Genomic DNA, 144,179 nt, shown 5'->3' with positions numbered 1-144,179 from the left:
GGATTTTTGTTTGTGTTTAATTTGACGTAAACGTCGTTTGACTTTTATTTTTATTTTACTGATCTACGCTACCCTTTCCTAAGGAGAATTTCGAAAAAATCGTACAATAGAAAAAAGAAAAAAGAAATGATTTCAATTTGGCATATCTGAAACATTTTTGATATTCTACCAGGTCTATCATTTTTATGTAAAAAGATGTAATGCATTTAGTGTCTTAAATTCGCAATCGGTAAATTCAATAAGAATAGAAGTAAATAGCTTTTTTCGTCCAAACTAGAACGTGCGTTATTGCGGAAATAAGAACGGAAGATTGAAAATTTCAATTTTTATTATAATATAATATATTAGACTTTGGCCTAAAACTAGGAGCAACTCCCTCGGCGCTGGCCTAAGATTTTGGTCTAAACATTTATAACGAGATAGAAGGGAATGGTAGAAGAAGCAATGTAGGAAATCTGAATATATTTTAAAATATGAGATTATACGCGGTAAGATACGCGTTATCTAAATTCATTTTTCGCAATCTCTGGATAGCTTGAGGGCATTTGCATCAAGGCAATAGACACTGGTAGAAAAAAATTCTTTGGATATTAAAATTATTATTGTTTGTCTTAAATTTGTATTTGTTTAATTGTATTTTAGAAAACATATTTTTTTGAACATTGAACCTATAATTTATCGAGAAATTATTGATAAAACTTTTCTTCACATCTTTTATTCATTTTTATAATTAGTTAAATTTTAATTACATCATATATATAAATATATTGAAATTCTTTTAATAGAATATATCTCCTATCCTTTTTGAATGTATCCTATATATTATATAATGTATTGGTTAAGAAGCTTTGACAGTATGACAAAAATTAAAATTTTTTTTTCTTTTTTTTTAAATTTAATTATGTTAGCTCTTTACATATCATTGATAATTTATTTTTCATCAATTTGCAGAAGAAAACATAAAACACAAGGATATACTATATTCTATTATACATTATTCAGATATTGATCGAAGACAATATTTAAAATGTAGATATGTCTCAACACAGTGTGTTTTGAGACAAATCTTTAATGTACTCCTCGCATTATTATCTACTATGATTCTATAAGCTTTGCGCTTTCACGTCGATACGCGTCAATAGATATTTCAGTTATCATCATTTATTGCAACGAGACATCATATAATTTTTCACGTCAAATCTCAACATGAAATACAATATCACTACATAGAATATACGCTACTTCAATATTACGCCACTGATATATGAGATTTAATTTAATACATATTAATAATTGTTTTCTATTTTTTTCTTTTATCGTTACACTGGAGATATGGAAAACAAAATAATTTCAGCAGTAATGACGTTTATCTAAGAAGACAAGTCTAAAATCATACTGTTCTATGGAAAATGATCAATCCACTCCTTTAAATATTATCTGTACTCAACGGAAAAAGAAACCATTAAATACGTTATAACATTAAATTAAACATTTTCTAAATATCGCAAATGCTACGAGCTTTTAATTTTGATTACTTTTGACAATTATTATCGAGAAAATCGTAAATCCCACAACTGAAATTACATGTTACACCGATTAAGGCAATTATCTCATTTCCACGTTCTTCGGAATATGATTATAAAGTTTGAAAAGTAATAAGCGGAAAATTGAAAAGACTTCGAGACCAAGCGAGTTTGAAAATCCCCAGTCGCCTTTGATATCGAATAAGCTGAAACATCAGAGGAATCTCGTATGATTATGCTTATTCGTAAAGATCTGAGAAACCGCATAAATAATTGTTATAACGCATAAATAATTGTCGCGTGATCCTTCGAGGCCATCTACGAATCTAAAATGGAAGAGTAAGTACAAGTCCGCTTTTATATTTCTCCGTCGACCGAGAATCGAAGCTCCTAGCACGACGAAGGACAGACCGTTATAGATCTTATACGGCAGACGCGTTACTCGAGCCGTAAAGAGGCTCAGGAGGAAAGTGTCTGAGCAAGGCTAACAATTAGCGATCGGCGGTTCTCACCGCGAGATTCTCTCCTCGAGATGGGAGAACCAGCCGCGGCTCCTTATCTCCCGATCGATGCTACTGAGCCCGATCTGTCGTCCAACGTGACGTAGATCGCGGGACAAAACTGGGCGATGAACAGCACGAGCGTAGAAAAAGGGGCGAAAAATTCTCAACGTTTTTACGGATGCGCGTACAATGAGAATGAAACGAACGTAAGAAAGGCAGACGGCGAGATCGACGAGATGTATGCGAAGGATGCAGCGGCGAAGAGACACACACACACACACACACACGCACACACATTTTTTCGAGGGATGATAACGAAAAATTAGAGTCTCCGACCGCGTTCACCTACTAAACGAAGTTACATATAAATATAGGAAGTCGATCGACTCGCCGTTCATTACGTTTATGCAGCGGGGCCGACGCACGGAGAAATGAGTACACGGGACGGAATGAAATTAAACGAGAACGAATACGAGAGAATGTGGAAGGAATAATAAGCATACGTACATACCTAAACGCGTAAATTTTAAGGACACGTAAGCAGAAGTAAGTAATAGTATTTAACGTTAACACTTGCAAGCTATTAATTATTATATAAACGATTAACTAAAGATAAAAACGAGCGGAAAAGGTCGTATCACGCTGCAGCGGAAGAGGATACCTACTTTAAAAAAAAAAACACACACTAATAAACTAATTATTATTATATGATTATATTATTATTATTACGATCATTACTATCGAGTTTGAGATTAAGCCGTGATAACAAGAGAAATCAGTGAGAATGGGAGAGAGCGAAAGAGTTACCGGAGAGAAAGCGAAGGTGGCAGAGTGGGAATTCAAAATGAACTCATTGAGAATAATAATTCCTCAAACTATTAGAAGCATAATTAGGGTATATTTATTATGGCGAATGCGCGATTACGATAGCGGCGCGGTAGTATACATAAGGGGGATGATAAATAAGGGGGACAGGAAATACGCGTTATCTCCCCCGTGACGTTTCAGCGAGGCGGAAATCGCGTCTTTCGAATTTTCGCGCGCGCGATAGGAACGAAGTGGAGGAGCGAACCCGGGAGAACGACCGAATGTGCGAATGACAAAGAGAGAAAGAGAGATAGAGAGAATGAAATATGTACACGATGGAGAGAAAGAAGGAGAGAGCGTGAAATAGAGCGTAAACTATGTTTCTATGTGAGATCGCGTGCGTAAGCCAAAAGAAGAGGGAAAAAAAAAAAGAAACTGATTGTTGACACCGAGTGAGCAAACTTTGTGTGATAATCTCGTAGTACACGTAGCATGTTAAGTCTACAATACGTTTGGTAGGGGATTAAGGTGAGAGCGACTTTCGAAAAGTCGGGCAGGAGAACGGGGGAGTAATCCGACCGAGGAATCCGAGAGGTCTTCCGAGTCTACCTCCCAACAATGTTTCTAAAAAAAAAAAAAAAGAAAAAAAAAATCGATCGGGGACTGCCAGCCCTCGGCTATCGACATATCACCGCGTATATATGGGATCGTTAATTCGTAATTCTAAGTTACAGGGTGCTCGAGACACGCCGTCGACTACTCCGGCGTCTCGATTTAACGTAGATTATATATTAAGTTCCCTCGATAAGCTGTGAGAACTTTACGTTGATTTTACGTCGATAATTTCGTGCCCTCGGCTTTACGATTCGGGACGAGAGATCGTGAAAAATCGCCAAGTTTTTATTTGCAGGAGCGAAGACAGTCGATACTCCTGTCTCGCAACTATCTTTAACTTTTTACAGTCTACACGAGATGACATTATTTTGAATATAAAATCTTTGCGTTAGATCAAATTTGTTAAATAAATTGTTAATTAGCAACAATAATTGAATTCATCAAAAATCTGTCATGTATATTATCTCTCGCTATTTTAAATATTATTATTAATATTATTTTAAATATATTTATTGATTTATATTTGAGGTTTACATTATTAATAAAATTTTTCTTTTACCTTTGTCTTGCTATAATTAATTATAACTAACTATAATTAAGCTTAAATATCACACTCGATAATTTTATTGATTAATATTAATAATTTGTGGACCGTGAAAAGTTAACGCTTTAATAGCATTCAAACAAGTTTTTCATTTATAAAGCAGACGTCGGGAGGCTGTGCATACTCCAGCTCCTGGCTAGTTAGCAATATATATTATATACAACACGACGAACGTACACGTTTCTCGTCTTGAATCGTTATCGTCGATCGTCGAAAATTTACGTCGCAATAATCTCGCTCAAAATTCAAGAGCGTTAAAGAGAGCACCTCTCGGAAAATCCGTAGGAGTCGGGCGTTTGGGGGTGGGTGGACGACGAGGGATGGAAGGGATGGCGGTTACATGGGAGAAGGAGAGATGGAAACCGACGAAATTGTGGATGGTGTAGAAGCGTGTAGGGAGCCAAGTGTCCTTGATGCGACCGTCGTTGAAGCCACGAAATCTCGCGATCTCAACAGGTGATCTTTTTTGTTCGGACGAGTTGAACCATGCAGGGGGATAAAAGCGGATCGAAGATAATGGGAGACGCAAACGAATAACATGCACGAGGAAAAAAAGTCACGACTGAGAAGAAATCTATGCGAATTGCGATTTCGGACTGAGTTCGGAGCCACGGGCAAAAGACGTTCGGCGCAAACCGATCCTAGCTGAGAGAAAGTGATGACGAGCGAAAGGGTATGCGAGAGTGAGTGAATGCGAGACGGAGCGATAGACGACAACGAGCAAAAGGGACGGAATGAAACGAATCGAGAGAGGAGGAGTGAATGTGTTAAAAAAAAAATTGCTAAAAAAGAAAAGTGAAGAAATTATACAGAGAGAGCCGACCTCCTTGCCTACCGGGAGGTCCGCATATATGTATTGTAAAGTCAAGACTAGTAAATGATAAAATTAGGAGAAAGTGAAGTTTTAAGAGGAGAAATTATTAGGCCAGTTTGTAAATGTAAGTTATTACGGAATTTTCTCCCCTCCCCACCCTTTCGTGCACGATACTTTTGGCAAATCTTTCGCGAGTCTGAATGCGAAGAGGTGAGCGCGAATGTGAGAGAAGACGGGAAATAGAAAAATATTTATACATGAGCGTGAGAATATCTGATCTATTATGTATGATTCGAAAGAAAAAGAGAGAAAGAGAGAAAGAGAGAAAGAAAGAGTAATCGGACGCGCAATGGTCCAGCACGGTCCGACGTTCGACTCAATAAAAAAGATATAGGAAAAAAAGAGAGAGAGAGAGAGAAAGAGAGAGAGAACGAGAGAGAGAGAGAGAGAGAGAGAGAGAGAGAGAGTGAGAAAGAGGAAAAAAAGAAAAAGAATCGAGAGGCAGGCAACGCGCACAACATCAAGAATGGCAGATATCACAAATGTCATTATCCATCCAACCCTTCGGCCACCGAGAGTATGAGAAGCAATGAGTGAGTAGAACAGTGAATCTTGGCCAATCCTGCTTGACAGAAAATTGGGTTATTTTCATCTTGCCATCGCTTCCACGCTTATACATTTAATTTCACACTGATACATACAGCTCCGCATATTGACATATTATCCAAATGCTCGCAGTTATCCCCGCGCTCAATTCGTGTCTATCTTATCTAACGATTTTTCGCTAATGTGTTAAACTCTCTTAAATAATGGACATCAATGTTTCGCATTTAACGACAAATATTCCTTCTTACCGTCTGCAATTCTTAATGCGACCCTGCGTCGCGCGTGAATCAAGAGAATGAGAGAGATAGTGAGAGAGTGGCAAACAGAAAGAGAGTGTGAATTGTATGCGCGCGTGTACCAGAGAGAAGCACACACGAAATAAGAATGAGAACATGTAATGCCTGTATTCCTGGAATATATTACTTGCGCATACGTCTCAACCAACAGTCGTGTTAGATTATACGTATTATCGTGTAGGGAATCTCGTAGGTGTATTAAGACAAAAAAAAAAGAATAACTTATTTAGTAACGAAGAAGAGCAAAGACGAGGACTAGCAGCAAGCAACAAAACAACAGTAAACCTACGTTGATGTGTGAGGATGTGAGCTAGATCGCCGCGTTGAGTCTAATGAACTCCTCGGAGATGTACAACGCAGACCCTCCAGAATAAGGTGAAAGGGCGCACGACTGTCAGCCTTGTCGGCCATCTTCGTCACTTCGTCTAAATCGAGATGATCAAACGTCGAACGTTCGCGTCAATTAATTCTGTAGATAGCAGCAACGAAAGAGAAAAAAAAAGAAAAGAAAAGAGAAAACTCTTCCTCTACATTAAAGTAGCACGGGCGAAAAGAGGTTCGAAGAGGACGATATAATTAATGTCTCCTACGAGCGACTTAGCCGACGTAAATGGGGCACAAAGCGGAATGAATGACGAAGTTGGCGACTTGCTCGGTCGGCCGGAACGTCTTGTAAGATATTGTGGGAATTGTTTTTCTGCGCCCCGCGAGAGTCCGTTTTCGGTCCAAGACGGGGCACCATTCACACAAGCCAGTACATTTTAGGCCGGAAGTTCTGTCTTTACCCGCTCTGACGCTCTCGCACCGAGAGAGTGTACATATTGTATGTTGAATCTTCAGTTTCACACACACAGTCGACGCAGAAAGGCTCATTAGCCGATACTGTCAATAGTTTTACACATCATTTCTTTATGCAAAAGTCACGTGATAGAAGAGACGTTGCGGCTTACTGTTAATACTATCTAGATAATAAAAAACTTTTCTTGGGTTATTAATATGTACCAAGAAATATTAAATAAATATTTAAAAAAGACATTTAAAAGAAAAAAAAAGGAAAAGTACATGGAGCAGACTGTTGAACGCACAAATTATTGCAGAAGGCAATCATATTTTTGTCCCCATAAATTCTGCATCAACTGCACTTCCTTCACGTGACTCTTAAAACCGGGTTTAGTTGCAATAGCCATACGCAGCTGTATTGTGATCGCTTGGTTTTCACCGGCGATTTCACAATTGCGCATCATTGTACCTGGATTCACTCAGGAGAGACAGAGCTTCGGGCGAAGAGAAACCTGACTACTTTCATACATGCATTACGATGTTTGATGACTATACCACTTTCGACGCGAGAATTCCTTTCGTACCTTTTACCGGCGTTTTTCTGGGTTCATTTTTGGCACGAGGAACAATTTTGTTAGTTGATTGCTAAACTTTGGTTGCGCACAAGACGACACACAGAGAGTAGAGCAAGAGGGGCGTACAAGTACGCGCGCGCGCGTATACCTATTGTTGCAATATCGCCTGTTTCGAATGCCAAAATTTCAAAAGCCAAGGTATACATCTGCGGCGTGCATCTGCGCCTCATTGCGGCGAAGAGTGAAAAAAATTCCGTTTTTTGGCAGACACCAAAAAAGCAGCTCCTAAAATGCGAGCGACGCGCGAGAAGACGCGCGGCAAAATTACGCGCGTCTTCTCCCGCGCGCTCCGACTCACACAACAGATAGTGCTCAGCGAGGCGATAAAACATCGATCGCGATGCAGCACACCCACACACACGCGTACATTTACATGTACACACTCTCGCGCACGCACAATTACACGTATACACGTAAACGCGACACACAAGGGACACACGAAACATGCACACAAATACATGCAGTTTCGGCCAGAATCTAAAAGACACATCAAGGAAAAAAGTACAAGTTTATCACGTTGCGCCTTAACGTTAAAATTAAAAGTTGATCAAAAGAGATGAAAAAAAGTGAAGCGTATTCTTAACCAAAATCGGCCTTAGTATATACTTTTCCAGGGTACGTGGAAAGCACAGGACGGGCGACTCTCCTCCTACGACCTACTTCCACACAATCCTCACTCTTTAGATTATATAAAAAAAAATGATATAAATATTATATAATATATATAATATATATATACAATATATTATATTCCGCCGGCGGTGGGAAGTTTCGAAACCTCGCAGCTAACTTAGCAAACCACCGAACCATCGAAAAAAAAAAATTAATAGATCTCTCCGTTCCCGCCGCGTCAGGTCGGACTCGAAATTTTCGCGGTTCGCGTCCACGATCGACGAACGATGAAGATCGCGCCTCGTGGACGCGTAACCCGTCCTTCAAGCCCCTACCTCGGAGAGTCGCTCGTTCTCATTTGCACGTCCCGATGTACCCCACGCTCCCCCGCAAGGTGTTCCCCTCCAAAAAAAAAAAATAAAAAAAGAGAGAGAGAAAAGTAAAAGCTAAAACGAAGCAAAAGACACACCTATCCGGCGAGAAGGCGAGCCTTTCTCGCGCATAGAAGAAAAACACTTCCTGCATGTAACAAAAGCGACGACGCGAGTGGACGGGTCACCCGGGATTAGTGTAAGGACGCTCGTTGCTATAAAGTAAAGACGATGACGTGGAATGGAAGAGAGGAAGAAGCGGAGAGACAACTTTTTGATGCGGAAGATGGACGACTGTGTGGACTCGCCGTTCCCCGCGGCCGGGGCCGATGGCAGAAAATTCGCTGAAAATCCGAGAGACTCGAAGAGCGATGCACCAAAGATGCACGCGTACGCGCTGAGGAGGGAGATCGGTCGCGTATCATTATCTCGTCGCGTAGATCCGCGGTATTCCTTGCCATCCATATCTCTTTTCACGAGCGTATCTTTGTGAGACTCGACTGTGACGATTGAGGGACAGAGCTAAGAAGAAACGAAGCTATCGCATCATTCATCGACTACGCTACCGGAAAAGGTCTAGCGCAACGACGCATTCGACGAGGCTATGCACGTATAGAGCACGCAAATAAATAGTATTACAATGTTATATATAATATTTCACACGAATGAAACATCACTACTTTAAAAACATTCCGCATGAACAAATGGAAATTATGTATTGAAAATATATAAAAGCGATATTCTCATCGAACAAGGAATAAAGTAAAGCGCAATATTTCAAATTGATAAACATTCTTAATCTTTCACGAAAATGACATTCGCGTTATTCGTGTTTGTATTTTACTCTTCGCGCGCGATCACTTTGGTTATCCAGCCAAAGCCACGCGTATTGCTATTAGAATTTAGCAAGCTAAACGACCATGATGATATGACTAACGCTGTGAGATTAAGGGCAGTCGCCATTTAGACTGTTTTTACCAAGAATTATCTAATTACCGCGATATAAGCAAAAGGACGCAATATAAATGCCGATACTTTCCAGACTGAGAAACGCAAGACGATACGAGTAAACACAGCACGTATTCAGAAATCCGAAATATTATCGAGTAATCGACAAATCAAAGCATTGGGCACTCTAGATAAGCGTATTATCCGATTAGAACACGCATACAGCATCGCAACGAATTCGTCGGAAGGCGCTCTCGGAAAATACGATGTGCCTCGACAACACCCGTAATGCCTCGCAAATGTATCTACAGCTTTATAATTACGGGATAATTACGGGAACCATTACTGCTCATTCGGCCAATCGTAGATATCGTCAACATTGAGATTATTCTTAAAGAGTGCGATAACAATGACGACATCGGATGCAAATGCTGCGCATTGATCAATGGACATGGCTTATTACATTATCGATACTTCACCGAAGACATTCTACTTTTATGCAATAATTTCAGATTTTACCACAATACTCCGCCTGGCAGACACGTCGAACCAATCGACACCGGTTTTCCGTTACGCTATCTGTGTATCGATTCCTTCGTTAAATAATTCGGTCTCGGTTTTTCCGTAACAAGAGGTTACAGATTTCACGATGATATAATGCACAATTCACGCGTCGACAAGAGGGAAGACTCTTTTGTGCACGCATCTTCTTTAGACGATACAGCGAATCAATTCCCTCGTTGCAGAGTGCCATAGTATGTCGATTGCAAAATAGCAACAGAATGATACCATAGTTACGACTTGAGTTTTCACGTCAAATACACGCTGTACACGCAGTACATACATCCTACCGATGGACGGCGATTTAGTAGTGACGGCATTACGATTCGAAGTGACGCGCATCGTACTTCCGAGAATAGATACTGGGAAAAACCGGAAGAGAAAGAGCAGACGGGATGAGATCGCACACAAGCCACGAAGAAACGAGATAAAGTGCCACGCATCGGGACGAGAGAAATGGTCGCTGGTCCCGTCAGATGAGCACAGCGTACCAACGCGACCAAACGCGTAATAAGAAAGGGAAAAGAGAAAGAGAAAGATGAAAAGTAAAAAAAAAAAAAAAACAAAAAAAACAAAATAGAGAATATAAAAAATTCCACACGGAAAGAACGTGTGAACCGACGCAGGCAAACGCCCAAGACATTGACTTACGAAACGAATCAGACCTTGCCACTTGCAATTCGTTGAAGACGTGACGCGTTTCTAAGCAATTCGCCAAATGTAAAGAAAGTGAAAAAGAGAGCGGGTACGTAAGAGAAGGAGAGAAAGGACGGGAGCGAAAGAGGAGTGTAAAAGGGAAAGAGAGAGTATGAGTGACACATAATAGAAAGGAAAAGGAATCACTGGAGATCCGCTATTCGACTTTCTGATTTTTCGCAGATTTTCGCGCGGGACAACAGGTGCGTCCCTTCCGAGACATCAACCTGCCCCCCGTGACAACCCGCAGGAGCCAGCTCATCCTCCCAACGCCCCTCCCGTGATCCTTCCCCACGTGAACAAGGTTTGCTTCCAATCCGTACGCGTTATCGAAAAAAAAAAACCTAATAAACTATAAACTACCTAACAATAATAATTAAACGATAAAGGGGTTAAGAGTATCGATTAATTGAATTATACCTAACGATTAATTAAATAATTAATGAGTAATGATACATAACGATAATACGATTAATGATATATAGTATAAACGGTACGAGAGGCAACCCGGTACACATGGTGGCTAAAAAACCATCCATCGAGACGGGACGATTCTGCCTCATCGAGCGTAAGGGGTGTATCGACCGTGCGTAGGACGCTTTTACGGCGGCTGTTATACAATGCTAATACCTTGGCTCTTGTCTGAATGTGCGGATTCGCAGCAGGAGCCGATCGGCATACTCCATGAAGTCGGATCGGCAGGTACCAATTTCTCGTCTCGCGTGGTCGTTTCTTACCCATCATTTATACGCGCTAGCTTGTAACTTGAGACTTAAGTATAATGAGACACACATGAGGAAGAAAGACACACACATACACACAGCATTAATGATACCTAATGATATGATTATATTATTGATATAACTTACGATTATGAAGTATCCTAGTGGTATTATACGACGACATAGTTGATTGATCTGTTTAATATTGAATGTCTGTAGATCACGGAGCGTTTGGAACTCTATGCTATCCATCCAGAGTCCTATACAAGTCCACCATGTTCCAAACTCCCTTTCCCTCCCACCCCCCTCCCCCTCCTCTTAACAATCTCTAAATGATCACCATCCATCCCCGAGACATCACAAAACTCTTAACGTAAGTGGACCGAAAATATTACCCCGTTTAGAACCAACATAAAATTAGATGCTAAACAAAAATCATATTGAACCGTTAAATTCGATAAAGTTAAATATTGATCAAAAGTGTAAAAGGAAAAATGTTTAGATTGGCTAATAAACCTTCCGTTTGAAACGAGAGAATTGGATTTCGCGCGGAGGTGCATTATGATTTGATTATCGTAAATGAAAAAAAAAAAAAAAAACAAACGTAAGCTACTGCAGGATGTAATTCGCATTTATAAATGGCGAAGCGTGATTTTTCTATGGAGGAAAAAAGAGACATAATATCGTTAAAACGAGTTCTCAGTTTTACCACATTCTCCGAGCCAGCAACACATAACGCAACATACAGAGCATTGCCAAGTTCTATACTGGTTTTATGTTCCAAATTCAACAAATTCACGCAGAGGCACTACGACAGTGATAAGGGAGACTACTCACAGTTTCTTCCCTCCGTCTCTTGCTAAGATCGCATGGAAATGACGCTTCGACGTAAAAGAAAAAAATTATTAACAAAGTTTGCACTTGTGATATACATATGCTAATTGACAACGAGAAATTTTCAATTACACAATAAAAAATACTGCGACTAATCTACCAAACTAATATGCTACATATCTACGACATAATCACAATAAGAAATATCCTTTGCATCTACGAGTATTTGATATCGCAGTAGCAGTATGATAATCACGTAAATATGATCGAGAAAAAAATATGAGAAAAATTTCTGTAACTGGATTTCCTCAATAGAATATGGAAGACGAAAGCCCTCCGCGCGTAAAGTATCGTTTGGAAGAAAGCGAAGGCCCGAGATGCAGAAGAAAAGGCTTAGAAGAGAAACAATTGTATGAGAAACTACCGAGCCCTCTGCCTCTGTTTTTAAGCACGCGTACCCATGCGACGTCCATCGACGAGAAAAAGGCCACCATTAATATGACACGCGCATCGAAACATTAAGTAAAGAGGTACAGAATTACTGTTGTCGCGAAAAAGGAAAAAGTCTAAAAAATAAGTGCATTCACTCGAGACAGACGCGACGAATTCTTCTCGATCGACGTCTCCAATCATAGGTTCGCCTGATTGTTGAGTTTAAGTTTTATAGTGAGTACGATGGTAGACCGTAGGGCGATTGGGAGTTTGGTACGCGTGGAGCCGGCAAACGGTTTGTTTCTCTTAAATCGTTGCCTCGAAATATCCACAAAGCCGCTCTCGCCGATCTCTCCAGTCGCCGAGATTTTTTGTACATTCCGCAATAGCTTAAGTGCGGTTTCGATTTTATCGACCTAGAATGTGTTTTTTCGTATTAACGATGTTTTATTGCTAATAAGTCTTTTTGAACACGTTGAGTGCCTGGTGACAAAGCGCGTTTTCTCCAAGTTTCGCGCCGAGCAAAAAGATTTCAGATCTCTCTTCGTCGTGACGCTTTCGTTGTACAAATAATAAGGTAGTTAAATGCGTTTTGTTGTTTCTCTCGCTTGGTTAAGTTGTTGACATACGTTGAACACCGCGAGGCCGAACTACCGTGACGGAGAATTACAATTGACTGTTCGTTCTGTTTCTCAAAACTAGTAGCCAGCTCGCGTTCGGGAGGAATCGCGCTTGTACGGCACTCATCACCGTTTGGAGAAATCCGCGTATTCGGAGAAATCCACCCAACTGTTGTGTAGATTACGCCGTTATCAGAGGGTGTCACGGACAAGTAGGGGAAAAGCAGTATTATCAATTTAGAAACCATCTCCAGGAGCCATGCATAAATTCGTGGAACTTGTAACACCAACGCATCGATCGACCGAGAATGATCGGCGAGAATCTTGGTGTCATTTCCATCGACGCTACGTCTCGTCGAGGAATAGATCCAATATTTGGATACTATCTTAGATATATTATTCAAGTAACGCAGAGATGTATTTTCAATCTTAATCATTCAAGATCGATCGAAGCGACGGCTTTCGGTTCCACGCTCTTCCACGCCATTGAGCAATGTTTCCCTCTCCGAAATTTTTAAAAGTGCAGAGAATAAAAGAATGATACATACGTGTTCACACCCACACATGCATACCCATACACATATACATATACACGCATTATATACGCATCACCATACACGCAGGCTCTTCACGTTTATAATTCCAGTGCTCGGAGTTTGCGCGTGAACGGCACGATTTTGAATATCTATCAAAGATCACATTGGATTTTGATAATTAATGCTATCAAATTGCTCAGCACGTGACAGACACGATCGAGGACAATCCACTCAGGATTATGCGATCGTTTAACCGGTTTTAAGTTTGTCTCCTTTCTCGCAAGGAAACAGCAAAAATAGGTATACCGATGCAATCGTCGTCGATACTCCGATGATTGCAAAAAGACTATAGAACAAAAGATTACATTCTATATATATACTCAGGGAAATATTTTCAACGTTCTCCACTAGACAAAATGCCTTGGTTACAGATACCATAAGCTCACGTATATTTCTAATTATTTACATGCTGATCCTTGCGAGCAACAGTAGATGCTATTATATTCGCTTCATTTTCCAACGTTTCGGCAAAATTACCGGTTCTGATTTTCGAAATTTCCAGCCAAAGTGATCTTTGACGGAATCGTGAATCGCTGCCGCGAGATACGCGCGTAACTCGGGGCACAAACTACCCCGAAAACCATTGTGTTTGGCCTGGGCAAAGTCAGGCGAGCGTCGGGCCGGCTCTCAATTTTGAAATAGCCATTTCGACTTAAGCGAAAAAAATGAACAGACCCCCAAAACCCGACGCAATAGACGAAGGCAACCGGATCAAAATAACCGTCACATGAAACAACAGTTTCTCGCGCGGGGCCCGGCCGCGGCCGCCGCCAAGATATCTCCCGCTTAAGATAATCCCGTTCTCTCCTAGCCTGTCTCCCCCCCCCCTATCCGTAATTGCCCCGTGCTAGCACCGGGGGTGCATAAGGCCCCCGTGAGCCCGCAGCAAAAGTACGCCAGGCATGCCGCGGCCACGTGAAACACGTGGATTCGGGCCCCGCGCCCACTCTCACTCACAGCACACACTGGGCCGACTCGTCCGATAGAATGTGCCTTCAGTGTTGATTTTATACGAAAAAAATACTAAAATTATACAAAGGGGCCCGACATAGACCGAACGCCCACCCAAAGCCTGACTGGTGCTCGCCCGCTGCCCGTTAATTTCGTCCTTTAAGCCGGCTACGCATACACCAAGTACAAAAACAGAAACAGATTCGCGTGTACACGACCGTCGTCGAGAGGATCTGTCACTGTCAATCAGCGCGCCTAAGAAAAAGGTGGGGAGGGGGCGTCCTCCAATATCTTTTGGTACACCGACGCGCAAACGGCAAGTTTTTGCCGATTACCGAGTAACTCGTATCGGGACCATGCGTAATAAAATATATCGAATCGTAGTGTGACGTATTCTGTCGTTAATCCGACTGCACAAACATACCCGGAGCGATCAACGTCGCGCGTTTCCGGATGAATTCGCGCACGATGCCTCCTCGATCTCGTTTTGGTGTGCATTTGGGCGCGCGCTGAACGCGAGGCCAACGGCTATCCCATGGGCATTATCGTCCTCGCGTGACACGCGTACGTTTAATAAAAGGATACCTCCGAGATGATAGGGGCACGAATTGTGCCGAAGATTATAGTAACGCTTGTATCGCGATCTATAAAAGCTTCGTGTAAAGTTTGTCCGGAAACGCGCTCGAAACGCATCCTCGAAAGTGTCCGGTCCTCTCGACACAATCGTCCGTTCGAAATCTTATTCAGTAAGAGAAGAGAAGAGTATTCGCGCGTTCAAACTATTCGCATAAATAACACGTACATACACACAGACACACACGCATGCACAACCATCTATCCACGCCCTACAAAAACTATTTTGGTTCGTGCAAGGAGTTCGGAACGCTGCTATGCACCGATAATACACACGTATATTGATTAAATGCAATTACTATGCGATAAGTATAATTACATAATATATATGTGTACTATGGTCTCTCCCACTCCCCATCAAACTAATCCGCAAGTCGTGCATCGATTTCGCGACGATCGGCGATCGCCGAGAGCGCGGCCTGCCGATTCGAAACCTGATGCGAGTCATGTCGCTCAGGATCGAGCGACATATTGCGCCATACCCTCGCGATCGTCCGCGATCGTCACGATCGACACTCGGCACTGCCCACACTCACCGATCCCCAAAAAAATCCCCTTAAGACTTCCCAAATACAAGCGTAGAATTTAACCGCATTAACTATGAATGACGAAAGCTACGTAAGAGCTAACTAACTAACTACAATTAAACTTACTTAATTATTAACAATTAAACAAACAGTAAAGCAGTATAAACAGTAAACGCCCAGTAATCATTGAATTGTGTGTCGACAACTACATAACTAACTACCTACCGTATATCGAAGTAATAGCCGTATGTAAAAGGAAAGAAAAAAAACTTGTATTCTACCAGTTGTATCAGCCAGTCCAGTTCTAATAAGCAAGCGATTAAAAATAACCCGATATCCGGTTTTAAGTCCTGCTCACTCCTCCTCCCTCTCCTCTGCCCCCCCCCCTCTCCCCTCTATTCCATCTCCTCGACTCCTCTTCAGTGGATCATTCAATTACCCACATTTATTCCCGATAATTGTCCAAGCTCGATTATCCATTATCCTAGATAGATCCTTCCTTTCTCCCCTCATCCCGAATCTAACAACTATCCACGAATCTAATCGCGAATCATTACCGCCATTTCTCCCCGCCCCCCCCCCTCCCATCCATCGCCGCCTGCCGTATTCCCGTTCAATTAATCCTCCAGAATATAATCCAATCGGTATAAAGAACCCGCGCCGGATAACGTATTTATCATTAGTGTTTTTAGTAGACAGACTTGTAATGAAAAAGACTTCGTTTACGATTGTACGCACACGTGTGGGGAGACCATGTAACTTTAGCTCCGCCGCTCATTAATGCCGTCCGAGCGCCCGCGATCGGCGAGTCGCGCCGGACGAGTTTGGCTCGACCTCCAAGCACGACGATCGGCACCGGGGGGGGAGGGTTTTTTTCGGGGTTGAAGCGACGAATCCTCCCCCTCCCTTCTCCCTCACCTCCCTGCCGACCCTGTTCTCCGCGAGAACCGAGCGACGATCGAGCGTCGATCGGCGTGTCTCGCGACACGACCACGTTCTCGAGCACCGATCGCGAGCGCGGATGCGCGAACGCCCCCCGAAATAACAACCACCAGCTGGTGTTAGCAGCTAGCGCCCCTTTCAATTCCCCTCTTTCCCCTTACCCCTGTCTACCCGAATAACCCCAATGTCCCTCGACGTCCTCTCCAACCTGACCGGAAACACCAACTATCCCGCTGACTTTCCCTTCCGCCGCCGCCCCCTCCCTCCCCCTTGCCCCCGCGCCCCTATCCGTTATCCAATCGCAACCCCTCGATTCCCTACGTGTTGTATTATCCGTTATTTTCGATATAATATTATATATAGTATACTAATGATATTTAATGATAATACGACGAGAGAGATGATAAGGTATGGGAGACGTTTGGTCACACACTAATAGGACACCACACGGATTACTACGCCATCCTCACACGACCATTCGATCAACACGGGACAGAGACATTTTACACGGGGACACGTATATACACCGGCACACGCATACGTATACACATTACAGGTACCAGCAGTAATAGAACAGACGTAACAGCAGAAATAAAAATTGATAAACAGAACACTAATTGCCGTGCAGTTTGTCAACAAAAAAAAAAAAAATAATAATAATAATGATAACCACCGACCTACCCGCGGGTCCGCTTCGTTCTTGCCCCGTGAGACTGGGTCGCGCGTTCTCCACGCGCGTGAGAAGGCAGGATCGCTTCCAGGGGACGCGATCCGCGTATAAAACTCGTAATCGTCTCGTCGCCGAGAACAGATATCGGAGAATCAACGACGACTGTTTACAGGGGAGACGCGCGCGACTCGGGCTTGCCGACCGGGGCTGAATCTGCCTCAAAGCGTAGCTGAACATTTTTGTACAGGATTTAAACGAGATGCAATTAACTGGATGTAAAATCTTGAGTTACAGAGCAGCACTATACATACCACACAGATGATGTATATATTTTTACGTTACAGAATATGCCTGAGCTCTTAACAGACCAGGCGCCATAAGACTGGTTCTCATTTCCCATGACAATGCGTATATACATGCCACATAAACTTAACAAGAAAAAAAAAGACCCTATATTGTAATGATAAAACTTAATGATATTTGTATACAGTATACCGCCTGGTGCCGCCGCGACACACACGGCGACCAGTTTAACACACACGCCATGGTCAACGAGACTGGGGCCCGCCCGCTCGCAACACAGTGAAAATCGGATGAGACTACGGGATTCGAGAGGATCGACCCGCGGAACGGGATCGGCGAGTCGGATGGAAAATTCTTTCCACCCTGGTGAAAATCAAAATGATGCAACGATCGATGCGTGTCCTCCCGATGCGCGGGTCGATGCAACCTCTCGAACCGACACGGCGTGATGACAAGATCGTAAGGCCGTGCGTAAATACAAGGGCGAAAGTGGAAAGAAAATAAAGGGAGAAACACAGAATTAGGCCCACAAATTCGCGATAACCCGTGCATTTTACACACCGTGGAAATTAACATCCTGATTTTCTCATTAGGCCGTTATGCCCATCGAGCTGTATTAACTCGTATCGAAAAACCGAAAAAAAAGAAAAAAGAAACGAAAATGAGCAAGCGGTAGCGCAAACCGTATCGTCTATCCTATCTTGCGAAGACGGTTGCGAAGGGATGTAAGACGATCACGCAGCCCGGGAAGTGTTGCTTGCGGGTACCCCGACAGAAGCATAACGCGGGTAGGAGTTTCTAAACAAGAATTCCCGGCGTGTCCGAGTGGCCCCGCTACTCGGCTCGCGGGAAAGTCCTAATTTTCCAAAAACAAAAAAAAAACAAATTTAAGAATAACAAACACTAAATCCATTCTCCAGAGGCTCGTCGATCGATCCGCGCGATCCATCGATCGATCGAGTCGGCGAGACGGCTTCGACACACGATGACACGGCGATCGATGCCTCTCCATCGACGAGATAAACAAAAAAGAGCAAAAGTATGGGCCTAAATGACGAGAGTGTACGGTACTCTCGTAATTCAACGCGCAATCGATCCACTTTCAAGAACGCTCTCGTCGCCGATCGATCGATTCTCGCGCCGATGACCGACGAGCCGGGAGATATTCACGACACACGTTTGAGTTGCAGTGCAAGCGAACATCTGTAGAGCCATATACGTATAGTATGTTGTTGTATCTTAAATGATGAAAATGATGACAATTAAACGTAGTAAGTGTACATTTTTATAAAGGTCGCGGTTGCATTTCGAAAGATAAAAAAAAAAAAAAAGAAATACGTTAGATGCGGCAGACAAAAATAAAGGGGCGACATATTCGTAGCAAGGAATCATGATAATAATATTAATTTGAGAAAAAAAAGAAAACGCGAGAGAAAGGGAAAGAAACGAGCGAGAGATAATACATGATCGTAAGAGCGAGTGAATGAAAGAGAGAGAGAGAGAGAGAGAGAGAGAGAGAGAGAGAGAGAGAGAGAGAGAGCGAGCGAGCGAAAACAATGTCGAGTGCGAGAATATGAAAACGCGTGGACAGCGAGAATGCGATAGTGTGAGCGCGATAGAACATATGAGCGAAGTGAGATGAAGGGAGGAAATGACGAAATGTCAACACAGGTTAAATCCTACTATCGCGATTGATGGCTCGGTCACCGGCGGTCCCGTCCGTAATGGATGCAAATAACGTTTAGGTGTATAAAAAAAAAAGAATTAAAAGATATCGAGACTCTATCTATTCACTCGTGGTTTTTAGGATGTTCTAAAAAAAGTTATTGTAAAAAAAAAAATAGAGAAGACGAATGATCTATTATAGAGGGAAGGGGTAGAGAGACTAAACGAGTGCATTGGGAATACGAGTGTTTCTTGCGGAAGTGTGTACCTTGGAGGAATGAGTAGACTGTGTGCGAGAGAGATGGCGAAATTGAGAGAAATTTTATTGTACATTTTCGGGAATGTTTCGGTCGTCCGGTGACCGTGTCTCGATCTCGATGCGGGCTCGAAATTTCGGGAGCGACAAATAATGACGCGCGAGGGGAAACATCGTTGATGAGAATTTTTACTCGATTATCAGGCAAGAGGCCACCACGATTGTAAATGTCTCCCCTCGCGACGGCATTCGAAGACAGATCTAAATTTCCTCATCGCGGTCCACAAATCGCGTGTGATGACGTTTGCGAGATTTCTCAGGAAAGAGGAGAATCAAAGGGGCAAACTCGCGAACGTTAAATACATGTAGAAAAACGAAAGACGTACGGCTCCTCTGTCTACAGTGCTCTCGTTCATTCGAGCCGCAATACGCTTGTTTCGATTTCGATAAAAAAACGGCGATTATGTCTCTTTTATATATTTTTGGCAAAGATACGTCGATACCATTTAAGCGTCACGAAAAAAAAAAAAAAAAGAGATAATGTATGACGTAAACAAAACTGATAAGAGAGATCGATAGGCTCGAAAGGCTCGTATCACTTCCGTAATTTGTAAAAATTTCGTCAGATCGGAAGTTTACGGTGACGTAAGATAGGGTGGTAGGGAAAGAGCGAAAGAGAAAGAGAGAACGAAGTAGAGAAAGAGCGTATGTGTGAGAAAGAACAATGAGAGTGCGAAAGAAAGAGGGGGAGAGAACGGGACAGAAAAACGGTGGTAAAAAATAATATTTAAATATTCGTATCAAAAGAAAAAAAAAATGTGTAGGGCCTCGAACTACTGGCGACCGTGATGGGACAAGAGAGATACGAAAAAAAATGCGAAACGGTAGCGAAGGAGAGAAAGAAAGAGAGGCCGAACTACTAAAAATATTTATAATATATGGCTACAAGTACAAATTACTTCGACTACTGAGCGTAGGTGTATTGATGTGTGAACAAAATTTGGTTGGCCGATGACCGTTTTTGAAACCATCATACTGCGTATCAAAGTATGTAAAATTTATTGAATAAACGCTAGCGTATTATGATATAATGTAATCTAATAATGTAATATTGTAATGACGAGTCTAAATGATGATGTTACCTTGAAGTTTAGGAGAGCGCGTGAGAGTGCACGTGAATGAAAAAAAAGAGAGGACAAAAGAGGTTATTGTGCATACGAAAACAAAAAAAAAAAGACAAATTACACCTTTATAACAATTATCGGTATCATTACTATTATTATTGCGATTAACTATTGTCAGTCAAGACCTGCCACCTACTTATTATTATTGATATTGTTCGTTAACGATTTAGTTCATTCCCCTCCCCCACGTTGTATAAATTATGTTATATTACTACCCTATCACAATTATAATTGTCACCGTTATCATTATTACGGCGATTAATTCTATTATTAGTATGTACATGATGCGTGACAGCGAAACGATATATAAGTTGTTCACAATTTCGAGACACATATACGTTCTTGGCAAACTATACAAAAAAACGAAGAGATCGACTCGAGCGCTTAAAGTGAAGAGATATTAAGACCGACTGATGCAAGAGAGTGAGATTGCGTACGTAAGCGAGAGAATGAGAGTTGTGGCAAGAAAATGACGTAGAGAAAGAATGAGATGCGAAAGGAAAGAAATGTTAAGATGTGAGAAGAGAAAAATGGCGATGCGTGAGTGCGTGCAAGATTATAGAGAGAGAATGAGAAAGAGAGAACAAGAGAGAGAGAGAGAGAAAAGGACAAAGAGGAGTGATCGAAGAGAATGTGCGTGAGCGACGATAATTAGCGAGGGAGAAAATTCACACGCTAAAATTATTCACGTGGGGCTAAACGTCCGATGGTCTGCGTGGCGTGCGGGAAAAATACATACCCCGAAGCGTACACAAAAGAGAAAAATCACACACTCGCGGTATTTCGGTCGCCGAGCGATAAAGATGAAAGTTAGGGCTATAAGGAAAGATAGCACGAGGCTGTCTTCCGTTCACAAAGTGAAGATGAAGAAAAATTCCTATAAACTCGCCCGCATCCGGCAGCGACGCGCTTCCCGCGCCTCACGAAATTCTATTTTTGTAAGCATATTTCTATAAAGGTATACTAACGATACGGCAAAATTTATTATTCCTAGTGTGGTGAAAATGAAAATTGAACGTTTAGATTTCGTTAGTATAGTGTAAAGATGAAAAAAATTAACGATGTCTAGGTCCTATTCGTGTACTTAAAGGTGAACTATAAGGAGAATAAAATTATATCGTCGGCGGCGTCGTAGGTTGTAAAATTGTACATAAATTATTGCAAGAGGAGGCGCGGTGGGTTGCATCGCTGGCTCGCGCTGCGCGGCTAGTTTTTCTTATATATCTTTGGCTAAATAAAGGGGGAAATACGTAAGAGGCACCTCTTTCGGCACGGGAGTCAAAATTTATATCTCGTCGCTGCGAAAGGCCGTCGGTCGAACCCCGGACGTTCCTAAATATATATCGCGGCCGTAAGATGAAGAGTGATTCAAGACTATTTCGTCGCGAATCGAATCTAGAAGAATATTAAATGAAGGAAAGGAGTGATAGAGCAAGAGAGCGAGAGAGAGAGAGAAAGAGAGAAAGAAAGAGAGAGAGAGAGAGAGAGAGAGAGAGAGAGAGAGAGAGAGAGAGAATGAACGATCGCCCTCCCTTCTCAAAGCCCGAGAGTGAATTCGACGACGATGCACTGCCGCTTTTTGAAGCAAAAAAATGAAACAAAATAATATATATAAATATAAATATATTATATTATATATAGATAGATAGATAGAGAGATAGAGGCACCAAAAATGGCAGAACGGAAATCGTGCGAAATTCCGCGCGCGGCTGGATGAAACGCGGAGGGCGCCTCGTGCGAATTTCTTTCGTTTAGAATCTCGATTTAAGTTTGCACCCCTCGCGACCGATACCAGCTTTATTTAATCTTTTTTCGACAAGGGCAATGTTACTTCTCTGGCGTGTTATGCAACGTTATAATCTTTTTTATTTCTCACCGCGACACTATAAAGTATTTTCGGAGACGATTCATCACAAATAGAAACAGAGAAAGAAAAAGAGAGAGAGAGAGAGAGAGAGAGAGAGAGAGAATGCATATCGATGAGAGAAAGAGAGGAAAAGACAGAGGTTGGAAGGAAAGAGTTAGTGAAAAAGAACGACAATAGATACGCGCGCGAGGGGACGCAAAAGTAGGGTGGAAACTATCGACTGTCAACTCAAGACGCGAGATCGAACGAGAACGATTATGAATCCCATCCGATTTCGCGCAGTTTCCCTCCTCGTAAGTCGAGTTCAATCCCACGGAAATACGCGAATATCGAGAATATCGAAGAGAGGAGAGCGCACGCGGAATGTTGGAAGGTAAGATTGGGAAGGAGAGAAAGGCGGGCGGAAAGTACGTGTGCGCGGGTATATATGTGACAGGGCGCGAAAGGAACGCGAAAGGGCGGGAGAGTGTGATAGGGTGCGAGAAAGGAAAGAGCGAAAGAATGCGAGAGTGAGAGGACGAGAGTGAGAAAACAAGAGAGAAGACACAAGAGTATCGTAGTACACGGAGACACGCACATGTACACAGCGCAAACACACGGAAATACATACAGACACATACACGCGACATATATGAGACACAGAGACACGCAATATTATATATATACGACTCCATAGATGATGGCGCGGCACACTCACATAGTGTCTCTCGGATTGTTCCACAAAACTTTTCATTCGAGTTTGCTTCAAGAAACCTTCTGTTTTCTAATGTATGACGTGTTGTTGTCGATATATAAAATAAACTTAATAAAAAAAAAATAAATCATGCGGTATATATGTCTGGTAACCTTTATTCACCCTGTTTCCCTTTTAAGAAGAATTCACGATCATCAATACGTGTGAGCGCGTATTCGCAGAGTAATTATATGTAACATCAAAATTCCGAATAAATGATTCTCCGAGAATTTCTGCATTTCACATTCCTAACAGATCGCCTATCTGTGTCATGATAAAAACGTATTTATATACTCCAAGGGTACGATATCCATCGATAAATGACAAGAGAGTAACAAAGTTCTTCTTTGATCCATTTGGTCGACCCGAAGACGCGAGTACCTGCAGAGGCAGTCTCCTCGACTTAGCACCCTTCGAGGCAATCTCGCGTACAATTCCTCACAATTACGTCAACAGCTTTTGATAGTTACACGTGTGTGAAATTTCAATGCAAAGAGTTTCGAAAGGGCAATTAGAACGGAAGCCGACCCATATTCCGGTCATTCAAGTTGCATCTACCTAAATATCTCGCGAGCGATTTGTAGATAATTCACTATATTTATAGCCGTTGCTTATGTCAATTATCTTGAATTGAAAAAATTGAACAATCGTAATATCAAAAGATAGATAAAATATCAGATAACAGATTATTAAAATTTCTAAAAAACTAAAATTTCAGGAATCACGATTCGAAGAAATATGAAGTACGATATTCAAAGAAAAGCTCTAGAGAAAGAATTTTAAATTCGACAATTTAAAACGCAAAAATTAAAACTCTCGGAAGTTGAAAAAAATATGAGATAAACGTAATCAACATTGTGGTGGCAATTAGAATTTCAAGAATGGCGATTTCAAAAATTCCTGAAATTTATTTTCTAACCGAAAGCCCGCGCGCCGCGCATGCGAAAAATAAAAGATTCAAAAACTATTAATATTCACATTAGACGGATAACTTAATTACTCGGAGAAAATGCTAATGACAAAAAGCTAATGAAACGCATACGAGGAGGGGGTCCCTCTTAAACGCGAGCGGACATTCTGGCTGAAAAGCTCGAGCCATTGCTCCGGTCTTCCGAGAGACGGAGTAACTGAGAACCACCCTGAAGCATGTAAATTCGCTTACGCATCTCCAAGGGCCATCCACCCTACGAACAAACAGCCCGCGCGAGAAAGAGAGACCTTATCCCGCGCGCTTCATTAGACCCTCAATGAAATTTCAACACTTTAACGCCCCGACGAACCGAGAAATATATAACCAGTGAACTCGTTTTTACGCCCGACTACCACCACGTATCTTCGTCGTAGGCTCCTCTCGGGTCCTTCGAGTTTCCTCTACCCCTCACAGAGTCTCGTCTCGGAAGGAAAACAGGGGTAGAAACAACCCTCCGAAGGATGATCGAGTATCCAAGACGAGCACAAGTGAGTGGTTGTGCTGGTTTAAATATATGCACCGATCCTCGAGCGCAGTCACCAAAACCATTCGTGCATTGACCAATGATGTCGATAAGCGGAAATGTCCATTGACCGGCGGAAACTCTTGCATAAAATGCAGATATTGCACTCCTTTGTTCATGTGCCGACCGCGTTTTGCAAAAGATAAACATTTTTCCAAGATTCAATTTCCGACTTTTCCGGAACTTGCAAGCGACCAATCTCTGACTACCGACGTTCGATATTAATTCATACAATTATCATTTCTCATTTTATTATCTTATATTATTATCATATATAAATTATACGTTAATGAAATATATAACAAATGTGCTGTGTTGTTTAGATTCTTATTTTAAAAAATTTAAAAATTGATATCAAAAATTATTACTATCAGAAGTTCTTAATAAACAATGTAACGCTTTCCAATTATTCTCCGTTATCATTTAACGAACAAGAATATTTATTCAATTAAAGCTATGGCAAAAAATATATTTTATACAATGCATTATAATTGTAAAACTGTACTATCGACATTATTGTTGCATCTCGTGGACATATATCGACCGCTTCAAGTGCAACCTATTCATGTTCGGCGAGAAGCTTAAAATAACACAGAGAGTGCGCTGTGATGTAATTTCTTTGTAACAACATTCGATAAATCGATTATGCATCCTAATATTATTATGATTTAAATATTGAGGATGTGTGAGGCAATTAAGAATGTGTGGGCATACGATGGCAAGATTAGTTTGCCACTTTGTTTCTTCTTCTTAACTTTCTCCGTCTCAATCGATTAAGATAATATATGACATGTTGCGTAAAAAATACGTATCAAACATGAAAAGTACTAATTTCCCCTAATTTCTATTAGATATATAATACAATGTTTTTATTAAATATGTACGAATAAAAAAGATTGAGTTGCAAATAGAATAAAATAATGCATTATAATGACAAGATGATATAAACTGTATGTTTTGAAAAAAATGCGCTTGCATATATTAATAATCGACGTTAATTTTTGTAATCATGAGAAGGGGAGTCATGAATTTTTATTTCAAACGTACATTTCTTAAAAATATGTAATAACAATTATAATACAATAAAATTTAAAAAAAAAAGATATTTTTCTACAAGAGTTATTTATTCAAACGTTTTATAAATATACATTATTAAATTTTAATTAATTAACAATATTATAAATTGCTATATTATTATAGGAGATAAGAGATGCTAAGAATAAATATATACACATTTTAACTATTTATTTTAATTATTTATTCAAGAATTTTAAACATTTATTTATTATTAAATATGTATTTTCATAAGGATGTATTTTCTTTAATTAATTAGCAGTCTTGTGGCCTGCTCTGTTATATATAGCTAAGAATTTTAAATATACGCGACTTAATTGGTTAACGTGAAACAAGAACAAGTTGTAAATGAAGTGCTATAGCTGTTTACTATGAGAATAAATCATAAATTTCTGCTATGGCGTTATTGAAACTGAAAAGTCATGTTAAAATGCTCTCGGCTTGGCTGCAAAGTAAGTAGTCTATCATTAGGTAAAACCGGTTTTTTCAGCCCACCCTGTAGGCGTACGAATTGCTACTTATTACGTATCTATCATTGGAAATTTATGATCTTCAACTGATCTCTGCCGGCATCTATAAACACTATACCTTCTTTCCGACGTGGAAAAATAAAGCAAATTTGGATTCGTCGCTCTTTTCCATATAATTTTTTTCTTTTTTATTGTACATATATTGCAAGCAAGTTGATAGATAGTTTAAAGAATAAACAAAAAACTTATCAACAGATTGTTCGTCATGCCTGCATCTTCTGTTTCCTTTGTTCAGAAACTTAATTAAGTTAGTAAAACTAAATTAGAAACAAAACATGCACATTCTGCATCTTTATGTATACGAAATAACAAACGGAAGAAATGAAAGAAAGCATTTTTCAAAAATCGAAAAATCGTGTTCGCGATGTAGGATTTAAATGATAACATTCCAGTTTGAATCAAATATTGAAAAACGCTTATCAGACACAAAGTTATACAAAAAAAAAAAAAATATACAAACAAGTTGTGTATGTATATTTATATATAAACCATGTGACGCATCCACTCTTAAAAAAGAACCGCATGCCCTACTCGCGTGCCTTACTCGCGTACCCTGCAAGTGCTCTAACAGAATATCCTAATAGAATGCACCTTGTGTTTCTTCCTGGGCCAGTTGGACCTACCTTTCATTGATCCCGGCCATATTCATTCTGACTACATCTAGCCAGAGATGTAGCTTCAACCCTTATCAGAGATCAATGAAGGAAAAAAATTCCTTCCGTTGCTGGCTATTTAATTACTGTCGCCGGTGTATGAGCATAATTTTATGCTCGTTTATGATAATTTGTCATGCATCATTTTAATATAACTTTATTTTAATCTAATGCCAAGTTGTCAATTAAATTTAATAATTGATTGAAGTAACAATATTTAATCTTAATAAAATAAAAATAAATAAAATTATAAAAATATATAAAATAAAATGAATAAAGAATGTAATTTATATTAAATATAGAACGATTTGACGATAATATTTAATTGATTGAAGTAATAATGTTTAATTTTATTTTATTAAAATTAAACATTATTACTTTAATCAATTAAATATTATCACCAAATTATCCATGTGAAATATAAATGCTTTATTCATTTTATTTTAATATAAATTACCTATATAAATCCTATATTATTTATTAATTTTATTTTATATATTTTTATAATTTTATTTAATTTTATTTTATTAAAATTAAACATTGTTAGAGACAACGGAACTATTTACAATCTACACTCTACATTTGCATCTACAATATCTACGAATCCGTCACCTCAAAATAAAATAAAATTTATCACTCACCGGCACTGATGCGCAACACAGCGGAGATTTGGTCTTGAGGCTACGTTGTCTGCAACACATAAATATAAAATTCAAATTATAGCAACGTTTAAAATAATTAATATTTCAAAAAATTATTATTGTACGCATCGAATTTTATATCCAATGCGTATAATAATAAAAAGGTACATAAATATGAAATAATTTTATAAATTTTAAGAAAGAAAACTATTTTTATAAATAAAAACTTTTATAGTATGAGTCTTTCTTGTTTAAACTATTCAAACAATAATCGAATCGAATTAATGCATGTACGGGATTTATAATAATTAATATAAAAATAATAATACTCACCCTTGGGTTGCTCCGCCGGTGCAGGATGCCTCTCCTAGGCCTCCTCCTCCTCTCAGGTTGATTCACACGCGCGATACTTTAAACGGCACTCCCGCATTTTTATTAAAAGATATTTCCGCACTTGTACGCGCGATACTTTGAACGACACTCCCGCACTTTCAAACTTCCGCACGATCGAATCCCGTTTCACACGTGAATCGTACTGCGAATCGACAAGTACTACTTTAATGATCGAGCGTTACTGTATGAATGATAACAAGGCTATAAGTCGTAAGACGTTAACAATAGCGCGCTAATGTTTACATCGCCAAGGCCGAATACAATGTTATTGTTTTCGCGGCCGAAAATATGTTGCGTACTATGACGTATATACGGTGTGGAATATTAAATAATACAAGTATTTTAAATTATAGATTAATTATTTAATAAACGATTAATATATCATGGAGCTTATTATTATGTTAATCATTATTCGAACCTGCGATTTGACTATTTTATTACGCGTTCTCTAGTCGAATCATATTTAAATTGTCGAAAAATCGAACGATAAAGTATCGAATGAAATATAATTAAAAATCAAGTATTTTTAAAGAAATAATTATTGTTTATAAAGAAAGAAAGAGAGAGAAAGATTGCGATAAAACAATAATTATCAATTTTGATTCTAATCATTTCGATTCTTGATTAAAACGTCACGCAAAATACGCGCTTCGAAATTTATCCTATATGATATAATTACTTTATTCAACATTTAAAGTGTGTGAAAGATAATTTATTATTTATGATATCAAATTATTTCCCGATACTTGTCGCGATCGCGTTGAGTAAAGAAATTTGATGGAGTGTCTCGCTTTACTTCCTTACTATTCGAGTGTCGCCGTGAGAATAATAAAGTCGTAATGTTAATAGCGCGCCAATGTTTACATCGTCAAGGCCGTATACCATGTTATGTTTTGACAATTCGTTGCCGAAATATTTTCCGTACTATGACGTATATACAAACGGAATATTAAATTATACAAGAATTTTAAATTATAGATCAATTATTAAATAACGATTAATATATCAGGAAACATATCATTAATTATTCGAATTTGTATTTCGACTATTTTATTGCGCGTTCTCAATTCCAATTATGTTTAAATCATCGAAAAGTCGAATGATAAAGCATCGGACAAAATATATTTAATTTTAAATGTTTTTAAAGAAATAACTAGTTATTTAGAAAGAAAAAGACAGAAAGAGAAGGGGTGAGAGAGAGAGAGAGAGAGAGAGAGAGAGGAGGGGAGAAAATAAATGGATTGATATAATTTAATATCCTAATTTTAAGGAAATAATTATTCATCTGTTGGTTAACAAAGCTTGCTTCTACTTAATAAGAGAAATTATATTAGATAGACGATCTAAAATATTATATCAAGACTACTGAGAGTGATTCGTGTAAAATGATACACATAAATATGTACTATTACAGTATATCTCATCTAAAATCTGATAGCACCGACCAACTATCCGTATATTAAATATGCATATGTGTACGGTAGAAATAATGTTATGTATAGTTCATACATCAGATTTCTGAGATTATTACAAAATAAGAAAAAAATGTATAGATATCGATAAAAAAGTGACTTGTACTATAACATGAAGCTAGAAAGATTTCGAAATAATTGATGTAATTAATTTCTTTATCTACATATTACATGACACATAAGCATACGTAGTAATTGTAGAGATAATTAAAAAATACGTGTTGAGATAATTAAAAAATGCGCTGTTTAGAAAATATTATAAATGAGAAACTTTGCGCGATTTAAGTTATATTGTCTCTATCTCCATTATTTTGATTGTAAATATATACGTATGTGTAAGATAGCTATTTAAAGAGTAGAGCGTATCAAATTCTTTTAAATGCATTTCTCGAAATTCATATAATAATAAAAAAATGTGCTGAAATGTATCTAGTCCTGTGTTAACGAGAATCGAACGTATTCATGAATAATCGTAAATAAAATGAAGATGGATTAATTTTATATTTATATATACAAATACATAGAATACGATCGATGTGGTGATAAAGATCGCAAAATATACATATTTTTCTGTGCATGTTCGCAGTCTGTTCTTCGATTCTCTGCGCCTTCCTCGCGAAAGGTGCGACAAGAGAATAAGGGGTGAGCAGATGAAGGGAGAGAGGAACTCGAATATCAAGAAGGATAACGAGAGACGTTAGGTACGGTGCACACGTCGTGCATCTGAGGCCGCTCTGCGCATAGTAAACGGACAAATTGTAACTACAATGTGTTGGCCAAACGTGTACAGTCTACGGCAAGAGGTGCGTCCGTCGATGATTTTGAATTACTTTGCCGTGCGCAGCATCCGAGAAGCGGGATCATCTCGCAGCGGAGAATCCAGTTTCTCGGTCGGCGAATGTTCGCACGGACACCGTCCGTGCGACGAGTTTCCTTTTCTTTCGTTTCTTTTTCTTTCCTGCCGTACATCACGAACCGCCGCCGGTTGTTGCGCCCGGTTTGCGTACGAACGATCCCGACACGTCGCATAGTGATGCCAAAATGCATACTTTCGGAAAAAATTACGTAACTTTTAAACTTAAATAGAGAGATAGAGTCAGATTCAATTTTTTAACTTATAGATATGATTTATCAATTAAAATATATTAAGTTTTTAATTATTATTATTGTAATAAAAATAACAAAAATAATTTTTTAAATAAATAATCAGGTTTTTCGCATTTGTGTTGGAAAAAATATTTTGCATCTTTAATAATAAAATGATGGTTTTTATATTTCAAAAAATAGGTAAATTTAATAAAATAGATAAATTTTGCAACATTTCTATAATTGAATATTTATCAGACTACAAACTTGACAAAAATGTATATTCGATGAACGGAAGATACGGATCAAGATAGATCTTAGAAGATAATAAGAGGAGACGGAGATAAGTTGGTGACCTTGGTGAAGAAAATGAACATATGGGTAGTAATTTAATAATGAAAAAATCTATCTAATATTAGAATAAATAACATCCCGTATCTGATTTATTTTAGTTATATTAAAATAAATCCCCGTAAAATAATGAGAATAATGTAAGCATGTGCTAGTAGAGGTATAAAACATTACACTCTAGACGTTGATTATATATAATGTGAAAGTTAAAGGATATATTACCTTCAAAATTAATTTATAAAACAAATATTCAAGTAATATATTATGCTTATACGCGTAAATTAACTCAGTGAATATACACAATACACGGTCTGTCCCAAAAGTTTCCGAATTTTTTTTGTATCAGTATTAGCAGCGTTTTCTATTTAAACAATATCACGCTATCTTCATAGAAGCTTCGTTCAACAATTCTGAGAAGTTTGATCGAGAAACCACTAATAGCTGATTTACCATATAAGCAAAAGTGAAGTCTCTTTGACATTCGTCGAGAAATCACCATGAAGCAAAGAACCAGCATCAAACATGTCTGTGTTAAATTATGACTTGCTAATTTCTGTAATATTCTCGATAAGTTTCACGGACATGCAACGGTCCTTTTTGATCAATTCACGAATTTTTTCTACGGTTTCGTTCGTTTGACTGATCGATGGCCGTCCGCTGTGTTTGTCGTCCTCCAGCGATTCTCTGCTGTCCCGAAATTTTGTGAACCACTCCATTATAATACAAGTCTATTATATACATACATAATGTATCCATAAATTCAATAATTCAATATTGAGATATATTTGTTTTAAGATGATTATATAATCTAGATTTCACATATAGAAGTCTCTCTGTTATTGTAATTATGTCTATTGTGCTTTTCTAGAAGAGAAGCTGCAGAAATGTATTATATATTACAAAAGCACATTCTTTCATCATCTTACTTTGGCATCTTTCATCATTGATGGCAGACTACGCGGCCGAATTCCCTGACACAGTCAGTGCCATTTTTCCTTTATTTTTACTCATTACTTCCAACTCTTATATTCGAACAATTTCCAGCACGCACGTAAGATATGCGTACTTATCAAAAACTTTTTTCCGATACTCGAAATGAACGAAAATTGTTGAAAGAGAAATATTCCGTTGTTTCGTGAGTAGCGATTGAAAAGATTGCTCGCGTGCATCGAATATTTTACTTCGGATGCGCCATAATAGCAGGTGTGATCTGTAGAGGAAGAAAAAAAATTGAAGTGAATATATGAATGCAGTTCTCAAATTTGTAACCCTTGCTTGCCTTCCAGCCAATAACAAATTGTCTCATAGAAGCTGTTGCTGCAAACTATATTTATATGTTAGCAATTATACACGCTGTACGCTTTCAACATAATCGTATAAAATAACTATATTTTATTTTGATGCTCCTATATGATGTTATCACTGTAAATCGTCGAATTTATTTAATTATGATGAAATAAATTTTATGAAATTTTATATTACAATCACGTATTTTATATCGTTTTTTCGCGAGCCAAGATATGCTTGTAAATGTCATTTATTCATAAAAAGCGTTATCTGGAAAGGATATTTATTATTATTCGTTTTTGATCATAACATTAATCTAAGACACAACCGGACAAGTGAGCCTGCTTTTTCCCGTTATAGGGTACATGAAAGTACTTCTCTCCTTCTTTCTGTCTTACAATCACGCGTACACTGGTTCACATTTAATAGGAAGGTTTTTTTGAGAAAAAGTTATGAACGCACGCTTAAGATGGTAATGATATTCAGATAAAACATACGATTAAGTTGTCAGTATAATCGCAGTCAATGTGGCAGGATGCTTAATACATAATATCACGGGGACGATCTCGAAAGATATAATTGTATAAGCAGTGGTCTGAGTCTTAAACTCGGAAGGACTATCGCGACATTGCCTGACAAATAAAGGTGAAAATCATGGGAGCGACAAAATATCGTATAAAAAAGAATAAAAAAGCGCCTTGCTATAAAATACTCCGAGACACGATAAGCATTTTAAAACAATTTACGTAAATTACTGCAATTATTAAAATTGAGCAACCGTCAATAAAAGCTTTCAGCATTTTATCAAACCCATTTTCTAAAATGATCCACATTAGAAATCGCCGTCGTATGGAAATAAATTTGCTGCGATATGCTTGCACTCTCATAAAATAGATTCTGACATCGCGATTTAATTATTCTTGTTCGAATTCCTGATAATTCAAGTTAGACTTTTCTGCTTGGAGGAATGATACGCGAAGAAATCAAACTTGCAAAAAAAATATGCTGCACTTACCTCAAAATGTGCTTATCAATAATTTGACTTTTTCTGCTGCAATATCTGACAAATATGAATTTTTAAATAAGAACTGGAAATGCATAATAATACATTTTGTAATAAAACATCAAATGCGATGATGTTTATAAATTTCGATATTAATGAAAATGTAAGCTTTCTATAAAAGGAGTTTCTTAAGCGCCGTTGATTAGCAGTATTACTTTATTTATATATGCATTGCGAAACACACTTAAAAATACATCAAATACACTGAATTTATAGACAATAATATTCGTATGCACCATTTTTCGCCTTTTTACCTTAAGCTGTTCTTTTGTTCGCATCACATTATCATAATCATCTTTCTTTCTCATCTTACAATCATTATCACTACTACTGCATTCCTTTCTGACACACAATATTTTTCCCACACGAGAATCGTTGAATAAATAATTACAACAGTCAAATTTATTAAAACGAATAAGTAAGTCGCATTAAATATATGCTAAAGTCTCCTTCCTTTAATTCCGAACCTTATTACAATCTGATTATACCAAACAAAACAAAAACACAATGTATCATTAAAATTTCATGCTTTTTATATCCTAGCAATATGTTTGATATTCATTATTTAATATCATTCACGAAAATAAAAAACAAAATCGATTGCAATCTTGCGATTCTATGCAAATCAAAATTGTATACTGACATATTAGTATTAATGTGTATTTTGTTTAGTTTTGTTTTTAAATAGAACTTCAAATAACATTATTCGTATAAGAATAACTTTGCAATCACATATACGCAATTGGCGAATAGACAATTATTTTTAGATAAATTATTCAAAGTATTTTAACATATATAGTATTTACTGTTATTAGAGGAACAGTTATTAGAGAAAGGTATCTCTCTCTCTCTCTCTCTCTCTCTCTCTGTCACGGTATGTTTTCCAAATAAACTCACAAAAACTTATTAACTATAGACCAACATTAAAAAAGAATCTTCTAGATCGGTCAATGAGTAATATTTGTATTTCGCAATCAAGATTTTTTCTTCTTTTTGCAAAAAGGCACATTGTAACAAGATAAAGTAGAACGATCCTCTTTATACACTAGATATTTCTATTAGTATATATACGTTAAGTATTAAATATTATTCTCCATCGATCGTTTCAGCTGTACGAAATAAGTGAGTCCTAAAAAAAGAAAAGGAAAAACAACAATCAACAATTACTTTTTTTTTTTAGAGAGCTGGCTTCACAGAAAATTAATCGCGAACTAGTCTCTCCATATATATATACTTATGCAAAAAATAGATATCACGTACGATAAATGTATGTATGTGCGTGTGTGTAGGCGCGTGCGAGCGCGCAGGTGTGTATGTGTACATGCATATATAAAGACTGAATTAATCGCTATCGCTGACACCAATAATCTTAATATTATACTTTATTATTCGCTTAAATATGCGTGTATATATCCACATGGTGCAAATATATTCTTATCTATGCAAAAAGATGCATATTTTTAACAAATACATCTATAGGATATCGATTACATTATAATTAAGACTAATTTTATTTAAAAAAATATGGCGTCAATACGTAAAGTTTGCAAGATTGAGAGCGAATCTGCTATGAGCAATTCGCGTAGCACCTAACATTCGTGAAATTGTCGAATATCTAAAATTGTGTACCTTATCAAAAGTATATTAAACGGTCGACAAATGTGTAGGAATTTCCTCCTGCGAAACATACGAACATTAATAAACAAAGTACAAGGCGTGCGATACATCATGGCAAAGTACATTTTATCAAATAAAAATATTAACTTCTGATTAATTAAATTATCAGTTAAATATAAATAAAAATCTTTCCTTCAATAGAATTTCTCGAATGCTCCACGAACGAGAAAAAAAAAAAAATCACCGAGTTTCAAAATAAAACCATATCATTAATATAATTATTTTAATTAACAGTTTGACGATTTAATTGTAATTATTTGAAACTCTCTTCGTAAAAACAAACAAAAACTTATTCTTTTTATTTTAGTTTCCCTCTCTCTTTCTCTGTATATCAATTAAGATTATCGGAAAATTATGAATAATCATTCGGTTTCAAAATTATTCAATTTTTCTCTGCAATATTCTTTTTTTGACAGAGGAGATGAATGTTATATGTCTTTTAGCCAGATAACTTCACATATTGGGCGTGATGCTTTGTAAAACGCGCGCGCAAATCTATTCGTACATACTTATTGTTACCCGAGAGACGAGCGAACATATGCATACAAATACATGAGTCAATATGCTCGCCACAGACAAACATATTGTACACGCACGCGAGCGTAAATGCACGCGAGTTTGTACGTCGTCTTCTGCGACTGCTGTTAATGCTTCCCCATTTCGAGGCATTCTACGACGAATATAATGTGTCCAATGGATCCAGACCGAACAAATAGGAACAATTAAGAATGATTTAAGAATATTAAGAAGAGAAAATTAAAGATTAAGAATATTAGTGAATGAGCATAAAAGAGCATTAACATAAAGGGAGGTGAAAACAAAAAATTAATTAAAGTTTATTCGGCAATGTCGAAGTTTTTCTCATGCAACAAATGAGCATTTGTTGCATGAGAATCATTTACTTCGATTCGTTCCCTTAATATTCCCTTTAAAATGATAAAAAAGTTGCACTTTAATCGCGTTTCCACATATGTGATCTGGTGTCGAAGTGAACAAGATAAATTTTCGAGTAGGATCTCGTAGTTACAAAAGTGCACGAGATTAATACGTAAATTAATTTCTGTTACAAATTAAGCAAGACGATAAATTCGATGTAGCGCGGCGCGTATGAAACATAAATTCGTTTATACGGAAACAAGTCATCAAAATCTATAATATCCAATCTCAAACCAAATTGTTATTCGGAACGTATGTCAAATACGAAGCAAAAGAACCGGAGAGACAGAGGCAGAGATAAATAGATAGATAGATAGATAGATAGATAGATAGAAAGTGCGTGAGAGAGAGAGAGAGAGAGAGAGAGAGAGAGAGAGAGAGAGAGAGGAGAAGGAAGAAGAGGGAGACATTGAAAAAAAAGAAAAAAAAAACAAGCAAGAGATAATGAGATTACATATCGAAAAGAGTTTTTCGATGTTCTTATTTGTATATTAATGTACCGTGAGCTGGAATGACCAGTTTTTGAGCGGCTATTTTATTACACTTCATCGCACGACACATCGATTATCGTACGCGCGCAGAGATGCACTTGCATATAAACGGCAAGTTTTAATTATTGAGGGAACATAAGTGGCCGCTAAATCACTGAATACAGTACGAAAAAATAATTTTAATATATATAACGCGCGACATCTTATGATTAATGCTTGTCGCATTAATCATATAACTGCTTCGTTTCGCGATACTACTAAATTTAAAAAATTTGTTGTTGAGCATCGAATATGAGACATATCTCAGAAAGAAATACTCTGCTAGAAAAATATTACAAAAAAATCCATTATCCGCAGACTCTTAAATCCTAAATAATTAAACAAACTGCAAATATCTTACCGTCACTCACGCACATAGCTGCACGTTTCGTCACCATCCAGTAACATTTAACAATACGTGAATTGAGAAAACAATATTTGCGCTAACAATTAGTCGATATATATATGTGATACATCAATAAAGCAAAAAGCGTCAAAATCACCACAATTCGTCGATTAATTCGACCAGTGCTGCCGCACTATCGCGGTCGTCATTGATGTCCGGTTTTTCGCACGCATTGCATTGACAGAAATCTGCGAATAAAATTATGTTGCTCGCAATCAGATAGATTCTTTAGCGCGATTTGCTTTGACAGGTTTATAATCGTTCAGATGGAACGGTGAGCTTGCTGTCTTATTTCTCCCATTGTATTCTTGCTGCAAATTTAATATGAGCAGACGCGCAAAGAAAACACATGCAAATGTCAAAGGAGAACGAGTGATAAAGAAAGTTAAAAGCGCAATATATCGCGATCTCTCGTTCTCCAAAATCTTGCTTAATCAAACTTGCAAAGAAATCACTTGTAAAAAGATAACCGGAAATTTTTCGCCCACCGGAGAAACTTCCTATTAAACAATTGCGATTGCGGCACGACACAATCGAGACGATCAAGACTAATAAAGGACGGAAAACGTGTCTGAGAATGTCCCTCGAAACTGATACGGCGGCTTTCTCCTACACAAAAAGTATTCGATTTCGGTTATAAGTTGCTCGGTCCATCGAAAATACACAGCGATGTCGACGCCTCGAGATGTCCGAATCGATCTAGAAATAATTAAATTTGTTACAAGTCCAGCGCTCGTCTTACTAGCCGTCTTATCACTTCGGAGGCGACGCAATTTTCTTTGGATGTGACATGTTTTTCTCCTCGATTTGCTTCATTGACCATCGGTAATCGGTCTGAAAATGAAAATGAAAAAACATTTCATTATTTTAGAAGAAAATTTGCATCGTATACAAAATTCATTAATATACAAGTTTAATATTTCACAGTAGCCATAATATATATTTTATTTTTCTCGTTTTAATTAATTAAACCTAAAAATTATCGTCTCAACAATGTACACAATAAATAATGTATACGTAATAAACACGCAATATATATACTCGAATAAAAGAATGTTATTGATTTCTTACTATTCCTCATATAATTCTTTTTAATATTTTCTTATTATAATACTTTTGATTCTTATTAACATTTTGACAAAAGCTTGGTCATATTACTATTTTCTATTTTTATCTTTCGTATCATTTAAATACAATTTTTTTCGTATCATTTAACAAAGTTGTATCAAATTAATCCCCGCAATAGCAATTGTCATATTGCTTGCGATCATATTCGCAGAACGTAATTATGATAAACTATCTTATGCAATGAGTTTTACGCAATACATCATGCATTATTCTGCGCGTAGTTTCCGAGATCAGAAAACGTGACGCAATTCATATATATGATCTATTGAAAATGTAAAAAAAATCGATGCAATATGTAATTTATGTATTCCTTTCTGTCAAAAGTTTAATTATTTTTAAGCAAATAATAATTGTAATCTAATTATAATCACTTTTCAATTAACGAATATTTTAGCATAAAAAAGCATAATTACAAACTTGTTTCTATATCAGAAACATCGTTCACTTACATTTTTATGAAAAATATCTTCCTATAATTTTCCTTTCTTAAAAAAAAAAAAAAAAAAAGTTTGTCTCTTAAAAAATTATAATGTAGAAATAATTATTCTCTCTGTTAAAGTTGATATTAAAACGCAATTTAAAATTTAAACCAGTTGTTTGATGTAAACGATGGGAACACACTGATGTAGAAAGAAATGCCAAATTATCGAATACCAGAAAGCACCGGCTGGGAAACGAAGCCGAGGAGAAGTTAACGACCGTCGTGTCGACTTATCCGGCGGATATTAAATCGGGACATTTCTCATTCGAAAAGTTTTCTCGGAGAGACGAGCGACATGAAGAAACTTACCGCGATGCTCTAAAGATGCGTCAAATCACGAATGCGAGAGAAGATGGACAAACGGTACACGTCTTCCGTCGTAAACGAAATCTTCCACTACGAAACGGCGGTAAGAAAGAAAGGGACGGATAAGAAAGACAGAGGAGAACGATGGCAAGGAATAAGAGAGAAAGAGACGATCAGGATCCGCGAGGAAAGAGGAGGAGATATATTATGTTCGCCAAAGCAATGTTATACCGACTCGAGAACTGGCGAACTAGCCGACAGTAAAATCCATTTTATGTCTCCCTCGTAAAGCCAGTCAAATGAAACCCGGACTTAGTTTTCATACGTGCATCCATCACGGCGGACTCGGTTTCCTGCCCACCGCGGCGAAGAATCGTGACAGACTTTTTCAAAAGTCTAGACACATCGGTGCCTTGATCGGACATCAATCGGACAAACCAATTTTATTTGCTGAAAACCACTCCGTCGCAGCTTTTCCAATGACACGTTATCCGACGAGGCATTTTTGTTTTTTGTTCTTTTTCTTTTTACATGAACATCTTCAACATTGCTATATATAGGCAGAGAAATATTATCCGAAAAAATCGCGCAAAAGTTTTTTAAAAATACTATTCATTAAATTTCCTAAATCATATGTCTGTTAAATAATAGATTAAAATATAAATAAAATTAAGATAAATAAAATATTGTGTAGATACAAAGTAATCGGCGGTATCAGCGGGGTACAACCACATTGATAACAAAATTAAAAACCTGACGTAACCTGGCGTCGTATATTTCGATTGACTTCTATCTTATCTGAGAGATACACGAAACCGCGTAACTTGTAAACAAAGAGCAGTGCAAGATAGATACTAAAAAGCTTGACCAAGCAAAACATCGTCCGGTACTAAAAGCTGGTCGCATCGTAAAACACGTCCCGTAGACATAATGTCTCGAAAGCGTAGTAGCGATAAAGGCCCAATCCGCATCTTGTAGAATCGACTTTGAAAGGATCTTTCTTAGACACCGTGAACTTCTCTCCTCATGAAAAGGCATCGTTTTAATCGACTCTTTTGTTTGTCGATGTTACAACCATATCTAAAAGAGTCTAAAGTCATATTCGATAATATTAAGTCGTGATCCAACGAGAAGAATACATGAAAAACGGACGTGTTACAAAGTAGAAATCAAAACGACAGCATATAATTTCAAGAGAAATCTTAAATTGTTAAATCGGGTAACAGTGCAGAAAAAAATTACTTCGCAAAGACAAAATATATACCTAATAGAAGAAAGAAACGTCATTGGAAAGACCGACTGAATTATTTATTGCACGCGCGATGATCTGACATTAATCACCCGTCAACGTTTACACGGACTTAGCCAACGGTGCTCGAAATATTATTTCCACTCATAAAGCGATCCCCCTCTCGAACGATCGACGGTTACTTTGATGCAGCATTTCAGGGACGAGACCGGTGTTACGATGCTCCGCCGTCTCGGTCGTTTCGCAATACGTAGATTTCTTCCCGTCTCACTTTAGCTCGCGGATCTATGCCGGTATACTCGTTTTCATGGGACTTTAACCGTCTATGTCGCGGTCCTTTTTTACGAGGTTCGTCCGAGTGCCAGCCACTTTGTTAAGTACATGTATCTATATGACACGACGAGTGTAAGATCTACTTGCGTTAAGTGCGAGCCTTTAAGAGGAAATGTACGAGGACGGATTGCGAATGCACGAGAGCTAATATAGTCGTCGCACTTTTTCTTTACACACAAGTTCCTGAAGCACGATGACGAAATGCAGCTCACCATCTCGCACTGTAAATATGGAATTTTTTATGTCGATATATTATGCGACTCATTATATAGTCTCGTAAAAAGTATATTATGTATATAAACGATATATAGTCGAAAGAAAGAAGTAGAAAGAAATATTAATACGATTGCCCTGCGTAAATCGCACGTATATTATATATAATACGTTGTATAAAGTCACAATAAAATTCTGTTAAAAAAGTCTAAGACTGAAATATGTATGTAAAAGAATAAGTTTCAATATTGATAATAATAAAAGCTAAATATAATGATGTAATAATAGCCTAAAGGAAAAAAGTTTCGATCAGTCATCAGTATAATTCATGTTTTCGTTATTTTCAAAAGATATTCTCTCTCCTCCGAGATTGGAGTGTCTCGTAAAAATATGATTTACACAGCTATACCATCCCACCTCGAACAATCTCCTTATGTGATAATCTGCGTGTCGTCTCGTTCCATGCAACTTTCATCGACGATTTTCGGCCGCGGTTCGATCGAATTCGATCGATTCAACGAGTCACAAGAAAGAGAATTAATAAACAAAAATTATCGACAAAATGATTTTTAAATCTCTCGTGTGTTACATGGAAGAAATTTTTGACACTTTCAATTTAACGAAAAACAGCGAAAAAAATTTTAATTTACTTTACACTCGGCGGTCACTGCACGATTAAATTATATCGATCAAAGATCACTTGTTAAGATAATTTTTGTTATATTTTCAATGATTATATAATAATCACGGTTAATGCAGGGATGATATAAAATTTAAATCACTGATAAAATGTTTGATACAAAAATTTTCCTAATGCTAAGTTGAAGATTTTTGTTTTATAAAAACAATTGGTTATTAAGCGAATTTTCTTTCACTTCTTTTTCAATTTCGTGAAAAAATCTACATACGGTTCACATAATCGAAGAGAGAAGCTTTCATCGATGAAAATTCTCTATTCCAGGGAGTAATCCAGGCAGATTCCAAGACAAACAGTGACTGCTTGGAAAGTCGTAAACAAAAGGTCTGGAAGAGACTTCCAGGCACGTAGCTAAAGTGAAAACATTCGCGGCGGTTGCGGGGACGAGGTAGAGGGAAGTTTATCGTCTGCCAGTAAGTACTTTGCAGATTCTCACACCTTTACCCGTGCGTTACTACCCTTGACGAGGATTTAGGCGGGCAGGGGGGAGGGACCGTAAAATCACTGTGGATACTTGAAATAATATCTATCTACTCTAGTTTTAACGTTAGCAGTTCATTTCACTAGAATATTGGCCAATAAATGCTCGTGTCTTTTCGCACTTTCGCGTTCAGAGTTTTTATATTATTATTGTCTTTATATTAGAGCGGCAGTTTTTTTATATCTATTTCACATTTTCCATGTATATTTTTACGAATAAAATAAATTCTATCAAGCTCATATGTGTGAGGTATTTAACTGTACTAATTTTACATTTACAATAAAGAGAAAAAAATTATTAAAATGTATAATATGAATAATGGTATTCAACTTACATCGCAAATCAATAAAGAGCGGATTATAAGAATTAATAATTGCAATAATGATAAAAAGTTGCAATAATGATGAAAGATTAGACATTACATTTATAAAAACTTACTGTATACACGATTAACAATAAGATTTTACATGCTAAGAATACTGAAATGGCTCCTCTCGTTCACGTTCACAAATATAATCTATGACTATCATGTCAGCTACGCAAATGAATTGTTTATTAATTAGCGAGCGCAGATCGATAGGAGATAGCGCAATCACCTTCATTAAGAAGAAACGAGGTATCCTGAACGTGAATGTCTCCGCTCGCCATAGGTAGATACATCGTATTTTATAAAAGCCCGGTTGTATATTCGCGCGTATGACTTTAACTGTCGATGCCGACTTCGTCTGTATTTCTTCTCAAGTTTTACTGGCGCTAGGTCGACCGCTCCGAGCCGTAAACGTCAGTCCTCGCTAAAACTCCGCATGCCGGGTTGCCAAGTTCCTTCCTCAACCTTCTCTCTTAGTTGCCTTCTTCTTCTTCTTCTTTTCCTTTTCTCCGGCTCTTTTCGCCTTTCTCTTGCCTTCGAGCAACCTTCGTCTTCGGCGAACATCATGTGAACTTACGATTCTCTAGCCGCTGGCATGGTTGCTGGAGAAGAACGTCACTCTTGACGAAGAGAATCTACGAGAGAGGAGTCTGCAAAGGCAACCAACGCTCTCTTCGCATATTTCAAGAAAGAAAACCTCATTGCGGATTACATGATGCGAGTTATATCGTTCGCCTTGCGCTTTTCTACATCGCGTTAAACTCGCATCTATCGACTCTATCTCGGCAAACTGTGAATCATTGATAGTTAATAGTGGATAGTAAAAACATATCAGATCATCCTGCCTCGGCAAAGAGAAATGTTTCGCGATACAGGAGTGTAACCGGTCATTAGCCACAACCAATACGAATGCGCAAATGGCATTTTAAAAGTTCATGGACACAACTTATGCGCGCGTTCGCTGTAACTATTGCAATTCTAGGAATAGGTGAGAACTCCTTTTCGAGAAGTCTCTAGCAGGCGACCGAGCGAGGACGTTTTAGAGTCGACCGGAAGACGTCGGTACCCGTCGTCTCGAGGATTCATTAAGAATGCAATACGGCGGGTTTTTTTGCCGAGCAAGAGAACGGAGTGGGGAACCCGCGGTCGGTCGCTTTTAAAAAAGTTACGACGAGGTTTATGGGGGTTTAATTGTAGTCCGCGACTGTGGTTAGAAAGTAGTAAAACTCCTTTTGCCAGCGAAATCGTAGCCTGTTACACTGCTTAACGCTCTCCAGTTCCTGGTTACATATGAGAAGGACGATATGTGTATGTGATGAATGTGTTTGTGATGAGAAAGATGAAGAAGCCAAGGTGTTTTCGTAGCGTTGGCGCTGCTTATTATTGCTTTGTCTCGAATGGAACTGTGCCTTCATTTTCGGAAAGACTGACAGTCACTATCAAGGTCAGCGATATCGTCTCGGAGCAGATTCAATCGTTGACCGATCGTCATCAGTGATTTCGACGATGCGTCACGTCGATATAGACGAGAGATAATTGCGCAAAATTAACGCGTAATACAAATTATTTATAATTGACATCGCAGCAGGCAATAGTGCATAGGAATATAACGAATGAAAAGAATATTTGCTGTAAAAAGCATTTCCGTGAAAAAAAACGTAGCATCTCATTTCGGAATTTAATATACGTACGAAAACTTGGGAAACAAAAAAAAAAAGTACAGAAACTTTAAGCAAAAAAAATATTCCTGCAACGCTTACTACTTACTTTTATTTTTTACATTATGTTTCATATAACATCGATCTCATCCGAAACTATATATCATATCCGAACGGAAATTATTACTGATACAGTTTATTAGAACATGAGTGTTCTCAAATATCGGAATCGAATTGCGCAATATGCGTTCCAAAATTATAGCTCCTAGCGGATACTTATATTCGTAGCAACATGCTTTACGGACCATGACACGTCGCCGTTTCCTCTTGACACGTTTCCAGTAGATTTTCTGTATTCGCAGCCATAAATTCTGCTCACGAATTTAAACAATGATTGATTGATTTATGTCTTTAATTAAATTTACCGTATAAATATTAACTTTATTATTTTGTTTTGCGTCTTAGAATTAACACTGCACACCAGATAAAGATTGTGAGTTTCCTCGAAATTTCTTCCAGATTATTTTAACCCGATTATTTATTCAAAGAGAATAAAAAGTACTATAAATATTATATGATATTTCAATAAATTAGATTATTTTGTTATATTCCATCTAAAACGCGAAGAAACGGAATCATATTTGTAAACATTGCTCAGCGAGAATAGCTTGTATAAAATTTATAAAAAAAAATATATATATATATATAATATAAAAGTTCAAAAAACTAAACAAGACATAAATGTCTGCAATTATGAGAAATTAATTATCAATAGTGCGCAACATGATGACAATCACGTAGGTTCAAGAATTAGCGCGGATAAAAAATAATACCACGATTTCCTACGTTATTAGAATTTGCATTAAGGGCTTACTAATGATAGACGAGTTCTAGGGAAATCATTAGCATTTCGTGGAGGCATAGGACTCGACTTAGTCGCATAAAGTCTAGTGGTTTACCGCGCACGGAACAAAATGAGTGGGGGTGACTGTGGTGCGCGCCTCACTTACGACTTTGCGACGATGGAGAACGCAAAAGGGACGGTAAGAAGAACAAGAAAACAGTGACGATGATGACGAGGTAGGTGAAGGTAGTGTAAAAAAAGAGAAAAAAAAAATGAGCTGTAAAGCGAACCGCGTTTACGACCGTCGTTAAATTCGCTCTGACCGACCTGTCTGATTACATTGATGCTGCTTACTGTAAAAGCGGCACTAATCTTTCCGCCAAACGTTCGCGCAACTATTAGCGAGCGATCACAAATCCTTGTTCTCTTTGTTTACGCGATATTAAATTGACGAGGCCTCGATTTTTCTGAGTCGAGAAAGAGCATGTATTTTTTTTTTAAGCGTACAATTACTTTAATGAGTCTCTCGCACGCATCACAATTATCGATACTATTTTTCCGAATTAATTTACGATATAGAGAAAAATATTAAGAGAAATCGTGTATCGTATTTTATTCGTGAATGCATTTCGCAGATGCAAAAGATATAAGACGAGCGATATTGAGAAATGTAGCATCGTGTCTGATTGGTGGAGCGCAAAGTGACACGCGGATCTTGCAATTCACGTCGTGAAACATTCCAGCATCAACATATAACGGCCAACAGAAACGTCATCCGTGAAACGTCGTCGTGGCCTCTCGCCAGAAACGCTTATCGTTTACATTGAAAAGAAAAAGAAAAAAAAAGGAAGATGCGTACGCGAACTACATACCAACGAATTCCTCCTTCTCGCTTGGTCTCCACGATCGGCGCGGAGAGTGAAGTCCGACAAGGAGATCAATTTACTTTCAACAGCTCTAATCGTGGACTGGCAGCAATCAGTATGCCGAGATAGCCGACAAACCTCGCCGACGCTTTAATTACCGCTTCCATTTTCATATCTTGAGTATCGCCGCGCGGCGTTTAGCGAGCCGTACATTTTTACGTGGTCGTTTTACGACCAACCGTTACGCTGTTGCGATGTTGATGCCTTCTTGGTTCTAACGATGGAGTGCGTGCATTCAATAAATCTGGATTTCTTCAGTATCTCGAAAATCGACGATCTTGTCTCGGTATATCAGATACTTTATACGATAAAAGCAACCGGTTTATTTCGCAGCGCAAATTCTTTTTTTTTTTCCCTTTTTCTTTTAATTTTAGAAGAGACGTTCACGTGTATTTCTACATTGATGCAATATTTACTAATAATACTATTTAATTTTAAAAAATTAACTGTTATTAGATTGCAAGATATTCGCAAAATATATATAAAATATACGAAAATATATCGAAACTACGTTTCGGCGATAATAAAATCGAGGTTTAAACGAAAACGCGCCATAAAAATGTGTATTATTACAAAGTTTTATTTTCTTTCTATATTTTATGTATTATATTATTTATTATATAAATATTTATACTCTTTATATTTTGATTTAAAATTTTGTTTCGAAAATACAAACGTGCACGCATTTGCCACTTATCTCAATATGCAAACAATGAGATACGCCAAGTCCTTGAAACGTATCGGTAATTAATCGAGATTTGCCTCTTTGGGATAGCAGTGAATGTATGAGAGCGAATTAAATGTAAATACCGTAGGCAGCTTATCTTTGAGGCAGCGCGCGTAATCCCTGATAGTCGATTGGCGTCAGGTTTTGAATCCTGCTTTCTCACGAACAGCAAAGCTATTCCCTCTAAATCGCCCGACACAAACCATAGCCGACTATCGTGAACAAAAATGGAATAGAACTGGTCGGCACTCGTAAATTCGATTCTTTATAGTGTCGTCATCGTTAAAACTGGGAAAACGGGAAGGGCCATCAAATCCTCAAGTTCTGCACATCTTATACGCCTATCCTGAGTTCTGAGCGGCTGCTTTGATGAAATTGGTCGAAATTAAATATTGACGAAAAATGTTTCATAGAAAATACAATATAATAGCTCTTTTCCCTTTTCTCTTTCTCTCTCTCTCTGTCTTTCTCTCATTAAATAGTTTGCCATTTGTATTACACGATATAATTTCATACAATACGATGTTTGATTAGTTAGTAATTTTAATCTTTTAAAATTCAATTATTATTAATATTGATTGCCGTTCTATCTTGTGCGTCTTTTACATATTATTGATATTTGTAAAAAATATTTTTCGAAAAATATTTCCCAAAAAATATTATGTGAAAAATACGAGAGCTGAGTAGATTCAATGTCTACTGCCAGGCGACAACGATTATATGTACTAGCGTTGCTATAATAAACAACTATTACTTTTTATAATTACAGATGTTAAAATTTGGAAAGTTAACAAGAGAAAAAATCGGGACAATAAAAAGAGCGAAAAAGGAGGAGTGGACGAGAATCGATCGGTACAGCGAGGAATCAGAAAGAAGGCTGAACAGTTTGCTGATCTAACGTTTGCTGGCTTCTCACAAAGAAGAGGATTTTATAGCTCAGAATCTATTTTATGTGTACTGGATTTGTGATTACGACTCTCAACAATCCGAACAAAGAAAGTGCACCGGGAGTAACTACGTCATAGTAAATAATATCGCAAAATACATTAGTCTCGACGTATTCGTGCATAGATACATAATAACATTAAAGCGATGTAGATCGTGTTCCTTCGAAATCAAAATTAATAATAATTTTTACAAAAGATCCAAGAAAATATAATGAAGTAATACTTACCGGTAATATGTAGAAGGTTCAGGCGAGATGTTAGTACACGGAGGCGTGTTCACCGAGGCTGCGTGATTAAAGAACCACGGCAAGGAATATGAAGTCAATGGCGTTTCTATTTCACACGAGTGCGTCATATAGTGCGTCGGAAGTTTTACAGTGCTCGATGACGAAAGATGACGGTATATAGACTCGTCATAGACCATCAACCTTCGAATTTCGTAAATGACTGAAAAGAAAAACAAGATAATTATATTCATTATCGCGTAATGATGGTAAAGTTGAAAATTTATTTGAAATTAATACAAATCGAATCTTCTCATAAATTTATTATTGTTTTACAGCGCACATCGTTAGAATTAATTTATGCATATAAATGTATCGTAACATATAATTATTAAGAATCGTAACATAGAATTTATTAGTAATATTCTTGTAGTTTAAATTTTTTTTTTATGCTCACTAGTAAACTGAGGGACTAAGTTTAGAGCTGATAAATATATAGAAGAGTAAGCAGATATACGTATAAAAATTCTCTGTAAGGATTGAATGCGCTGTCGATAAGATTTTAGTATCCATCGATCGCATATTCAATAAAAATCCACTCGATTCAAAATGGAATCGAACGTGTCGAGGTCTGTTTCTCATAAAAGTGCATAAATATAAGCCTCTCCGACTGTGCTAACGGCACAAAATGATCTATCGTATAAATACAACTTCGCTTAATAGTTACCGCTTTTGTGCTTTCATTGCTTAATTGGTAGTATTTAATTTTAATTGTTACCGCTCTCCCAGGGATAATGAATACTGTTCACTGTTGGAGGAGCCCTTCTCCCATCTTTCTCAAATTTCCTTCGCGATATAATTTACCAGTTCAGGGCATTATAAACGATCTAAATTAGTTACTCTTATGATTGCCGGGTCACGGCTCTAGCACCCATTAAAATGGATCAATTTATGGCGTCATCGAATGGTTAGATATCGCGTACAATTTGCGATGCTTCATTCGAAAAATTCTTATTTTTCCCACTTCTTATGTCAAATAAATTACGTGGAAATATATGGATAAATGCAAGTAATCATTGATTCACTTAAATAAAAAAAGGCCAATTTAAGATTTAACATTCAACATTTTAAAATAGATTTAAAACAAGATATAGTAAACCTGAAAAAAAGAAAAACGAGAATTTTGTCGCTCGAAAAGAAAAATAGTTTCATCTTTTAATTAAAACATAAATTTTGTATGATCTTGATATAAAAATCAAGTTAAATTACTTAAGTTAAAATACTTAATCGCAGCAGATTCTTGTGAAATATGCAGAATAATTACTTAAAAAGTACTTAGAAATTATGATGAATTATATCAGGCTGCAGAATTTATTCGCTGAAAATTATGCGACAATTTCAATTCGCACGAAGCGCACAGGATTCTCACGTAAAGGCAATAATTGGCCGGTTTAATGTGTGAACGACGTTGCTTTATTGCAGAGCTGTATCTTCGTCGATATTTGACGATGAGGTTAATTTATAACACATCTATTATACGCCATAACTTTAAAGTTTGCATCTGCATACTTATTTACAGCTTACGTTCAATTCCTCTCCAAGAAAGATCTGACATTTTTGATACCTACTTAAAAGCACAGTTTATGACACATTAATAATTTCGTCGATTATTGTACCCTTCGCAACGCATAATCGTACAGTTAAAGCTTTGCGCCATTATAATGAATCACTATAAAGGAATAAAAGAATAAGAAGGAATCATTTTGCAAAACTTATATCGCAATACTCATTACCATTGAGATATCTCGATAGTAACGACGTGCGCTTAATTAAAACTTGCAATTTTTCTCATATAAATTATGTATGACTATTGTATTCGTAATATAAGAAAATACGACAACGTATGTAACAAAGTGATATTTAATATTTCATATGGAACTGAATAAAACAAGATAATAAAAGAATAAAACCTCAACAATCTTTCTTCTTTGTTTTTGACAGAAGAGAAAAATAATTTGCAAAAAATATATATATGTATATGTATGCTGCATTATATATTCATTATATACATATATTTTTTTTCAAATTATTTTTCTCTTCTATCAAAAACAAAGAAGAAGATAAAGATTGTTGAGATTTTATTCGTATATATATATATATAATGTAATGTAAAATACATTTATCTTTTTTATTCTCTATTTATTTAAATCTACCATGATTACATAGCAGTCATGCTTGGGGCAACAATTTTCTTAGGCAACATCTTGGTGTTTTGCACTGACTGCACGTTCGAAACATTATCGGGCACTCGAGTATTTATACCGTGCACCTCGGGCAACACCGGTGTGGTTATCAACAAACTGCGACTCGGCCGCGGAGAGCGTATTCTCGAGATTTATTACGGGTTTCAGTTTTCTACATATGTATGTTCAACGAGGATCACACATCGGCCGTAGGTGAGAAACTTTCCCAGAAACATGCCCGCCCAGATGCGTGCAATTATTATCTACATGCGCGCAAAAAAAAATGATAACCTGATATCGTGAGATATGCATTATGTAAAAAAAAAAAAACGCATTTATTACGGAGAGATAATGAGAAATAAAAGACGCGCGCTATACACGCGGCTGAATCCAACCAACATAGAAAGTACTCGTAAAGCCACAAAAATACAACATGCCTCGTAAATTACATTCAACGACGTACTCTCACGTACACGCTCGTTTTGTCCGATCTTCGCGAGAGTTGTCCGTAATCGCGCAATTTTTTAATGCCTCATCGTCGCATGTAAACACCAGTACACGAGAAACAGAAATCTCTTATCTACTTAAATCTTGAGACGCGGAAAACATTTACGATTGGAATAAGAAAATTTGCGCTTGTAAAGAATGATTTGACGATTTATGATACTATACCCAGAGAAAAAAAATAAATAAAATAAATAAAATGCGTCAAATTGGAAAGTTTTATAAATCTCTTAATTCGTTTTTCACTTAAAATTTGATAAATTCAAGTCTATTGCGTAATAAAAAAAGTCATCGGCTATCATAAACGATGCCATGAGCGCGAGCATGAAAACAATACGGATCCAAAGTTAAACACAATGTATAGAGAGTAGTTTCAAGGCGTTGCGATGGGTATTACGAGTAATAGAGTATTATCGGATCAAACGTGCTCAGAAATAGGATTCGCAGCTGCGTGTTCGCTGGCGTTCAGCTTATTTAATCGCCATGACTTCCGGTCGCTTTAGAATTACATGACGCCATCCTCATTCGTCGGGATAAAGTAACGCCGAATATAAAACTCAGGGCACTTTTTTTTTAAGCACAATGTGCACAATTTATCTTTTATTGCGTATCAATCAAATAATAATACCTATTATTTATATTAAACTAAAATAATACTGTTTATTTAACACTGTACATAAAATAATTACTGCTACAAAATAAGGAGCGTGCGAAAAGGTATGGAGGTGCGACGAAATGAATAAAGGAAGAGGGAAGAGTAACGAGGAAGAGTCGGAGTACTCTGCCTGAACGGCACACGCACAACCACCTTACACCCGTTAAAAATGAACGGTTATGCGTGATGCAAAAGTTGTAATATTATTCGAAAGTCTTTCAAAGTTGAAGCGGTTCGAATAGTCGGTTTTACGACGAAGCACCAACGTCGCACAATGCCGGTCCTAGTGGTTTTACATATCGTAAAGTGCGTGCACGCGCGAGCTAAGGAGCGCATATAAATCGGCTTGCCTGCTGTTATGTCTCCCGTGTGCAAAGGACCGTTTACCATTTTATGCTCTCGGGGCCTTTAAAGTTCTTCTCCGTCTCCTCTATCCTCTTCTCGTCTGACTGAGCAAAGTTGATCCCCAATAATTTGATTAAATTGAAATGTCGCAGAATAAAAATTGTTAAACAAAAAATTGGAGACGTTCTTCTAAGAGAAAGGATGCAAGCAAAAAGTATATATTTCTCATTAAAATTTCTCAACAAAAAATACAAGTGTCACGTAACATGTCGTTCTTGATTTGAATAAATCGATCGTCAGAAGTGCGTTGTTTGTGCAAATAGAAGGGAGGATTTAAAATTAATATTTAAATTCAAGAACTAATTAAATAATATCTGTAATACAATAATAATGTTTGTATGCATATTTGCATTTAATGAGAGCGTACTTGAGAGCGGAACTAATTCAGAAACATATTCTAGATTTACGTATTCAAAAAAAAAAAACTTGATTGCATTAATTACAATATTAATATGAGAGATAAAAATCCGATTAATAAATTATTTATCGCAATGAGCATGATAGTGCATATACGATATATAAAAATGGTAGGTATTAGATGCTTGTTATAAAGTACGCGTTATTATCTTCACAGAAACACGACAATACTTCAAAAGCTTGGCTTTCAGTTTGCGAACATAACTTTGGAAAGCATCATTAGTTAATTCGCTATTCATTAGTTACTCGACAAACCGTGAGATTCATGCGTGCACGTGTTTGTTATGTATAGTATAATAAAATATTCATGTCTTATTATAATATCGCCGTACAAACATTCGTAATTGACATGTAAATATTTGTAGAAAAAATCGAATAAATGGAAGAAATTATAAACAAGTAGAGCATTACAAAAAAGAGCACAGTGTCGTTACGGATCATAATCAAAATAGTTATATGGTTACAATAATTGTAAAATATTGTATATATTTCACTATCTTCAAATCGTAAATATATATATATATATATATATAATTTTGTACTATATCATGATGTATGTGACACAACATTTATAATATTGTTATTAATAAAATAATGATATATTTTTACGATTTAAAGATAGTGAAATATATACAATATTTTACGATTATTATATATAACAAATATTTGCAAATTAAACTTAAAAAAAAAAAAGTTTTAAATTCGTAAAGAGAGAAAGAGAGATATAGCTGAAAGAAAACGCAATGATTTGGAGGCCTTGCAAATATAAATACATTGCAGCTTCGAGAGTATTGTCTAAAAAAAGCTTTTTACGTGTCGCGCACTTTGTATCGTCCTTGCATTTTGTATGCGCGATGATTCTCGTTGATTTGCATCTGAGATCGCGACAATAAAATTCACACAAATAGCATATGTTAAAAGATATTTTATATTTTAAGACGACATAAAATTAAATAAAAATTCACACTATAATATATATATATATATATTGCAAAAGTGCGTTTCAATCAAACATTCCGCTGACCAAACAATTTCATGTAAATTCACATGTATACCAGCATATTAATACGCTTGTGCACAATATGCATACATACATGAGATGTCACGACACGGCGATCGTTTGTGCTATTCTAGATAAGATAAGCGCGACTTATATGCATATCCCGCTCGACCGTTACGTACATTGTCGCTAATGTCAAGGAGAACCGAGTCACGCCTCGCGCTCGTTGCTTCCCACTGCGTGCGCAGATGCGCATCGAGATGTGTGCTGATATGCATATGTGTGTGTGTGTGTGTGTGTGTGTGTGTGTGTGTGTGTGTGTGTGTGTGTGTGTGTGTGTGTGTGTGTGTGTGTGTGTGTATGCATGCGTGCATGTATGAGTGCACGTGTCATTCCGCCTCCTCTTCCGTCGCAAGTGCAACACGTACAGTGCCCCTCATCCGTTCTCCTTCACGCGCCTTTCTCGCTTTCATTCTTTCTCTCTCTCTCTCTCTCTCTCTCATTCTCTATCTTGCTACGTCTAGCTTGCGATTATGTAAGCTCATGGCATGCATTGCCAATTTTCTCGACCGGATTGCCCGCAATTGCGGCCGCTCGGCTTCATCCTTGTCTCGCATCTGTATCCGTGCGTCATTCTTTAATAAAAAAAAAAAAAACAATGCTTTCTCTCCCCTCGCGCTCACATCGCACCAAGTTACACATATTAACTCATCCGTGCAGATTGCAATCGCGGATCGTCTCCCTCTTGCTTCGCTTCCGTTCGACCTTTCGCGTTTACTTCGTCTCGCTCACTAACGTTTTCACGCGGACACGAATCTCCGTCTTTCTCTTCGCTTCTCTCTACCGGTTTCTAGCAGTCCCTCCTTTTTTTCTTTGCCATCATTCCTCCATCCTCTTCATCTCCTTCACCTCTCTTCATCACATCTCGCCTCCAAAGCTCACTCGAGTCGATTCGAACGGTTTCTCTTTTCCTCGCATATATCTTGTCGTCTTATTCGTTGCATGCAATTTCAGGGCCGTATGAATCTATGCCCATTTCTCGCATCAACCGTATTGACATAAGAAATCGACCCGATTCCTTCTGTCATGTCCTCGTCACGTGCTTATTTCATTGTGCGAAGCTTTCACGAATGCGTATACATGTTGCCGTGCAATTTGCATTAGTAATCATACACGAGCGGTTACATACTCATTGTGAGTACTAATCGGCAATGATCGACACCAGCGGAGTAGCGGACCAGCGCATCGATGCACGCGACCACCATCGGAACGACAATAAACAATGCGAAAGTAACGAACGTCCACGCAATAAAATTAATGATGCCGTAAAAGTTTTATAGTTTTATGTCATGATGCTTTTACGTGTGGTAATAATAACGTTAATTAGTTAATTGTCAGAAATTTTTAACTATTAAATTTGATCTATGTAGGCGTCAACTCAATTAATTTTGTGATATGCAGATAATAACAATAATGGCTTTTAAAGAATTTTATTCTCGCCGTGATGAGAATAAAATATTTTTTCGTTAAAAGAGTTTAAAATAAACTCCTTGAATGCAGATGTAAAAATATGTTTTAAAAAATGTTAATATTTTATTTATTCAGTGATTCTTTTTAAGAATTTACAATTCTTAAAAAGAATCACTGAAAGTGTGTAAAATTTCTATTATAGAAATATGCATCTCTATATTTTGGCATGCATAAATGCGAGCTGATTTTCTGATTATCAAAGGAAATACTCATCCAGAAATTGGATATTTTATAGTCTAAACACATTGCGTACGTGATACTACACCGCATGACCAATAAAACGTGAAATTAATCACGGCTAACTTTATATTCCACATGCAATCGTTTCCTATGTATATTGGAATAGCCATTTCCTAATGCAATTTAATTTCAAAGAAGAAGACAATTAATCATATCTCAACAAACACAGTTTAAAGATAAATTTTTAAAAATGTAAAATTTTTAATTAAAATACTTATGACAAATACTATGATCTCTGATTAGTTTTCTTTTTTTGTCTTCATTTTTGTATAAATTGTTCCCTGGATCTGATTACCTTTTTCTCTCAGACAGATGATAATCGCGTTATCGTGCTAACGGAAAGAGTATCTACCTATCGAACGGCAGTGTGACTTTTTGCGCGCTTTAAAATCAAATGAAAAATTGCACTTACGGTACTGGATACCGGCATTCGAAAACGACTTTGATCCGGTTAGAAAAACGATATGAATAAAAATTGATGTTGATTCCACCGGTTCCGCGCGATGATCGCGTATTTTTATTACGGTATGTATGTCCATTTTCGAATCGATCATATCATGATTGCGTCGTGAGTTTAGTAGTACAGGTCTAAGAATCTCTGAAATTGCGACGAAACATGAAAGATGACAAATATAAATATGAAGAGAAAATTCTTAAGATTATGATCAGTTTGAGGTAGAAAAAAAAAATGTCAATAAGAGCCAAGCGCGGTACGTATACATATAAAGCGCATACATGTTTGATTATGAGTACGAAATTATTGTCAATATAAAAACCAACGCGATAAATTGCGATAAAACTCGCTTGTGACTTGAAATAGATGTTCATCAAAATACTTGCATTATAAAAAAAGATTATCGAGTTAGATAAATGTTCACGCGGAAACGTTAGATTAATATTAATTTTTATTTGTATCATATTTCTAATTGGATCAAAGTGACATGATCGTTTTTTGTATGACAGTATCCGATATATCTTAAGTGCAATTTTTCATTTTATTTTAAAGTGCGCAAAAATCGACGTTTCAATGTTTTATCTATTTATTTCTACACGGTTATCGGTTACACGGTTATATCTGCGCCTTATATTTAAGTATCGAATTATCAAGCTAACAGATTCATTTTTTTGCGATGTACTAGATGTAATATACGTTCTTACACTCTGCGTTCACTATTTTCAGGTATGCCGCTTGTCAAATTTTCCTTTTCCTCTCTCTTCTGAAATCTCTCACTCTAGTTCATACACGCAAGTAACAATCACGAGTTTATTTAATTTCACGCGATTAAGATGTAAAAGTGGATCGAACGGATGCAAACAAGCTGATATCGCGATATTTATCTTCGATAAGGAAAGCTTTTTTGAATTTCGATATAAATTACGTCATAACATCCTACATGACTGCTTCTTTCAAATATAGCTTCTACTTATCTATTATAGAGATTATAAAATGTATATTATGGATACAAAATATTTTTATCATATTTTAAATATAATCTTGACGGTAAATTATGTATATATATTTTTTTTATGTATTCCATAATATATATATATATATATATATATATATATATATATATATATATAAAAATTAATTAATATATGTGTATAAACGAAACTTATTTTCTGAGAGAGAGAAAAACTCCGTGCAAAATTAACAAAATTAATCAGTGTGGTCCAATTTACTTGTCTCTGCGAGCAGAATTTTAGACACGAAAGGATCGACGATTGTCGTCGTGCGTTCCGCGGCACGCAATTTTCATCATTTCATTGTAACTATCTACCTCTGCCTTTTCACACGCTACGTCGCGTGAGACAAACACGCAACCGTGTATAACAGTGTGCAGAAGCTGCAAATACCGCTCGCGTCAGCGAATCGCAAATAAGTGATGCCGAAGGAGATGCGGATACGAGAATACAGTCGACTGAGTAAGTCACCGTCGTCTAATTCCGTCTGTGACCGCGTCTGCATTTGTTGGCAGATAGATTAAGAAAGCGAAGACACATGTAACGCGGATTGCGAATGAGAATCTGAGAAAATGACTGCAGAATGTCCGGCCATCCGGAAGAAATTAGGAATGTCCATTCGCGTCAAAATGTCAACGTTAATTCCCTGGCGACGAGCTTCGCTAAGCATTCGTCTCGAAATTCTTTTTACAACCGTCAAGCTAAGTTTCCTCGAATTCTGGGACATTTTCGTGACATATATCCTTTTGACTGAGAATTTTTTAACAAACTTGACATTGTTTATCTCTTATCAAAATTTTGTTACCTATCATCTTCTTTTATAATAATTTTCTTCAATATATTCAATATTCGATAGTAAATTAATAACAATAATTAAAATGCTATTCGTTTACTTATTAAGTTATTTTTTTATCTCTGTTCACTTTCCTAATGATAAGAATTTTATTTTCGTAAAATATTAATTTTGTCAGGATAAATATATAAAAAAAAAAATTAGTAAATTAATAGGTTCAGCAAATAGATTAAGAGATACATTGTAAAGATTTGTTGTTAATATAAAGTTAACTATTTCATCATGCAACTACTTAATTCAATGATATAATCAATAAAATCGATGACCTCGCTGGCGTCTTTTTGACAGCTAATTACTTATACCGCAATAATCGCTCTAATTAATTGCGACATAATCGTATCACGACAGGTTTTGCTGTTGCTAAAACCGAATATAGGCTTCCTCTCTTCAATTCCAAACGTTTCAATGTCGATAAATGCATAATTTGCGTAAAAACTGTCTAAAAAAAGTTACGTTATAATACAATTTTATCGGAATAAAAGAAAGATATATTTTATCTATCTTCTATATATTTTGTTTAATTGTAGAAACATCGCGACTAAATATTCTAAGAAATAAAAAAAATATTTCAAATCATTTTCGAATTATAAATAATTCTCTGCTAAAATTTTCTTTGAAAATCAAGATACAGGTCAAAGTTCGTGATAAATATGTTGCTAGTGATATTGTCATATCACACTGAAATGATAATGACGTTAAAAATAAATGAAGAATTTTACCGCGTATATAATGCGCGAAAAAAATATGCAAGATATTTGCTCATATCGAATATCACATATGTATATCGAAATATTTCACTGTCTTTTCAAGTTGTATGGCTCATTAACTCGGCTGCAGTTAATTACAAACTACGGATAACCGAATAAGTATTAGTTGCCAGGTACCACTTTCATCATCGCAATCATCGTATCCTGTGTCAATGTGTCAAACAATCAACACCGGGAAATAATGATGCTTTTCTATCATACATCGACAACGTTACGCAGACGATCTTATCGCTTGCGGAAAATGGAAATATCATCAATTCGCTCATAGTAATAATTCCACACGCGCATGCAACAGCGGTCTTGAGCGAACACGTTACATAAATCACTTTTAAATGACATGTATATAGACACGTTACTTCTCTCTCTTGACATCAGTTATTTATGACAATTATCTATAAAAAAAGTCATAAGTATGGCTAGTTTATAAATGCATTTATCTTCCGCATAGCTAGTATATCAAAGCTCAAAAAGAGTAATTAATTTAATAGCGTAGTCTCTAGTACAATTAACGACACACATTTAAACATTATAATTCTAGTTATTTCAAATAAACTTGATTTAATTATTAAAATTTTTTTCCACTTAAAATTGGTATTTACTATCCAATGTCATATTTCTCAATTAATTCTATTTATTATACTATTATTTAATTAACATTTTATTGGGTAATTTTTTAATATATCAATAGTATATCTTAAAAAAAAAAAAAGAAAACGTAAAAAAATTAAAAACAAATATGTAGATGGAATTATAAATTCTAAAGATCGATTCTTAGAATTAAAAAATGTAAATAATACAGTAATATTTCTTGCGTATACAAATTTCTGTGCAATATAAGAAATAATTTCTGTTTGATGGAAGTATTATTTCATTTCGTCAAACGGCTATAGTCGTCGGCATATATATAATCAATACGGTGATCTTGCACACTCTCAATTACATTAAAAAACCGTTCGATAAATGTAATAAATGTCATGCATGCGATTTGAAGATACTGCATGATTACAAAACAATTTTGCTGCTATGTATTAGCTTCGTTCGTGCAAAATGGCTATCGTATTTATGGCAAAAATACATTAGCGTAAGCAACACTGTTTGGTCGAACTCGGCAGAACAATATTTTATTGGACAAAAACTGTGCATTTCAAAGTAAAAATCGACACAATATTTTAAATCGATTTTCTACAAGAAACATATTAATAGAAATGAAGCGTAAGAGGTCTGTCCATTAAACATTAATAGAATTAATTATTAAATTTTCACGCGAAACAAAAAGAGAGAAAATTAAATTTTTTCACCAGTTAATAATAATGTATAAAAAAATAGTTTTTCATGAATATATACAACCGAACATTTTCCATCTAATTGTTACTTGTAATGCAATCGCTCTATATCAGCGGATTTTTCAATTTGACCACTTCATGGTGTGAATTCATTTAATCACACAAGAATCGGTAGCGCGAAAGCATGATGATAGTCAGAGTTTAATTATCCAAGTTTTAATTGACCGGCATTGCTCGGCAAATGTATTATTCCGCGTGCACTTTTTGGCGGTGCATGCTTTTTTTGCCGGTGCATGTATAAAGAGATATATTTCACAATCTCTTAGAAACAAAACTCATATATCAACTTTTAAACAATCGCGTCAATGTGAGTGATTTTAAGATATCATCAATTCGTCAGTACGCGCACGTGCAACTCAATAATTGTCATACTTGTCTCAAAATAATAAGACTCCTATTTTATTAATGTTTCGTTATTAACGTTTCGCAAGAGAAAGCGCATGTATCGTGTACAAATCATCTCGATATATGTGGTTAGTGTAACCGCCTGTATATGTACAGGCACTGCCATATCTGTGCAAGGTCGAATGTTTCTCGTACGTTGCATAGTTGCTAGGCACACAGGTTGATAAAAAGCAGGCTAGAAAAAAGCTTTATTTTTCATTGCTAAATATCAATTAAATAAATAACACTTTTTGGTCTATACCGATTCATGTTTTCAACAGTTTAAACACGAATTATAATATTGTAAAATATAGTAAAGCCAATAATTTTTATTATAAAAATTGTCTTTTATTGTCGAGAGATGTAACTTCAATAATATTTTTTCTCGTTTCTTCACATTTCATTTTATGTAATATATAAAATCATATTACATACAATTTAAATCCGGTGCTAAAACGTAGATTAAGTTTTGCAATTTATTTCATTTATTTCATTTTCATTCACTTCTTTTTATATCCTCTTTTAATATCGCTGGTATTTTCTTGAAAGTTAATATGAATTTCATATTCAGAAATTATCCACGCTATTACAAGGCGATTAATGAAACTGCTGTCAGTCTTAAATGCATCGCTGCGCGCATGTTTTTCAGGCAAATACTGGATTAAAACGAGGTCGCCATACCATTGCTCGAATCTCTCACCTGCTCGCTGTTTACGAAGAAATGCCTTTCTATAATAACTTTTTATCAGACAACTGCTGAAAAATCCACCGGTCCCGAGAAAACGCATTTCAGATGCAGCTCTCACGTCTCTAATTGCTCATCGCTTTTAAAATAAGGTTCGATCGTTGCATTGATCTGGTAATTAATAGATTAAATTTTATTTTATAAAATTTGCAAGCTTTTTCGTTATTTTCATGCGTGTTAATATCCGAGTATTCAGATCGTTTTTTACTCGCTCTTACAATTAAATAATCTTTATTCAATTATTTCTGACTCATTCATGCAAACTTTGTAAAATGATGATTGTTATGCAAAATTGTCTAATCAGTGTAACGTTTATTCTGCATTAGGCAATGATGCGTTGCATCATAAAATCATGATTATACGATAAAATATCGATTTAAAGAACATGCACTGTAAAAATATTTAATCTTTGGATATAATTTCTAAAAATTTGATAACCCCTTAAATAAACACTACAGAATATTCCCCACTTAATTTCTCGCAATTACATACATCTACATATACATACATATGATGCATGCGTGTACCTTCAATGATATATACGAACAATATGCAGTTACAATACGCATAATTAATAATATACTCGTACAAGGTTAATTGTCTTTGAATAATTCTAGCAAATCGTAAATGATAAAGATCCAATGAATAATATACACACATAAGCCGACATACTAGCGATTCGCAATAATAACACATTAACGATCTATCGAGAGATGTCATGTTTTCAATAAAATTTTTAAAAGAACAGAAATTTTATTAATTCTTTAGCTACGATACTTTAAAAATTGAATTTGAGTAGAAAAAAATCAAAAACTGATGCATGAATCTTGATATCGTAAATACGCATTTACAACACATTTATTTACGTTATTTATTAAATCATGGAAAATTAAAAAGAACTCTTAAAAAAATTATCACTTTTATTTATTACGGCAAAATATTCCTTTCCATATACGAGCTTCTTATAATTTTTCTCTATTATTATCGTAACCAACTATCTTCTAACTCCTCTCATTTTTAAAAATTTTAAAGAATTTTGATTTTTTCTCGCAACTCTGTTCCTATTCTATCGTAAAAGTAATAAAACATATTAAAGTTATGCAATGTTTTAGAAAATATGTAACGACAGATGCATCTGTTGGAGAAAAAAGGAAAGCGAAAGAGAAAGTGGCGGTAGACACGGCAAATAATAACGTGATGTATTTTTGCCTCATGCTAGAGTGCTAGTGTGCGTTTTGTATCTCTCGGTTATATTATGTCAAGTTGGACCGTCTTGAATTTTTGTATCCGCTTACCGCATGCCAAAAGTATCCGCCTAGAAATGCCTGAAAATGTGCTTTCGCGGCGAAATACGAGACGACCGTTACTCGCTTGCGTGCACTTACACACACGTGCGACAAATACGCACATCAATTCATATTGACGTATCGTGCCATCATTCTTTCATGCGGTGCAGCCGCGCGCAACCACAGCAACGCATCGATAACTATCTTGCGAGGGCTTACTTAATTATTTAGAAGCATTAATTATTTATATAATTAACTATACAATTGTAATTGCAAATACTAATTGCATCGCAGCACGAGAGAAATTATATCACGCGTCAAAAAGGAAACGTTGAATTTTTATCGTAAAGAGAAATCAAGTTTATTGCCTGCTCGTACAATTATTCCCTGGTGAAATTTGAAAAATTATCTTAAAAACGTACAATATACTGTCCGATTATAATTAAGAGAAATCGTTGTAATACCCTCTGCATCAACTATATATATATATATATATATATATATATATATATATATATATGTATGGCCATCAATGGATGCAATTAATACGCATTAATATAGCTGATTATTTGCAGACTGCTGCTTGTGCCGCAATTGCGAAATCTTCTTATCTCTTTGCAAGGAGCGTTATTAACTTCCGACACAAACGCAGAGATGTGGATATTCGCTATTTAATTAACATTAAGTGTGTTCTGCGGTTTTCATGCTTGTTGTTTATCAAAAACAAACAGTCAATATACATGTCGTATCGATTTTCAGAGCTAATACAATCAATATAAATATTCGTCAAATATATTCTCGTAAAGCTAATAAATTAATTAAAATTCAACATTAGATTAAGAATTACATTTAATTAAATATGTCCTAAATAATTATAAACTTTTTAAAGTTTTTGTTTTTGTTTTTTAATAGACAATTCAAATGTTAATTATTATTATGTACACGATGTCATTTTTTTTATATTTCATAGCTTCGCCCGTAAATTTATGCATCTTATATGCCTTGATATACATATAATGTTAAGTAATGGTGTAACTATTACTCTCAGTGCGATGTGAAACCATTAATCATTCACTTGCTTATACGAGTTGTTGGAATGTCACTTTCTGCGATTTAAGTTTATCCCACTGGACAAACAAAATTGCATCGATCTTTTACGATTCAATTTATTTTAAGTGATATAATAGAAGCGACGGGGTATTGTGCGATGGCTAATTAATATCTATTCAGAAATGTAACAAATTTGACAATTTGAATTTTATAAATCTCGTTAGATTATAATTGTAATAATATAACGATCTGTAATCGAATACGAGAGAATAATTGTGTGATACAATAGTAATATATAGTATCAATGTAAAATCAATACATTAGTATTGACGATTTTCTGTGCATTTGCAATGAAATGTATGATTAATTTGTAAAATGTGTAGTTGTTCCTGTGTTTTGTATTAGAAAGTTGAAGTATTACTGCATTTAAAATAAGAATATAACATAATATTGAATGCGTGAATATATTATTTTTTATTTTAAATAAACTCTTTTTAAGAAATTTTTAATTAATACTTAACACTTTCACCACACAGTATCCATCTACATAATTCATGATTGATGATCTATGATATATTGATGAAAGTGAATATCGGTGAAAGTTTCAATTGCCAAGATATGCAATGTTAAAAATTATAGAACGTACGAGTGACAATCTTAATTTTTTCGATGATTTCAATAATTTTTCTTATAAAAAAAATAAATATATAAATTAATAAAACAAAATTCCATGATTTTTTGAAAAATAATGCGGTAATTTTTAAGGCTCCCCGTGCAATGAAACATATATTATAAAATTTAATTTCAAAGATTCTCTATCTATTTCTAATTTAAATTTAAATTATATATAAAATATTATTATTATTGAAAAAACACATAAGTTAAAACTAGCGTCTCTTTGGTCTCACGCGGAAATATCTACATTGACATTTGTACGAGATTGCGTCACGAGATTCATTAGATATGCACACGTGCTTGATCGCGTTAATACGAATCGTCAATAACTTCTACTCAGTACGAGACATAGAGTATAATAATGTTATAAATTTAGTATCGCTGCAAAGCATCGATGATTAAATAAAAGTATCTCGCATCGGTTCTGGGCGAATAATCAGTGATCCGGAACTGAGGCGATTTACGATGAAAGAAGAGAAGAATTTTGTCGAGTACCGATTATCTACGGTTATGGTTAGCAAAAACATCCCTACCTTTCCTCGAGCGGCCTTAAGCCGCTTCTTATTCACTTCAGGATGAGACAATCGAATCTACAACGCGTACTTCATTTATCGATTAATCTCAGTGTCTTTATATTTTCGCAAATTTGAATCATAAAAATTCATGATATTAAAATAAATTAATAAACATCGAGATTGATCTTCTTTTGTTCGTAAACATTATTTAAATATCGATTTATCCATATATTATATTCTTTTAAAACACGCAAATTAGCTTGAATACTAATCTTGTCTGAATTGAATATAATAAAACTAAGCAAGAGAATTATATTTTCAGTTATTATTTTCGGCTATTTTTCAATCGAAAAATTGAATGTGTAAAATCAAGAAAAAATATGTAACGGTTAACATTATCATAGAAATTTTAGGCTACAATTTCTCTATTTGACATGACGACTCGCGTATTTATTACGGAATATTTTAAGCGATACTAATTGTTCTAAATTGCGTATGTGTACAATGCATTACTAACAACCGCAAAAATCCTTTAAACTAAATATTTTTACTTCATTGGAGTGATTTTTTTAATAAGTCATTCTATCATCAAAGTAGTAGAGGGGATAAATAAAATAAGTTGGGCGTGTGCAAACATTATTCATTTATATAGTTTTTTGGATTATTCTGCAAGCACATTATTATCCAATTTCAGTGGTCGAATCAGACGAAATCATCGTTTATTTGCAACATTATTATTGCGAACACGATTCGTGGTGCGAGAAAGACCATCTTCAGGCGTAGATAATTGTCAACCACACGTTATCGTATCACGCTTCGCTCCCACATACACACAATACACGTGTACAATAGAGGACCAGAGAAACTTTCTGTAAGGCATATCACTCCGATAGAACGCAGCGGAATTATAAATGTCGGGCGTACACATAAGATTTGCAAGCTGTACGAAGCATATTTTAAACAAGTCGCTGCGATACCAAAACAGGTTTTCAGATGATCTTCAAGATGTACGGACAAGTAACATCTTCTAGAGATGATATCAGAAATTTTTCTTCCGAGACGAGAAAAGCACGATCTTTCTTACGACGACTTTTCTTACCAATAATTTTTCAAAGATTATCTTCGTGTGTTGCAGCAAAGATATTCATCGTGTTGCAATGTTTATCGAGACATCTATTTATGCCAGAACACGATTGCAAATAATTCCCGGAAACATATTATTTCGAAGAGCATATTCGCTCATATAAAAACAGAGAGAGTTTTAATCATATTGAAGTTAACACAATTTTTGAGAGAAAGAAACTAACATGCGATTCATAATCAAAGTGATAGTCGCAATCAAGTCAAAATCTGCTTCGATACATTGACGTAAAAAACAAAATATTTTTTTCTAAATTATCCTCATATGAAATCTTCAACTTATGATGTGAAATGACAAAAGACAGGTAACCATGTAACTATGCGATCTCTTGAATAATCAGATTTTCGAAAAATAAATGTTCGTTTAATATATTCTCTCTCAGTGTATAAACTTCTATATAATTTATCACTCTAATATCTGCAAATTTATTCGAGATCTTCGAGTTGTTGCCGAGCTTCTTCCCATTAAGTTCGCATTAATTTTTGAATGCATAAATTTACATTATAGAATGCATAACTAATACTTGAATGTATGTAATTACAAATATTTTATTGTTATTATTTGATCAAAATCAGAATGTGTTAATTTCATTACTGTAATAGCAGCGCTATCAAAAAGTGCAAAGTAGAAAAACACGATGCTAAATTTGGAAAATTTTCACGGTTATATATGATTCAAGGTGGAAACAGATAATACATAAATAAAAATAGATAATATGTTGAATTTACGATTACGAATAACGAAATTATATTTAGCGCAATAGTTCGTCGAATAATTTTCAGATGACGAATTATTGGAGCTATGAAAAAAAAAAAAAGATTTTTATTACTATCATATATATTTACTATATAAACATATAGTAATATGTCTAATTCTTCAATTAAATTTTAATATTTTTTTCGTATTTAAAATTATTTTCTCTGCTTTAATATTTTTTATCTATTCTTGTGTAATAAAGCATTCTTAAAAAAATGTAATATTATGTAATATTTTATGTCTTTAAAATCTATATTGATTTGAAAAGATTAAAAACAAGAGTTCATAAATTTATAATTGATTAGTTTTATAATAATATATATATATATATATATATATATATATATATATATATATATATATATATATACTAAAGCATATATTAAAATACACATTTTTATGTAATAATTTTTCTCGAAATATGTGCATTTATGCGTACATACTCCTTTTATCGTTTCTGTGAAAAGATTTACGTCGATAAAAATATATTCAATATTTAAAACATACTTACGTGGAAATAGGCGCTTCTGAGCTTCGTAGTAGCTATTTTCTTCGTTTGAGTTTGAGCTGCGATTACATTCGATGATGGTGTCAACGATTTTCTTCACTAAGGTCGATATAAGGTTCGCGCGTACGTAGTCATATACCAGGCAGCAATTGTGCAGCGTATAGTAGAGCAAATCCTTGAGATTGTTGTCTGAAATTTATCAATTAAAAATTGTTATTTAAATAATTTTTATATGCAAAAACAATGTTCAAATAGGAGTCGCATACAAAAATTGTTTGTTCAAAAATTGGATGTCGAAAAATTAGCCAAAAAGCTCGGTCTAATTCAATTTAAAAAAATATTGAAGGTAATTTCTCAATATTCGATTGTCTAATTTCTAATTATATGAAATTAAAAAAATATCTAATATCTGACCAGTATTCAAAATAATCATGTATCCGGATAATACGCAAAATACTTGACACTATCAGAGAGAAGTATAAATCTCGCGGAACCTTCATTCGATCGCAGAATCATGGACATCAGTTTTCCGGCCGTTGTTACATTATATTATGATGTATTAGACATTACGCCAACCAATGGCGATGTATCTAGTCGCCATGGCTCCGCCTCTACCAGAGACTTCTCTGGATCGTTTTTAAAATAAGGAAATGCCCCCCCCCCTCTTGCCTCCCTTGCTTTCACCCTTCCTCTTCCACGCTTTCACACCATCTCTACCCCACTCCGATAGCTCCCTTCCTCTCTTTCTCTCTCCTGTTTGCCGAATCCGACCTGCGCGGCGACCCGACAGAATAGACAACAGTACGATGCAGGTGCCGCGCCGCCGGCACGCTTGGTGTTGGTTCCCTTCTTTTACGCACGCAGGTGAATCCGGCCAACCACGTGCTGCTGTGCGCGCGTGTGCGCTACAGCACGTGTACGCGGCGAGAGCGAGAGAGAAAGAATAGAGAGCGATGGGAGGAGTCGGGACGAGTAAAAGGGTTTCGGAGAGGAAGAAGAGAAGAAAGAGATGAGCTTGGAAGATACGCGCTTCTCGATTTTCTTCTCATCCGCCGATATATTCCATCAACGCTCATTATATACGCATCGCACGAATCATGACTTTGATGCATTGGTATTCTAAAATTTTTCTCGTTCTCATTTTCCCATCATTTCTTATCTAACATTAATATTACCAAACAATGCTTTACGCGAAACAAATTATGATGCGCGAAAAGAAGAACGTCGCAACATGATTCACGAATATAGCAGCTTGATCCATTAGCTTAATCAACTCTTGAAACGGACGCGTGAATGACAGATACATAATTATCCAGCCTCTTTATTTAATATCTCGTTCTACCGATAAAATCCGTACTCTAATTAAGTGATTCAATGAATTAATGTTGTGTAATTTCATGCCTGATGAACAGAGAGAAAAAAAAAATGTATAACGTAAATATGAGACTCGACCTCATAGTTTACGTATATCGATTTTTTCATTTCAAAGATGAATAAAAGATTAATTTATGGGACTATCACATTGCATAATCATGTAATTAAGCAGCTTATATATTTTATATTAACATAATTCTCGCATATCAACCTCCTTACATCAGTCATATGTCGAAAGAATAAGATCACAGATCTAAATGTGCCTTTGTTGCTATGCAATTCTCAACGATCCACATGATTATACTCGTTTTATCAGCAGGGATCAATTACGTAATACGAAAGAAAATATATAAACGACATATCGTTTCGGTTCCATGAATGGCGCGATACGAATGAATGACTGTCAGCGTATCTCGATATTTATATTAATTTTTTTATCTCGACGTTAAACGAATTCTTTTGCGGAAGAGAAATGAAGATTGGGTCGATGAAATCAATCTGATAATATTTGGACGTGTCGCTAATGTTCGCAACGCGAGAAGACAGAATGATTACGTGCGATGATGATGATTGTTATGAATAGTTGCACGTACTCTTTAATTCGACTTTATTCGAATAAACGATCTGTGCATGGAATATTAGCGACTATAACTTTATATTGCAGTTAATATTTAAAGATACACACATAGCCGTTAATTCTTACTACGTAAAGTTTCCTGCTATTCATAGAGTTACATATCTGTTAATTTACTTGTTTTCAAAATAAAAATAAAATAATTACAAATAAAAGAGATTTTTTATCTCTTTTATCTCTTTATTTGCATATATAATTCTATAATTGAATGCCTTCAGTTTTTCAAAAAAATCATACCATAACTTTATTATCTCTATGTGTAACTTCCATTATATTATATATAATACAACACCGTCATGTACGATATGATTTAAATATCATAAAAAAATATAATGTATGTAACAAATGTGCAATAGCATTTATGTATTAAAATTTATCAAAATGTGAATAACTATTTTTCACTTCAGTATGAAAATATAAAGATGAAGAAACCTGCACGTGAGATAACCAAAAAAGAATCGCAAGATGTATTCAGAGCAAACATATATCTAAAAATAAAATGATAGAATAAATTGATATTTAAATATAGCCGTTATCATATAATTTCCATCGGCAACAATTTTCATAAATATTGTAATACCAAAAAAAAAATAAGTACTCTACTTCGAAACCGGTCTAGACGTAGTCATTTGCTGAAATATCCTTGAAAAATCAATAAAATGACTAAGAACTATTTAAAACTGGGTTCGCGTTTCTATCGTAAGAAAATGTTGCCTTGAATTTTATTGTAAAAGTATCCTTAAAGCGCAATAAAAGTAGCACAAACTGCAAAAATATAGAAATTAAACTATATAAAAATATCTTATTAGAATACTCGGCGCTATTAAGATACTAACATAATTGAATAGAATGCACGTTATTTAATATCCACTATTTGTTATCATAAGAAAAAATATAGTATTCTCGATATATCGCAAAATTGAATGCAATTAAAATTGAAAAGTATAATTAAACTCAAGTAATAAACTGTATTAATTGAACTCGAGTAATATTAACTATGCACAAGTTAGAACCTAATTTCTTTACTCTTGTACGCAAATCTCTCAAATTCATCAAAAATGTTTTGTTTTATTTTTTTATGCAAATAAATTTGTGTAATGATAAAAATCAAATTATATATATATATATATATATATATATATATATATTTCATAGAATATGTAGATACATATATTTAACATAATAAGCAGGTAATGTGTCATATAAAATAGCGATGCTGATTTTTCTTAAGATAAGCAATTCATATCAATTCTTGTATTTACATCGATTAACGATTAAATGTGTACATACACACGTGCGAAACCGTAGAAGCTAGGAAATGCGATCAGTGTCTGATAACAAACTTGCGATAAGATACGAAACAGCAGTTGCGTTTGCACAAAGTGCATACGTGAGATCAGTAAAAGTACTTTCAGTTCATTATTTTTATTGTATTAAAATATAAGAAAGATAAATTAAATATTAATAAAAATTATCAAAGCAATAATTGACTTAAATAATAACAAAATAAAATATTATAATAAAACATACACTGTCGTAAATACAACTTAAAACATTCACTGCGTCTGACATATCTGACATTATTTTAAATAGCATAAAAATTCTTCTTATAATCGTGTATGATAAACGCAACACAGCTATATGTAATAAATCATATATATTTTTAACTAAATATTTTTATATCTTTTAAAATCGCGCTATTATTTACCGCGATGTTAAAATGAAATAGTTCTATTAAATTTAATTTAAGTCTGGTTTAAAAAAAAAAGAAAAACAAGCATTACAAATATTTCTATTATTATCCAGTCTATTTGCATTATAAAATTGAAAAGATGATATGATGCGTATTAAAAAAAAATATATGCAATATATATAAATATTCTGTAGATTTATATATTATATATATATATATATATGTTATTAAAAGTGCTGTGTTCTTGAATTCCTTATATATTCTCTCTTTATTCTTTGATATCCGCACGACAGTTCTCGTATCACCTGTTGTGTCCGGCTCGCAACTACCGTTAGATCATAAAAAAGTAATAATTAGTCAAGCATCGATTTGCCCGGCCAACAAAGATAATTATACGAGTTTTACGATGGTAGGCTCTTTGATCGTACGAAAATGCTCGTTAAGTTTCAGTGCCGCGTCAGTTTCGACTCTAACGAAGGCAGGATGCCGCCGCCGACTTTGTTAGATCCTCGTAAAACGTGTTCCTTAACCCGTACCACGAAAAATTTCTCGGGGTCGAAGTGCACATCGTAAAAAACTAACTATGAGAAACGCGCCGCTCGTAAACCGTTTCCGAGACCGCAAGATCAGCATGAACGTTAACCTGAGAAATCTGAAAGTTCAATTCTACGTGGTGAATCGACCAGCAAACTTTAATCCTTCAAGTCATTACTGTTTTCTTATTCCTATCGAATGTAAATCGTGCGCCCGAGTCATATAAAAGGTTTGTAAGATTTCAGAAATATCGTAAAATTTTTTCTGATTATCCTCGCATTTTTAAATAATTTCACTATAAATTCTAAATTCTGCAATTCTTCCGAATTGCATGATTCAATGGAAGAAATAATATACGCATACAAAGTTTGATAAAAAAAAACTTTAAAAATAAAGACTGTTGCTACTTCTCAATTTATTTTTCTAGTTCATCAAAAACATTATCAAAATATTATGCTATAATTATTCTAATATATTTTAATAAAAAACAGTCCGTTGCATGCATGATAAAGGTCTCTTCAGATAGCAGGAGGAGCAGTAGCAAGCGTTTTTAGCACGTTGTCACGTCAACTGAGAGGATTCGCGTATTTCAAGCGTGTCATGAACGAGGAGCTCGTATTGCATACTCCCTCGCTTGCGGACCGCGGTTCAGCATCGCGACATTGCACCACACGTGGCGAGACAGGGGTTGTGGGTATAGAGATGAGCTTTGTAGCAATGATACCGTTGTGTCACTACGCGTAATCGAAACCAAGCGTTGTCGCGATATGACTGAGGGATCCGTTTCGTTGACGAGAAACGCGTGAGATATGCCAACGTAATCAAAAACGCGGCGGCCAACTTGAAATATTGTAAAATTTATTTTTGTTACTATATAAAAAAGTCCGTTAAAAATATAAATATTAAAGATATTCTATCTATATTTTTCATTTAATTGATTCAAAATTTTGAAATATAAATAATAGAGTTAAATATATATAAATAAAAAAATAGTGTGATAATATTTATATGTATACATTATTTTAAAACTTATCATTAGTACTCTGCCGTTTATTGGCAAGATATAATAATGGAAAAAATATATTGATGAAAACGAAATATATAAATGCGCGAGGACTAGAACGATTTAGCACGAAATAAAACGCGCAATACATAATTAAAATCTGCTAACATAAGTAAGAAAATGAAAAGTTGAATGGTACTATGTTGCGTTATGATATGCGTGCCATGTAATACACAATTCCGACAATCAACGCGATATCGATTGTAACAATATGCAAGGGGACTCGTTAAACTATCAAATTTTATCCAATGCGTCAACATGAACGGTGAATGCGGAGGAAGTTGTAGATCGATTATCTTACTTTCTTCTCCCACTCTACACACATGCAAGAGAGCACCATACACCCCCCACCTATTTCAATAAAAATACTATAAGCAAAGAATCTTTCTCCCTCTTTCACTCTGCAACATATAATTTCTCCGTCGCCTATAAAAATAGTCAACGCGGAATCACAATAAGTTTCAGCGGAAAGAGTCGAATGAAGGAACGGTCGTGAAACGCGGCGGCTTTTATGAGACACGACATTTCGGAAGCAGTAAAATTCTATCCTGTCAAGCGTTCGCATAAAATCCTTGCGCGTCTTGCAGCCACTGTGGCGCAAACACGAGAAACGTAAGCAGCGTGCGCTTACTCTCGATTCGCGAAAAAAAGGGAGAAAGGAAGAATATAATTCTAGTATCTTGTCGAGGAAGACTGTCTAGCGATGGTGGGTGGTCGACGACGGTATAACGTCATTCGTTAATGTCACATGCTTGTAATCTGTTACGTCATATTACTGGCGATCATAAAAATAGCCCTTATTATAATAAACGTTCAAATTAAGTGATCAAATTTAACATAGTTTTTTTTAAAGTACGTTGCTATTTTTATTTGAAATAGGAAGATTTTATAAATGAAATAAGTTAATTACAAATATACAAAATACCAAAGTAGATAAATTTTTCATACATATACGATCATTTAAAAATAAAAGAAAAATCTTATCTTTCTCAGTGGGTTTTTTTTAAAATATTTTCTGTCAACGTATCACATTGATATCTTATGCAAGATCATAACAAATTGAATCGCGTATCCATAATGAATTTGAAAAAGAAAATTACAGTTGCATGCCATTGAATTTTCAACAACGAAATTGATGACATTAGCGTTTCGCAAGTCAAAGTCTTGCCCCATCAACTACTACTATTGTACTATAGAGATAGAGACACCGTTGCTTATCGATACGCGAACGTACGTATACAATGCAGAACGAGGAGTAAGAGAAAAGGATGCAAGAGCCAAGTGGTGGGAGCTAGGGAGACGAAGCAACCATAAACACAAGCGGAGACTGCTCGAGATGCCGCGAAGATCGTTGCCCTCTCGGAAGAGTAGGAGAGTAGAAGCGGCCGTAAAGATTTTAGGACTCTTCGGACACGCGAAGTTGGCTCGCGCGGCGCTTCGCGAGAATGAAAATGAAGCACCCTCCGCTCCTTTCCGCCGTAAATTCCTCCGTCCTTTTTGAACATTCCTCACGATTCGCCCGAGTAAGCATCGACCGAGAGGAAAGAAGACACAAGAAAGAAGAGTGCTCGAGCGCGCTCGCGTATTTTTATGTCGCGTATATTTGTGTGCTTGAGTAGCGCGTACGAGTATGTGAACTGTCGTCAGATCGTCGTCGACCACTAGGCGTCATAATATTTTATGACATTCTTGTAAGTCGTAGGCTACCCTGAATAAAGAAAAGAGTACAAGGGGAAGAAAGTGATCATTTAAGCCCATACCTCGTAAAAGAGAACCGGCTCGCTAGATTGTGACCAACTTTACTATCGACCCTCCCTATCGAAGCGTCAGCTGATCAAGCCTATCCTGTGACCAATAGGTAAACCACCATCAAAACCACTTTGATTCACATATGAAGTCTTACCTTTGACACGTTTAAATGATTAAAAATCGTATATCAGATTTTCTTCGTCAAATAATAACAATCGTATTTTAATAATATATTTATAATTATTGATAATGATAAAAATATTAAATCAGAACGCTGATCAATTAATGTGTTTATATAAATTACGGTACGTTTTAAACAGAATATACATGAAATCCTAGCACATAAGTACTATCTTTGTTAAGAAAATTATTTTTTTTAACAAGATGGTAAAATTTTAACTAGTATATATATATATATATATATATATATATATATATATATAAATATATTATATATTGTATATTATAATGATTTCTATTATTATATATTTCTGTATTATATAACGTTCTTATTTAACGTTCTATAATCAGCGCTCACAATTATGATAATTATATCCAAGAATATTCAAGCATTAATGATTTCCAAGTATGTCCGGTAAAATCGATCGATTCCGCGAACTGATATGCAATGCTGTGAAAACGACGAGCTGAGAAACAGGAAACACGCTTTTACAGCTTTCTACTCCGTCACGTTTGATCGTCTGTCGCGAGCATCGCGTGCTACAAATTGTGAAAAATTAAAGTCCTATTCGCAGACAGCTGAGCGAAATAAATCGACCGGTATCATACACAAAAATATAATCGGACGTTTTTTGTGAAGAGGCATTATCGGCATAAAACATGTAGGAGATACCCAAAATGTCCCCTGTCTGAAATCTTTCTTTCGGCATAAGTGTCTTGGATGATAGATCAAATTGAAAGCGTGAAAAATACCGAGGTCTCGATAGCATGGTTGGCGATATGATACATCAAGCGAAGGCAAAGAATCGAATTTTGTCATCGTGCATTGTATATATGGTCGCCGGCGACGAGTCGTAACTTTCGCGTCAGTTGCACGACGGTAATAATTAGAATCGGGACAAAGGATGGTTTCATCATAAGAGAACCAGAGATGAGTCAAACCGATGCCGGAAACGGTTTGACTCCAGTCACTAACACGAAAGATTCGTTCAACAGACTTTTGATCATGTCGTAAAATCAACAAGGAAAAGAGATTTCAATTACAATCGACACGAGATCGGTTTGTCAAGTCATATTTTGTACATTCGTTACGGATATACGATTATGATCTTGTATTAAATAAAATTCCAAAAGGATTTATAATCTGAAAACATTAAAAACTAATAATTCACGTCGTGAATCCTCTTAAAATGTTTATCATAAAACGAGAACGCATATAAAAAGAACGAAAACAGAGAAGAAAGTAAAATGGAAAAAAGACGACAAGAAAAGAAAAGAAGAAATTCGAGGAAAAGGAGAAAAGTCAGATGATATAGAGAGAAAAATAGATATAATAAAATTCAATAAAAGGGGGTCAACGATGATAAATTGAACTCTTGGGATAACTGTTGCATTCCAGCTTACTGAATGTTGAATATTTTACTACGAGAAAGCATTCAAACCTACAAAGTGATAGAAAAACAGAGATAGAGAGAAAACTCGTTTGCGAAACTCTTCGATAAGTTCGAGCGAGTATATGAACGCGTATTCGATAGATGTAGCTATAAAAGATATATATATATATATATATATATATATATATATATATAATATGTATATTACTTTAATAAAATAATAGAAAAATAATTTGATTTTATGTACGCGAGAGATTGTTCACTAGTATCCAACGCGGTATATTAATAAGATTTAACCATATTTTTTTTCAAACGTTTTGAGATGTAATATTTCTAATGATAAGAAAAAAGTAGATATACCTTCCATGCAATTAATTATCGATGGATTCGTGATGAATTAATCATGTTGAGAAACGTTATGTAAAAGCCGATACGGCGCAATGTAACATCGCGTTGGTGTTTTAATCGCGAATTATATTCTTCTTCCTCTCAATTTACATCGAGACATTCACTGTTATGCGGAGGCAGCTATTATCCATCTTGAACTAATCGCAAACTTATTGCCTATTAATAGTGTTTATACGATAAGTCATAAAGTCATAAAGCAGACACCTTTCACGTAGGACTGGCTCTGAATATCACGATCGGTATGATAAATTATCATGACGGCAAAACCAATATCATAGCCGAATTAATTTAAATTAGAAATTTACAAGAAACTGTGTGCAAAAATAAAAATTAAATATTTTTGAGTACCAATAAAAGAAATACTTTTCTTATAAAACGTATGTGAATCACGTATTAAATCACGTATATGTTACTAGAAAATATAAATATACAGAGAATATATATGCCTAGATAAAAAAAGTGTGAGTTTAATAATTTCGTTTATACTCGCGAAAATTTCAAAACTGTTACTATTTAACACACGAGAAGAGAGAAACTGTTGTTAAAAACTCGCGATACAACGATTGTTATAATCAGTCATAGTTGATTGTATAAGTCATAGATATTTTTAAATTTAACGTAAGACTTAAAATTATCTAATTATATTATTAATACCCATTAAAACGCAATTTAGGTATGATTATATTTAGTATAATTATATGTAATAAATGCCATCTCACAGCGGCGGCACGTGTACTCTTTGAAAATAATAGCCCTATTTCAAATGCATTTTATGCGTAATGAATCCATTCCTTCCGATTCAAAAAATTAAAGAATCTATAAAAATGATTGCCAAATTTGTAAATGGTTAATACAAATAAAATGTCATCGCGCGCGCTGACCAAACAAGAAAGAAAACCGACACCGAGGTCTTCACGAGATTTACGAGCAGGGGTTTTCGTTAGAGGGTCACGCCGAAGGAAAACTACACGGTCGTAAAAGTTTCAAGATGATCGATACGAAAATACGAGCGAGCTCTTGCTATCTCGTTCTTTGTAACCGCAAACCGTTTTCGATTAACTTTCTGAAAATGATGATTCGTTCGTACGCGTAGAATATAGTTAAAAAATGGATAATAAATTTTTTTTTATCTTCTAAATTTCACGCTCGATAGCCAAAAGCGATAAAAATATAAGGTTACATACTTATTTTTAAATTTATTTTAAAATAATTACGTTAGAAATTTAAAAAAATATATATTTAAAATAATTTATTATACGTGCTACGAATTATGTTATATCAAATCTTATTTAAAAGGAAAGACTTCGTAATGAGCCAATTACAGAGCCGAAACATGTTAATTACTTTTTGCGTTTGAATGCAAGTAAAAATTATATCTAAGAAATTGCATATCATAAGCCTAACATGTAGTACGTGTAGTAAGTAACTGTGTTAATGAATTCATCTTTTCGAAAATAACAATAAAAATTGGACTTGTACAAAAATATTGTGAGAAATTAAAAAAAAATCGAATTGCAACTATCTCATTATCTTATACTTAATTTTCGGATGTCAATATCACTCAGAGTGGCTGCGAGCATGACATTTATCGTGAAGCAACAATCATGATTTTGCGGGTCATGTCCGCATAAAAATAATGACTAGCGATGCGTTATTAAAAGCTCGTACTCAATGCTTCAAAATGCAAGCTCGTAAAGTCAAATTTTACAACCCCATATATTCGCCATAATCACCCCTAAAGATGGGGCATAACCTTTCCATGACGTCAGGGCGGGTACTGACTTTCTGTATTATCGAGTGTCATGCTATTTTTTCATTATCGCTGATTGCGTACAAAAGACGCTCTTTGGTAGGTAACCCGATGATTAAGCCGCAAACATGTACGCTGTAAATCAATTAGCGCGTGTTTATTGTCGAACTCGGTGGTGAACCTCGGGGGGCTTACAGAAGAATAAACGGAATACTAGAATAAATAGCATTCTCTGATTTTAAATAAAAATTTTAAATTCTTATCCGTGTCTTTAATGTTAAAAAAAAAAAAAAAAGAAAAAAAAACGCGAGATAATATATCGCGTGTACATTGTAATCACGTGTTAGGAGAAATTTTGCGAATGAAGATATTACGATATGACGAGAAGAGAACTCTTATAAATATATTGTTCTACGTGAATATTTTTTCCTATTGCACTTTCTGCTTCTCATAAAAAAAAACAACTTTATTATCCTGCATTAGATTCAGGAGGGAAATTGTTAGACGCACAGAGGTGTGTACACAATTTAGGAGAGAAGGATAAGTCTGTGCTACTGTCAATTCAAGTTTAGTGATTAGCCCCGCACATAGACTTTCGCTTCCTTTAACCCATTTATGGGAACAAACTATTTCATCCGTAAGCGAGCAAAATAACGATAACTTTTAAAAACGAGCAGGATCGTAAAAGCAAGAGCGAGCTCCTAGGTTTCGGATTTGGTTATAAGTTCGTATTATATTAGCCGGGTTCGCATTGCCTGCCGGCCAATGGGGACGCTCGTAAAACCAGGGTTAACATTCGGTCGGGTTGTCAAGTGAAAGAGTGGCTTGAATTTCGTTGGGATCACTGTGAACGACGTTATAAGTACGCTCCTCGCTTATGCACGGTGCCTCGAGGTTTGCGACTAAATTTTTAGAAGCGGCAATGACAAACGGCGATGCAATACGTGGATTCTTCAGCTATGTTATTATTGAAACGCGAGACAAAACAACTGCTCTGTGATCTTTTTTTAAAGAATTTTTTTTTGCAAGATTTAAGAATCAATCTTTTTAAAATAATACATATATCATTTTATTAATTAATACTGTAAAAAAGCAATAATTGTTTTCATAATCTGTAAAAAAGAAAATCGAGAATTTACATATGTACGAACATTAACAACATTGATCAATTTAATTCGAGAACAATCCGAGAATTGTTTCTTCATGAAAGATGATCTCTCTTTCTTCTTCGTCAAATGATATTTTGCACAATGATCGTATAATGATATAAAGATTTAAAATATATGCATAAGGATAAGCAGTAACTTCCTTTACTTAAGTGTACTAAATGCCAGTCTTTGTTCCTAAACTCCGCGCAACGGAAGAGGTCCCACTATCTCTCATATATTATACTTTATTCTATAATTACTTTTATTGCAAAAAACGATATTATAATGATGCATACGATCATCATCAGAGTTCATGAACTTTAGCGTTTCAACGGAATCTTTGCGATCGTTTGTACGGATAATCAGCAGCAAAATCATGTGTCTACCTTCTCGGTTGCGCTCTGTGCGCAGCAAAGTCACGTGTGAATAAGAAAATTAATTATTTTTTACTCTAAAATGTATGTTATTAATTAACCAAATTTTTTCAATTTTTGTTGGAAGTAAATCAGCTTAAATTTATATTTCATAATGGACAACAAACGGGTAAATGATGAATATTTCTTCACGCGTACTAAAATTATAATAAATCGTGACAAAATTTGTTTTTTGACATAACTGTATATTTGATATTTTAAAACTGTAATAAACAAATTAAATATCAATTTGAGTTGCGGTGACTGTGCAATTCATTATTTATCAACAAATTAAAGCGATCTATATCAATCTGCTGCCGCTATCTTTACGCGTCAAAAAAAAAAATTCCCGAGTTTTTGAGGACAGAAGCAATGTATTAATGATTATTTTTTCCTTTCATTAATTAAATTCTAATCCGGATTTTGGTGAGAATTGCGGTGACTGCCGATACTACACGCGCTCTCACACTATTGTTTGCATCGGTTCTATCATATCGTTACAAAATATCCGATCAACCGGAATGCACGAAGACCAGCCGACGATCTATCGTTAAATAGCAAGTCTCAATTCGTTTGCAACATATTTTTTTAAATCTTTTTTCGTTTATTAATTTAAAGCGAATCAATACACTTGCGTGCTCATAATTCGTAGGCAATTGATTATTTTCCTTTTTCTAATTCTTTTCTTACTATATTTTTAAACCATTTTTATACTTTTTATATAAATAATTCATAGCCTCACAATGAAAAAAATATGAAATGAGAAACATTTTTCAAACATACTCGGAAATCGTGAAAATAAAGATTGGCATTGATATTAAACAGAAAAAACAAATGTTGCTGAGACTATATTGCCTCCGTTATAAAAGATGAATTTCGTAAACACGCGAAAGATGAAAGAAACCAGAGAAAATATAAGCTAGAAAAACGTGCAACAGGTTGGCAATTTCAGTGTTCGCGCATATATATATATATATATATATATATGTAAAATTGGCTAAATAAATCGGCATTATAAATGTTACTTTAAGTTATGTAAAATATTTAAATTCCAAACAAACATTTTGCGTATCAGCACGCGCGCGTTGAACGACGTTTGTAAACAAATCATAAATCTTGATGACACGACGCGACGCGATCCTATCATATTTGTGAGAAAATATTGCTGTAAATAATAGCTGAGTCGATATAAACATAAAATTATAAATTTCGATTTAGTCTGTTAGAAAGGTTTTGTAAATACGACGTATCTTCATACTTACCCATTTACTTTGTTTAGTATTCGTTTTCGTGACATACAATTTCGATCGTATAGTTAAGTCGCTACTTATATTACATTATGCAATCATGCAATCATGCAATAACTATGAACTATGAACAGTATATTTAAAAGACTATATAAAAAATATAAAATATAAATTAAATAAGACTTATTTCATTGTATGATTACTACACAATACAACACTACACAAAATTAAATTGTATGTAGACTTAGTGCACACTAACTTTTTATTAAAGATAACCCCTATTAAGTTAGCTCCTCCACCAGCGCTAAATAAATTCTAACCTATAATAAAATTAGGTGCTGATTAAGAGCTAATTAAGTACCAAAATCCTAAATCATGCCAAACAGAACGGGCTCTTGTTCGGCGTTTAGATATTTTGAAATATTAATTAATGAGTTTTTTTATTCGAGTAATTGTGGAGCACCTAAAGAGGCTAATTTAATAGGGGTTTTGTGATAAAATAGATCACATATTTATCTGTGTTTCTATAGAAATTTTTTATATTTTTTTAAATATATTGAAATAATTGTTATACTTCATGACATGCTTGTCTCATTTAAGCAGTAATATTAAATAAAAAAATATACATAAATGTTACTTACAATTTGCCTCCGCTTTTTCTGGCTCGATTATTTCTTCCTCATTTGCCTTTGCTTTGTATCGAATATTCTCTTTATATTTGTCTACGAATATTATTTCCATACGTATTTTTTTTGGTTCGATTATGTCCTCGTTACTCGTACTTGTTTCTGGCTTCTTTTCTGATGAATATTTAGAATAGAAGCTCGGATCGTCTTGATCTTGACATATCTTGTCAAGATGATCACCCTAAGTAATCACCAAAAAATTTTAACCGCCGTTCGTTATTTATTAAAAAGTTATAAATTAAAAAAGTTTCAGGAATTACACAAATTAATTTTCGGACACATGTACATTTAATAAAACTTATTATCTCCTCGTTTACCTTTATCCTTTTTACTTCCATTATTTCCTCCTTTCTTTTTCGCTTCTTTTGTTTCTTAGATACCTCTTCACTAAATGTACTAAAACATTTATTTAAAATCTGACGAGTGTTTGTCGAGTGTTTATTTGTTTCAGATACAGAAAAGGCCGGTTTTGGTGAATCTACTAAGACCTATTAAAAAAGTCAATTATCAATTAATGGCATAAGAATATTGAAAAATGTCACAATTACAAAATATCTCTTAGATACCTCTTTATCAGATATAATTGAACATCTATTTAATATCTGGCGAGGTATTAGATGTTGAAATTCCTTAGGTATAAGAAAAGGCTTTACCGATTTTGAAGGATCTATTAGGACCTGTCAAAAAAAAAAAATCAATTATTAATTAACGGCATAAAGATATTGAAAAGTATTACAGTTGCGAAATATCATAAATGTATAATCTTCAACAGCAAAATTAAGAATCTGTCTATTCTTAAGTAAATTCGAAGAATAATTGTTTAGTTTTAAACGTAAAAGTACGTAAAAATAAATGATTATATGATTGTAAGATATTCCCATAATGGAGCGCTGATCTTATAAAAAGAAAAAAAACAAACAAACCTCTTCAGGTAATAATTTTTCTCCTTTCATCAATTCCTTATCATGCTTCAATGCTCTGGTCTCTTTTGTTTGAAGTGCAGTTTCGTCTTGCCTTTTTCGTCTTTCACAGCAATTTGCACATATGCAAAACTGACCTAGGCAGAGCCTCTTGTGATCCCCAACCTCCTTAAGTAGATTATGATTTCTGCACAACGAGCAAGTTGGATATTGCCTGTTGGATTTTTTCAATTTCTTACTCGATGGTTCATGCGAGCATTTCATGCAAGCTGACTTTTCAGATCCACTCATATCGTCAATATTCATGGCGCTCATAGAATTCTACTTAATGAAAAAAGCTAATCTTCTGTTTCTTTCTTAAACAGAAGAAAATGATAAGATCTCTTGTCGATCTTGAGAAAATTAAGATAAATCTCTAGATGAAATAACGATAGTTGTCCATTTCTCGAGAGTTGTAATTCATAAAACTTTTCATATTGCTATCCAATCTTTATATATCTGTATTCTGAAACACACAAGAGAATTTTGATCATTTAGATGATAAAAAAATGAAATTAAAGAATTGAATTTATGGCAATATAATAAGATAGCTAATGCGAAAAAAAAAGAAAGAAAAGCTTATTAATAATGTTTCCGCTAGTTGAAGCAACTATTTATGATCCCGAGTTTATTTCAATGAATGAATTTTATCTAATTTTTCAATATTTGACATTTCGGTGTTTTACAAAAAGTTAATTAAATTCGTTAATTTATCGAAATATAATGCTAAATTCACAAGATAATTCTTATATAATAATATTAATCTTATTCTCTCCCCCCCGCCCCTCTCTCTTTCTCAAGAGAACATAGCTAGCATTTGTCCTGTTACTCCGATAATCGATACGCAATATATCGTCAAATCTATTTCGTCTGTGTAGATTATTCATGATGGATCAATACAATGTAACATTTGCAATCCGTCCTTTCACGATCATCGACTTAAGAATCGTGAAATAAACTGGTGCATTCGCGATCGGTCTGTCACTAGAAACACCCCTCGGAGAATAAAGAAACATCTATCTATCTATCTCGGTTATAGTAACATGACGTTTTTCTTTGCTTTTTTTTCAGAAGAACGTGACAAGAAATAAATTTTCAATCGATTAAAATAACACAGGCCGACAAAAAAAATTTTGTTTGTCTATCTATGTAATGAATATAGCGTGACAGCTTATCTGAATTTATTTTTACACTGGTATGACACAAAGTAAATTATATGTAAATTAGTAGCATTATTTATATTTGTCAATATTAACGAGCTATTATAGATATCCGTATCACACTTTTAAATAACATGCATTGGTAATGAATTAAAAGCCGATTTTGTCAAATAAATATTGCCGTCTCACCTATTCTAATGAATTTTGCTGTATGTATATAAAATGTTATCAAGTGACATAATATTTTTGTGAAACAATATTTTGTTGTTTTTTTGTAGATTAAAATAATAAAGAAATTTAAAAATAATTTTTTAAATCAATTATAACTTTTTCTTTTGATTATTATGTTTTTATTTTGTATGCGTAAATGCAAATAGATGACAATTTTACTAAAAATATTCGATGTACGCTCCTATTATTTATATTATATTAATCAAAAGTAGATATGTAGTAACAATTTTAAAAGCCAAATAGCCAAATATGATTAAAATAATCGAAATGCTTCGACAATAATTATGTAAATCCAATAAAACAACCATTTCTGATGAATATTGTTACTGCAAATGTAACATAGAAATACTAACTAAAATTGTCAAAGAATGTGGTATTTAAAATACGTTGCATTTGTTATAAAATAAATGTAATAATACAATTTTGTAAAATCTATTACTAGCGGTTATTCGTATATCTATGTCCACGTAAAGGATACCCAAGCCTGAAATATATAATGGACAAACTACATCTACAAAAATTATGATAAATTCTGACACGGCTCAAGCCACTGTGAAGGGACACGGGAGTCACGATCTCGCTAAAGTAAAGATAAATTTCTACTGACGCCACCACAAATGGTCATGGCAGGTAAAAGATACGGTGTACAAGAGATACAATGCATCAAAACCTCCTCATTAAACACTCATGACTCGTCTGAGAACGGAAGATCACAAATTACACGTGAGAACAACTAACTTTGCAAAAAAGTGTTATTTAAATCCCACTCTTTTTATATTAATAATTTCATTATGTCTTTTTTTATCATCTAGAAAAAGTAAAATTTAAAAACAGAAATACATATATTTTAGCATCAGTAAGAAATGTATAATAAAATGTTAATTAATCGCAATTAATTCAATCGGTGATCGAAAAAGCTGAATCGTTCAAAAAATAAACCAAAGTAATTAAATGAAAAACAGTTGCATTCTTCAATTCTCCAATTATCCGGCAATTCTAAATTATTCTGTAATGTGTATTATCTCTAACTGATATATTTAGAACAAAGTAAAACAATCCAAGAGCAAATATAAAGTATTATCAGAAGCTATGCTCTGTAAGCAATATAATCTCCGCAAAGTTTTATAAAGAAAATTGGCACGAAAAATATATCGCGTGTAAATATCAATTCAAGTATTTTGCACAAATTCTGATTGTACAATACAGTATTCCTTGGTAGAACTAATGAAATAAAGGTTTAAACTATAAGCATTAAAAAATTTAATAATTGACATAGAAAAAAATTTTGATTGCAAAAAATGGTGTTTGTATAAAAAATTAAATATCCATCAAGAAAATGATAAAAATAAAAATGATTTGATAAAAATAATTATATATATATATATATATATATATATATATATATATATATATAAAATATACAATAGGAAAAGATAATTTACTACCGAAAATTGCATACTAATGCGTTTGTCCACAAATACATGAAGGGTTCTAATAATATTGCAAAATGCAACTGTTTTAAATAAAAAAATTGTAGCATATAAGCAATTATTATGATCTTTTTGTAAGCACGGCATCTGGCAATTGGCAAGTACTCATTATTATTAAAACCCTTCACGTATTACAATTCCTAGAATCACGGGAAATTGTGAATCGCAAAGTATAACGCTGTAGTTATCCAGAAAAAAACAAAACTATGGTGAAACTCAAGCGAGTAAAAACAATTACGTAAAAATAAATTTACTATGCCATGATGTGATGTATATGACTGCTATATTAAAATTTAAAATGTAGATAAAGACTGCGAATCTTATTATCGAGTCCGTGTCGTGCTTGAAAAACAATTTACATGCAATCGCTTCAAAGTACATGGAAAACGTAATATCATTACAATAGATTTTTATTAATGTTTATTGCATGTTAAAAATTAAATTAACACGTAAACACGTGAGAATATATTGTAATAAGATATATATACTAATAAAATATATATATAATTTCCTATCTATTTTTTAATCATTTTTACTTAAATAAATAATGTTATTCGCATTCAAGCACAGAAACATAAGAAAATTGTCGTGAATTTCAATACTTTGTAAAAATATCGTAAAAAAATCAATAATGATTTGAAAATTTTATGTAACATAAATAATAATGGAAGTAATCGTTTTCCTTCGCGATAATAATGTCAGAGGTTTAAATCTGCGTTCGATACGATAATCGCTTGCAAAGTCACGTAATCCACATCTTCCGCGATGACTAAACGAGTCGATTATTCATAGATCAACTTTGATCCATTGTAAAGAAAATTATTATCTATCACAGGAAATCGTGTAATACAAGTTAATCTCAAATATTATCTCATTTTCTCAAGTCTACAATGAATAGCATTAATTTATACATTCGTGCAATCGATTACATAATTATTTAATCTTATTCGTGGTTTAAAAAAAAATAATCTTCGTAAAAATATTTCTGTGATATCTATTTAATCAATTTTTTTTGTTTTTTATTTTTTTTTTTTTTTCCGATTAATTTTTTGCTTTATTGCTAAGATTAATGAGCCAGCCGATCCTCTAACTGTGCACATATCGCAAAGAATTTTATTAACTCTCTATTCAAAGAAACATATATTGGAATGTAGTATCTACAAATAATATTATAATAATAAAGGCATCTCGAAATTAAAAACAAAGATAGAAATCTCATGTGCTTACGAAGGCAGATCCGATTAAGCTAATTACGCATAGTAAATTCGTGCTGTGCACGCGCGAGAGGCTCGGAATAAATCGCACATATGTATATATGTACGCTGCGTCTCGATGTTATCGCGATGAAATCGCCGTGAACGCGATTCTTGCGAATAGATCTTAGTAACGTGAAACGCAAACCGTGGTAGAAAAGGGAAATACTAATCTTTGCTTGGTTACATTGTATCTCGTTCACGCGATTTTTTAACCGACGACTTCCTGGCACGTCTCGGCAGATGCCATCTGACGTACAGTCGCTCGTAAAAATGTCCGGTCATTCACGAAAAACGCAAAAAAAGGCCTATATTTTTAATAGTTTTAACAATTTTAATTTATTTTGCACATATATATATACACATCTTTGTTCAATTTCTTGATTTTATTTTTCGTAATTATTTTGCATTCTTATTAAACATGTATTAATTATAAGTTCGTACTTTAACAAGAAACAATAGATTAATTTAAATATACATTTTACTCTTAGATGTAATTGAAATTATTATTAAAAGTGTATTTTTTGTGTTTCTCTTTTGTGCTTATCCAAATACTTTTATGAATAACTGTATTAGAACGAACGACTTTGCCTAATCAGACTTGTTAGATTTCTTTTTGACCTCCTCTAGTATTATCTGTCATCACACTTCGTCTTTTGCATATGTTTCGATCTATGACAACTCTGTCATTGTTAATCTTTCTAACTTTTTTTATTCTCAAATTAATTTTGTATCTTTTTAAATCTGTAACTTGATATATTGACACTAGATTATAAAAACATATAAAATTTTATATATCGTATAAAAAAATCGCTCAATTGAAATAAAAATATATATTCACAGACAAGATAATCGCGTTTGCGTAAAATGTTGTAGATAAAATGACAAGCTATAAATGTATCTGTTAAAAGATGGTATAAATTTTTAGAACAATTTTCTCATTGCATTCAATAAAGTTAAGTGACTGATCTAGCCGTAGATTACACTCGTCTTCTGTTGCGTCGATAAGGAAATCGGTAGGCGACTGAATAAGAGATCACGTGGAATCGATTAAACCACGACGCGACTTGTCCAAGATACAATTGCAGCAAGTTTCCACGAAATAAAAGCACGAAGAAAACATAAAATAGATTCGTGCGAACACTTTAAGAACTTTGCCCTTGTTGCAAATGGATGATCGAAAGTTCTACGTCAACGTAAAATTGACAGCATCTCCGTAAAATTTGCGCGAATTTTTCAAGATCGAAAGTTGGTTCAAACTGATTCAGAATACATATTTTATATTGCTTTGTACAAACATGTACTGTATACATGCTCTTTATTATATAATTCTTATATAATTAAATTAATATATTTAAATTAAATTAATAATATTTAAATTAAAAGATTGGCGCGCATAACCGAAATGCAAGAATTATTCATTAGAGTATTCCCTCTTTTCCTTGTTATATGATATTTTGATAAAGCATCATGCAGAGAAAAAAAATATATGAAAAAGTATAACTTAAAATAGATATATTTTTTTTAAATATGTGCGTTGCATCAATCATTATCATTTTGCGTAATTGTTTTGAGTGCCTTTCAACTTGAGCATCATGTTATCATATAAATATAAAGAATATGTATAACATAAATATAAAGAATAATGTATGCTAGTATTCGCTAATAAGATCCTACCTATAAATTATTCAACACGGGAGAGAGAGTAATTGAAAGTTAATATTGCGATATTATTAATACATACTTTAATCAATAAAAATTATTCAAGATCAACTGTCACCCATTTCAATATTATCAATTTTATCAATAATATCCTAAATATGTTTTTATATTTGTTTATGCCATTAATATGCTTTGTTTAGTATTCGTTTCTATAGCGACAGTTGCTATTTGTGTAGTTTTACCGAAAAGAAAACGCGCAGTGTCTGCTAAAATGAAAGCATATAATAATAGATATAATAATAGATTCGAGAAGATAGAATTACCTTTATGTCTCTCTTTCTCTCTTTCTCTCTGTTTTCCTCCCAATGCTGTTTCCGTGTAACGAACGCTCCTCGTGGGTAAATAATTGGCGGTGGTGGTGGTGCGAGGGTCCACTGGTTCTTGACACACGCGAACACTGTACCTAGCGATCACGCGAGATCCATCTGACGCGGCTCTCACAGCACACTCGAGATCGCGAAATCCGTATACGGTATCGCATATACGCGCGGAACCGTCCGCGCGTTTCGCCGGTTTTCACAAAAGCCGCGGATAAAGTACGCCCGACGTAACTTCAAGTCCGTCGCACGTGTGCGCGCTTGTCAACGATCGCGCGCGAGAGCGCGGGATTGATACTGCGATGCGCGCACTCCGCCGACAGAACGTACCTCACGTGCGTAAATGATACACGCACGTCGCCGCACGATACTGCACGTACACACAGGTGATGGGAGAGGGGAAAACGTTGCAGGAAGTCTCCGCCTCCGGAAATGCACAATCCTCCCCTCTTTGCCACTTTTCTCACCCGCTTTCTCGTCTCTTCTTTCTTTTTCCACACCTCTCTTCTTTATATCCGCTTATTATGGTATCGGATATATTTCTCGCAGTCTTATATTAGTCTGTCTCACGATAACAAGCGGTCTTGTGAACGCACGACAATGATACGTTTTCAAAGAAGATAATACAAAACACGAGCGATAAAATAGCCGCAAAATACTTATCGCACACGCGCACTTCAGTCCAAGGTCTCGTTTCTCCACCGCGTCGCCAATCACACACACTGTCCTTTTACCGTTTCTTGGGTATACATTTTATTCTTCTATCTTGTCAATAACGATTATCAAACACTGGCTCGATTCTCCTTCTCGAGTCCCCGTCACCGCTGAGAAAAGATCGACGACGACTGTTCGCGAATCGAGGTGAGTGTCCGATCGGTGCTGACTGGTACGCGATTACAAAGTGGAGGCAAGAAAACGGCGAAGCGAAGCGAGACACTTTCTGTGTCGCGGGAGCCGTCAACACGCTCGAACCGCGCCTGTAGTCCGTAACTCACTAAGAGAGTACTCTGGTTTGGTCTACTGGTAGCGGGAGCGGGTAGCGGTCGCGAAATACACGTTGGCTGCGAGCGACGCGTGGTGGGGGGGAGCGCGTCGTGGCGGGAGATACGGCGATTATTTCTGAGCGGAACGCGAGGAAGGAGGGGGGCTCGCACTTTCGCGCGACGATATAAAATAATATTATAGAATTGTGTGTTGTCGATTGAGCATTGTGGAGATGGTATACGAGATTCTAGACGGAATGCCGAGATTTTACGATTGAATTCATCTAACCGACGGAGACGATCGACCGACCGTAAGCGTAGATTATAATATATATCGTCTCTATGCGATGTACTATGCGATGCATACTGTCGGACGTGACTTGACATTCATTCGCATTCCACGCTATCAAAAATAAGTAACAAAGAAAATGTATAGTTTACAATAAATCAAAGATATTTAAGGATTTCAAGATATATATATAGAATTTTTGTGCTACTTGCGATATACAGAGAGCAATTTAATTAAAGAGAGATTTAATTAAACGCGAAAATAATGTAATATGTTAATGCGACTTGTTCCGTCTTCTCTTCAGAAACATCGATAAAAGAGCAGAAAATAGCAATTAAATTTCTTTTGCTTACGAATTTTTTATGAAAAGAACGAAAAATATGACAATGTTAAAATTTGTTTACAAATATAGTAAATATATTCTACAATTGGAAAATTCGAACAACACTAGTATCAATTATTTCTTCGCATTTACGAATGCGTGCATGACATCGCGTCGTAGTCGACATAGTAACGATTGATTAATATCGCAATCTTGTGAGTTTGCGGCTATTCCTCGGTAATACCTCATCGATTGAATAAACGCGGAAATAGTATCTAAGACAAAAGATGCGTATATATTACTTCAAATGCACAATTAATGCGCAATTACGCGTTACTTTTATAAGAAACTATTTCTATAAGAATTATTTACCAACTTGTAAATAATTAATTCTTTAAGTAAGACTCAATTTATTGACCATGCCATATACACACACGAGACAGATTTCATAGTAGACATGTTGATAATCTACGATTTTTATCAATAATGTTTACGTCGTATATTACAATGACGTCTGCGCACGTCTGACGTTTATTATGTATACATCGATTACACGTGATATTGCACACTTTATAAAGCTATAATATTTTTTTATCATTCTTTACACATTCTCTGATTTTTTATCCTCGGCAGGCTCCTATAGCGACGTCGCAGCGCATTCCAGAAATCGTCGTATAATGCACTAAGTATGCAAACAATGCAATCTAAATAACCAAAGACGTGAGGCGTATCGTACCGAGATAGGTGGGGAATAAAATTTAAATGAAGAAAGTGCATGTGTGTGTGGCATTCGCATGGAAACAACTCACGATCGTAAAACGAAACTAGTCACGGAAAAAGATTCAATATATGTATACCCGTTTTTATGTTAATATTCTTTACACACGCACGTGCGTATCTCGCATATATACGCACGCACACACACACACACACACACACACACACTCACTCTCTCTCTCTCTCTCTCTCTCTCTCTCTCTCTCTCTCTCTCTCTCTCTCTCTCTCTCTCTCTATGTACAATAAGATTCTTTTTACCCATGTAATCAAAGAGACTCATACTATCATAATAGTTGAATTAGAGATGAAACATGTGTGACAAAGATCCATGGGACACATGCTCATTCGAATTTATAACACACTATTGATTTTTATAGCTGTTATAACGATTATATAGTTATTGATCGAAAATTTTATTTCGCGTATTTTATATAAAATCGCTGTTATTAAAAAATATTAAACAGTTTTAAAAATTGTGCCGTCAAGTAAAATGTTAGGTAACATTAAACGTACATTCGAAAGAACATTGTTAAAATGTAAAACATATTTTCATAGTTATTCCTTCTCGCTTGATTTAACGTACATATTTATATCCTTATCAAAAGCATGGTATTAAAAATTGATTATTTCTTTGACATGAAATTTATACATATTGAGCAATAGAATATTATATTTTACAAGCGCTATAAATTCTTGAAATAAATGTTTGTAGCGTTGATTAAAATTTAAAATAAAGAAATTACTGTTTATTATTTTTTTTTTTTTTTGTAAATATCGCGAAATAGAAAAAGTTCTGATCCACAGTTAGAACTTTTGAGTTTGCTATAATTCTAATTTCTTATATACCATGAGAGACAGCATCATAAATTAAATTTTATTTCTCATATTTTATGTATGTATATATACATGTACATATAAAATAGTCAGAAGCTTTTAAAACATTATAGACTCCGCTATCAAATCCGATAATAAAATCAGATTTTCATTATTACAGTTTTTTTATACTCTCTTCGCGTAAGAATTTATGCACTTCTTATTTCGCAAATTTTTTAATTTCGCATATTTCATTATAATTATTTTATTATTGCACCATTCGACTATAAGTCGAAAGTAAACCAAGAAAATTTCTATCTTGATCATCGGAGAAAAAGGTTTCGAGATATCATGTTTAGCAAATGTATTTTGGATTTTCTAATATTGAATTGTTTTGGGATAGATTATAAATCGAAAACTCAGAATAGTTTGATACGAAACAGGCAAGTTCAAAGACGGGATTCTAATCTGATATTCGAATTGGCACGCGACAGGAAAAAAATAATATACATGCTTTTAACGTATGGAGAACTTTTTCTCTCTTGCAAAAATTTATGTTATTGAGTTTTTACATCTCAAGTAATAAGAGAATGACAAAATTATTGTGTCATATGGTTTATAAATTTAATATATCTTAGAATATACACTGGCGCATTTTTAAAATGTTTTATACATATGTTAATAGAAGGATATTGCAAAATTGAATTATTTTTTCCGATAGTATGTCTAGATAGTTGTCTTTTAGCATGTACAGTGTAACAAATAATTTTTCGAGCGTAAAAACTTAAATAACACTTGAATAAACTACCTGTTTTGCAATATAACTCAACTGATCCGTGTAAAATATATATGCTAGTGAATCTTTCTAACTATTTCTGACATTCACCGTTTAATCACACTTTATATTCCAATACAATATAACTATGCTTTCTCTAGTACGAATATTTACGGCTTATTTTACTGATTAATATTCTTAAAGCCTGCGATATGTGATCTTTTTCATTTACTGGGATTGCATATCGTCATTCGCAAACTGTATTAAATCTAAGAAATTTTAAATCTCAATTTTATCATTAGAAGCTTGAAACACTTGATAGCGACGGTTTTGTCACGAAAGGTATGCAGTATAATTTTTAATAACAGCGTACAGCATGACAGCACATGTTGCGTGACGGACGAAATATTAGGTTCGTAATAAGTTAAGTTTCGTACCACAAGGAACGGGTAACAAGAGCAAATCGCGATAAAAGATATCGAACCGTACACACGCTACTCGAGTGTCAAGTATGAAGGTGGAATTCGCGATACGGCTCTTGCAAATATTCTGCGCGCGTAACGATGGCACAACGCATTTCACGTGGTAACAGCAACAGGATGGGCAGCCAAAAAGGAGAACGACACATCGTGATTGGCCGGAGACCGAATCGCTCCGATAAGGAATTATATGCGCGCAAGTCGCGAAATATGCGCTCGAGTCGAATTCAATTTAAGATGTGTAGTAAGATCCTCACAATGAGAGAGAGCGATGATGCAGCGGAACATGTTCGATTCTCGTCGCGATTGGTGAGCTTCATCGTCAATCATACGTAAAAGAGATTGGCGAAAATTCATAATTGCATCGACCAAGATATATTTGTAATGTGTCTGCCCTTTCGAATTGAGCAACGACTGCATACTGACTGGTTTCTTTTTTGCATTTTTATATACTTATAGTGCTGGATTCTTTCAGAACTTTCTCTTGATTCGTAAAACAAAGCTCGCATTGAAATTGTTGAGGAACGATTTCGTTTAGGGTATTTTTGTCTCTCACAAAAATATTTCATCATCGATTTATATTCTGGAACATATATTTTGTATGTCATATGCAGAAATTTACATCAAATATGAAGTATATAACTCTGTGCATTGCAAATCAATTGCAAATTGCTTTATTTATCACTATTTTTTATATTATAAAACGTAAAAATCGAATATATATATATATATATATATGCTTATATTGAACTTGTACTTATCACTTTATTAAAAAAAATATATTGTCACACATTTTGGAAAATGTTTTATATGCTTTTAAAATTGATATCATGTATAATAGCTTGTCAATAATAAATTTAAAAATTGATGAAATGAATATAAATGAAAATAAAAATGAAAATGAATATATCATAAAGTTTTTAGATGAAGGAAAATGTTGCTATACGTTTTGTTTTTGTGACTCATGTAAAAGATATAAAAGTTATAAAAAAGAGCTACGAATATTGATAGTCAATGTTAATATTGACATAAAATATCAATTACAATATACATTTTTTCATTTATCCTTTATAAATTCTCCAAAAAGCGAGCGCAGCAAAAAGTCGCGTTATATTTAAAAAAAAAAAACAAAGTAAAAAATATTTTCTCGCGGAAGAAGAAATGAAAAAAGATCAGCTTATATTGACTTGCAAAGACACGATAAACAGCAAATATATATAATAAGAGAAGAACGAGAGTGGAAAGAAGCTTAAAAGTTTTTGGATTAAATAAAAAAACCGGTTAAATTGATTTCTTATTTAAAATGTGAGAAATTTTTACTTCATCACAACACCAACGTGTTTTATATTGAAGAAAAAAAATCATATGACTAATATTAACACAAGTCGATATCGATTCTATCTGAAACCTGTAAACTTACAGTTATAATCGCTTTTTAGTTATACGGTTGTTTAGTTCTTGCGACAGAGAAAATTTTAAAAGTACTCCTGCGATTTGAGTGATACAGAAAATTTTAAGAAATTTTCTAATGTGAATAATTTGTTGCTTTTCTTTTGTTGATTTAAAAAAAATTGCTAACACTTTACAATAAATTAGTTGCTGTTTCTTAACATGTAATGAATCTAAATTCAATAATCTGGATATAGTGCTAAAACAATTATGGTACAAAACTGTATTAAATATATTAATAAAAAATCAAATGCAACTATGCTGTCCACAATTATAAGTATATCCGAATAGACTCAATTATACATATCCATTACATTAAATTCGATACGTAAGAGTTTCTCAGTATGCACCTGCGCTAAATGTTCTTTGCTAATGTTTTCCGATGACGATTTTTTAATTAGCGCTTAATTAAAAGCAGGATCCCTTTTATATGTAACTAATTGACGAGATCCGGCCAAGAATGTATCTTGATAATTCTCTTGTGAAAGGCAATCTTTAGTAAAATTAATGTAGAGAACGGGGACATGCTTATCAGCGTTCAGGATTCGGAATCGTCGTTAGCCGCGAAATGGAGACTCGCGAGTAATTAGATTCTCTCAAAAGATTACGGCGCGGTAGCGGATGAAAATGGTCGGCCTTTTAGCAAACTGCATCGACATTAATAACACAGATCCCATTAATGTTAACTTTCATCCAGATCGTTTTGGACGGGCTTGGCATATTACAAATATTCTTCGATTGCATGTGCTGTTTATCTCTGTATATAATCGAGTATTTTATTGTGCAGCTGTAGGCACTACTATATTACTGAGATGCAGTCTGTTTCCATTTTGACAGTGTGTCTTGATATCATTCGATCAACCGATCGATGAAAGTGCAACATTCACGTTATAATGACAATATTACCAAAATTATTAAAATTATTGCCGCGTTTGAAGCTACGTTTTTCTTCGTTCTTTGTGTGAACGATACCTAACTCCGTGCATAGTAACCGAAATCACCGATGGGCGCCAATAGTTTAATTCGCCGCCTGGGGCAACCGACTGTTACCTATCCCGGTCGGTTAAACATGCCATCATTTTCGTGAAATTCACGAGAAACTTGAACATGTTTCGTACGAGTATAAAGGATGGCAGAGAATGTTGCAAATATTCCGTCGTTCAAAACAGGAGTCGAGTTGTATCACAAGTTGGTATAAGTGACTGCATTTATATATTTAATTTTATAATTTCTTCCAGTAAAGGTCATTAACTGGACATCATTTACTTTATAATAGCGCTCAAAAGGAAATGGTCGAGTTCTAGCTACTTCTTACTCCTGCTGAATCATCAAAGCTCGCTCGATTCGTTAACTATAACTTTTATAATTAATAAAACTTGAATACGAATAAATGCCATAAGAAAAGTAACTAGTTTTGATAAACTATGCATTTATATTATGCGAACATTATGAAAAAAAAAAAAAAAATGACAATGTGATGCTCTGAGAAATGATTTTCGTAAATTATCTCCATCTTATATTCTTTTATACCTTATATACCTGTTTACAAATTATATTGCGAAACTTATTAGTCTTTTCTTCTGTATCGCAACATGGATAATTGCATCATCTTTCTAAATCTCAACTCGATAAATTTGTCAACTCGGTGCTTTAAAGTAATCAATAACGTTGTTCTATCAAAAAGAAAAAAAAAAAAGGAAAGAATGAGGCAAACAGATAAATTTTCTTACTATTTACATAACATCAATTATTCTTGTTAAAAAGTATTTATAACAATGGCATTCCTCTGTAGAGAAGATTATATAAACAATTGCATTAAATATATGCGTGCAATGCGCTACAATTATTTTCGGTTCACTAGTAATTTTCTGAATTGTAATACAACGACTGTCGGTCCATGATAAAATTATTACACGCTTTGCGCCGCGCACAAAGGTAAGTGAATACCATGTGATCACTGTCTACTATGCAAATGTACGCTAGCCGGCGGCATAGAACGACCCAACATAAATCTTGCAGCTATGTTTTAAATTAGCATAATGCTATTTTCATCTTAGAAAATGTGCAAATTGACCGACAAAACATGTTAATCTTTTACATTGTATCTCGTTTAAAAAATGTTTTGATCGGCACGAGATGCAAAAGATTTCACTATACACGCATATATCTTTGGATAAATATAAATTATTTCTTTTAGAAATTAATGATTTTAAAATGGCCGCAACCGCAAACTTTCATTCGCAAATCTTCATTTAACAAAATAAAAACTGTATCTAACCGCTTGCGCGCGAATATTTCTTCTGAAGCAATATCCGTTCCCGGTAGAAACGCTTGAGATGGATTTAATCGCATTTAGGCGCGCCGCAACATGCGATGTTGAAAAAATGAAGCACCTGTATCGGTGAACCTGTTTCCTGAGCATTCTTTCGTGCATTGATACTCTTTGATTTATCGCGTTGTTTGCGTGCACCGAGTATTATTTGGTATTTCGCTACTTATAAACTCCTATCAATGATATGAAAAAAATGAAAAACTGTATATCTTTCTCTCTCTCTCTCTCTTTCTCTTTCTCTTTCTTTCTCTGTTTTTCTCGTTCGCGTCACCTTTCTCTCTTCCTTTTTACTCACCCTGATATCTTGCTTTCTGTACCTGTATTGCTCCGTCTTCCTTTCACTCGTCCATTCTCTCATTTCTTCTTTCCCGGTCTTTGGCTGTCTCTCTGTTCGCCTCGTTCTCTCACTACGAATTTCAGGGAGTCGTTCTCCTTCTTACTTCCATTCCCTCGTTCCCCCGTCCATATTTAGTTACCCATAAACAACCGGCATGCAACTCTTCGGGTGTATATACATATCGCAAGGAACCGCGTGTTTCTGCGACGTTCGTGTTACCTCGGCCTCATGAAGACATACTTGTAGTAGAGCACTGATTCACGCACGTATACATTTGTCGTGTGTGTGCGCGCACCGCCCGGGAACAAGTTTCGACCGAGAACACGTCGCGCATCCTTTCGTTTTTCCGCTCACCTTAGCATACGTACGATAGACATTTTGGCACATTGTAGACGACTTGTACATTGGAGGGTATCGTTTCTCATAAAAAAAAAAAAAAACATCAGAATATTCATAAGATATCGAATGTATGTACTTAATGTGACACTATCTAAAATGGAATAAAGTGCGATATATCACTTTTACCGATTGGTCAAGTGTGATGCAAACAAAACTTTATTAACATATATGCAACACACAATTATTTTGAATAGAATTTCTTTTTTATTTTATTTTTGATAGTCGTTTGAATATGTGTTAAAGTTATATATTTTATGATTATTGAATATTCCATATATTTGAAGTAATTTTTCTTCATTTCTTTCTTTTACTGGACATATAATGTATATGGGCATGCATCTATTAAAATTATATATATTCTCTTATCGTATCTATTAAGACTAGGAGAGAGAGAGAGAGGGAGAGAGATATTCTCTTTGATATTTGTTACATAAATCATTGGAATATTTTTAGAATATATAATTTTTATAAGATGCAACACACTTATAAAATGCAGATAAATCACACGCTCACGATTATTAGAAATCTTGTATGATAATGAATATTAATGTAGCTAAAAAAATCACATTTACATTTTGCATAAAGGAGAAACGGATTAAGAATATATATCTCGGAAAGTAACAAGAACATGAATAACAGATATACGGTCTATCTCTCTTTTCTGATAATAGTTATCGTTTATTAAACGTTATACATAAATAATATATTTCTGTATGCACTTAATCACTAGCAATGTCATCGTCAGCTTCACAAGCAGTATCTAAAGTTGATTTTAAAATATCTGCTAGTTGGCATGCAGCCCTTTGGCAAAGCATCGTCACACTTTTATACTTAATTGCCGCAATTATATCACTTATATCTTTGTATTATTTTTGGCAATGATCTTGATTATCGATTACAAAAAATAAGTTGGTAACACAAATCTATGATTATTTAAAATTTCTAATAAAATTAGTTTTTCACATAATAAAAATGATTAACATTCGCAATTTTAATTTTGTCGGGAATAAAGTTTTACATTCACATTTCTTTAAGTGTTATTAAAGAAGATAATTGATTCAACATTCTACACATCGACTACCGGATAATCGGCTCGCGATAAAATGTTATTTTATGACTTTAGCCGAAGGATATATTAGCAAGCCTGCCAGTCGTGGTCCGAGTTCAGTTCTTACTAATATTTTGCTAAGGACTGTACGGGCAGAAATAGCAGGCCGCTGATCGAATCGTATCTGATCTCGTCGCATCATGATTTATACCATGCACGCGCAGAATACGTGTGTGCGTGCGTACAACACAAAGTATGACGAAGCACATTACGGAGTCTCATAAACTATTTTGGAGCTTGTGGAAAATATATTTCGGTCGCATCTCGGCCATTGCGTGACTCCACATGTCACGTAATAAAACTACTGTGATCATTGAGATGCAGTGCAAAGAGAAATGACGCAGGTGCAATTTGAGCTTAATCTCGTTGGAATAAGTTATATATTTTTTTGAACGAAAATTATATGATGTAATGTGAATGAAAGTCACGTAAATTAATCTCGCGATACAAACATCCGAAAACACAGACAGAGAGATATATATGTATGAAATTTTCATAAATTTATCAAAAATTTTTTTTTCAAGACATTTTATCCCTATTATTGTGTCAATTATATATTTTGTATATAAATTATTAATTTTAATATTAAGTATGCAAAAATGAATAATATTTTATTTTCGTTTTTTGGCCAAGAAGTGATAGGGAGAAGATTATTTTGCGTTCTCTGATACTGTCTTAAGTTACACGTTCTATCTCCTGTTTTTTTCTTTATATCTTATTTTTTTCCATCTACTCCGATTTCGGCGGCGGCAGCGGCACTTATTAACTGCTCCATCAAGTCTCACATCACATCCTCTCGGTCGCTTTTATATGTGTGTCCGCGCATTGTGCTATACAAGCTTACAAAGTTCTGGAACTTCTCCAAAAATGCACGCACGCACAGAGAATGCGACGAGATATCACATATACACAGGTAGTGTTAAATTTTTGCGCACATTTGTCAAATCTTCATCCGTTCAGTGTGGTTTCGAAAATTACTGTTCGCTAATGTAACTATAGTTATTTTTTCTCGAAGCAAACGAGATAGCACAAGAACAATATTTGTGTTAGAAAGTATCGTGCAGCCCGAATAGAGTACATGCATTACAATAACAGACGACATTTTTTTCGCTCTCATAATTTTTTCATGCGCGATATAAAAAAAAATAATATTACATGTAAATTTAGATTTTTGGTACGAGAAAATGATACAGCTAACAAAAGTTGATAAAAATAAATTAAGCACATATATATAATATGCACTAGATATTTTCGAGACATTTCCGATTTTTTTTTTTTTAATGAAAGACGGTCGAAGCTTTCATCAGGTCCATTCGTTTGCGGTCATTGTATTATATACAGATACATTCTCTAAACAACTCTCTTTTTCATTGTAAAAATAACTTTGAGGTTACTATACTAACAGAGCACGAATAAACAATGAAATAAATGAAACGAGAATTGATTTTCTTGTCAAGCAATAGATATGTTATTGAGGAATAATTAAGATTTAAATAATTTTCAGAAGGGCTGCAATAATTCGTGAATTTACGTTATATAAAAAATTGGAAGATAAGAAATGTATGAAAAACATTTAGGAATTTATCGTGTCACTTTTTGCTGCATGTCTCTTCTTGTGTATATCTACATAGGTATTAATAAGATGGACATGGATTGCGCGAAGTTAAAGATCCTTCATAAAACTCGGCGATATATGCTACGTTCCAATTCCCATCAAAAGTCTGAAAAAAACGATTCTTATCTGCTTTAATTTTGGGATATTTTATATTAAGGTGCCTGTACTCGATCAAGTGAGTAACCAGTGACATTGCTGTAAGACAACTTGTCAAACGCGGCGCAAGGATTTTAATAAGTCGAACACAGAGGAAGAGCGTCGGTCGAATGCAGAATACGTGTTCGTTCTGCATAGCGCAAAAAATACAAAACGAGCGATACAATAAAGAAGGAAAAAGTAAGGAGGATGCGATGCACGGTTAAAGAATAAACTGCTGCATATAAGATCGATCATTGTCTCACGATAGATTGCAAATTGCTCTATAAAGATGAATAGTAATCATTTTTCCATACATCGATCATGTTCAATCATTATAACTGCATTATTGCTGAGAATTAAAAAGATAATTAAAAACATAAATAATGTGTAAATATATATTTCTTACGCAAATGATATTGGTTGTTTTAATATTGCTAAAATATCAATAATGTATAAAATGCGCCTTTTTTTAATAAACTGATTTTTAAGAAAATACTCTTAAGAAACTACATGATTTTATAATCACGAGCTTATATGAGCAACTATTGCATCAAATAAGTTTGGTAAGTAATTAAATTGAGACATAACGCACGTTTGCGAAATAAAAAATTTGATGACAGTTTGGACATGTGAATAAATATTATCTCGTATTTTAATCAATGTTGTATGACACATTGAAGAGGGAGGGTATATTTAATTTAGTTTTTATCTGCGTATAGTGACAATAAGACTTCGTGGATATCGAGCGGTGCGCGATGCTTATCGTTAGTCGAGCGTATTTTTCCAGGAACCAAAAACTGCGCGAGCAAGATTAGCTCTCAAAAAATCCGACATAGGGATGCTACCACGAGATATGTCCGCGAATTGATGAATTTTACAACAGCCGATTTTTCTATTAAATCAAGCAAATTTAATTATCGTCCATTGATCGAACACTCTGTGCGGATTATTTGTGAGGAAATTCAGGAAATCACCGATAAATATGAGATGTATTTTTGTGGATAATAAATCTCTCAAGCAATGAACTTTTCTATTGAATATATAAGAAAAGAACGTCTATGATTATTGGTCCATAATAACTCTGTGTAGATTAATTAATACATATAACTGGCATGCATGTAATATTTTTTTGTGAAATTATAAATTTTTATCTCGAGTTTTGTCGCACATTATAATCTCTCTTTACTACCATACAATATTTAATTGTATTTAAATTCTTATCGCAGTAGGAAGGAAGAGGTGATTTCCGCGAAGGAAGTCGCAGTCTCCGTTGTGTGTGTCGCTAAGAACTTCTCCAATTTCAATACATAAATCGAGACTTGTAAGATAGACTTTGTTGATCAAGTAATCCGATATCCTACGCGGCCAAACGTGGTGGGCTTATATCGGTCCTTTTTCATCCCGATCGAGTCACGGGGATTAGTTGCTCTCTATACAACGAGGCACACAGATTTTATTATAAATAAAAGAACCTGCATCTGATGAAAATCTCAAAGTCGATATCTCAATTCAACATCTTTTGATTCGTGCATCGTATATCAAGCGAATTACCGAGCGTACGAGACATCAATGCACAATTAATATTCAATAATAATAATATATAATTCAATAATAGTATAATAATATTTTGGGATTTTTAAATAATATGCTTCATATAAAATATTTATTACCGCCAAAACTATCATTTCTTCTTGTAAATTAATTAAGAATTAATTAAAGAAATTAATTTTATTTGTATATATATTTTTTAATATTATAAATTACAATTGTATTTTATTGCTTTCTCTTCATATATATAATATTTATAAAAAGTTTATATTGTATATGAGGAATGAATATATATTGAATGAATAACAATATATATATAACTTTTTATTTTAAACTTTATTAGTAACAGAAATGATAAGCTTATCCAGCTTTTAACATTCATTCCAATAATTACATTGAACATGTGATATTTTTGTATTAAAATGTATCTGTCATATCAAAAGATACATGTTTCGATAGTCCGTTTCGCGCGATAGAATATATGGTCTTTGACACTGACGATATACATTACATCACCAGTTTATATACTTGCGCTTTCATCATCCTTAATTTGATTAAAGATTTATGTGTCTGTAGATTATCGAAAAATTAAATATTTCATAAATATTTTTTGATTTTTCAACGTTTGATTAAAATACGTGTACTACATATAATTTTCTTATGTATTAAAAATATATTAGCATATTTATAAATCTCAGTTTTTTTTTTTTTAACATTATGCTGTTTTCAAATTTTTTCTCATTAACACCAATATTTTCTGAAGACTGTTAGATTTATGCTAAAATGCGGTTTAGGCACGGATCTTCTGTTATAAACAGAGATTACATTTGAATTGGCAGTGACATTGTTATGATGGAAATGCATTATCAAGACAATAAGATGTAATGGCGATTTCACTTTACCGCAACGACAATGAATATGGTATAAACTGTCACGACATTGAATTCATTATAATGTTTGATGGAATAAAAAATATATTAGAAAAACATTCTCGGTTGGTATAAGAGCAGATAATTTGCCAATTATTCATTATCTGATTATAAATCGATAATGTTCGTTTTGTCATTATGTATTTATATAAATGCAAGATAGCAAAAAAATACTATAGCACAATTCTTCTCGTTTAAACTAATTGAATCTTCCATTTCTATAAAAAAAAAAAAATATAATTTATGATAATTATAACAAGTAAATCATATATTCATGTTTAGATTTATTACGTATGTATGTGCAAATGGAAACCTTATCATCTTTGATTAATAAATAATAGATTTTTTTATATATAGTACATATTCTTACATTTTTTTCTTATTTTACTGTTTATTGCATTAATTGTGTATTGATATACATATAAGATGTTTCTCTTGGAAGGATAGCGTACATGAGATTGTGTAAGCAGTACATTGATTTCTTTCGTTTTTCAGATTCTTTTTATGCAAGGTTATCTTCTTTATGATTACACAATCATGTGCTTGTCGATATATCGTGATTCATAAAACAGTTTGTAATTGCAATGATAATTTTTCGATATTGCTTGAGAGCCGATGCAGAATGTATATGATATTTCTTTCATAAGTATTTTAAACTGTTAAACTAGATACAAAAATATAATTATGCTTTCAATTTTATTATTTCAAAAATTATAAATATGTACAAAAAATTTATATTACAAATTTATATATGTAGATATATATAAATACTTATATAATAAGTATATATAAATAATCATATAATATATGCGATATCAAAATAAATATATTTTCTTCTAAATATAAAGAAAATTTCTTTAATGCCAATAAATAAAATTATTTAAATTATTTATATGTAAATATTCAAGTATAATTTTTTGACTCGTGTATATATATATATATATATATATATATATATATATATATATATGCATGCATGTATGTATACTATATTTGAGGCTTCGAAAACTGAATCCTAAAAACTATAAACGAGACCGCGATCGAGAATTTCGATTATACAGTAGATCATTAATGTTATTTTGCGCTTTGTCACGATCGTCGTGATCGGCCTCATCTTACTCTCGATTCTATTTTAAAGTGAAGGTTCGTCTCGGTTTTAAGCATCGCCAGGACGATGCGAACACAAGCCTCAACTTTGAGGAAGGACATGCTATCGACGCGACGAGACAATATGATGATATCCAAGCGCTCTCGTCGCGAGAAATCAGTGCGAGCGAACCTGTCTCTTTCTCAGACGCATAAAAGTGCTACAGCGTCTGCGGTCGTAGAGTATTTCTACACAGTACCTATAAGTCTCTAGTTTATGCTTGGGACACACCGCAGTTAAACATTGCAACGACTTTTATAGGCCTGTACGCGAATCTCGCATACTCAAGCTTGATTATACGATGTTGCCTGCTGCGCCGCATGTTTCCACTTAAACGCACACGTGCATACGTTTTGTGTATTCGCACGCATCTGCCAGTCACGCACACCGATTGACGCGATGACTCTTGCTTGGACCAGGGCCGCCGGTTTTTGGACGCGAGAAAAAAGAATTTACCTTGCTCTTGGAGTCGTCAACATTGATCGCCATAGAATAGATGCATTAAATAATTTATTAAACAATATTGTCGAATAAATTTATTATTTTCTGTTAGAAATAAAAATATTATTTTTATTTTTTATTTTTTTTTTACAGAGAAAAGATGTAAGTATGGCTCTTGACAATATCGAATGTTAGTGACAACGGATATCACGTCTAAATCTCGAGTTGCTACAATCTCGCGGATCTTCATTTATAATTATTATTATATTTATTTATATATTTTTAAATCAAATATGTAATGAATACAAATCTTATCGGTGAAGCAACCATTTCCGTAATTATTTATGACATGTAATAAAAGTAATTTACGTATATTTTTGATAGTTTCTCAGAAAATTAAAGATGGAATAATATTCATATCCCTCTCCTACGTTTAATTGGTTCACAAAGGGGCAAGCTCAAAGATATCGGTAATTTATGAAATCGCTAAAAGAGCGCAACGCGCTAAATTATTTATCTGCGATATAAATTACAGTTTATACCGCGAATGCTGTCAGATAACCCTGACAAACAACCTCCGCCGCGATGGCTCGTAAAAGACACGATACACCTACGATACTATTCGTGCACGAATTTGCGCGTCAAAGGTAAAAAATTAAGCGGAATTCTTATAAGCAATAAGCAATAAGCGCTGACCGTATGTTCTTAGTGTCGTACAATTGATACTGAAAGAAGAAAATATTCCTATCTACTCCGATAACGGTTGCCAGGTCCGTCAGGGCTGCTTTCACGCAGCTCTGACTGCACGATCGTAAAAGAAAGTGTGCAACGCACTTTCCGACGCAACATTATTTTAATGTCCTCTCGGCGGAAATTAATCGGGCCAATTAATTAATCATAGAATCCGTCACGCCGATGAATTTTTATATTCTCGGACTTTGTTAATGCAAATTTATAAATTCTGTGATGTAGATGAATATGGAGTTTGGACGTTGTTGTTCCATCGCGATTACTTTCTCTCGAGATTCTGTAATGAGTAGCACTATCTCGCGAGATACGTTAATCTTCCACTATGGACGGGAGTGTAAATATATATACAACGATTGATGTGATGCAAAATTATACAAGCATATCGTGCAACTGATATCTAGAGAATAGACACATTAAAAGTTTCGATAATTAATCTATTAAATTAATCATATCGCATATTTAAGAAAAAACAAAGTACTTTTTTCATGTTACAGAGAGGAATATTTTATATATATATATATATATATATATATATATATATATATATATATATATAATAAATAATGCATACTCAATTTTTTACATTATTTAAATCAAGTAGAATTATATGAGAATTAATAATTAAATTAATTATATTAAGTGCATCATATAATTTTTTTTTAAGTTAAGAATTAATAGCGATACATCGATATTATTATCTCGTGATAATCGTTGAAAAAATTTTAATTGCAAGAATATTAGTCATCATCATGATGTTCACTTTACGGGATGCAAGTATACAATAAATATCGAGGTAAGACTCTTTTTGCAATCACTCCTACTGATCTGTTGCGCTTGTAAAAGTAAATCGAAAGTGGATCTTTTTTGCCGAGCTTTTTTTTTTATTTGAAAATGAAGCCTTTGTATCATGCGATCCCAAAACGAATGTTCGAAGTACTTTGCTAAGTCATGCCTAACGCACAAAAGCGTGAGCGGGATGCATCCTGAGAATGGTCGCTTTTTGCGCATCACTGTTAGAATAAAACGAGTAAACGAACGTTATTGACGAAAGAATCAGAAAAGTTATTAGCTCGCAACAATAACGCGCCGTAAAAATCTAAAACGCGGAAATGATCGCATTTTCCGCGATCGTATTTCATAGACGCAAGTAATAATCGACGCCTCTGGAAAGGAGCATTCTTGTGTCGCTTGTATATTGGCGTTTTCAAACCGGCTCTATTGAGTCTTGATTTTGCCATAGTCATGTCGTATCAAATTAGTTGCAAGAAATATCGCGATATCAATGCATTGAACCTGTTATATCATTTTTATAGATATATCGTTGTTGTCCTCAACCCGATTACGCATTCATTTTTCTCTGTCCATTTCGCAAGCTCAGCATCATTTATCTTTGTGTCGCGTATATACTTTGCGCGTATATCCTTCATGTATTCAAACTGTCAGTTGTTTTTCAATCCCGTTATGCTATGCGGCAGTTGATTTTACATAATAAATGCCGTTATAATGCAGCGGTTAAGTTACCGTATACGCGGAAGGTAAAATTTGATATACTTGTTGATTGAAAGTACACGTTTGCTTTATAGTTATTTCACGATAACATCGTGCGTGCATTAAGTTCTTTAGCTACAAAGCTCAAAAGTGGATAAAGGAAAGGTAAAAAAAAGCAGCGCACAGCGCAGTGTATGATTACCTGTATTTATCCTTTTTACCATAGACATCAAAAACATGATGTGTATATAATTATTGTAAGGCGCATTGTTGTGCTGCTATCATCAGCTTAACTCAAGTGCAATTTAGGATCATTAGCATATATTCGGTATAACATGTTTTTTAATATGCATCGCACAGAGCACAACACTCTCTTTAATATTACATTGTGGTTGTGTCGTGTAAGAATATGGACTATATCCTGTACCTTTTAACTCAGAAAGATATGTTGTATACTGTATATAATTTACCAACATATACTACCCATGATGTATTAAGTGTACAAATTGGAAAAAATGTGAAATATGTGATCATCGACGACATTTAAACATTAAATAAATTTGCAATCTCTTTTTTGCTTCGTTCTTATAAAAGGTTCGTTGCACATTATTGATGATAAATTTTTCTATCAGATAGTTAACAAAAAAATATGTTATAAGAATAGCAATATGTTCAAGTAAGATAAATGGTTATATAAGATATTAATCATTTTTTATATTCACATACACACGCGTATCTCTAAGTATAATTAATTTTTTGATCATTTAATATAATCTATTCTAAGGTTCATTATTACAATTGTGAAAAAAACTTATGGATATTTCAATAGCTGTGTGATGACAATTAAGCTACTTTATATGAACAGACATTGTTGAAAAAAAATGCTATTATGCCAAATGTGTGTGTATGTATATACATATATTGATTCGATTACATGAATATATAAAAAATGAATTATTTTTGTAGTATGTAAAGTTGATATTTATTTAGATATTGAGTTGGTATCAAGAGACGCGGTAGCCTCTCGCTAAGTATATCTTCCGTTTTATAAATTATATTTTTATCATATTAGTTTTAATGAACGGTTTATTTGTTATAATTATTTGACAAGATCGATCTGATACATATTACAGAGACCCTTTTTAGCAGCTGCTGCTCTATTCTTAACAAGCTTGCTGCTAGTGCCTGTAGTGCTAGTTCTGCCAGACCAAGGTGTCGCATTCGCATAATGTTATATATGATAAGAATACAGCAGTAAAAAAAAATGCAATTATATTTATCAGGAAGATATTGCAATACGATTTGTTTGGCTTTGACACACTTTATTCTAAGTCTGACAATGTGAGTGACATTATCACTATTCTACAAGACAAAGTGTAAATATTTATATTGTATATGCATGATACTGTAATGTGTGACATAACCTGAAAATTATACATTTTTTAATGAAATATATGTTTAATCTTTGATTATAAAATATTTTACATCGAATACTATCACTTTTTTAATATCTTATTTTTCTTATTTGATAGAACGCAAGTCTAATGGATCTGCAAACTCAACAGAAGATTTTACAATTTGAGACGTTTGTCAATGATGTATTAAAAGCCGATCTTGCGAAATTGGATGAAAAACTTGATGCTAAGAACGCTGATGTTGCCGAATTTCTACAACTGAAATCAGTGATAACTACTTTTCAAAATACAAACATCGAAAAAACAGGTTTCAAAACTAAGGTTGATATAGGAAATAATTTTTTTATTCAAGCGCACATTCCAGATGCTTCAAAGATTTTATTAGATGTTGGTTTAGGACATTATATCGAATTCGATTTAAATGAAGCTTTAATTGTTATAAATATACGAATCAAGTTGCTGGAAAGACAGATTGCTCATTTGCGAAAAATGATTGCAAGAACCAATGCTCATATTAAATTAACTCTTATTGTTATTAGAGATTTACAAGGAATTAAAGAATATGATCAATAGAAACTATTGTAATGAATAAAAGATGATTTAATATAAGAATAAAAAAATATTAATATTATTATATTATCTTTTTTCTGTTCAAATAAAATAGATAAAATAGATAAAATAGATAAAAAAGTAGTATATGCTATAATAATAAACTTGTTATAATGACAGTATATATATAATATAAATATATATGTTATATATATATATAAATTTTGTAAATTTATTAATATAATAAAAAATTATTCTTAAATATCAGGAGTTTAATTGTAATAGGACTGCTTTGAAACATTATTATTATTTAAATTTGGATATAATTATTTTTAGCACACTAAAGAGGGAGAAAGATAGAGAAAGAATGAATTATATAAAATATTGTTGAATTTTAATGTATATTGGAAAAACATATCACGTAGAGAAAAGACAAAGATATGAATAGTTTTTATTTTGCATAATGTATATAAATGCAAAAATAATGATATATAAGATATACGTAACAGTAAAACGTTTAATATATATTTTGTGAGGAACTTTTTAGTGTCTTAATCATGTCTTTAGCTAGATAAGATGGCATGTTTGAAGGGCGCTTCTTCAATTTCCCTTATCAAATTTTAGATGCAGCCACTTATGCAAATATGTGCAAAAGTAGCCTTCCTAGCATTTTTTCCCTATTCTCCCTTCATGTGTGCATCTTGTACTTTGTGACTTAAGCTGATGCTGTGCTGTAGTGCATATAAGAGAGTTTGAAGAGAACCTTGCATGATATGTTTTAAGTGTTTACCAATGCATTTACGCATATATTATCCACTCTTCTATTAGGTATAAAGAATATTCATTCACACAACCTATTCATTTATTAAGTCTTTAAGATTTTGCCAAAAAATGAAGTTTTTTTAAAAACTTTGGTTTAATTCTATTTTGAAAATTAATGTATAAATTTTAAATTACTGTACATTTAATATTTTGAACCATTGTTTTAAAAATTTTTCTTATTTTTTATTTATTGCTTGATTGTAATTGATGTGATTGTTAAATTTTGTAAAGGTAAGTATGATCTAGTGTATAATTAATATCATTAATAATTATTGGATTATATTAAATATATTAATTTCATTAATAATTTATATATGTATAATACTATAACAAATAATTCAATAATATATAATAAATTTGATTAATTTAATTAACAAATATATAAATTTAATAATTTTGTCGAAACATTTTCTTTATAAGCTCTACCTAAACTTCTGCCCATAAGAGTGTCGATGGTAAAGCTTATCTCGATATAAATCATCGAGGTAGTAGTGTATATCATCAGATGATAATACATCATGTACTTTCATTAACAAAGAAAGATTGTATATATACTGTCTGTTAGTAAATTAATCTTAAATGTTCTTGCATATTAATGGCTGATAGTAAATATCTTGTATACGTATAAATATTTTTAATGATATTAACTTCTGAAATATCTAGATGGCATCGAAAAAAATGTTCAGATACTTAGTATATGTTTTATGTACTATATAAAAAAATATTTATTATATATATTATTTTTTTGTCATATATAACAATTTAAGTTGCTATTTATTATACCTATTGTTATTATTTATTATATTTTTTTTTGTAAAAAAAAATTCAAATTAATATCTTAAAATTTTAATTCTCTTTCACAGCATATCTTAATTCGTGCTATATTCTATAGACATTTTCTTAAACTGAATTGTTTAATAATTAGTTTCTGCTATTCTATATTTTTTTAACATTATTAACGAATTTTGGACACGGAAATCAATTCATCCGGCTTAATTATGTTATTAGATGATCTGATTAGGACAAGGAGATTAATTCGTAACTCGGTTCGTGATGTTAAGATATGGATATACGAAATCGACTAATCCATATTTAAATAACTACGAAGAAGCCATACATCTATACTATCTGGAATAATTATTTACCATGACTGTATACATGATTGATATTTATTAAAAGTGATAATTTTTTTACGTGCTATAAATATTTTGCGGTATTATTATTGATATATTTAATATATCTTAATCGTTTAAATTTACAGCAACGTGATATTATTTAATTAACATAAAATATGAGCTATTATCAAAATGTAATTTATTTTTTATTATATGATATAATAATAGATGCTCATTATAGTTCAAAAAGTTAGTTTGATTTGTGTATAATGTTTCCTCTTATCTATCTAAAATTAAAACATTAAAAGAGTTATTTATGATATTGAAAGTCATGAATTCTAAATTGTATGCATTTTTATATTAATATATAAGAAATAAAAAGACAAAATATTTTTATTAAATGATTTTCATTATTTTTTTCATCATTTTTTATTTTCATATTTTTTTCTTACTTTATGTATTTTCTGACATATTTGATGATGAATCTTCTCAGGGCGCTTTGCACGCCTATTACAACCCTGCATTCTAAGCTGAACCTATTAAGGGTTCTTGGCCTGCAGATGAGCGTAAAGCACAAAAGCTTATCGACGCGGAGAGTTAACACGTATATTGGTTACACGAGTGTCATTTTTTTAAAATGTCGGTAGATATATATAAGTTGGAATTACAATGTCAAAAAAATCTGCCAAATCTTTCTTCGAAGGTGCGTATTCTAATTATTATTTTATTTTTAATATCTTTATCTTGTTTTATTGTTTTGCCTTTTCAGAAAACATTTCTTTATTTAAAATATGCTTCATTAAAATCTATTATATATAAATCTGTTATATATAAATATCTAAATTATATAGCAAATCTATTATATATAAATATTTCGGTAAAATGCTGATTTTGACAATTAATCTATAACTAATCAATTAAAAATTAACTATTATTTGAAATTTATTGATTAAAAGAGTTTTGCTTATAATGTTAATTATTTTTTTTCACAATACGAACTTTTGTATTTAATGTATTACATCTTTTGCTTATCACTCTATTATATTTTTACATTAAGATATTCACCAATCATCAAATTTTACATTTGATGTTTGATTATTTGGTTAATATAAATGACAACTTATTTATGTCTTGTTTATTCTTAGAATATGGAAATCATGGACGTTTATCATTATCTCATTGATGAAATTTCTGGTAAGTTAGATGAATGAATGAGTAATTGAATAGAGATATTTTTTTTTATATATACACGTGGAATATATAATATAATGAATGAAAATAAATAAATATAATATTTGCATATAATAACATATGAAAAATGTAGTTATTTCATTGATTTGTATTGAGAGGCTTTTTTTGTTATTAAATAGATAATATATTTTTAATTATTTTCTTTTACAATTCCATAATTTAAAAAAATTTTTTATGCATCGCATCGCGATATCATTACAATCTTTTTTATGAATTTAAATACGTTATTGCACATAAATATACCATTTTATTTCAAAACTCTTAAATTTTCATTTTTATTTTGCAGATCCCAGAGTTTCTGATTGGCTATTAATGTCAAATCCATTTGGTATAACACTAATTTCACTCGTCTATTTATCTTTTGTACTTTACTTTGGACCACGTTACATGAAGAACAGAAAATCTTATGTGCTTACAAAGACTATGATTTGTTACAACATTTCTGTTGCAATTGCAAATCTTGTTATATTTTATGGTGTAAGTATAATCAATAAATATGTATGTATGTGTGTATATATATGCGTGCATATTATGTATAAATTTTTTTAGTTGCAAATGTTCCATTTTATTTTTTTGTCTTTTAGATACTTACATCGGGTTATACGACATATCTTTCCATGGGATGTGAGCCTTTCGTAATTTCAAATGATCCTATGTCGCTTAGCGTAAGTGTATATATATATATATATATATATATATATATATATATATATATATATATGTATATATAATAAAAATTTCAGGAATTTTTGATATAAATAAAATTAAAATTTGATCAACTTAAAAAAATTAAATATACGCGCGCGTGTATATAAATTTTTATGTTTTATAGATGGCTCGATGGGTATGGTGGATTTTAATTCTAAAAATCACTGAGCTTGCAGATACCGTGATTTTTGTCCTTAGAAAAAAGAATAATCAAACATCATTTCTTCACATATATCATCACACAATAACTCTCTTTTTGGCATGGATCTCTTGTAAATATGCACCTGGTACGTATTGCATAGCAAGAATTTAAATAATTTTTGGAAGAAAATTGAGTCAATGTTTAAATTTATTAATATCACAGTTGAAAAAGATTAATGATGAAATATATACTGTATATAATGTAATATATTAATTTATTTCTAAAGGCATCTACTTTCTTATAATTATAATTATGACACACACTCGCAGGTAATGATTAAATAAAACAATATGTACACAGGTGGCATGTGGACCTTTATAATGATGCCCAATTGTATAGTGCATGTAATCATGTATATGTATTATTTCTGTGCTTGTTTGGGGCCTGAAATGCAGAAGAGAGTCACTCCTTGGAAGAAATGTTTGACACGTTTGCAATTGGTATGTAGCTATTTTACGTCAATTTATGTTTATTATGTTGCAGTGTGCTGACATGCTAGCCATCGATTATTCAAAATAATTAGATTTTTACGTTCGCTTTTTATATAATAGTTTTACAAAGTATTCCAGATTTATGCGGGCATACGAAATAGCACGTTTTGTGTGTGCTATATGTTCATATATGGGAACTTCATTGTGGTTACAGCGCTCCCATAACTTGATAACTGGCTTTTCACGAGGGATTGAAAAGCTCCGTAAGCGCTGCTTGCAGAATCACACGTGTTCTCGTCGAATCCCAATTCGGTTTGCATTTGAGCGTAACAGCGAGGGGCGGGTTGAAATGGGTGGACGAAGGCTCGTGGTACCGTTTTTAATTAAATAATCCGTTACCAGAGAATTTTTATTTCCGGCGATATCGACGGAACGATTTATCGGGTTACGTAGTTGTTTAATTTCGCGCGGTGCTTTTGCGTTCTAGAATTCCTGTCAGAGGTTGGATGAGGGCAAAATGCTTTTTTACATGCAATATATATATATATATATATATATATATATATATATATATATATCGCAGGCTTTATAAAGCTTGTCAAACATACACTATATAAATATTGTTTGTTTTGCTATTTTTACATAGTTTATAAGCAAATATTTATTTACATCTCTTCCACAAATTTTATTAATATATTTTGCTTTTGCAAATTTTTAACTAATTGTAAGTATAAAATTGTTTGCGTGCACGATAAGAATAAAAAATATTATATTAAAAAAATAAAATAAAATAATATTATATTAAATATTTGATTATATTATTAAAAAATGGTTACAAACACGCATGTCTTTGCACGTTTATCAGTCAATATTTCTTATTTCAGATCCAATTTGCTATCATGGTGGCCCATACATTCCAAGCGCTTCTACCATCCTGCGAACCAGCGCGGAAGCCATTAGCATACATTTACATGTCTCAAATTGTCATCATGTTCTATATGTTCTTGGACTACTATAGAAAGTCGTACTTGAAAAAAAAAATTGAGTAAACGAGTAATATCTTATGATGATTTTCTAATTAGATAAAAAATATATACATCGATTTGTTTGCATGGAATTTAAATGAACATTATATTGTGTAAATGAATAAAGTCATTTTTTTAAATACTTTTTTAATTTGCAGTCAGTTTGGTAATTAAAAACGCAAATTCTCAATTATTTATAATAATGACAAATTAAATTTAAACAAATTGAATGAGAATTTGCAAATTTAAGGAGTTACGTAAATTATTATTGTTAAATGAAAGACGTAAAATTTTTTTATTTATAATATATTTATTTATTATATTTATTAGAATCTTATTCATTATAATTTTTCATTATACTTCAGCATTACTATTTCATAGTAAAAAATTACTGTTGGCAAATATGATTTTAATTTGTGAATATTATTTTCATTTGCGTATATATTTGTAAATATACTTCGAAATTTTACGAAATATATTTTTGATTTCATTACAGATCGTGATATTTTTATGTAATAAATAATATATAATTTGTCATTTTTCTATAAAATGAGAATTTGTACAATATTTATTACTTATTGTTTATGCATTGATATAATTGTCGTAAAAAACAAAAAAGCACGACTAAAATCAAATATGATTCATCATCTCAAAAGAGAAAGATTTAAAAAAGACATACATAAAAAAAGAATACATATAAGTCATATTATAAGATGAGATATGTTATACGTCGCTCGTAATGCGCTCTTTTGTGTTACGTCAGTTCGGATTTTATTTGCTTAAGGCTATCTTATCTTGTCGAATCCTTGTCTTCTTTCTGATTCGCTTTGCATTATACAATATGTCAGATTACATTCTGTCAGTGACGTAAATATAATATGCCGAATACATATCGTGAAATTTATTTGTTTTTTTCTATTCTTTTCTACATCGTGAAAGTCTTTACCATTGAAAATAAAAGATATTTTGGAAAGCTATCGAAGTATAAAAAATGACACTTGGGAAAACTTCAATTTCTGTTACCATTTCTGAGAACAGTTGCTTAAACTTTCTTTACATGATTATTTCACGTAAGCCGTAAGAACTCCGATATTTGAGCGCGCATAGCTTTTTTTTTCTCGGTTAAAAGTATCCCGTGCAATCCCGTGGTATTCCCATACCACGGGATAGGTGAATATTTACATACATACATGTTATGTTCTATGCAGATACGCGTGTGTCCGGGAAAATTGCATTACCTTACTCGACTGTTTTCCCGGTCGACTGACATTAGCATAGCGGATTAATGCGTCCATGGTTTTAAGTCGACACGCATGGCCTCACGCCGATAAGACTTTATTAACGTCTCCTGTATTTATCCCATGCTTCAAGCGGCGACCCCTTTCTGCATAGAATGTCATTCCCTTTATAGGCTCTCGCTGTATACGCGATAGGCTAATCCTTTCCATGTATGTAATAGTTCCATGTATCTTTATTATATATTATCACATATTATTTTCTTATTTGATATAACTGTTTCATATTTGATAGAATATTTTATATTACGTTTCTTAAACAATTCTCGGAAAATGTTTAGTCGCGATTATAGTAAATTATAGATTATTACATTCGAGCAGTTGAGAATAATTTTCTTTTTCTATTATTTAACGAGCAATTGCTTTTTAACGTAATAATCAGCGAGCTTATCATTTATTTAGCGTGAGTAATCATAACTTAATATATTGAGACGACATGATGATTTATTTACTTCGGGTAGTTAGGATATAAGCACCCGAGGGCCGCATAAGAATGTATTATACTTGGTTTGGTACACAAAAGTAAGGGAGACTCGCGCCGAAAGTACAAGAGGGTGGATTATGGAAGTTAAAATTTCATCACCGTTTTGGCGCAATTCTGTTGAACGCTTATTTAATCGAAACAGCTTGATCGTTCAATTTTGGCATTATAATGATATCGCTTTACCTATATTTAATACGTTATTCTAACCAACGTGATAAAGCAGAAAATAGAGACTTATAAAGAGATAATCTATACGACGATTAATCGGATTTACAATAAAGTTAGTATTTAATTTTGGAATATTACGTAATATTTAACAGATATAATCGCGTTATTCAGCAATAATTAATAACTTTGCAGAATTTACATCGACTACTTCAAATTTATCGTGAAATAAGGAGAGATGGCAGTTCTACGTGTCGGCGTGTAATAGTCGACATGCAATACCACCAAAAAGGTCAAACTGACAATGAGGAAGATCTTGAAATGTATGACCGTCGCGGCACCTATCTCGCTTTACTATGGAGAGAAAATTCATTTTTCAGCCAGTCTCTAGCTAGGAACGTGACCTCGAAACAGTGCACAGCCACAACTTTTAGAGAATATTTTGCAAGTTTCAAGCTGTGCGACATAGATGTGTTCTATTAAAACGAGAGAAGAATATCGTTTGCGACTATTTTGAAAAAGGAAACTCGGAGGTACAATTGCGTTTGTTTTAAACTAAAAGAAAACTTTTGTGCACATTAGAACGTACTTGAAAACAAAGAGTTAAGATTCTTCGCGGATAAAGAATTGCGCGTATAAATAATTTCATTGCTTTATAACATTTTACAATTGATTGATATTATATGGTAGGTATATACATTTTTATGCATATATTATAAATGTTGCATATATATACAAATTTAAAATTATGAATTTTAAAATACCAAGGAAAATACTTTTATACAAGATACTTTTACGGCTAAAAGTTTTTTTACACCGAGAGATATGTAATTTTGCATAATAGATTAATACATTATAATTATATTATATCTTTATATAATTTTATTTATTTTTATATAATTTTTATATTCTTTATTCTTTAAATTATTTGGCTCGGAAACGCAGATATTGCAATATCGATCGCGCTATTTCGCTGTAGTTAGCGCACGAAAGCGTGTGTATGGCAAAACGCATGGTAATATCGCAGCACATAATATATGATAGTAGCGGCACTTATTTTTGGAAAATTTTAATACTACACCCGGTGTCATTATTACCAGATATGCCTCGTGACGGCGGTGCAGCCAATTCTGTGAAATTTATAAGGTAGCACCCCCGGTATAGTCGCAGTTCTCATATTACGATTCTCTGTTACGATCGCTTGGTATACGACGTAATTGGTTGCTTAAATACCGAAGTACATATATACATAATTGTGTCTGTGTATGTAGTACCTACTGAGACGACAATGTGCTGACTAGGGCAGGTAGTCTCTGCTCTTTGGCACGGTACTGATAATTATATCGAAACCTCGCTCGAATTGTCTGTCTTTAACGTATATCTCCTGATGCAGCTAATATAATGCCTATTTCAAAACATCATAAACAAGTTATAACTTTGAATTATTAATTTTTACAATCTTGGCATTTCGAGAATGTTAGCCGAACGGACATTATTAATCGCATATCATTAAAAATCCACAGATGTTTCGAAGCGGTCTTTAAATCTTGTCGAGACAATTTTGTAGATGAAAGATTATACCGTATATTGCGGAAATCGTAACGCTGCCGGAACGTAATAGAGGAGTCCACCGTATTTATGATCGGTGTAAAACATCGGACCCATGCCGACTCGCTCGGAGCGAGAAAATTTCACGGCAACACGTGGCACCACAGCGGAATTTAATAACATCGCGTACGGACTCGGGACCGTTTAGAATTTAATACTAATTTAAAAGAGATTAGTTCCGTATCCAGCGCCAGACAAGGATCACTATCCTCTCAGACAGCCCTTTCGCAGGAGGTGAATTTCAGGGACAACGAGCGAGCGCAGGAGCATAGTTCCCACGAGGGAAGCGGCTTAATTAATTGAACTTAATTTAAATTTAATTTAATTTCCTCTACCTCTTTGCACGTCGTCGGAAGCACACGCGTCCGCCGCATGTCTTGCGTGCTGATACGATCGCACAATGAAAATAGGCGGTTGTATTTACGAACGACATGGACAATGATATCATACATATATTTTATAGTCTGCGCTACGAAGCTGCTACTATCAAATTATTTTGCTCAAGCGACATATTATTTTCTCAAAAAATTAATTAGCGCTCTTTCTGAGTCAATTTATTTTCTTTGTCTAAAAATCTTTATGCAGTTGTAATGAGTTGCTAATTATATTCGTAGGGATATTTTCTTTTAAAAAAACATTTTCTTAGTTACGATTATTGTCAATTATCGTAAAAATTTAAAAATCTTTTCTCTGCAGCCCGTTGCAGTCACAATTTTTTAACCGAAATGTCAGCGTGCGAGACATACCGAAATCTAGAGAAGATTAATGAACGTGAGGTAGATGAGGCGAGAGGAAGACATTACGCAAAATGAGAATGGAAAAAAAAATGTTAAAGCAATCGGGTTCGCAGATAACGGGTTGGCTTGTTTCTTCCCGTTGCGATTTTACATCTTAAATGGCAAAGAACTCGTTTTGTAATTTGAAAGGCACGTATAACGCAAGATGATTTGGGCATAAATCATGGCTGTTTGCGAGAGGCACTGCTGAAATTTAACACAACGGCCCGTCGAGAATTTTGATTTCAAGCCGCGCACGCGAGCCTTCTCGCGAATATTGAGGAAGTTTCCTTTTTCGTCCGGAAATCCATCCCGAATAAAACTTGGATTGTTCCTTCTTCTCGCGATGCGGCCGTGTTAGAATGAAACTGAGGGTTAGAGGCAGGGGGGTGAGCAAAGGGAGGGGAGAGAAAAACTGATTGGAATAAAAACTTTGAATATTTACAACTAGGATTGGGGATCTCGAGCAGCCCATTCGAATTTATTAGAGAATATCGATGAAATTCTGTGTCGCGCAGGATTTAAGACTTTCAGTTGAAAGAACGAGAGTGGCTGCATGTGGCTAGAAAAATTTCAGGAAAGCAAAGAAAAAGTTTACGAATCGTAAGATTCGTGCACAGTGTATGTGAACGACATAAGAAATATATAAATATTTATGTTATTAGTATAAGTAACATACTTTTCAGAGAAGCTGTTAATTTTTCTGTAAATGAGATTAAATACCGATATATTACTTCATTCAAAATAAAAAATGTTTGCAAAATTTTCTCTTCACACAGGCAATTATATACATATACATATATATTATTTCGTGAATTGACAAAGTACAGTGAATTACTTGATCCTCAAGAAATGTTCGATTACTTTTGTCAGAGGCTCCTCCTTTCGATTCAAAGTTTTTATCTTAACTAGAACTGTAGTTTTAGTAAATTTCGTTGGGATAAATTTACCGACTTGTATAAAAAATGGATACTAATTTTTTGTTTAGTGCCTTGCTACCTCTTGATTAAAGGAACTAGATTTAGTAGCTTCGCGTAATTTTATAAAATCTGAGGAAGAATTTTAGAAAAGTGTAATCTTCTTTTTGCGTATAAATTTTTTTTTATAGTTGGCATAAATAAGAAATTTATCGTTTGTTTTGTACAATTTTTCTAGCCACATGCAGCCACTCGTTGTTTCAACTGAAAATTTTAAATCCTGCGCGACACAATCGTAGATTATATAGTTTGGATAAATACAAAATTTATTTAGGCTAACTGAAGCATCGGTAATCAAAATGACCTATTCGTAGTAATATGATTAATTATGCAAGAGTCACATTAATTTTGTTACTCTTATTTTATTGCATGACAATCTATAATTTATATATATTTATACATTTTCTGACTCTCTCTCTCTTTCATTCTGTATGTGATGCTCGTATTTTTAGAATATTATATATTAATAAGATTTCCGCTCCTATATATAATTATAAGCTGCATTAAAAAACTTGTTTTTTTATTTTACTTTAAAAGAAAGATATAATATATAATCCACTTACCATATAAAAAATTAAGAATATTTATTCTTTTATATAATTTTTTTTTTATAAAAAAAATTTTTATTTTTATTTGAATTTTTCTTTAATTTTTACCTATAAATTATTTTTATTCTTTAAATTTCAATTTATTTATATATTTTTAATGTTTAATATTGCAAAAATATTATATCTTTACTTTGTTTGAAAAATTGCATTCTAAACTTCCTATATATATCCAAGAAACACAATAGATTAATTCTTTGAATGCATTTGTTGAGTGCAAGTTAAATGACGAAATACGCAAAAAAAAAACACTACAATAAATTAAATCAGTTTTAAATTGCTTACTCACGGGATTGCTCCGCTGTTGCCCTCCTTTCTGGCTTGCTCCTCTTCTCTCCTCGATTTCGTCATCGTTGCTCCTTCCTGACATTCACGTAACACGTAACACATAACGCGCACAGATGATTTCATTACGATCGCATATTACAATATGACGCGCGATACTTTACACGACGTTCCCGAATATTCGATTAATTACGCGTGCGCGGCACTTTACACGGCATTCCCGATATTACTCGCACGTATACTTTTTTACATCGCAGCAAAGAAGTAATGTAAAAAAAAAATTACAAATTTATGAAACTACTTGATCCGCTCGGCATCTCGCGGATAAGCGCGCAAATAGAAATCACGAACGGAGGAAATTCGAGAATCGTGCGTCTAACTTTGCGTTGGTCGCCATGACGACGCTATATATACTTGTTGCTCCTAACGGTACTTTTATGCATCTTCGTCTTTTCCTATAAGAAGTAATATCGTTTTAGGGCAATTTCTATTTTCTATTATAACATACGTAAAATTAAATATACGATTCATATTAAAGATCAGTAAATCATATGTCATTCTGTAGATAAATATCTGCATGCAATAAAATATGCAAAAATACGATCATTGCTTTGCTCGCGCGATATATTTCTGTCGAATAAATCTCACGAAATATGAGTTTCGATAAATTATCGATACAAACGTTGAATCATTTATGCAGTTGACAAACATCGAGATAGCTAGATTAATTACTTATTAATTACGTACCTTGCTACGCAGTCGCTTTCGCAGTCGATCCGTTCCGTGCCCGCGACATTCCGTTAATGATCAAAAAATTCAAGAGCGGCAACTTCTCACCGATAATACGCGAGTCAAATTAAGATCGCGGCGATCCGCGGATAAATGCATATACAATTTAAATTCAATATTAAACGCTCAATACATTTCAAATGCATAAATTTCGCTAAAATTTATTAAATTACCGATTATTTCACGGTTTTCCATCGCTTGAAATATTCGATCTGGCGTATTATTTCGCGCACGCTTTCTCTCTCTTCTCTCTCTCTTCTTTTCCTCCCTCTCTCTTTCTCTCTCTTTTATCAGAAAATGACAAATTATATTTAAAGTTATTAATTCATAAGATCAGACATTCATCGTTTCTTAGATACATAAATCGATCTTTTATGCGACAAACGCCGATAATCTTACCGTTTAATCATATGTTCGATATTGCTACTGTCACTCATATGCTTTATGGAAAGACAGGGATCTGATATCCGCGTAAATGATAATGCCCTGTTTCCTGCTATCGCTAAGGGCTGGAAATTACGGTGTAACAATTCGTCCTCAAAATAAATGGGTTACAATCTACTATGCGTATTGAACCGAAATTAATTCAGTCACGATCGTTGCAGCGCGCCGAGAAGAGGAACGGAAGGAAAGGGAGACGGGCGGGGGGGAAAGGTGGAAAAAAATATATCTCTTACTTATCCCGACGGTATCACTGACTGCGAAAAAGCGGGAAGAGGGTAGTTGAAAGTGTCGTTGATGGTGTAGCTAATGAGGGAGAACGAGAATAATGTCATTATAATAAGTAGCAGCGAGGTAGTATTTTATAAAGCGGATAGTTTTCGCGCTTCTAAGGCCTTTAAATGTTTTCGAGAACGTTAAGTGACTCGGAGTGGAAGCAAGATAGCATTTTATTGCCATCAACTAACCGTTATCACGAAATATCGCCGTCTTGCCGTTTGGATAGCTCGGCTTATTGTTAATACTTTGACGGTGCGTATAACAAATATAATTTGCCATTTTCTAATAGAAAAAAAGAAAGAGAGAGAGAGAGAGAGAGAGAGAGACCTTGCGCGAAGTAATACGCATTAAACATTTCAAGCGATAAAAAACCGTGATATATCGGTAATTTAATAATGTTTTGTAAAATTTATGCATTCAAAATGTATTGCGCATCCGATATTGAATTTTGATTGTACATATATATGTATCTGCAGATCCGTCGCGTCTTAATTTGACTCGCGTATTGCCGGTGAGAAGTTGCCGCTCTTGACTTTTTCGTCATTAACGGAATGTCGCGGTCACGGAACGGATCGACTACGAAAGCGCCGCAGCGAGGTGCGCAATTAGTAAGTAATATAATTAATCTAGCTATCTCGATATTTGCCAACTGCATAACAAATTCAACGTTTGTATCGATGACTTGTCGAAACTCGTATTTCGTAAGATTTATTCGACAGAAATCTATCGCGCGAACAGTCGGCAAAGCGATGATATTTATAGATATTTTACTGCATACAGATATTGATCTACAGAATGTCATATGATTTACTGCTCTTTAATATGAATCGTACATTTAATTTCACGTATGTTATAATATAAAGTAGAAATTGCCCTAAAACGATATTACTTGTTATAGGAACAGGGGAACGCGCATAAAAGTAGAGTTAGGAGCAACAGGTATAGTATCGTCATGGCGGACAGTGCGCGAAGTTAGACGCGCGACTCTCGAATTTCCTCCGTTCGTGATTTCCGTTTCGCGCGTTATTTGCAAGATGGCACAAGTGCCGAGCAGTGTAGTTTCATAAATTCGTAATTTCTACATTACTTCTTTGATGTAAAAAGTACGTGTGCGAGTAATATCGGGAGTACCGTATAAAGTGTCCCGCGCTCATAATTAATTGAATATTTGCGATTAATGACGGGCGTGTCATGTAAAGTAGCTTCATATTGTATTAGTGTACGATTGTTATGAAATTATCTTTGCGCGGTTACGTGAATGTCATGAAGGAGCAGTGATGACGAAACAGAGGAGAGAAGAAGAACAGGCCAAAAAGGGAGCGAGCAACGGCGGAGCAACCACGTGAGTAAGAAATTTAAAACTGATTTAATTTATGACGGCATTTTTTATTTGCGACGACAATATTTCATCATTTAACTTGCACCGGTCAAACGAATTAACTTATTGTTTTTTGCATGTATAGAAAATTTAGAATGTAATTTATGAAATATAATATATGTTTAATATTTTTACGATATTATAAATCAAAAATATGAATAAATTAGATTAAATTTTTATTTAAATTAAATTAAATAAAAAAAGTAAATATGTATTTATAAAAATATTTTTAATAATAATTATTTTATTAAGTAATGTTTTATTTTTTTTTTAATTATTTAAAAAATATTATTCCACATTTTTCAATTATAAAAATAATTCAATTTTATATTATTTTATATAATTTAATATTTTGCCAGTTTAATTAAATTTTTAAAATAATCAATTTATTAAATTTTAAAATATTATTAACTTATTTTTCAATTAATCAAACAAAATATATATTATTTTGAAATTTTTTAAAAATCTGTTTTAAGTAACACATAATTTGTTATATTATTTTATTATATTAATTTCTTTTTGTTAAAATTGTTCTCGTTAAATAAACACACGTTAATGTCAAATAACAATTTAAGGAAACAATTGAATAGAAAATATGACTTTTATATACATATAAATTTGTATTTAAATAATGCATTATGAACAACTATATCAACTCTTTGATCGATTGCGTTGCGGAAAAATGTCTTCATATTTTAGAAATATCTTGGTAAACATATTGCAGTTTTCGATAATGATGAGCTCACATGCATCATATTACATTACGTCACTAGCGTACGAATCTAACTCTTGCAGAGATTCTTCTTGTTGAAAGATCTTTTTATATATGTGATGTCTGTGTTATATATAATATAATAGTATTTTCCAGATAAATTTTTTATTTTTTTTTTTGTTCTTATATGTGGAATCAAATATTATAAACAGCAAATTTACAGTAAATTTTAATAAAAATAAATTCACTTAAAAAGAATTTAAATAAACAAATTATTATATATCGCAGTCTATTTTAAATAATCAGAACGACTATCACGACTTATGGGATAATCATATTGTATTTTGTATATTGTTTGAAGAAACACATAAATTATAAAAAAAGAAAACTAAATATATATTAAATATAATAAAAAAAATTAAAAATAATATAATCAAATATAGTTACGTCCAATTTTTTATGTATAAAACTTTTAATGTATTTAATGCATATGTCTTTTATAATTAAGTTGTGGGATATCGACAAATGTTGAGTATTTAATTCAAAATTGATATATTATTAGAAAACTCGTTTTTCAAACTTGAATTATTTTTGTAAGTATGGCGCTCTTTAGCGCAGGTGTCGGCGGTGCTTGTCGGGCAAGCACTTGTTTATAAACCGACGCGAAAAGCTTGATAACACACGAGTGAGAAATTGGGAAGATATATTCGCGAGGTTGATAAGTCGACTCGCACACATAGAGAAGCACGCATTGCATTTACGGCCGCCTAGAACAAACATATAGCAGCGGGCCTTTCTCGGATAATTCAGCGCTACCGCGCGTAAGTAACGTAACAGAGAGAATGGAAGGATAAGGTACGGCAACCCCGTGGCCGCGGATTGTAACAACGGGTCCATCAACTCTCCCTTCCTCTCCCACCTCGATTTCCCTTCTCTTTGTCACTATGCGGGTTGGCGAAGACAGCCGTAGAAACTTGGGGATTTATGGCCCTTGTGGCCTGCGGATTTTCGTTTTCTGCCGAATGACACGCCGCGTCGTACCGTTTGAAATCTCCGCGCTCTCGTACGATGTCTCTCCCTCCGATGGGAACTCAATTAATATTTATGGGAATAGCTAGTTTCGCTACTCTGCACTCTCCCTCCTGCCTCTCTGTTCGTGTCTTCCAAGTCCTATTTCCAGCTATTCCCTGGGATGGAGGTGCAGCATTGGTTAAACTCTATGCGGTAAAAAGGAATAGCCGTTCGCATTCGTTCCGACGTTCGCTATCAGTTTTATTCGCGTACTGGGATTCTTCCGAAGTATCGTAACGATACCTACCCATTTTCGAGCGAGTTTCTCGAGTACGGTTTTAGTTTAGCGTATCTCGCACGGGCTTATCCGCGAGTAACACGGCGCTATGTAACGCGGATGGTAAGTTAGTCGGAGCTACATAAATAGCGGCTTATCGCGTTCGAGCGGATATTTTTCGACGTACTTGAAAAAGAGCGACCGACCATTCGCACGCGCGTCTCTTTTTTCGTAACATTTTCACTGTTCTTCGCGTTCAAATTTTTTATTGCTACACATTAGTTTCCTTTCTGCTGCACAGACAGCAAAATTGTATTTCAATGTTTGTGTTACGATTTGACAAGCTTTCCCTAATATTGCATTTTGCGTGTTACATTATAGTCACGACGATGAAAGTTATTTTCGGGAGGAATACTTTTCGTATTTTACATTTCTTAAATTCTTATTTTTTTGCTGTTTTTCTTCAAAAATATATTTTAATTTCTTATTACCATCTATTATAATAATTGTAATAAATATTAAATATTCTAAAAAAGATAAAAAAGATAAAATTTCACGTTACAATTTAATATTTTTAATAAAATCTGATAATTTTATGATATTTAGAAATATAATATCATACAATATGAAAAAATGTAAAAGCCTGTATTGCGCTTTTAAATTCAGAAAATATAATTCAGCGTTATAAAGGCAGATGTTTCGCACGCTTCGTTGTACTACTTAAAATTCCCTAAGCAGCTGTGGGAGCTTCACGAGATCGAGAGTAAAAGAACGACGGATAGAAGCAGTACACTAAAAAGTCTTTTTTTTCACACGATGTAGCCAATGTCGAGCCGAGGTAGAGTCCAGTTATAAACCTTCGCGAAAGCGGGAACGAAAATTCCCTGGGCGGAAATAAAAGTAAATTAAAGCGCACGCGGTTGGTTGTTTAAAATGTAACAGCCAATTACTGACCTTTCGGTAGTACGAGGTCGTCGGTTGCATGAACAAGCAAAGCTTTCTGCTATTTTCTTGGTGATTTTCTTCAGGAAGAGGTCTTGCTTTCTTCTCTTTTAATACAATCGCTCATTTATTTGTTTCCGGTATAAGCAGTATTTATGTTTGTAAGTTTATTTCTGAATTCAAGAGAAAAAAAAACATGTATTATTGTATGCGCGCTTTAAAATCTTTCACAAAATTCAAAAATTTTTCATACATAATTACGTGTTTTACGTATTTTCGATTTGTTCTATTTTCGTAATTGCACGCTTTTATGTTCGCCTTTATAAAATTGGTCGTGATTTAATTTAAAATGTCTATGACACGTAAAGAGAAAGCATTCTTACGAAATTATCACCGGCTTAAAATTTTCCTAATTTCTTAGCTTTTCCTTTGTGAGAATTGTACCTGAACAGGACGTTTCCGCGTGCTTCTTATCTGCAATTTCGTTCCATTTCCTTAGGTGTGCTTTTAAACCATCCAATTCGCTTCTCAAACGAAAAAGTCACCAAATGGAATGCGGAAAAGGCGTTTCAAATTATTCGCGTTCTAAAGGATACTTAGTTATCCAGGATTAAGCTCGAGTTATGTGCGCACATTTAATCTTCGTTTGTGCATTTGTGATATTTTTTTGTCAAACATGAGTGAAAAAATTATTTTACTCACATTTAATTTACATATAGAATGTTCAGAATGTTAAATTGTAAATAGTAAATTAAAATTTTCAAACACATTCTTGTCTAAATTTGAAATTCATTTGCTTTAGCGAAAAACATTAAAAGCTATTGAGTTACAAATGACAGAAATTATTGCGCTTTTTTGTGCTAAATATTAATTATATAAATAGTAACTTTTTATTTCTCGTAGACATTTTTAAAAGCAAAATTTTAATACGTTTTTAAAATTGAGACTTAATATTTAACGTAAACAGCGAATTCATATTTATATCTATGTCCGCATATATTGATAAAATAATATTGCAGCTAAAAATCTATTTTTTTTTAACACAACGCGCAACTTTTATATACTATTAGTTGTAATTTATATAAGCTACAAGATTTCCTTATAAATTATTATGCACGATAACTTGGATGCATCGAGCTTATCAAACCATTGCGGTATATCGATCCTGTAATTAAGCGATTCCAGATGTAGCACCCTTGGGAATAAATCCATTAGAAGGGGAAATTCTCTTTGTGGGAGACCTGTCGATTACATCACTTTAGTCAATTTAATAATTTATGACTGCATAAGAGAGCCTCAACGAATTGATACTCGGATCATCAATATTTTAGTTGTATTTTCTAGTTCCGCTTTTTCGTAACTTAATCTTGTTTTCGTTTCCGCGCCGCTAAGGAAGCTCGAGTGAACCGCGTTTATTTCGAACACGTTACAGACGACCGCGCCGTCGACATCGTTATCGGTCTACTCCTATCTCCTTTTAACTTATAGCCTCCCGCCGACGCGCATTAGGAAGATACTGGAGTGGATGAATGTTGGAGCGAATGGCACTCGATGCTGAAGTGGATGGAGGCCTGTGGTATATAAGTCTGCTCCATTAATCAGCCGGCAAATGGTATTTCGCAAGCTAGCTGTTCACTCGCGCGACTCGATTCTCGGGATATTGACCACTATACCGCGTAACCTTTCGAAAATTTATGTCGGTCGAAAGCTTCGACGGAGCTTGATCTTCTTGCGACAGTAGACCGTATGTGAAACGCACAGCGATTTCTTCCGCGACTTCCGGTAATCGATGTCTCAGGAGAGAAGCTTGGCAAAAGTACAACAATACTGATAAATAATGGAACGAAAGTTGTGTACTACAGTAATGATTTTGATCTACAGATGAAAGTATTTCAGATATGAAATTATGATATATGAAATTATTTTGCTTTATTATTTTTTTTACAAGAAAGTTCGCAAGATAGGTAAATTCAGCTTATGAATAAAGACTTATTATTTTATATTATTAAGAATTTCAATATAAATTTATTGGACGATAGACCATATGGCGCATAAGAAATTTATATTTAAGCTTAACGGTGCGGAAAAGTGCGTCGCAGCCGCAATAAATTTAAATTTTATCACTACGCAAGTCGAGAGGAATCGCCTTAATTCCTTCCACCGTATGCATTAAACCGTATTGCATTACGGCGGTAAGAAACACCAGCGCGCCATTTCCGTCGGTAAGCCTCTTTCAGCCGCATTCGTTCCGCAGCGCAGTAAAACCGCAATTTATTAGTCGTCGTGCAATTCCGTCGTTTCCGCGAGCTTGCGGCTCGTTCGAGTGGCGGGCGCACTTTTTCAAGCCGCTCTACGTGCGAGTCACGTGGAACGACTGCGAGTGAGCCAGAGAGTTTCGTTCGATGACGATGAGAAAGAGAGAGAAAAGTGATCGCGCGCGGGGGATGTCGACGTCCATAGAATTAGGCAAGGAAGAGACTATTTATCAGGCGTGTGTACACACGAGAGCAGGCATTTTCTATGTAATCTGCAGGAGTAGCGTGGAGGTAGAATGGGAAACGCGCGCGGACAACTCAGCTATTGTTCCGAAAGCCTCGATCCACGGAATTCGGTCTCTCCGTCAGCTTCTAGCGAGCCGAGTGAGCTGCCTTCGTAACGGCAGTTTCACCGGCTCCATTGTATCGTTTGTTTTCGCAAGAGGAAAGCCCGATATAGCTTGGTAGCGTAGAGTGCGGTGCGACGCGGTGCAGGATACTCGACGTAGGTCGTGGATCCTGCCTGAAGACTTCGCTGACGGCTGGCTTCGCATCGGCACTCCGCTGGTTAAATGCCACCGTTATCCTCCGTCTAATGACAACCTTGATCTTTGCATTGTCTTGTCGGAAGCGTTACGTGGCGAATAGCGGAATCCTTCGATCGAGCATCCAACCGGATGCGGCCTCCAACAATCATTCAACCGAATCGCTCGCGAGTACCGGCGCGCGCTTAAATCCGCCAAAATCCTTTCTCTCGACGAAACAATTTACGTTAGGGTATTTGGTCGAGCAGGAAGGCACGTGAGAGCGCATTGTGCACATTGAACGGTATACCAAACTAACTTGTACCGAATGGTCGCGTATTGACTTCAAAATGACGATGTTAATCTCGTCTCAGATCTAAGCATATTGCAAGCTGTCTCGAGTTGTACCATGTGTACAAGAAGATGCGGCAGTAAGGTATAGTTTGAAACTATCGGTGAGTACTCTATTTAGGATTTAATGGATATATTGACAATTTTGTTATGTATTTTTTGACACATTGTAGAATATTGAAGTTTAGAGTTTAGAAATTGTGTGTTTTAGTAGTTTAAAAATTAAAGATCTCATTTTCTTTTATGATTATAAAACAGTTTAGGAAACAAGATATTATCATAGGAATTAATTGATTAATAGCAAAGATTAAAATTTGGTTATTATTTAAATTGAAATTACAATTGTTTGGTATAATTGAAAATTATCGGTAACGAAAAGCTTGTATTTTTTTAAGATAGAAAAAGATTTTCTGTGGATACTCACTATTTTTAATGCTGACTTGAAATAATCGAATCATATTAAATGGGAGTAATGTTGCGTGAAATATTACGCACAATAATAAAATCTATTAGAAATATTTAATGGGTATAAAGCGCATAGGGGAGAAGAAAACAATTTCAAAACAATTCCATTTTATCAAACTCGAATTAATTACGCGTTGAACAAAAGTTCACCATGCGAACTTTTCGCGCAAACTTGTGATAAATACGCGATATATTATCACGGCAATGATAAATCGCCAACATTTTTTGGATCAATGTGAGCATTTCTCGCGGAAAACTACATGAATCAGCGATAAGCTGCTGCAGGCCGGATAGACTATACGGAAAAAATAACCGGAAATAAAACAAGAGAAATATCCGCTGAGTATAATCGATTTTATCACTAAACTCGAAAAGAAAGATCAGTTCCGAAATCGTCAAGGTCGCGAGATTGAAGCTGCAATGATTTCATTAATTATTTGATAAGAAGTAAGCATTTTTCACGGCATGCGTTAAAGTGATAAGTTTCCTTATTATGTAACACGCTTGGGGCATTATGTACGAAACGCGTAATTCGATAAATGTCGAAGAATGCTGTATCCGTCTAGATGGGATGATCAATGGCCTCTGGGCAGCAATGTGTGCACTCGTGGACTTCAATTACATCTTTATCGGTCGGCACCATACCCGCGCGATACATCATCCGTAGCGCCTTATATCTTGTTGAAACTTTTGAGGTCAGGTAAAGATTTAGATTCGGCCGATTGACGGATAATCCAAACTGCCATTCGATGGATGAGTATTGACCATTGAATCAGGAAGAGAACACTCGTGTATGCGAGCTTAAATCATATCTCGAGTATTTATTTTAGATAATTGACAATGTAGACTGGAATATTTTTATATTGCAATATCACATTTTTCTAATATGATAAAAGGATAAAAATGGAATTTTATTATGATTTGTACATAATTTTTAATAATTCTTATAATTGATATTTCAACATTTTATCGTCGTAAAATCATATGAATTTGTGGATATACATAAATATTTGCTTGCTCTAAAGAAAGTGACAGAAAAACAGATAGAGAAAGATTAAAATATAAAATTCGTAAATAATAGATTAATAAACAACATTCTGAATTTGTCCAAGATATATGCATATTAAAAATGATACGTCTTATCCGTCTTCGGTCACAGCGTTGATTAAATGTCGATTAGAAATGAGTTAAAAGTTTTACGCATGTCTCAGGACTTTTTTGTTTCTGCAGGATTGATATTCATCATAAACGTGAATAAATGTGAGCACCCTTTTAGACTCTATTGCCGTTATCAGAAACGTCGATCAGAGCCGCTTGTTTCTTTTTAAGTCAACTGATGCAATGTCAACACGCCGGAAGTGCTCTTATAACGAATTCTTTCATAAGCTCAGAACATCTTTTCTTCATTCCACTTTTATTATTCGGTTTTTGTAAGTTTCTCTTCTGTTGACTACTCAAACTAGGCAATGATTATTCGCGATAACGGAACCAACAAACTACACGCGAACCTCTTTGGCCGCTTTTTTAGAAAAATACACATTTTGTGTGGTGTCATTGTGGATATCATCCTAGAACAGCCTTTTCTTTTTTTCTGCAAGATTTGACAGCATTGGTTGCTGTCTGATTTGTTCAGACTAGTCTAAAATATAATATGAAAAATATTCCGATTATCAGAAATGAAAGAATATTAATTTTTTGATTATTATAATTTTTTTTTAATTTGATTATATACTTTATATATTAAAAAAATAATATTTTTATTTTAGCCTTTTTTCTTTATTTTTACATTAATTTTTAAGCAAATTGTCAAAAATTAAACATAATTATTTTTTAAAAGGAGATAAAAGCTTCACACAAAATTATAATTACACTAAATTAATATGGTGTATATACTTTTTATATACCTATATGTTTTATATATCATTTGTTTTATTGGTAAAATCTATCGTTCATCATCTGTATTTCTCTCTTTTTACAACCGTATATCTTCCTCGAATTTTTCATATTCACTAGAACCGTCTGGACGAATGACTTATTCTTTCATGGAATTTCGTCGTCTTGCCTGCTTATTCATGGAATGACTAATCCCAGTCAGATTCGGGACGATTCAACGTGGCAACGTTTATCTGTCATTTGGTTTGCTAGAACGGAACTCTGCTCATCTGCCTGGTGGAAGGCTTGTCGTATTTGCCATCTCTCTTTGCGCTCTACTTCATTTTCCCTTTCTATTGAACGATAGCAGGAATCTCGTTGAACATGGAGAACCGGACGATGATGCGCAGAAGACGATGTGAATGAGAGAGAGCGAAAGCAATGGTTGCATGGACACGAAGTCACTTGAAAGAAAATGAGGCTCGCATTTTAATAACGTACTTCCAACCACGCGGAGAGTACGCCAAATAGATTCGCTGATATTCTTCTTTCCGGAAGTCTGACCAAGTGCTCCGTTTTCATCAGTGAAGAGAATCGCGTGAATCTCTCGGCCATCTTTCTTGGCGCAATGTTACCCCTTATTCTCGGCCTTTTGCGTCGGTTATATTATGTGCGACATATGGTATGCATCAACATGTATGCTCTGTTCCAATCCTTTTTTTGCTGCACACAGTCGCGATTAATGGGGTTTTTTCACGAGGACGCATAACTTTGCGGAGCCACTATACGAAAATTCGTTTGACCTGAAAACTTCGACCAAGGTTTTCGAGTTTACTTAGCCGCATCAGAGAGATGGTGCGATAGCTTCCAACTCTCATCCGGCTTCGTCACGGCTCCATTCACTATACTGGACGCTACGGTTAAGATCGGTTATATGCTTTCGAATACTGTGCTATATATGTCTAGCCGCAATCTCGAGCGCGAAGATTTTAGGTAAAGATTTTGCGAGTGAAAGAGCCCGTGGGATTAAACGGAATTTTTCAACGCGTGTCACAAAGATGCATTGTCTCTCGTATTTACTATTTAATCAACGCGAGAGAGTTATAAAAAAGTTGACTTTTTTTAAATATTTTATTGCACATAATATACATACATATTTTATTGTGTTATTATTAATAAGGAATGTCAAAATAACATTTACTTTGACAACTGGATGAGAGAGAGAGAGAGAGAGAGAATATGATTGGTCTAAAATATTTTTCAATATATCGAAAATTTTTATTTGATTTTCGCATACACCTTTATTTTTTCGCAATGACAAATTAATTCATTATGGAAAGTTTGGATTATTAACGAGATTTAAATCACTTTTGTGATGAGAAAGAAAGATTCATGCCGCAACCTCGATAACGAATCGATACGACGATTTATTTGATAAGTCAATGGAACGGATCCTAAATTGTTCGTTCGGTTCAATGTAGGTACCCACAAAGCAATTAAGAACCATGATTAACGGCCGTCTGTGCAACTCTCGGTAAAGTTTGGTCCGGTTAGTCTTTCAACCGATAGTATATTGCAAATTTCTCTGACTATGCGTCTTACAAACGAATATTGCATTCACAAACATACAAACGTATTATATAAAATTACACATATACACATACACATACATATAATCTTAAAATGCTACAATTGCTACTGTAGAACATTATACATAATAATAATACATTAACATATCGAGATGTTATTTATGCAAAATTATCTTTAATAATATTGTTAATAAAGATAAAATGATTTTAATACTTTGCGCCATAAACGTAAAAATGTGACTTAATTTATATATAATTTTTAGAAAACAATTAGTTTATTATGATTTGAAATGATCATTGTTAATAGTGTGCGGGTATAAGGTTGTAGAAGCCGTGCACATATTGCGCAAACTTTGAATACGAGAAAACTTCTGATAACGTTGCATTCGTCTAAAATTATTTTGGAGGCAATTAACTCGGTTGAAGTGTTACGCGATTGTTTTAATGGGCTCTAATTATTTTGGGATGCTGTTATGAAGTTGGTAACCGTCCGGGAGCGTCCGAGTGCCGACGACGGGAAAGAGCATCGTGCAAACTGGAAATGGATTTAGTTTGGAATTTCGTGGTCTGGAAAGTACCCATCTGACCGACTTAATCGCGATATTCCCTGTAAAACAAGGCAAGATTTATGCCGCTTGCTGACCAAATATCGCGGAGAATAGCATCTTCTTTTCGATTGCGAAGTCAAACATCAAGTCATCAATTCGACAATATACGATACATGACATTTAAATTGCGATATTCTCGTTATTCTCGTTCCTAACACAAAAAGTTTAAGAAAAAATTTATTTAATTAAAATGATTTTATTATACTTAAAGAATTTATTGTTATGTTCTAGGTAAAGTGTTCTCGAAAATACAAAATGTTCTCGGCGAAAATTTCATTTCTTATCGTATTCTCCGGTCTTTTTCCAAGGAGGCTCGAGTCTCCTATCTGAGATCATAATTCGCGGACTCGGGTTAGAGTTGCAGAGGTTTCCCTTTGCAGATGGAATAAAGATGGGAAGTTTGGCAAACACCTACTTTTGCGAATTTCTGTGACTTCTCTTTCGAGCGAGTTTCCGGCAGGTCTGATATCGCGTGTTCTGTTAACTAACTATTAAACTTGTACCACTGTTTGCTCATTCTCATTTGAGCTTTCATTCTTTCTTAATCTTTCATCTCGTTTCTCGAGAAGCATTTTAAGCTTGTCACCTATTATTAATTAAACAAGAACTGTATAAAACATGATTAGTAGCTTGGTGTTATAAAATTAATAGATCAGAAATTTATTATATATATATATATATATATATATATATATATATATATATATAATCTTTCAAAATAGTAATCTTTAAAGAGAGAATAAAATGATATAATTTTATTATTTAATGGATATTATAACTTGCACTATATGCTTAATAATACATTATTTGAAAGGGTACATGTATATAATAATATATCATGGCGAGTAAAAAGCATTATGTTCTTGAAAAATAGCTGACATTAATGATTACATGAAATCTTCGTCGAAGTCGATATACGTTAAGATTGATGATAGCGTTGATGTGTGTAGAAGAAAGTAAAGGGAGCGCGTGCAATCGGTACAACAAATGGCATAAAGTTTGTAGTGCGATGGGTAAAGGTAGAGCTTTTGGCTGAGCGCTCCGGAATTCAATAAGCCGCTTATTCCAGCACGTAATGCGGTAAGCCGCGCGGAAAAGTTTACAACGCTTGTTAGTTTCGGTACAGTAGTGTCTTAAAAGTGATGTAGGATATGGAGCGGCTCTCCGGCAACCAGCGCCACCCCTTTACGATACGTTCTGTAGCAGTTGATAATATCTGGTAAGCCATTACTTCCGTTTCCCGGACGGACCCCGTAGCTTATCTTAAACCGGGAGGGCGGACGAGAAACCATCCGGGAGATTTAAAGTAAACTGCAGTCAGGTATGAGGCACTATCCTCTTCCCTTTCTTCTCTGCTCTCTCTTTCCGTCTGTTCGAAACTACCCCGTTTGCACATTCAGCTGGTGGATGCGCGTGTATGCACGGTTGTAAGGATGTGTGCGCTCGCGCAAATGCACACCTATGCACATTGTCTATAACGCGAGACGATCATTCCAAACCTCATCTTTTCCATCTCGACGTTCCTTTACTACTTTTCCTTCCTTCTTTTCTACGTTGGCAAAATCGCGTTCAATTCCAATGCAATCTTGTTTGCTTTTGATCGTAGTTTTGTCACAATAAAACGTTTAAGTCTTTCGCTTTAAATTTTATAAACTCTACTTGATTTAATTTTATTAATTATTATATATTTATCTATATATCTTTACTTTTTTGATATTATTATATATATCAAATTTTTGTAGGTGTAATCATCGGTATTAATAATTATTTTGAGTGTATTCGAAATTCTGATCAGTACAAGCAGACTTAGACTGTTTGGAGAAGAGAATTGTATTCAATATATATGTGAGGAAATAGCCATCTCTTCTTGCTATGTTGGAAGTTTAGTATTTGCATATCCAGACTATACACTACAAACAGTGGTTGCTATTGACACTTTCTCAGTTGGATACAAAATCCATACGCGCGTCTATGCGCAAGGGATATATAAAGAAACAAACAATTTCAATTCTAGTCGTTTCATTTATGATGCTTGTTGCTTTCAATATAAAAAAAATTACACATATGCGAACCATTTACTTAGATATTGCGTTGTATCATCGATAGATGACGATGAATAAATTTTCAATAAATAAATTTTTATTTTAATGCGGAAGCTATTCGCTGATCGAAACGCGCTATCTTTCTTTTTAAAGGAGTTGGTAGAAAGTAGAAATTTTATGCAATAAATTATGCTGCTCGTTGTAAATTGTACAACATGTGATATATTGAAAAATGCAAAACTTGTTATCCCATCTTCCGCTCTCGTTTGTTAGAAGAATCCGCTTGGTCTCTCCGGCGAACGCAAGCTGATGAAAAGGAGGATTACTAATATACGATGGGTCTCTTCTTACGCGAGCGGGACAGGCAGGGTGGAGGGAAGAGAGAGTACGCGTTTAATTAATTACGAGCGTCTCAGAGTTTGCGGAGACTTTTCCTGAGTCTTACGATCTCTGATCCTCTCTCGAAGCTCTCGTACCAAAGTAACTCTCGCTGAATCGGTTTTATCGTCGCGAGAAGACGCGTCCGTTCGCCTTGCGCGTCGTCGAAGCCAAAATTGATAATCTTTCGCAAAACTATTGCTAGCCGATAGAAGCATTAATCATGCGACGCGCCTTCATGGCGATGGGATGAGCTGGAGAGAGTCGCCGCGATTCACCTTAGCGCAAATAAAATAAGAATTTTACGCAGCTACTTTCTAAGCTGAATTATTTAACGAATTTTTCACCGAAGGAATGAACGCAAACTTGGGCCGCCCATAACAAGTTTTTTTTTTATGCTAGTCAAAATCACGTTTTCCTTTCGAGCTGCTGCCACTTCAGTTTGCAGCACACTTTTTAATCCGTCTTCGAACTTTACTCACTGTAATAGCACTTGATAAACATTTCATTGTTCGTTACTGCGTTTTATCGTGCGCGCTATATCGAATATGAGTTCGACAAACCACGAAAAAAAAAAGAAACAAAAAAGTAGGAATTAAACGGAGGGCCTTTTTTTTACGTACACCGCACACGAGCAGCAAATGCGAGTGCGTTTAAGAATTAAATCAAGATTTAGGTCATGTGATGTCTCTCGCAATGCTTCCTAAAACAAAGATCGGATAAAAGACTCGGTAGTTGAATGCCGATGGTAATTTCTACGCTTTAAAACTCATCAGCATCGTTCTTGTGCTCCAACCACTTCTGCTTTACTCTCAGGCTTGCCTGTTTCTCGCCAAGTATTCATGCTGGTGAATAATTCGATCCTCCCCAGTTAAATTCGTTTTAAATTCCTGATAAATGTAACATTTTTCTGCCACGTACTCGGAACAGGGGTATTAATGCATGCTTTAGTTTTTTTGATAAAAGAATCAAGATAATTAATGAACATTATAGAAGGATTTTTGTTAGGAAATATAAAACGCTGACTTTAATCATTTAATGACAAAGATAAACTAATTTAATCATCTAAAATTCTTTTTAAATATTTTATCTAATATTTTATAATAATATATAATAATAATAATAATATATAATAAATAAATATCTAATATTTTATTTTAGTATGTAAAGATCTTTTGACGAAATCAGAGATGTATAATCACAAAATTGTAATTTTTACTGAAATAATCTCGTTATAATGCTTATGTAGTATAAGTTGTAAAATAAAACGTGAACATATTCACAATTATTAAAATACTCTTTGAAATAATATTACATTACAAAATCTTTTTTGTCAAAAAAGATTGTTTATCTTAAAATAAAGCTATATAATATATTATGATTAAATATATGTTTTATTATTTATTTTCTACAAATATGTAAGCATATCTGCGTCTCTCTTGTTTTAAAATTTTTTCGGTGATTTTGCGTATCAGAATAATATATAATATTACATATTATGTTTATTCAAGAGTACGTATAGCATTTCACAGATCTTATTTTACGCATAAACATTAATGAAACGACTGAAACGACTACATAATATGACAAAGAATACTATTTTATTTTTATTATCCACACAATTATTTCCTCTGTGGACTTAAACATTCAAACACTTTTCCTGTCTACAAGAATATTGTCATTTCGATATATTTAAATGCATCATAGAGTGCAATTGTCTTCTTCGAAAGCAAGGACGCATTTTCTGGTCAAACAGGGCTTCGCCCTCACTGTATTCAGTCCATGTTCATTATATTAATTCTTTCATGTCCTACAAGCTAGCTGCTCACCATCGTTTACAATTTATATTTTTAATAAACAGCTGATGATGTAACGGCGATAAGATACAACATCATCGCCGATTTTAATTCAAATTTTGAGTCATAAATCTGCCGAAACGTTTACAGCCGCAAAATCATAAAACTCCGTGGGACGTGCAACGTCGTAAATTTAATACGAAACTTCCATAAAGCATAAACATAAACTGGTTGCGCGACGAGGAGTAGGAAGGAGCGGTAGTAGCACGGACGACAAGTGACAACAGCAGCAGGCTGTGAAGGCCGTGACGAGGGTGCGTTTGGCGGCGTTGAAAAGTTGCTCTCAAAATTCGAGCACAGTCGTTTAATAACGCGTCGTTTGCGACGTCTCGAAACGATTATCTCAAGCATTCGCGACTAGAGATTTTTTGCGTTAACGGAACATCTTTGACGGACTTGACTGAAAAAATAATTAGTGATATGTACAGCTTGTAACTTTAGTAAGAAAATGTATTACGGTTTTAAAAATACTTAAAAGTATTGCATTGGATACTTTTATATTATATTAAAGCGCAATATATTTAGTTTAATAATATCTGAGTAAAACGATATTGTTATTGAGCCATTAATATCTATATATGTTTAATATTTTTGTATCACGGCTTGATATCATATTATGCAGCATTTTTTTATTCATTACGATTTGTTACTTTTTACAACAGATTTAAAATTATATGCATACAATAATATTGAGTATTTTTATATAATATAATCAGAGAAGGGGACGAGAGGAATTACTGCATACTTTTTACGATCATTTTAGAAAAAGAAGAAAAAGATTTCTTTTATAAAACTGTGTCATTCTCTCCTTTCTCAACGTAATTACTTTGTGAATGTCTCAGCTTTTATCTTGCTTGCTTTTCGAAGAGAAGAAAATTTCGTCTTTACGGTAGTTTCTAGTCCGTCAAAATCATGTTTGCGCTTGGACGCGGCGCGCATTTTCAGCTGGAAATTTGTACTTGATGTGATAGAAAAAGGTACGGAGTGCAACAAGAAAAAGATATGCGACAATACGTAAAAGTTGGTGAAGAGACGAATGTTTTCTGTACATTTTAAAATGTCGGTATATTTAATGCGACGCGAAACTGAATAGAAAACCGTATTGGAAGGTAATTGTCTTGCGTTTTGTTCTCTACCATGTTTTTTTCTTTAATTTTATTTTTTTCCACATACATGCTTATTTCGTAATTCTTTTTTTGTTATTCATATAATTTGTCATAAAAATTATTATAAAGCAAACGGGTATAAAATAAATCGGATTTATCGGATTTATCATCTAAGATTATAACTAAGAAATATTTCCTTTTCTTACACTTAATAACAAATCTGTTTAGTTTTGCATTTGATATATTCTTTCCTATTTTTTTTCTTTCTCTTTTTTTCCTTGTATATTTTTTAAGAAAATAAATATCGCCAAATTATGTTTTTTTTTTACGCGCGAAAAAATTAGCATAAAAATTAATTTGCACGATTAAAAACTCAATATATTATACACACAATAGTTTCTTTAAATAAATTATTTTTAATATACATAATACTCTATACACTTTTGATACATATATATGAGATACGCATACATAAAAAAATTAATATATTTTCAAAATCTTTTATTTATTATTGATATAAGAATATAAATATTCACAGAGAGACAGAGAGGCAAAAATCTTCTTATGGTCTTTTATGTGAAAAAAATTGTTTATTCTTTAGTCTCATATACATATACATATAAATTTACTTATTATTAGATATTATATTATTAATACTAATGACAAGTCTTATTAAGACAATTAGCATATTCAAAGCAGAGTCAGCATTCGTCTATGCATTCATCCGTGTATGATAATTTCTTTATGCGTAATGACAACGTGCAGCTTTATCTCTCCATATCCGCTTAATGAAGCTTTGCATGTTCCATTCGGAGTTAGGCGCGCATAATTAGTTAAATCCGCGCACATGTTTCTTACCACGATAGTGGGTATGTAGTTGTACGTGCATCGCAAATTCTATTTCCCGTGGCTGTCTTCGCCGTTTCTTCTTATAAATAAATATTAACATTTGAGATATTTTACGGGTTTCGTTAGAGGAATAACTGTCATTTGACTCATCCGATTACGAGGAATTGGTAACATCTTGCGATGTCGTATTTCGTAACCACCGCTTCGAGGGTCAAAATTGAGAAAAACTCTCTGAGATGACTCTATAACTTTGATGTAGCATTCGTCCCAACTTGCTTTCTTCCTCTCGCACTTCTCCCTTCTAACTCGATCGGCATTTTTGCCGGTATTCATAAGAATGATATTAAAGGTATGGATTTTTTTTCGAGATATACGGATTAACGGTGATCGTTGAATATTAATTTTTCATTAACGTATACTTAATAAAAAAAAGAAGTTTACGAGTATAGTTTTATGTATTAGAGTTGCGCTTTTTTATCCTAGAAAATATATCATTAATGATTATCGTATGCGTAATATTTTACAAATTATATTCTTATTAAAATAGACTATTTTTCTTGTAACGAGAAATATTACTAACTGTAAACTCTATATGATATCTTTATCTTGCGCAAAACTTTTTGAACATTAGAGAAATTACATTTAGAGGAATTGCCCGGAGCTGTATTTTCAAGAAAGTTTTATCAAATCCTTCGGGAAATGATTATCATTTTTTAGCGTGTTTTCAGTACAATGTTTAATGTAAAAGCAATTTATCATAAAGCGTAAAATTTATTTATTATAAGAATGTGTATTTTCTCGAATTTTGTTTAATTAATTAGATAAATTAAAGAAAGATATTATTACATATAAGAATTAGCATATGTTATGACATTTATATAGATATATTAGTTTATTATAGTTTATCATTTTCGTCTTATATAAATGATATAAATCAGAAATAAATGCGCTTACAGATATCTGTATTAAAATTTCGTTTGTAGTACATGCATTTGAAATCGCGAACTGTCAAATTAGTGATTAGTACGCATTAATATGGAAATATTAATCGTCGTGTTTCCGAAGCGATACGAAAAAAATCTCGATTGTCCATTCAAATTTGCAATCGTTATGTAGAAATTGGGATAACGTGTATGCAAATATCAGCAGACATGGTATACTTATTCGAATAAACTGTTTTGCGTCCTAGATAATTTGTCACTGCGAAATCCGCGGGGATTATTTGTCGAGCTAATAATGCGGGTCCACTGTACCTATCCGCTGTGCAAACGATAAAATCTGCGAAAACGCTCGCGCGCGCGCGCGTTATGGGTAATTGCGCATGCAAGTATCCATGATCTCTTCGTATTATTATCAGTGACGATCATAGGTATTACACAATCGAATCATTCAGTTTTGAATCTGTTTTGTATCTTTGAAATTCTATTTTTATGGCAAACAAATGTGAGATGCATAAATTATGTAATAGGTTTCGATAATCAATTAGAAGCATTTCTTGTGAAAATGACATTGATTTGGATATTATGTATAATCACGAGATAATTAATTTATTTTTGACATATAATTAAATTATGTTTATTGTATCAATTTTTTATTTTAAAAATTGATTGTATAAATCGCGTAACCTTCTTTAAAATTTGAATTATTTAAAAAGTTTAGAGAAACTGAAATTGTTAACGTTTAATTTTATCGAATATAAAGAACTTCCTATATTTTGCTTTCAAAAAAAGTTTCTGTTAAAGTAAAAAAAAAACTTAGTTTTATGTTTTTTAACTTTCTAGTTTAATTTAATATTACTTGCATAATTCATCAATCGATAGAGAAGCAATTATTAACGTTCCACTTCTCTCTTGTTCAGCATGTGACACTAGTTTATATTATAATGATGTTATTCATGCGCTCGCATGCGCACAACCATCGTAGGAGATCCCAAAGTTTACAATAGTTATATGTAATACTATCGCGTAATTCATGCAAATTATACTGTTATATATAGTTAACACGTATGTACGCTGTATTCCTAAATACATACATAATAATACATAAACTTTGACATCAAATTATCTAATTAATCAAAGTAAAATACTATACGTTCATATAGTCGACAAAGAAGAACATAGTGTTTGATAAAAATATTTTACATCAAGATAAAGTCAAATATTTACAAAAATTTACTTGTATGTATGCATCTCTCATATGAATTTCAGAAATACTTGTCAAATATTAAATATACAAATTTTTATATTCGCATTTCAGGGTTAGATCGCCAACCATGTTTTCTAGTTCTAAAAAAAATATTGATATCATAGTTCTCAATTATCAGTTCGGGAACCACTTTTAATAGTCTCATATATATTTTCGTATTTCAATAATACATAACTGCTAAAGAATAAATTTCATCAGTAAGTTTATTTGATGAGCAAAATAATGTATTAACAATGTATGTAAAAGTTAACGAATATATTATAAATATTTAAAAAAAATTAAATTTGTTGAGAGAATAAAATAATCTGGTATTTATTTTAATTAAAACTTTATTTATTGTATGTGATACAGCGGTAAATCTACAAAATTTAAATAAATACAGTATATTATCATTGATTTTGTTGTAATAATAAAAGAAATCGATTAAAACGTAAACAATTTAACATGCAACAAAAATATCACGCTTTAACGAATCGTCGACAGCTTTAAAAAGTCATAATGATCAGCTACATAATCGTACTGGACTTGTTTGTAACGGATCGAGAATAAAAACCGCGTAACACATGTACAGAGAAAAAAAATGAGTGAGAGAAAGAGAACGAGAGAGAGAGAGAGAAAGAGAACAGCTTCATTGCAAAATGGGTACCAAAATCCAGGAACGTCCGGATTTTATCCTGATTACTCAACAACATTCGCGATAAAACGCGGAATCACGTGACCGAAATTGACGCGGCGTCGAGCTTGACGAACCGAGAAATTATTTTTATCATTACGGATCGCGCATTTTTGTTTTATTCTCATTTTGTATGCGAATGTTAATCCTCGATGGCGGTCACTCGCGAGATGATATATTGCTATGGAACAGTGAAAAAAGTTATCGGCACGTACGGTGATGCGAGCGTTGGTCGATATCGGAGGTCAGGTGGATGCATGCATGCATGTATGTTTGTGTGCATCCGAACGACATTGGTTTGCGGCCGGGTTCGATGGTGACGATACAGGAGTAGAGAAGAGGGTTTACAAGCACTCGGTCACGGGCCGCCGAGAGCGTAGCGATTGCCTCGAGTGGCCTTTTCTGCCTCGCATTTACTCGTCTCGTCTCATCCCTCTTCTTCTTCAACCTGACCTGACTGTACCAAATCCGGTTCATAGGGAGAGGCTTTCTTTTCACCGTCGATTAAGATTACCCACGTAAACATACTTGAAACGACTGATCGAACATGCCACCAGCACATATTAACCGCATTCACTTGACCTTTCTTCAAGTGCCAATCACCGTACTCCAATGTGGATGCATCTACACATCAAGTATCTTATATACAAGTGCAGTGCCTCAATGAAAGAGAGAGAGAAAGAGAGTAGGGAATCGATGGCAAAGCAGTAGACGCGACCCGATTTCTCGCGAGAGAGAGAGAGAGAGAGAGAACCTTCTTTACTGCGGTCGCTCCAAGAAATAGCGTTATAGGCTTTCTTCGGATTTGCGGCGTCACGCGAATGGCAATCGCGAATGACTGCGATAATGATTTATCGATTTCGTGGTAGCGCCGTTCTGCTTCGATAAGAGATTCTTGGACGTTGGAAATCTAATTTTAGATTAAAGGGGAAATTATAATTTATGGAATATAAAATGGGAACGTAGAGAGAAGTAAATCCTTGAAGCTCCCTCGTGACGCATTCTATTTAAAAAATGTTCGTCATTATCAGTCACGTCATCTCTGAGATATACACTGCTAAGAACGAAGGATTTATTAAAATTACTTGTAGTATTTCGCGATGTCACGTATAGTTCTCTATAACGATTTAATTACAAGAAGGCGCGCGTAAATTTCCTCAAATAAGCGCTCGCGCCGTCGTGCAAATTTCGAGCCATGCAGGAACGAAGACGAGAAAATAATGGACCATGACGCATCCATAGGATAGCGTAGTATTATTAAGCATTTTACATAATCGCCCTTAATATCATCAAGGATGACTATGGACTTTCCTTTGTTATCTGCGGCAACGTCGTCGACGTCGTCGTCCTTGTCGTTCTAAGTGCTGCGGACACCCACAGTTTGTCGGGCCACATTCAGCGCGTCCTTCTCATTAATTACGAGCCCGCGTACCTACGAAATAAACGCATTCCTCCCATTAATTCCGTCCGCGGTGATTAATCTCGCGCGACAATTAAATTGTTTACGGGAAGGAGACCGTTTCTTACCGGCTAGGAAATAAATGGACAATTCGTTTCGCCGCTCATGGATTCGGTTTCGTCGCCGTCGCTATTTCTTTCCGCGAAATTACATGCGGTCACTCCGACAGTGATGACTTTATACCGCGAACCAGATATCTTTTAGTTTCCTTTGGAATATACGGTATACTGTACGATCGGGTCGAAAATTTATCAGCGCGACAAAACGCGAGCGTGCGAAATACACATCGTTTTCCAGTTTTCTATTCTCGGCACACACTTCTCCGTTGTAAATTTATTCAGTTTCAAAGTCACGAATATTTGCATCTGAGTCTGACAACTCTCGGTATACATCTCGCAGGAAAAATTGGCAAAATAAATAACAACGCTTGGTGCGGAGCCCTCCTGAACAGTTTCCGAAAAAGACGGTCGGCGGGTTGGAGTTGAACAAGTTTTCCGTGGCCGGAGGAATTGTCCGCAATTTCTATACGCATCGCGCCACCCTCGCCAGTGGGACGCAAATGTCGGGAGAGAAAATGTGGGGTAGGGAGAAAAAAAAAAAGAATATTCGCGTATCGGCGTAAAGGGCGACGAAAGGGTCTGTCAGTTGCAGCTATAATCTGATGACTGAGTGACTTCTCGGCGAGAGAGAGAGGCCTGGCATGGCTAGGTCCCCCTTTCTTCTTCTCGCCGCGACTAACCGAGTGTAGTCTCGCGGCGGAAAAGGTACGGCACACCTCGTATTTGTCACCGGGTGCTAAGGGGTTGTCGGCTTGTCGCCACATAACTCTCCGGGCGCGTCCCCCCACACCGTGCCCGTCGTGCCTTAACATCACCCTCTAACTCAGCCTCTTATGCTTCTCCGTCTCACTGTGCGACTACG

At 34.3% G+C, this 144,179-nt stretch overlaps 3 protein-coding genes across 5 annotated transcripts; 2 read left to right on the top strand and 1 right to left on the bottom strand.

Moving 5' to 3' along the window:
• Window positions 1-33,499: 33,499 nt before the first annotated feature.
• LOC126856447 (uncharacterized) lies at window positions 33,500-88,371 on the bottom strand. Of its 2 annotated transcripts, XM_050604949.1 has the most exons (8): window positions 87,312-88,371; window positions 81,157-81,658; window positions 80,800-80,910; window positions 80,551-80,721; window positions 80,189-80,414; window positions 65,964-66,149; window positions 47,483-47,702; window positions 33,500-37,732 (listed from the first exon to the last, which is right to left on the bottom strand). In XM_050604949.1, the coding sequence occupies exons 2-8, from the start codon at window positions 81,466-81,468 to the stop codon at window positions 37,711-37,713; spliced, it is 1,248 nt and encodes a 415-aa protein (XP_050460906.1). In that variant the 5' UTR covers window positions 81,469-81,658; window positions 87,312-88,371; the 3' UTR covers window positions 33,500-37,710. The 2 variants fall into 2 exon arrangements, with proteins under 2 accessions (XP_050460906.1, XP_050460907.1); XM_050604950.1 differs by lacking the exons at window positions 33,500-37,732; window positions 47,483-47,702 and adding an exon at window positions 64,184-65,495.
• An 18,315-nt stretch (window positions 88,372-106,686) lies between these two features.
• Window positions 106,687-107,710, top strand: LOC126856453 (protein UXT homolog). 2 transcript variants are annotated; one of them, XM_050604971.1, is made up of 2 exons: window positions 106,687-106,825; window positions 107,017-107,710. In XM_050604971.1, the coding sequence occupies exon 2, from the start codon at window positions 107,029-107,031 to the stop codon at window positions 107,470-107,472; it is 444 nt and encodes a 147-aa protein (XP_050460928.1). In that variant the 5' UTR covers window positions 106,687-106,825; window positions 107,017-107,028; the 3' UTR covers window positions 107,473-107,710. The 2 variants fall into 2 exon arrangements, with proteins under 2 accessions (XP_050460928.1, XP_050460929.1); XM_050604972.1 differs by having other exon boundaries at window positions 106,687-106,860.
• A 2,282-nt stretch (window positions 107,711-109,992) lies between these two features.
• LOC126856452 (elongation of very long chain fatty acids protein 1-like) lies at window positions 109,993-113,060 on the top strand. Its single transcript, XM_050604970.1, has 7 exons — window positions 109,993-110,088; window positions 110,531-110,579; window positions 110,923-111,113; window positions 111,221-111,301; window positions 111,469-111,631; window positions 111,847-111,986; window positions 112,862-113,060. Exons 1-7 carry the CDS (start codon window positions 110,023-110,025, stop codon window positions 113,024-113,026), a joined length of 855 nt encoding a protein of 284 aa, XP_050460927.1. The 5' UTR covers window positions 109,993-110,022; the 3' UTR covers window positions 113,027-113,060.
• Window positions 113,061-144,179: the final 31,119 nt, after the last annotated feature.

This window comes from Cataglyphis hispanica, chromosome 18, assembly GCF_021464435.1.
Source record: "Cataglyphis hispanica isolate Lineage 1 chromosome 18, ULB_Chis1_1.0, whole genome shotgun sequence".
In the NCBI taxonomy this organism is placed as follows: Eukaryota; Metazoa; Arthropoda; class Insecta; order Hymenoptera; family Formicidae; genus Cataglyphis; species Cataglyphis hispanica.
This window is presented reverse-complemented; position numbering and strand designations above follow the sequence as displayed.

Excerpts from the sequence above, each read along its gene's own strand:
- LOC126856453 (XM_050604971.1), top strand. The coding sequence starts at position 107,029 with ATGGATCTGCAAACTCAACAGAAGATTTTACAATTTGAGACGTTTGTC.
- LOC126856447 (XM_050604949.1), bottom strand. The coding sequence starts at position 81,468 with ATGAGCGCCATGAATATTGACGATATGAGTGGATCTGAAAAGTCAGCT. Across the intron at positions 80,911-81,156 it reads AAAAATTATTACCTGAAGAG|GTCCTAATAGATCCTTCAAA; the intron begins GTTTGTTTGTTT and ends TTTTTTTGACAG. Across the intron at positions 66,150-80,188 it reads AGAAAAAGCGGAGGCAAATT|ACAACAATCTCAAGGATTTG; the intron begins GTAAGTAACATT and ends GATAAATTTCAG.
- LOC126856452 (XM_050604970.1), top strand. The coding sequence starts at position 110,023 with ATGTCGGTAGATATATATAAGTTGGAATTACAATGTCAAAAAAATCTG. Across the intron at positions 111,632-111,846 it reads CTCTTGTAAATATGCACCTG|GTGGCATGTGGACCTTTATA; the intron begins GTACGTATTGCA and ends ATATGTACACAG. Across the intron at positions 111,987-112,861 it reads GTTTGACACGTTTGCAATTG|ATCCAATTTGCTATCATGGT; the intron begins GTATGTAGCTAT and ends TTCTTATTTCAG.